General features: G+C 45.5%; 2 protein-coding genes and 1 long non-coding RNA gene across 3 annotated transcripts; all 3 read left to right on the top strand.

Annotated features, from left to right (window-relative positions):
• Positions 1 to 6,659: 6,659 nt before the first annotated feature.
• On the top strand, positions 6,660 to 45,513 carry UBXN1 (UBX domain protein 1). The gene is made up of 10 exons (XM_066582197.1): positions 6,660 to 6,733; positions 10,036 to 10,096; positions 13,423 to 13,476; positions 13,553 to 13,677; positions 14,737 to 14,782; positions 15,382 to 15,573; positions 18,969 to 19,020; positions 23,494 to 23,622; positions 23,772 to 23,955; positions 45,273 to 45,513. The coding sequence occupies exons 2-10, from the start codon at positions 10,038 to 10,040 to the stop codon at positions 45,311 to 45,313; spliced, it is 882 nt and encodes a 293-aa protein (XP_066438294.1). The 5' UTR covers positions 6,660 to 6,733; positions 10,036 to 10,037; the 3' UTR covers positions 45,314 to 45,513.
• Positions 45,514 to 49,822: 4,309 nt separating this feature from the next.
• Positions 49,823 to 103,079, top strand: LOC136581720 (Fanconi anemia group D2 protein-like). Its single transcript, XM_066582344.1, has 34 exons — positions 49,823 to 49,903; positions 52,512 to 52,793; positions 55,493 to 55,641; positions 64,933 to 65,044; positions 67,369 to 67,461; positions 70,932 to 71,014; positions 71,085 to 71,193; positions 71,322 to 71,357; positions 71,503 to 71,646; positions 72,536 to 72,670; positions 73,926 to 74,057; positions 75,736 to 75,837; positions 77,867 to 77,986; positions 86,556 to 86,629; positions 87,598 to 87,720; positions 89,111 to 89,211; positions 89,528 to 89,643; positions 89,718 to 89,826; positions 91,224 to 91,328; positions 91,506 to 91,615; positions 91,693 to 91,833; positions 93,111 to 93,221; positions 95,197 to 95,325; positions 95,767 to 95,885; positions 95,979 to 96,089; positions 96,171 to 96,298; positions 96,373 to 96,457; positions 97,090 to 97,119; positions 97,297 to 97,416; positions 100,888 to 100,981; positions 101,557 to 101,628; positions 101,816 to 101,854; positions 102,025 to 102,099; positions 102,313 to 103,079. The coding sequence occupies exons 1-34, from the start codon at positions 49,823 to 49,825 to the stop codon at positions 102,706 to 102,708; spliced, it is 3,966 nt and encodes a 1,321-aa protein (XP_066438441.1). The 3' UTR covers positions 102,709 to 103,079.
• A 21,313-nt stretch (positions 103,080 to 124,392) lies between these two features.
• On the top strand, positions 124,393 to 126,217 carry LOC136582606 (uncharacterized). Its single transcript, XR_010787197.1, has 3 exons — positions 124,393 to 124,529; positions 124,813 to 124,986; positions 125,971 to 126,217. It is a non-coding gene; the product is annotated as an uncharacterized lncRNA (long non-coding RNA).
• Positions 126,218 to 127,168: the final 951 nt, after the last annotated feature.

Consider the following 127,168-nt stretch of genomic DNA (forward strand, 5'->3'; position numbering starts at 1 on the left):
ACGATAGAGAACCCCCACAAATGACCCCATTTTGAAAACTAGACCCCTTAACAAATTCATCTAGGGGTGTACTGCATATTTTGACCCCAAAGTATTTGAATGAATCTAAGCAAAGCAAAAGGAAAAAATTACGATTTTCATTTGTTTGGCAATTTTGGCCATTTAAAAACTGGTTTTTTTGTACAGTGTACATAGTAATGAAGACGTTCACCCCAAAATGGATTCCCCCATTTGTCCCGTGTTCAGAAACATACCCATTGTGGCCCTAATGTACTTACAGGACACATGGCTAGGCCCATAATGGAGGGAATGCCTGCTGGATTTCAGGGCAGAACTGAATAAATTCCAGGCCCCATTGCCCACTTATACAGAAAAAAAAATTGACTTCCTAAAAATAATCCCTCCCCCCTCCCCCCCCCCCCCCCCCCGCCATCCCTATTTTTTTGGCATTCCCTAAATATTAGATAAAGGTAATAATATAAACTGCGTTTTATGTCCGAAGACAGGGGTAATTACGGAGGCTGCTTGGGATTGGCACATGGGGCAAGAAAACCGGGTATCCCCCCCCCCCTCCTCTCATGCATTTTGGGGGTATTTCGTGACCTCAGCGGCAGGGATGGGGGGTAAAAAGTGGCGCTCTGTGAGGCTTTGTAATTTTGCTGCGGTGCGGCGGTCTCACAGAGAAGGCGCTCAACAAGCTGCTCCTGGAACTGCAGGAAGGCGAGCGTTCCCGGGGCTTCTTGTAAATTACGGATTACAGGTAGCGGTCTGAATAACGCCGGGCTCACGTAGCCGTAGGCGGAATCCGCTTGCGGAGGCCCGCAGAGGATCCCAGCTGTGAGCCTGGCTGTGAACCTGCATACGGCCATGTAATGTACTGCGCATAACTGTCTATTCACACAGGCGGTCATGCGCAGTACACCGTTGTTTGTTTTTATTTCCCGCACCGTCGCTTAGAGATGACCCGGGTACCTGCAGCCCGTTCACAATGTGTTTGCACATGGGCTGCGGGTATATCCGCGGGCATAGAGCACAATGGGCTCTAGGTCGCGGATATCCGCAGTAAAATATAACATGCCGTGTTCTGTTTCTGCGAGTGTATTCCGTAATTCCGACCCGCTAATTGGGGGGAATTGTGTAATCCAATGCATGCGATTGATCCGTGGATTACCGCTGATCAAGCGCATGCAGAACCCGTAATTTCTCTCCGGTCATGTGTGACCAGCCTAATGTTAGATCGCTACTTTATCACGTGACCGGGGACCGCTCAACGAGGCCAACTGTCACTGCTCCAAGCTCGCTGGGAGCAAGGGGATTTAAAATTTCCTGGGCTCCCCGACTCCTGCGAATGTGTCTGGCATTTTGCCGGCGGGCGCATGTGCAGCAGCCGGAAGGGTCCATGGAGGATAATCGCATCTGGATTCAAATGCGGAAGCCTCCGAGAAGATGTTTCATCTCCCCCCACCGATCGCATCGGTGAGGGGAGATGAAACTGCCACTTTTTAAAGAACTTTTACGTGATCGCCATTATGCATTGGATAACGGCGATCACATGACCAGTAACCGCATACCGCGGCTCCCCGTGACATCTCCAGGCTCTTGGCTAACTTTGTTAGCCAGCAGCAGGGAGATTTTAAATTTCTTGGGCAATCTTTCACTTTTGCGCATGCGTCCGCCATCATGCTGACGGGCGCATGCGCCGAAGCTGGGGTAAGGTCCACGGATCAACATCCCACCAGGGAACAAATCCGGGACCTTGGTTACGTAATTTCATCCCCCCTTAAGGATAACTTAAACTTTTTAAACTTTTTTTAACTTTTAACTTTTTTTTTTTTTTTTTACTTTTTAACTTTATATGATCACTGTTATCTGATGGATAACGGTGATCATATGACTGGAAACCACATACAGCGGCGGTCCCCAGTCATATCTCCCTGCACTCGGCTAACTGTGACAGCCGGGTGCAGGGAGACTTTGAATTTGCCGGGCTCGCCGGCTTCTGCGCATGCGCGCCACATCGGCACATCGCAGAAGCTAGCGGGGGGGGGCCCGACACCGGTCGGAGGACATCGGCGGACCTGAGGTGAGTATTTTCACCTCCCCTCATGGATCCGATCCATGAGGGGAGGTGAAACTTTTCTTTTTTTTACACTTTTTTTCACTTTTCCGCGATCGCCGTTATCCATTGTATAACGGCGATCGCGGTACCGGGGACCGCTCACCGCGGTCCCAGCTGACATCTCCTGCTTCCCGGCTACCTACAGGAGCCGGGAGCCAGGAGATTTTAAATTTCCCGCGCCGCCGGGCCTTCTGCGCATGCGGCTGACATAATGCCGCCTGGCGCGCATGCGCAGAAGGACGGCTACGGGGCCCGAAGCATCGGGACAGCGGGGAGCCATGCCACGGACCTCGGTGAGTAATTTCAGCTGCTCCGATAGATCCGATCCATCAGAGCAGCTGAATCTTTAACTTTTTTTGCAGTTTTGTTTACTTTTTTGCGATCGGCGCTATCGATTGCATAGCGCCGATCGCAATGCCAGGGGGGGGGGCCGAACAGCCCGGGATGACAGCTCCATGCTGTCAGCTACCTGCGGACACCGACAGCATGGAGCTGTCACGTCCACAGCCAGAGGGGCTTTATTCTCTGCAGGAGACGTGTTTTTACGTCCTCAGAGAATAAAGCCCACTTCGGGAGGATGTAAAAACACTATGGGCTGGTCGTTAAGGCGTTAAATTGGGGTATTCAGAACTGGACACAGTATTCCATATAAGGTCTGGCTAAGGAAGAGTAGAGGGGGATTCTGTCATAGAAGGAAATTAGATTAGTCTGGCATGATGTGTTTGTTACAAACTCTTGCTGGCTCTGGTTAATTACTCCATTCTCATCCAAGTACTTGCATACCTGCTGTTTATTAATTTGTCCAAAGATCTTTCCGGGTATAGAAGTCAGGCTCACAGCCCTGTAGTTTCATGGATCCATCTTGCTCCTTTTTTTGATGATAGGGACAACATTTGCCCTTTTCCAATCTTCTGAGATTTTTCCTGTTCCCCCAGAATTTCAACGATTATGGCAAGCTGTTCAGCAATGACCTCTGCTGCTTCCTTTAGTATCCTAGGATGTAATTCATATGGACCTGGAGACATAAACTCATGTAAGTTAGCTAAATGTTCCCTCACCATCTCTGTGCTTATAGAAAGCCTGCATTCTTTTATCCCCCCAATACCACAGAGTATCAGATGAGGTTACATCTACTTTCTGAGAGAAAACAGATACAAAATAGGATTCTAAAAGTTCCTCCTTCTCAAAATGTTTAACCAATTCACCATTTTCATCCTGTGAACATCCTTTAGCATCTTTATCTTTTCTTTTGACGTCCCCACAAAATCCCTTTTTGTTTTTGGCCTCTATTGCAAGCCTCAATTCATCAGCTTTCTACAGTTTCTGCAGACTGCAATATATTCTTCTTTAGGTATTCCCCCCTTTTTCCATTTGATAAACTTGTTGTTCTTCCATTTTAGCATGTATTTAAGTTCTGTGTTCATCCATCCTGGTCTCTTTAATGCTTCCCATTCTTCCTTCTTTTAGGGATTGTTAACGATTGTGCCTTGTGAATCTTATTTCGCAACCGTCTTGGACATTTCTGTCCTTAAGAACATCCATCTATTGGATCTTTCCTTCCTTCTTTCTGAGTTGATTAAAGTCTGCCTTTCTGAAATCCAAGTTCGACGTTTGAGTCTTCTCAGGTCTTCCTCCTTTTGTAATCCACAATTCGAGGATAGCATGATTGCTGCCTCCTAAATTTCTCAATCATTCCCTCCCTGTTGGTAAGAATTAGGTCCAAGATAGCAGATCCCCTTGTTTTCTGTCCTACCTTTTGCAAGATAAAGTTGTCAGCAAGAGTGGATAAGAATTTGTTGGACTCATTAGTTTTTCCTGAGAAAGATTCCCAACAAATGTCTTGCGATTTTTATGTGTTTGTGATTTTTCAGGGCAATCTTCCTCAGTTTTGCATTTGATTTTTATGCACGTAAAAAAAATTCATATATGTTCAGGTGATGCATTTCCTGGTTCCCTTAAATTTTTTTTTATGGTTACAGGCATTAAAAACAGATTGCAATTGCATCAAACGATTTTCTACTGGTGCGTTTCTTTTTAATGCGACCATAAACTTCAATGGGCGATTTTCGGCCAAAAATCACAACAAAATAGGACATGTTTTTGCTCAGGGACTTCAGGCTTATTTAGACGGTCGTATATCGGTCGGGTTTTTACGCCCAACCGATATATGCTGCCCCTCTTTGCAAGGGCAGGAGGCGGGACGGGAGCTAGTGCACTGAGCTCCCGCCCCCTCTTCACTGTTTGCAATGGGAGGGGTGGGATGGGGGTGGAAGTCAGTCCTACCCTCATCCCATCCCCTCCCATTGCAAACAGTGGCAAGGGGCGGAGAGGGTGGAAAGGGGCGGGAGCTCAGTGCACTAGCTCCTGACCAGTCCCGCCTTCTCCCCTTACAGAGAGGGGTAGCGTATATCAGCCGGCTGGGTATGCCTGCATTACCATATTGGGCTCGATGGCACACAAGAGCACAGCTCACTAGCGCAAGAGCCTTGGTGACTGGTGTGTTTTCATGTCCAGAGTGTCTGGGCTTTAATCTACGGGGCCGCAAAAACACTCCTCCCTATAAAGAAAAGCAGTGGAGACTGTGTGTGTGACAGCTCCCAGCTATCGGATAGCTGGGATAACAGTGATCACATGCAAGTTTAAAAAACGTTAAATAGAGTTAAAGCTTCATCTTCTGTCACGGATCGGATCTGTAATGAGAGTTGAAACTACTCACCTCTGGCCGCGGTACGTTAATGGCGATCATGTAAAGTTAAAAAAGTTAACGTTTCATCTCACCTCATGGATCATATACGTGAGGGGAGATGAAACTACATACCTAAAGCCCTCAGATTTGTCCCCCGACAGGATCTTTATGCTCGGAACTTTCCCCGGCTTCTGCACGTGGGCCCGTTGGCAAAATGGCGAATGCATGCGCAAAAGCCAGAGAATGCCTGGGAAATTTAAAATCTCCCTGCTGTGACTACAATGATTGCCATGCGCACGTTTTCCAAGGCAATTAGAGCATGCTGCGGTTTCTTTTATGCTGCGGAACTCCGTGGTGGAATTCCGTAGCGTGAACATTGAGCTATTAGGTTCAATTGAACCTAATAGCTGCGGGATACCGCCGCAAATTTCCACCTTGTTTTACGCGGCAGAAATCCATCCATGGGCACTAGCCCTTCCTTAAGGGGTGTAGTTTTTAAAATGGGGTCTTTTGTGGGGGTATCTATCATTCTGACATTTATGAGCCTTTGCAGTCTTGGCTTGGTGCCGGAAAACAAAATGTTCCTTAAAAATGTTAATAATTAATGTTAAATTTGTACGTCTCCTAAATGGTTTTAAAAAAAAAAAAAAAAGACTGTTTTTCCAGTGTGCTTACACAATTAAGTAAACAGATGGAAATATATATCTCATCAAAAGTACAGTATGTTCGCACATATTTAAGATATTGCAGTTGAAAATGTGAAAAAAAATAACAATTTTTTCTAAATTTTCCCAATTTTAGCACTTTTAATAAACATACACAAATTCTGTTGGTCTATTTTTACCACCTAAGGGTGCATTCAGACGGCCGTATATCGGCTGGGTTTTCACGCCGGCCGATATACGGCGCCTCTCTCTGCAGGGGGAGGAGGCTGGAAGAGTTGGGAGCAGTGCTCTGAGCTCCCACCCCCTCTATGCCCCTCGCCACTATTTGCAATGGTAGCTTGTGGGACGGGGGCGCAGCTATGTTGCGGGACATAGCTCTGCCCCCATCCCACCGCTCCCATTGCAAATAGTGGCGAGGGGCATAGAGGGGGTGGGAGCTCAGAGCACTGCTCCAGACTCTTCCAGCCTCCTCCCCCTGCAGAGAGAGGCGCCGTATATCGGCCGGCGTGAAAACCCAGCCGATATACGGCCGTCTGAATGCACCCTAAATCAAATACAATATTAGGCGAAAAAACAATGTCAAAATCACTTGGATATGCAAAACCTTTACGGAGTTATTCTATCTTGAAGTGACACGTCAGATTTCCAAAATCTGGTTCCGTCACTAAGGGGTTTAGGGCCAGAGAGCCCCGTGATCTATCAGGGACTTCCCATCTGATCTATGACCTATATATATGCATCCAGGACTTCCCATCTGATCTATGACCTATATATATATGCATCGTAGGTGCTTAAGGGTTAAAAGGATTTTCTGGGATTTTGATACAGATCCTTAGAAGAACCCATCGATATCTGATCAGTGAAGATCTGACTGCTGAAATCCCATTGGTTAGCAGAATGAAGGGTCTCCATTTTCCCTTTTACTCAACAGCAACAAATTCATTTCAGGCAGAAAATCTGTCCTCCAGTTCCCAAGGGGGTGATGTCTTTTACCTCTCTGTTTACTACATTCACTGTCCACCAGACTGACAAAAAGTTACTAGAATAGCATCTAACCGGCCAGTAACACGGGCATCACTGACAGACAGCGGCATTAAAACACTCGCGTTGCTAAGCAGCGGCTGAAGGCTTCGCAGACGTACGTACCGCTTTACGTATTACGCAAAACATTGCGTGAAGGTCCCTTTTCGGCTTCCGTACAGGGAAAGCGTTCATCCCCGCCCCGCTCTGGGTGCAGCGTCACGTGCTTTCCAGGAGCCGCCGGTGAGTGAGATCACGTGACGTCACTAGTCTTTACCTTTTCCTTTATGTATATAATAATGTTTATGTGATTCCATGTCTTGTAGTGCCGCGGGTCTGTCACACTGCGGTGCTCGGGGTCACGTGACTGCAAGTGCATTGTCTGCGCTTACCTGGCTGCTCTCATGACATATTAGTAACAGAGCAGCACTGCAAGGGTGTCAGTTAACCCTTTAGAAGGTGGCTGTGATGGAAGAGGCACATTACACTCGTCAGACCCTGGGAGGTTCCCATGGTCAGATATTGGCATTTAGAGCCCTCGGCTGCTTATGAGTCTGGATGCCACATGTTGGGGTTTACCTGCTAGATGTTGGCGGACGGACCTGTTAGGCCGGTATCACACGGCCCGCGCAATACGCAGAGAATAGAACCCATTGAGTCCAGTGGGTTCATTCATAGTTCTGTGCATGCATGCTCTATTTTTCTGAGTGTTTGTGCGCCAAAGGCCCCCATAGAAGTCAATGAGGGGTGCGCAAATTAAATGTTCATTTAGTCAACCGACATCTAATGACTTATATGGTGGGACTTAGAGGGGCTATCTGACCGCTGCCATCTGGAGAAAACACTAGTAGAGAGCCGGGGGTGACTGCAGAATATATATATATATAGTCAGGAAAACGGTTCACTGAAAGTAGTTACACCAAATCCTGTACAAACCGGCGTGGGGGTCTCTGGTGTCGCCCACCGGCCTCGTTCTGTAGGGGAAGGGAATCTCCCAGAAGCCGCCGCAGGATTTTCTCTTATTCTTATCACATCTATATAAAATATTTCCTGGTAACCTACATTCCAGTGGAGATGGTTGTATGGCGGCCGCCGGTAATTAGCCGGACCCACAACCTTATCAAAACTAAGAGGAAATCTGTGTTGCCCATAGCAACCAATCACAGCGCAGCTTTCATTTTACCTCAGCAGTGTAAGACATGAAAGCTGTGCGGTGATTGGTTGCTACGGGCAACAGACAGATTTCCTTTAGATGGCTTTTATAAGGATGTGACCGCCCTGTAGATACTATGGTGATGATGAGCGAGTGTGAGGCATAGCATGTAGTTACATAACACAGCCACACGAGGGCGGAGGGGGTTTCATAAGGACTCATTCCCACAACTGTATGCGTAAAACATTGCGGGTGGCACGCAGCGTTTTACCAGTCTGTGTGATGCTGGCTGTGTTGGCAGCGAGGGCTCTGCACACGACTGGGTATCTCACCTACGCAGCTTTCTTTTTTTTGTTAATTCCCCCATTCTGTTTCATAATAGGGTTGTGTATGATTCGCCGCCCATACCCAATGTATTGCGAATGGACAGCGTTTGCATACGCGCCCATACAAAAGTATAGGGCTCACGCTGCGTGGTACGCCGAGAAATAGAGCATGCTGTGATCTTTTTCTCGCACGTATGTGCACGCAGTGTTTACACGCTAGTGTGAACGGATCAATGAAAGTCTATTCACTTTTATTGACTGCATTCACCGTGTGTCACGCGGCTGTGTATAATGGCGTAATATGTGCCGAAATCACGGTCGTGTGAATGAGCCCTAAGGGTCTGTTTAGACTGGACAATTTGTCGTTTGAACGAGCGCACAATGTCAGATTTCGCTCAGGCCGCATGTTTATACAGGTGGATACATCGTTAGCTCATTCAAGCGAGAAAATGTTCAGTCATTCACATTCGCTGTTTAAGTCGAACGATAAGCGAATGAGCCAACAATGATTTTTCTGCCAGCATAAAATGAACGAAAAGCGAATGATTTATTGTTCACTGTTCGATCGTTACGTTTACACTGAATGATTTTTGCTCGTTTGAATGATAATCATCCCGTGTAAAAGGGCCTGCAGATGTATATTAAAGAGACCCTCTCGCCTTCCCTGGCGCTCTAGCGTTCGCACCCCTTGCTGCTGACATTACCACTTAGCAACGGGAGCCGTTATGCCAGAAGAACGGCATGTGACCCCTGTGGCTATTGATTGGCTACAGCTATATACAAGCAACGATGAAACGTCCCTACTGCCTGCATGTAAATAAAGATGGGTGGGAGACCCCTAGGGTTCAGCATTGGGGGCCCTGGGGATACTAGGTGAGCACTGGTTCTATGTTTTCTACTGTGTTTCTCCAAAAATAAGACACTGTCTTATATTAATTTTTGCCCCAAAAAAGGGCACAGTGTCTTATTTTCAGAGGGGTGGGGTAAAGCTTATAGTCACCTGGTCCGCGGTGTCCAGATGCCTCACGATGGTCTCCGGCGGCACTGCAGCAAGCTGGAGTGTCCTCCGCGCTGACATCTCAGTTTCTTTCTGGTAAACTGGGCTTTGAATACCCCACTTCTAGCGAAGCGAGCGCTGTGATTGGATCAAGCGCCAGCCAATCACAGTCGGCGCTCGAATAGCCAATCACAGCCGTTCAGTGATGTCATTCACTAAATGGCTGTGAATGATCGAGTTCCGGCTGTGATTGGCTGGCGCTTGATCCAATCACAGCACGCTCTTTGCTGGAAGCGGGGTATTCAAAGCCCCGTTTACCAGAAAGAAACTGATATGTCAGCGCGAGGACACTGCAGCTTGCCACAGCGCCGCCGGAGACCATCGCAAGGCTTCGGGACGCTGTGGACCAGGTGAGTATTGATGTTTTTTTTTTCATGTAGGTTAGCTAGGGCATATTTTTGGGAGAGGGCTTATCTTTCAAGCCACCCTGAAAACTGGGGTAGGCCCTATTATTGGGGTAGGTCTTACTATCGGGGAAAAACAATAGCTACTTTTTTCTTTTATAAGTGACCCTTCAGTCCCAGACTGACCACGTTGGCTGCATCATTTACATCCTGACTACCTGATGCATGCTGTGCGTTGGTAGTCTAAGAAACTACACACTGCTGGGATTGATTAGCACTGTTCACATGAGCAGTACTGACCAATCAGAGCAGCGTGAAATATCTTAAGCATCTGGTAGTCGGAGAAGCATTGTGGACATCTTGATTTGTCCAGAATCGGTGGTTCGCTTTCAGTTGTATAACCCCTTTAAGAAAGCCATACACATTAGATACATTGGAGGTAAGAATCATTTTCTCTGCAGGACATATGACACTACTAGAGGTGTCTAACAGCTTACCGCTATGAACTTAATGAGATGAACATGCAAGATCGGCCTTTCTCCATATGTATGCGGATATATTTTATTTTAGCCAGATGTCAGCACCAAGTAAAAAAGCCATACTTTGAACAATAATGTCGCCGTGTAGAACAATCCCCGTAACCCTCTTCTGTCTCTTCTTTCTAGAAATGTCTGAGTGTTCAGCGCTGGAAAGCCTCATAGAGATGGGATTCTCCCCCAGCAGAGCGTAATGTCTTTTTTTCATTGTCTATATATTGTTTATAGTGTGTTGCCTTCAGGCTAGCGCCACACTGCAACATTGACACCAAAGATCGCAGTGAAGCCCTGTGATATAGCAAAGTAATGGAAGTCAATGCGGTTGCTTTGCAGCTTGCAAGTTTCTGCAACTTGCTAACCACAACACAATTGCATTGACTCCCATTTCTTTGCAGCGTCGCAGGGCCACACTGATGTTGGGCTGTACAACCTGTGTCGCCGTGTAGTGCTAGTTTTAAAGGGGTTGTAAAGGATTAGAATTTTTTTTTTTCCAAAACAGTGCCACACCTGTCCCTAGGTCGTTTCAGGTATTGCAGTTCAACTCTATTGAAGTGAATGAATATCAGCTGCAGTACCATAACAAACTGTGGGCAGGGGTGGCATTGTATTTTAGGAAGAAAGCAGCCATGTTTTTCTTATCTTGCGCAATGCATCTAAAGAGTACATATAAATATGGAAAAAAACTAACTAATATATTTTAGTAAAGTATTTTTACTCCCAAACCCTTCTTTCCATGTCACTCACCTGTCAGCATTGGGCTGTTTCTATGTGAAATCCGACACCATTTCTATGCAAGTGGAGTACAGACTGCACTGCCTGTGTAGCGAGGAGCCGGCCGCTCAGCCGTTCCACGCTCCAGGCAGAGGCTGCACAACTGCTCTTCTGCATTCAGCGATCGGACAATGTTTTTGCCAGATCCTGCACCTTTGCCCTTTCTTCTGTCTATGGATTCTCTAGCTCCCTACACAATCAGTGCAGTTCACATACTGCTTGCATAGAAGCGGTGTATGGATCTCACATAGAAACCGCCGGATGCTGACACTGACAAAGGGTTTTGGAGTAAAAATATATTAAAGGGGTTTTGTCATTAGAAAAAAAATCAATACTCACCTATTCCTCCCCTGTTGGTCTTCTTACTGCATCTTCTCCTCACCGATCTTCTCCTGGCTTCTGCAGACCTCCAGCCGGCCGGATCCTCTTCTTCCTATGACGTTACGTCCACTAGCTGCAGTTCACTTCCTGGAGGGCAATGTACACTACTAGTAACGTAGCGTTCACTGCCTAGCAGGGATGCCGAATCCTCAGCAACCTGTTTTAGTGCGACTGTGCAATACTTATCTCGCCGCTAATGTTTGAAACGCTAGCAGCAAGACATCGCGCATGTGCAGTTGCGCTACAGCAGGCTGCCGAGGATTCGGCATTCCCCGCTAGGCAGTGAGCGCTATGTCACTGACCTGCAGGAAGCAGAATGCCAGCAATGTATGCTACGTAAGGTTTGTTCACATGGCAGACTTGTGATGCTGAATTTCTCATAGAGTCTGAGCTGATTCTGTGGTAAATCCACATTCTATTGCCTGCAATGTGAATCAACACCATAGTTCATGTAGTATCAATTTCAAGTCTATGTTGAATAACTTTTTTCTATTTTTCCATCTATTTAGCCGTGTGAGGGCTTTTTTCTTATATTATTACAGGACTGCCATTCATAAGAACAGCCTTCTTGTAATAGCGGGACGGCAGAAGGTCCACCACAATGCAAGTCGCTCTTACTGGCACATAGATGGGGGTCCATAGGCCTCATGAACAAGGAATGCCATCTTGGATGAACCCCTTTTAATGGCGTTACAATATGAGACATCCCCTTTAGAGGCCTATTAAATGGATTAACTTTAATTTCTCCAGTTTGTATTATCTATTCACTGTTTTGACATGATTTTGAATATTCCTGCAAATGCCTGCTATTCTGTGCCAGCTCGCAGTCATGTGCGGGTCTGGGAATTGCCTTGAAAGCCGTTTCCTACATCATGGCTAAAAGTGTCTGTACAAAGTGGAGCCTAAGTCTAGAGATCTTACTAGATGTTGTAAGGTATTTCTAATGTCTTTCTACTGGTTTGCCAGGTTGTATTTCCCATTCGGCCACCACCGCTGTTTCTCTTTGCCATTAATGTACCATGGGAATGCATTGAGTCCTATATTGCAGGGTAATAGGCAGGTTGTTTACAAGGTGGCATCTGTGCCATACATCTGTGCTGCAGGTGACTTGATATTTACTGTCCTGTACTACATTTAAAGATATTGGTAAAATGACCATCAGTAGATTTACATTTCAGCATTTGTACAATGCCTGGCAGAAGTACCAATAAACCATTGTCCCCCCTAAACTAGGAAGAGTCAGGGCTCTTCTATGGCTAAGAAGAGTGACCCGCTGGTTATTTGATCCCATTCAGTTTAGCGGAATGGCTTACAGGGCTTATAAGGCAGAAGGGCAACATATGCCCTGTGATCAGTACCTCAGAGGGTAATTTAGCGGGTGCATTTGTGCATATTCTTTTTATTTTATTTATTAATGACCTGGTATAAGGATTGCACAGTAGAATATCAATATTTGCAGATGATACAAAATTATGCAAAATAATTATCATAAGAGAGGATAGAATGCAATTGCAAGAGGATCTGGATAAGTTGGGGGTTTGGCCAGAAAAGTGTCAAATGAGGTTTAACACTGAGACCGCCTGCAGACGGCTGTGACGGATCCCCTGCAGGGACCAGCACGGCACTCTCCTCTCCTCTCTTTGATTTGCCGGCCAACCGGTGCATGCGCAGAGCGGAGCTGGCGCCAGGGGAGTGCTCCGCACAGAAATAGAGCATGCCGCGATTTGTTTTCCGTGCATGATTTCACGCGGACAAATCGCGGCCGTCTGCCTAGGATTGCGTTTTCTAACGCTATCCTATGGCAGCTTCCATGGGTGGAAATTCTGTGGGAAATCCTGCACGGAATTTCTGCCCGTGTGCAGGGGGCCTGATAAATGTAAAGTTCTGCTCATGAGCATAGGAAATACATGTCACCATTACATGCTAAATGGGAAACCACTGGCTAACACTGACATGGGAAAGGACTTGGGGATGTTAGTTAACTGTAAATTTAACTGGAGCAACCAGTGTCAGGCAGCTGCTGCCAAGGCAAATGCACATTGGGTGCATCAGTGGAGGTCTAGGGGCACATGATGAGAACATTGTTCTTCCTCTTTACAAGTGACTGGTCAGACCACACATGGAATATCAGAGCTTGAGAGGGTACAAACGCAGGCAACTAAAGTAATAAATGGAATGGGCGGACTACAATACCCAGAGAGGTTATTAAAATTGACCTAATAACTATCTTTTTTTGAACCTTACATACTATGTTACTCTTAGTTTAATATTATTAGTTTTACGGTAATGAAACCTGGCCTTGTGACGTGTTCCCTTTTTATAATTCTGCTTTACAAACCTTTGTTCCATCTCTTCCTGAAACAGGGAAAAAGCAGTGGCTGCCACTGGAAATCAAGGAATAGAGTCGGCCATGGACTGGTAAGAAGAATCCTCTCTTTGTACGCTATATTGGCATATTCCTCTCCTTGCTGGACTTTCATTGTGGTTGTTCTAGGCTGATGGAACATGAAGACGATCCTGACATAGATGAGCCAATTGTGCCAGACACCAATGATAATGCAAGTGGGCAGGATCCACAAACTATTGAAGCAGATGCACAAGAAATGGATACAAGTTCAGGTCAGAAGTGATAATCTGTAGTTAGTTATTTTGAAAAGCGTGTGTTTTATCCATGGGGCCTCGTGTGATGCAGAGTATAAAAGGTAGCAGAATGCAGTCCTAAGTTCTCGCTCACGACCTGAAGGTTGCGTGTTCAATCCCCGCATGGTTCAAGTAGCCAACTCATTCTTCTGAGATCGGTAAAACGAGTAACCAACTTGATGGAGAGTAATACACAAATTACCTGAAAGTGCTGCGGAATAAGTTGGCGCTATACAAAGAACATGTCCCTTCCCCCTTTATCCACAAGATGTAGGCTGCCTATGATTCTGAGAAAAGAGGTAGACCTCTATTTGGTTCTTTCATTATGTTAAATTGACCTTTAGATACAGTATTCCTTATTCCAACACACCTATTAGTGCTCTTTATCTTTTTAAAGATGTTAACCAAGCAAACTAATTTATCCCCTATCCACTTGTTAGGTGTCTGGCTATTGGGACACCCAGATGAATGGAGCTGCAGTGTGTATGCATGACCATTGCTCTATTAACTTCTGTTGGGCTGACAGAGATTTCTGGGTGCTTTGCTCATTTCTCTCCATAAACAGTGAATGAAGTGGTGATCACATGTGCGCACTGCTGGTATATTAGCCATGGGGGTATTGGGGGTAGCGCCATTCTTGTGATCTCTAGAGTCACAGCAATCTATCACCATGATCAATAATTTATTACCTATCCTGTAGATAAGTATTAAGAAAATAAAGGAAATCGATCAATCTCTCCCCTTTCAGATTAATTCCCTTTCAGTCTTCAGAGAAGTGAATCATGTGTAATGAAAGGGAAGGAAGCTATTGGTGTTCATGTGCAGGCGGGAAGAGGCCGGCCAGCCCACCTGCCCCAAAATTTCATAGTGTATTTATTGTGAAACGCCAACGTTTTAGAATAAAACACCCACGGAGGCAACAGGTTGTCTCCCTGTCTCGGGTTCATGCTGCCTATGGTTCGTGTAGCATGAACCTTGTGACAGAATCTTTTTAATGTGTCTCACTGCCGTTTAACACTTGTTTCCATTACTATAAAGGAAGGACTTTTTTAACAGAAGAAGAGAAAGAGAGGCAGACAAGAAGGTAGGTTCCATGAAAATACCAAGGTCCATAAGTTCAGCAGACATGGGCACTTGTAGATGACAACAAGGGGAGATGGAAAACGTAAGGGTTGCCTTTGGCAGGCAAGCAGGTATTTTCTTACATTTTCTAGAAAAAAAGCTGAAATATTGTGGGTCGTTTTAGGCAACATCACATGTGCTGCCAAGACTCTGGAGCAGTTCCGCAAGGGGTCCTCCCATCGGATGGTTCACACTTAATTTGGTCATTTCGGACCTTGGCTGCACTTAGAGGAGAATTGAAAGTATGGTTAGAGTTCTCTTCATATCCCCAACCTATAGTTAGGATTTCTTTGTAGGCAAAAAGTTAGTGACAAACATCATTTTAAATTTGAGCAGGATGCAACTAACGGCATGGAATTTGAAATATACGTTTGCATGGACAATTCAGTATATTATCATATTGGTTATAAATTCCTTCTGTAATAAAATACCCTTAAATTCTAGCAGGATACAAAGATGCACCTAATGAAAACTGTTGTCTGTAGAAAGAAAACAATATTGGGAACATGTATGACACCTAATGCTGTCAATGATTTGTTTTCTTTGGTTATTTGTCTACAGGATGATGGAGCTGATAGCACAAAAGCAACAAGAGCGTGAAGAGCGAGAAAAACGGGAGAGAATTGAGCAGGAAAAACAGAGGCGGAAGCAAGGACAAGAGTTATCTGCTATCCGACAGAAAATGCAAGAGCAAGAAATGCAGAAAGCAGCAGAAGACAGGAGAAAGGAGAAGCAGGAGGAAAGAATGGCAAGGTGAAATAAGCAATTGTAAAAATAGAGACATGTATGAATTAAGGTATGTTATTTTATATTAGGTTGCTTGGTTTTGCCAACACCTCTTCAGAGGGCTGGAGTAAGGTTGGCGGTGGTGGCCTCTGAGACTCTGATTCCATATGACCCCCTACCACAATCATATATAGGACAGGCGCCTGCATATGCCTATGGCCTCTCCACTTGGGTCAAGAGAGAGCCACACCTATATATGCATGGTCACCTCTTCACCCCTTTTCAGCTTGATAGGGTTTCAGGTACCAGGAAGCCCCATTTCCCTGACAAATAGGTGCACCAGAAGCGAGCAGTGTGTAAGCTAGCCTTTAACTGACTTCCTAAAGCGCAGCTACTAAATGCTGGGTGCAAAATAAGTTCCCTCAAAGGGGTAATTCCATGTTATAGCATATTCACAGATGGCCCCTCACCTTTGTCCAAAATGGGAGTCCACCTGATTAGAGTGGTCACTACATCCAAATGCAGTGTGTTTACCCTTTTTTGTGACTACTACTGAAAGCAGTGGGTGTCCAGTGATTTAACTAGATACCTGTGGTCTTCCAAAGTTGAGCGCTATGTTGGATGAATCTCTTGGCTTTTTTTTCCTTTAACCCCTTAAGGACATGGCCTATTTTGGGCATAAGGACACAAAGATTTTGGGGGGATTTTCATCTCATTTTCAAAAGCCATAACTTTTTTATTTTTCCATCGACATGGCCTTATGAGGGCATTGCAGAACTTCTATCCTGCAATGCTTTATCACTTCTAATAGCGATCATAGGCATTGGCAAAGCAGGACGCCTGTATCTGGCGTCTTGTTGCCAAGGCAATCCATCGGCTCGCCGTGATTACATCGCGGGGATCCGATGATGTTACAGAGGGAGCGTGCTTCCTGTGTGAACTCTTTACATGCCACGATCTACATAGATCACAACGTGTAAGTGGTTAACAGTAGGGGGCGCTGTCCCGATGCACCCCCCGCTGTTGCAGCGGGAGGCTGGCTATCGGTGACAGACGGCTTCTACTGCTGGATATCGCAGGATCTCTTCTGATCTCGCGCTATCCACAGGGCGTAAGTGTATGACCTGTTGCGTTAGGTACTTTTTAATTTTTTTTATTTTACATTTTTGGTTTCTCTTCAAAAAATGTATGCTTCTTTTATTTATCCATCAGCGTAGCTGTCTAAGGGCTTGTTTTTTTGTGGGATGAATTGTAGTTTACATTGGTACAATTTAATATACCACACAATGTACTAAAAAACTTTTTAAAAAATTTCTGCAGTGGAGTAAAATGGGAAAAAATGCAAAAGAAAAACCCCATTAAAAATAAAAATTCTGTTGTTCTCTTCTAACCATAACTTTTGTGCGAGGGCTTGTTTTTTGCGGGATATCTGTGGTTTTTTTTTGTTTTTTTTTTATTGGTACCATTTTGGAGTACATACTGTTCAACTCTCTGATCACTTTTTATTAAATGTTTTCTTAGAGACTGGGTGACCAATTCTTCTGGCGACGTTCACCGTGTGAAATAAATCAGATTGAACTTTTACAGACACGGTGGTACCAAATATGTGTTAGACTTTTTGTCTATTTTAATTCTTGTATTATAAAATACCAGGAATGAATCATAGAATGGTAGTGTTGGAAGGGACCTCCAGGTCATCGGGTGCAGCCCCCTGCTCAGTGCAGGATTTACTAAATGATCTCAGACAGATATTTGTCCAGCCTTTGTTTAACACTTCCAGATGGCAACTTGTTCCACTCATTGATCACCCTGACCGTCAGAAAGTTTTTCCTAATATCTAATCTGTGTCTCCTTTCACTTTCATCCTATTACTTCTAGTCTTTCCTTGTGTAAATGAGAATAAAGCTGATCCCTCTGCACTGTGACAGCCCTTCAGATATTTGTAAACAGCTATTAAGTTGCCTCTCAGCCTTCTTTTATGGAAGCTAAACATTCCCACCTTCTTTAACCTTTCTTCTTAGGACATGATTTGCAGACCTCTTACCGTCCTGCTAGCTGGTCTCTCAATTTGTTCCATTTGGGGTATGTTTCACAGAGACACAGAGGCTTAAGAAAGCGCAAAATTATAATTCACAGAAAACCCCCTACAAAAGAACCTAAAAGACCGTTTTATTGATAAATAACTAAAACCACTGGGTTTAAAGGGACAAGCACATATACACCTAGATTCTATGGTAAAAAAGAAACCATAGTACAAAGGTGAACAAAGCCCAAAGATGTGAAAAAGGGGCTAACAAAGCACTGATGGATGGTAGGGCCTAATAAAGGGGCATTGTAAACTGGATAGACCCCCACATAAATACCACCAGGCTAGCTACGGTAGTACCTCATTGTGGTGTCGGACCGCAGCCCTCAGAATGGAGGTCGAGGATTGCGGCCAAAGATCCACAACCAAGGAGTCACAGATGTAAAGAACGCTTGATGATAAACACTAAGGCTGATGATATGTTTCGCAGCCACGTGGCATCCTAGCGGTGTCCAGCAAGGGCCTTCAGTGGGATACAGAGGACTGATAAACCAGACCCACAGAGGGGTACAGACTAAACTATATACTACAAAACTATTGGATTGATGTTCCAGCAGTATGTAGATATATTGGATGCTCCAAAGTATGATATTGGGATGCTCTGTTAAAAATGACCGAGCTCTCAATGATCCAATTTTAAACTTACAATCCACAGATATTTAGACTGCTTGACGTGTTTTTCTGGCCGTGTGGACAGAGCATCAGCTTAATGTGGTGAAAATGTCACTGAACCGCTCTCGGTAGTTAATGATGTGGTATTTGGTTTCAGGTGGAGCCAAGCCTCAGTCCTGTTAACCCACAATTGGGTAACTCCTAAGGAAAACTGAGGCCTCCTAACATGTCTTTAAAAAGATACAGGGCTGAGATCTAATAATCTCCATTGACATCCTGGAGTTGCCAATATACACCTGAGGCACAAATGTCTTGTATATATCGGAGAAGGCAGCTAGAGGCTGGTGAATAAACCTAGGATGTCAAGATTATTAGGCCATGAATGCCAAATAAGCAGATACAGACATCAGTCCTGATGGTGAGCTGGTGTCAGAAGGAGAGGTATTTAACCCCCAAGTGTCACAGGACATAAATTTACGTCCTGGCTGGGGGGCACTTAACGCAACAGGATGTGAACTTAGGTCCTGTGGATGGAGCGGGCTCAGAAGTGCTGGACATTTCCTTCTTTGTGATAGTTGTAGCATGCCGGGTGTGGTCCTTGCAGTGAAGGAGTTCTACTGGAGCTGATCGTTTGGATGTAGTTGGATCACATGCTACCAGCCTAGCGGAGGCTTTTACTGCAATGTATTCATATGTGTTGTGTACCTTTTGTCATTACTTACAGAGAACGTGTCAGAGAGAAAATAGCACGAGACAAAGCAGAGAGAGCAAAAAGGGTGAGTGTGATATGTTGATGGTGACCGTCTTCATAAAGAATAAACATATAGTATATGTAAACCTGAGTATGAGCTAACAGGTTTCCATTACATTCATTCTTTCCAGTGGAATGCAGCTGCATATCTGTGGCTGTCTATGCATTAGGGCTCTTTCACATGGCGTCAGTGCTTTTATGTTCACCCGCTGGCGACGTTTGTGCGCCTGTTCAGATGTCCCGAGCCCACAGTGCCCTCGGGTGGGGGGAGACCGTTTACTTCTGCTAAACTGTCTCCCCCTTCCCTACCCCTCGCCGGCTCTCAGCAAGGGGAGGAGGCGGGATGGGGTAGGATCTAGTGTACTATGCCTCTGCCTCCTCTCCGCTCCTTGTCGGCAGCCAGCAATGGGAGGGGAGGAACGAAGCTGGAGCTTAGCATCTAGCTCCCGCCCCCTCTCATTTCAAACAGCCGGCTAGGGGCGTAAAAAGGGGGGAGGGAGTTTAGCAGTCACGCTGCCAAATTCCCTCCCTTCTCTGGCCGCTGTCATAGGCTCTCATTGGAGTCTATGCAGCAACTGACATATTACGGCCAGGAAGATAGTTCCAGGATTATCTTGTAAAAACGCCTGGTGCTATATTGGCCGGCCAAGCGCTATTTTACGCTGCGGGAATACGCGGCTGTCTGATCTGATGCATTTGAAACCAATGCATCAGATGGTAGCATATATCGGCCAGCTGTGAAAATAGCAGCTAATATACGCTCGTGTGAATAAAGCCTTAAGGAGATATTCCCAGATCATAAAGTGATGGCCTACAGCCCTTTTTACACTGAATGATTATCACTAGATCACGGGAATCTGAACGATAATTGTTCAGTGTAAATACCTGCATGATCTGAACGAAGAACAAATTAGTTTGCTATTTGGATCATGCCAGCATTACAAAAAAATCAAACGATGATCTGCCTGTGTAAACAGGCTGTCGTTCATCTATGAACGATTGCCTGTTTATCGTGAAGGGAGGCAGGTGGTCTGGAACGATCCCCTGTTCACTCCGCCTTCATTCTCTTAGCGATGATTGCTTCTGTGTCAAAGCACAGGAGCGATCATCGCCAGGACAACTGTTGGGTACTTCTGTGTCCGAAAAGCAAACAATGGTAGCATTTACACGCAACGATTATCGCTAAAAAGACATAGTTGAACAAATTTCTAGCGATAATAGTTGCATGTATATTGGGCTTTAGCATGTGTGACCACCCTTAAATATCTACTGAGGTGGACATACAATTGTGCTACCTGCTGTTTCTATTGTAACATTAGTCTTAGGATATCTGGGGATATAATCTCTCTTCTTCAAAGTTTAACTACTTAAGTGACGCATTTGTTTCGTTATTTATGGGTTAAAAAACGTCACATTTTTATTAGCAATTTAAATTCTATGATTTTTTTCTGCACTTGGGAGTGTAATGTTTTAAAAAATATTTAGTGTAGTTTAGGAGATATGTTGCAATTGGATGCAGGCAATCCCAGCAGTGATTTTAGGGTAAGGGCTTGAAATATAAGTCCTTCCCTGAAAATAATCCCTATCTGGTGTAAAAAATAAAAAAATATATACTCTCCTCTCCAAATGGTACCCCAAAATAAAAGTATATATGTTAAAAATAAAAGTATATATATACTCACCTCTCTGCCGCTGTCTGGGTCTGGTGGGTCTTGCCGCTTGGCTGCCCCTGCATCCCCGGCTATTTTGTGTAAAAAAAATAAAATAAAATAAGTGTATATATGTGCGTGTATGTGCGTGTGCGTGTGTGTGTGTGTGTGTGTGTGTGTATATATATATATATATATAATATATATATATATATATATATATAATACATATATATATATTATATATGTGTATGTATGTATATATATATATATATATATGTAAATGTGTGTGTGTGTGTGTGTGTGTGTGTGTATGTATGTATATAAATATATACTCACCTGTGCGCTGCTATCAGGGTCTGTTGGGTCCAGCGGGTCTTGCAGCGTGTCTCCTCGACTCTGCACTGAAGATCTTTCAGCCACCGGGGATTTAAAATCCCCTCCGGCTGAAAACGTGGTCTCCTGATTGGCTGAGAGCTCAGCCAATCACAGGCAGCCCTCAGCCATTCCTTGAGTGACAGCTGAGTGCTGCCTGTGATTGGTCACAGCGCTCAGCCAATCACAGGCAGTGCTTGGTCCAATTATTGAATTAATTGGGGCCCAAGCCGCTCTCACGCGTCGCATGGCATGCGTCGGAGACAAATCTTAAATTTTTCTCCCAAACGCATGCCTGACGATGGAGTCAGGAAAGTGTTTAAATACGGAAATGTTTATACTTATAGTGTTTAGAGGCATTTCTTATTCACTTAAATGCATGTATTTTGGGCTGACAATCATTTTTGTAACCGTGTTTAATAAAAAATGTTGCACTATTTGGCATTTGCAGCTTCTTACATATCACTGCGCATAGACACTGCATTCTAATGCCCCTTTCACAGGAGCTGATTGTCATTTGAGTGAGTGACGTCACCGCTAATTCGTTTGTAGTTGTTGGCACTCATGCAGAATGTTTAGACATGCAGATCATCTTTGGGAATCGTTCACTACTTCACATTCCTATGTGAAACACAGGGGGAATGTTTAAACGTAATGAGAAGTGAGCGAAACTGTGATGATCATGCAGGCTGCAACTGGGTGACAAATGAAAAGCGAACGAAAAGTGCACTATGACTCGCATTTAGGTGTAAGGATTATCACACACGAGTTCATTTGAGCGAATTTTGAGCGATAATTGTTGCTTTAAATGAGCCTTATCCCTCAATAGCAGATTCTACTGTGAGGCTGAACTGATGGCTTGGTTTTCAACCTTTATCTCTTCTCTACTGCACTTTTTTATCAGCAAATGTATGATTGCAACAAAGATATACTCTATTGTGGTCATAAATTAACTGATAAGATGTTGCAGGAGAGGAGAGAGCTGAGGGAGACTAAAGGCCCATTTAGACACAACAATTATCGCTCAAAATTCTCTCAAAAGCCATCTTTTGAGCGATAATCGTTGTGTCTAACTGCACTGACATCGTGGAGTTTTCGTCAAGCCGTCGCTCATCGTTGTCTTTCAGCGTGCTGAAAGACAATGATGAGCCTTATAAGGAGTTCACAGCAGGATACAGCTGATACTATTGTTTCAGCTGTATCCCCCTCCCTGAACACAGGCTGGTATGAAAAACACAGTGGTCCTGATGCGTTCTTCATACCCCGCTCAGAGCGCTCGGCTGTAAAACAGCCAGGCACTCCAAACAGAGAACAGTTGGATGCAGAATACAAGCGGGCCATCCCTTTTGTCTTATTCAGCCGAGCGCTCCAAGCGGAGGATGCAGAACAGCCAGGTGCCCGAGCAGAGAACAGCTGGATGCAGAAGACAAACGGCCACGTTTGTCTTCTGCATCCCCTGCTCAGAGTGCTCAGCTGTATAACAGCCGGGCGCTCGGAGCGGGGAACAGCTGGATGCAGAAGACAAATGGCCCCGCTTGTCTTCTACATCCACCGCTCGGACTGCAAGGTGATCGCTCAACATTTGAGTGATCACCTTGTGCTGTAAATGGACACAAAGATTACTGCTCAAAACACCTCTTTGAGCGATAAGCGTGTCTAAATGTGCCTTAAGACAGGGTTTACACGGACGGATTTGCCGCACGGAAATTCCGTGCAGAATTTCTGCGCAGCAAATCTGCCCGCGGTTCCTAATTCCGGGGTTAGCTAGCCATGTGGTGAGATTTTGCAAAAATCTTGTCCACACGGGGCGGCTAATCCGCAGCGGAATGCCGGCAGAAAAATGCTGCGCTTATCCCGTGGAAATCTTTGCGAGATTTCCGTTCTGTGGGAACCCAGCCTAAGCTGTCAGTCCAGCATTTCAGCCAAGTCTCCTATTGATACTTAGACTGCAGTTTCTATACACAGTGATTTGTAAGAAACTGCAAAAGACACATGGTGCAAAATGTTATAATCAATCGCTATTGCAAAATATAATTATCATCAAAATGTATGCATTTAAGTGGAAAATAATACGCCTCCTAAAGCTGTCCATAGCCTTCATCATAATAATCTTCATGGCACAACGCCAAATCTCCACCACAGCAGTTTAAATATTGTAATGGGATACCGATACACTGCAGGCATTAGTCCTATCTGACCTTTCATTGTCTTATGGTGGCTTATTGTTTTTACTAGTAAATAATCCTTTTCCTGAAACCTTCCTTGCACACTCGGGTGAGTGCTGCAGCCCCTCATTCTACCGATCAGCGGGGCCTCAGCAGCGGGACCCCACTGATCACAACATTTGACATGTCTAAAGTTTCTGAAAAGTGTTGTTACTCTTTAGGTAGAAGGATGGTCAGGTTACTAGAGATCTGCCAGCTGTCTGAATATGCTGTAATATATTTAGCCTTGACTTGTCATTTTTGTTTTAGTATGGAGGGGCCACATCTGATCCAATTTCCCCTTCTGCAGAATCACCTCTTCCAGCTGCCACACCCTCCCCATCTTCTCCTGTACAGGAGCCGCCCACCAAGAAGGAATATGATCAGTGTCGTATTCAGGTAATTGGGGGAAATATAGGCGTGTTTAGATATTTGAATTACTTGAGGATTTACCAAATTGAATAAAAAAATGGCATGTAAGCTAACCTGATTTATTAGCGGTGAAGGCAGAACATATTTATGTCAGTAACGGTCTTGTACTCCCTCAGGTGCGCCTGCTTGATGGCACAGCCCTATCTCAAACATTTCGCGCTCGTGAACAGTTGGCTGCAGTCCGCTTATATGTGGAACTAAATTGGCCTGGTGGTCCAGAAGGGCCTTTCAATCTTTTGACTTCTTTCCCTCGACGGGTTTTCACAGAAGAAGATATGGAGAAACCACTACAAGAACTTGGTGAGAACCAGTTAAAGTTTGTAAGCCAAACTTCACCTTTTTGTGGACTTTTTAGTTAAATAGTAGCTGTGTTGCGCTGGAAGGAATAGTATCTTAAATCTCTAAATGTTTTCCTCTATATTTGTATTTTTTACACTACATTCAAGCTAACTGCACACGGGCGAGCACGATATCGGGCCAAGAAACCTGGTCCGAAATTGCTGTCAGCAACGTGCGCTTTACCTGCAGATGTGAGGCGATCGTCAGGCAAAATTGACTCGCTTCGGTAAAATTGTGATCCTCTCTGTGAGTTTCACGAGCGATAGAGGACTGGAAGTGTTTCCCATTGATTTCAGTGGGAAATGTTGCATTACAATCACGTGCACATCGCACGCCATGTGAAACCCATGCAATGTATTTAAGATCCCATTGAAATCAATGGGTGATGCGTTTCAAGGAATGCAAAAAAATAGAGCATGCTGCGATTTTTTTTTTTCCCCTCGCAGCATCACTTATGTGTAAGAGTCCATATAAAAGAACGGAGTTCATATTTGCGCACACTTTGTGAGTCACGCAACACACAAACCTTGCGTGAGATTAACGCTCGTATGAAACTGGCTTCACTTAAAGAGTATCTGAAAACAGCCTAGGATGTACAAGCACTACAGACTGAAAGTGCAGGTTCTCTTTTAGAAGGAACTCAAACTATAGATATATTAAAACAACCCTCTGGTTCCAAGAGCAAAATTGTCCTCAGACCGGGGTGGGATTGGGAAGTAATATCTCCTGGTTCTCCATTCTCGCTGTTGTGCCACTAATCCAACAGGTTCTTGGACCCCTCTTCCTTCTCCCAAGATGGCTGCAGCTCTATGCTCACTAACTAATGCACACTGTTCTTTGGTAGGTTGAGACACTTCTTGCTGCTTTCTGATTGGTCAATGCTGCTCATATGAGCAGTACTGACCAATCAGAGAGCAGCATGTAGTGTCTTTGTACATAGCTAATGCTTGGTAGTCCATGTGCATTAGGGCTCATGCCCAAGAGCGTTGTGGAATTCTGCCACAGATTTCCGCTGTGGGAGTATCACGTTTAAAAGCGCAAGTAATCGCAGAATTCCGCCACAGATTTCCGCGGTCTCCATTAACACTATATTAATGGAGACCTCCTGCTGCGGAAATCCCTGGTGAAATAGAACATGACACAATTTTTTTCTCACAGCGGAAATCCGCGGCAGAATTCTGCATGTGAGCATTGGCAGCAGGAAAGCTATAAGGCTCAATAGAACCTAATAGCTGCGGATTTCCACTGCGGGAAACGCAGCAGATATCCGTCTGTGGGCATTAGCCCTTAGGTAGTCAGGGAAGAGCTGTAGTTATATTAGAAGACCAAAGAAGGGTTTGGGAACTGGCGAATTGCCAGCAGAAGGGCAAGAAAGAAAAACCAGCAAGGAAATTATACTCCTTCCTCTGTTCCAAGAGGAATGCTTTGAGACATTTCAGGAGATAGAATTGGTGGAGTTCCATCCCACAAACCGTGCTTAATAAAGCATACAGATATCTTTGGTACTGGTCAGAGATCCTTTTTAGGTTGGGTTTACCTTTTTAATAATTTTATCCCAAAACAAACCAGTGTCCGAATAATCTTTGGCTCATCTCCCTGTACATGTGCACTAATATTACATTGACACCCGACAAAGTGAAAAAACTCCTGCGCTCAGGTCTATCCTGTATACACGATTTATTAAATCATCAAAAAATGAAAATAACACTTACTGGTAAAGCTATAGACCCTCCCCCCAATGAAGAAGCCAGAGGTAAGAAAACCAGAATGCAGCGATAGGCAGCACATGGACAAACAAACAGGGTGGTCTGTAATGCTATGCAACGCGTTTTGGGGTTATAACACCCTTTCTCAAGCATAGACGTAGCATATTATATATACATGGGGTTATATATTCAGTAACATTTTCATAGACCCAGCGTCCTGCGGGGTGTGAAGCTCCCACACTCGAAGAGGGGTGGGTCCGCACCGCACACTCCTGATGCTGCACTCCAAATGAGTGTCTGTGCTTGCATTCCACTAGCCACGGGCAGTAGAGGAGAGACAGGAGTGGGCGAGAGCACGGACAGCGGCAGAACGTTGAACAACTCAATGCGTGCGCGCACCCCCTCATTTTCCAGGAGTCGTGGTGCAACGCATAAAAATGCAGTAAAAATGCATCAGCAGGACTAAACTTAAGATTAAACAGAAAGAAAAGGGCTGTCACAGGTATTGGATCCAAAAAATAAAATGAATGACTGTGCGGATCAGCAAAATTTACATACAGTTTAAAACTAAGGATCAACAGAATATTTGAAAACATGAAATATATAATGCTTTAAAATCTAAAAAAAACAACATTCTTTACTATATATATATATAAAACATAAATAATTTTTTATATATCTGTCCAGAGGGCATCAGGGAATCCAGCCCTGCCCGCAGCCAGTTAGCCCTATTTACCTGTTTTCCCCAGCAGCGGCGTCCGTGCTGATCCCTCCACTTCCGGGTTTGCTGTACTGTGCATGATCCTAAATCTGCCTTCCCACGGGAACTGTGGCACATCCGCAGTGTCAGTAGGTTTGCCGCAGATTGAACGGCTTCCATTGATTTCAATAGATTCCGTCCCTGACGGATCCGCAGAAAAATGGAGCATGCTGCAATTTGTTTTCTGGACCAAAAGGTCAGCAAAACAAATCCGCATGCTTACATTTTTTTGCGGATGCTCATACTTCCCTATGGGGGGGGAGGGGCCTTGATTTGCGAGTGTACCTTGGGGATTTCGCAAAGCAAACCCGCCCGTGGACATTGGGCCTTAGAGAAATGGGCTTGGATGTAGATAAATATTGTAGCATAATAATATATATAATAGTTAACTTGAAAAGAATATAAATATTAAAATTCCAGAAGACAAAGGACATCAATTTTTTTTCTAAAACTGTGTTTTAACCAATTCCCACTGCAGGACGTAAATTTACGTCCTGGCAGCAGGGTACTTCCCACAACAGGATGTAAACTTACGCTATCCCGCAGCGGGAGCCAGCTGTCAGTCACAGCCGGCGTCCCGCTGCAACAGTAGATCGCGGCAGGGAAAGGGTTCACAGAGGGAGCACGCTCCCTCTGTGTCTCCGGCCGTCTCTCGCAATATTATCGCGAGAGCCCGGCTGGTTGCTATGGCCATAGCCTATGATCGCTATAGTAAGCGATAAGGCATGGCAGGGAAGAAGCCCTTCCATGCATTATCGCAGCTATCTGAAAAGTAAAAGTCCCTCAGAGGGACACAAGTGCTGTAAAAAAAAGAGAAAAATAAAGTTCAAAAAATAAAAATGTAAAAAGAAAAGTCAAAAAAACCTTTTTTTATGCTTTTTCTCATATTAGCATAAAAAAATGTAAAAAATTAAAAACCCCACATATTTGGTATCAGCGCGCCCGTAATGACGCGAACATGCTTTTTATCCTGCACAGCAAAAGGCGTAAAAATAAATGCTAAAAAAACTGAGGCAAAATGCTAATTTTTAGCATTTTGCCTCCCATAAAGCGCAATAAAAGTGATCAAAAAAAAACAGATGTACCCCAAAATGGTACCAATAAAAAATACAGCTCGTCTCGCAAAAAATAAACCCTCACAGAGCTCCGTACATGGAAAAATAAAAAAGTTATAGCACTTTGAATGCAGTGAGTTTAGAAAAAAATAAGAATTTCCAAAAAAAAGGGTTTTTATTGTGGAAAAGTGAAAAAAACCTAAAAAAAAAATAAGAATTTTGGTATCGTTGTAACCGTACCGGCCCGCAGAAAAAAATGTAGTGTGTCATTTATGCTGCATAATTAACGCTTTTAAAAAAAAATAAAAGTTTTACGATATAGTCTCTGTACCCAAAAATGGTACCAAAAAAATCTACAGTTCGCCACGCAAAAAACAAGGCCTTATACGGCCGCGTTGACTGAAAAACAAAAAAGTTATGGCTTTTGAAAAATGGAGATGGAAAAATACCAAAAATCGCTTGGTCCTCAATGCCAAAATAGGCCATGTCCTTAAGGGGTTAAACCACTGGGAATAAGTGTCTTCAAACAAAATATCCAAAACTTCTCTTTTTCTTTCAGAAGGGTAAAATCGTGCGGTTCTATTTTATCTAAAGGTGTCGTTTTCATTTTTGATGCATCCTTTTTATGGAATTGCAGAAAATGCCTTGATACTAGGGATGAGCGAGTATACTCGCTTAGGGTGCGGGCAGACGAGCGTAGGCGTATTTACGTTCGCACGAGCGCAACGTATAATCGCCCGAGCGATCGTTTTTCACCGATCACGACCAGAGCTAGAAAGCGTATTTTCGTTTGTTCCTACTTTGCAAACGGTCTTTTCGGCGATCGAATATGCGTTGGCGCGTATTTCGGTCGCATATGTTCCGTTTTTTTTCGAATTGCCGTTTTTACGCGCCGTAAAATCGCCCATGTGAACGAATACATTCGAAACCATTGCCTCAGATGGTCACGTATATACGTTTGGTCGCAAAAACGCGCCGTTTATGCGCTCGTCTGCCCGCACCCTAAGGCACTACTCGCTCGAGTAATGTGCCTTAGCCGAGTATCTCCCTGCTCGTCCCGAAAGATTCGGGTGCCGCCGCGGAGCGGGGAGCTGTGGGGGAGAGCGGGGAGGAACGGAGGGGAGATCTCTCTCTCTCTCCCACCTGCTCCCCGCCGCAACTCACCTGTCAGCCCCGCCGGCCCCCGAATCTTTTGGGACGAGCAGGGAGATACTCGGCTAAGGCACATTACTCGAGCGAGTAGTGCCTTAGCGAGTATACTCGCTCATCCCTACTTGATACATATATTTTACATATATTTGATCCGTGTTTTATTCTAGTTCTCAGGGTGTTATGGGTCCTTCCAATATTTCTGAGACAGCAGGAACATTCAATCATATAAATAATGTGAGAGGATCTGCAGTTTAAGCAATGGTTTAATATGATTGAATGTTTATCACTGTTTACAGAAATTTCTCTTTTCCTGTGCTGAATATTAGGGCAACATTTGCATCTCTTAAGACCTCATGTCCACTAGCTAAATGGAATTGCGGATTCCGCAGCAGATTTTGCCCATAGGGAATCATTGGCCATCCGCGGTCCATTAAATTGATTTTTTTGCACCTGCGGATGGCATTTTAAAAGAATCGGTTTTTCACGCGCGGGAGAAAAAACGCGGCATGCTCCATTCTGCCGCGGATCGGCAACATTGCTATCACATTGATAGCAATGTGTGAGGATATCTGCATGCAAAAAAATACCATTTAAGGCCGCCTGCAGACGAGCGGGTCGGATCCGGCAGCGGGAATTCTCGCCGCGGGACCCGACCCGAGAGCCTGCAGAGACGAGCACGTACTCACCCGCGCCTGGCGGCCCCGGCTCTTTCATGGGCCGGCTGCGGCGCAGCTGGCGCATGCGCAGACCGGAGCCGGCGGCCGGGTGAGTGCGAGCCCCGCACAAAAATAGGACTTGCCGCGCGAGATTTCGCACGCCCAAACCGCGGCCGTCTGCATAGGAGTGCGTATTGTAATGCACTCCTATGCAAACTTTCAGTGGCGGAAATCCCGCGGGAAATACCGCCGCGGGATTTCCGCCCGTGTGCAGGCGACCTAAAGCAAATCCGCACGGAATCCGCCGCAGAAATCCGCGGCAGATTCTGCGTGGATTGTATTTTTCAAGTGGACATGCGGCCTAAAAACCGCAATTGAAGGATCCCCCGTAGGCTTGGCGGGATATTAATTCTTGTGGTTGACATCAGGCGGGGACAAGAAGAAGCTAAGATGTTCCTGAGGTTCTCATTCCTTTGGAGAATAACCTTGGACTTTTAGGAGATCTCTTTACAAAGAAATGGATCTCCTTTTAAACTGCTCCAATGTTTCAATAAGATTTGCTTCAGGGATGCATGTTCAGAATTAAGACTGGTAGTACATGAAGTATTAAAAGAGGGGTCTTTTTTAAGGTTCCTCATGTTTGCAGTAAAGCGGTTATTTTCCAGGGCCTTCCTGTATGATTATTCCACCTGTTCGAGGAATAGACCTTTTCTAGAAAACATTCTTTTAAAATTTTGGACTGGTCTTCAAAAACTTCAATTAAGGAACAGTTTCTTCTTATGCGTTTGAACTGTTCATGGAGGATATTGGTTTTCCAATGTTTTACGTATTTGCGCATCTACTTTGCTAACCTCTTTGTGATGTGACAAGAAGGACAGCAGAGGTGTCGCACAAAGAGGCTTTAAAAATAAAGAGGGGGTCGTTTGTATCTATTCTGTTATTTTTACTTGTACACATGACCTACTTTTACAATGGCAATGCTGTGCGGTGTACATCTCCTGCAGTGTGTACAGTCCTTCAACCGCCATTCAAGGGTGCATACTGCTGTACGAAACGTGAGCGCATTGCACATTTGGAAGCCTAGATCCTGGATCTATATGCTCCACTTGCAACACTGCGATCCATTGGCAATCTGGAAAGAAGTTTGTCTGCTAACTCAGCAGGCACTAGCTGGGGTAGATGTGGGGGTGTATGGTAGCATGAGAATGCTAGCTGGGTGACAGAAGGAGGGGTAGAGGGAAGAGTGCCCGAAAGAGTAGTCATGAACTGGCATACCCCAACAAGTTTGCAAACTTAGCAGATGAGGGGAATGCCATTACAGGATTAGTACTGCTGTGGAACAACATGTCCTATGACCACCAGGGGATGTTTTCTCCACTAAGAAGGCCCTGGTAGTGGGGAACTTAATTATTAGGGGGATAGACAGGGCAATCTGCCATAAAGACTGGGATCATCAAATGATGTGTTGTCTTCCTGGAGCTGGAGTTTGACACATACATCGCGGATCGGGTTGACAGATTACTGGGAGAGGCTGGTAAAGATCCAGTACCCATGATATGCATTGGCACCAATAATAAAGTTAGAGGTAGGTGGAAGGGCCTTAAAACCAATGTCCGAGAATAAGGATGTAAGCTTCGGGCAAGGACCTCCAAAGTATTTTCTGAACTACTACCAACAATGTGCTACACCAGAAAGGCAGCAGGAGATTAGGGAGGTAAACAAGTGGCTCCGGAGTTGATGTAGGAAGGAGGGGTTTGGGTTCCTGAAGAACTGGGCTGACTGCTGTTGGCTACAGGTTCTACCTGAAGAGGCAGCAGGTGGGCTGGGGGAGAAGATGGCTGGAAAGTTGGAGTAGTGTTTAACCCCTTAAGGACATGGCCTATTTTGGCGTTGAGGACCATATGATTTTTGGTGGATTTCCATTTTTCAAAAGCCATAACACTTTTATTTTTCCATGGACGTGGCCGTATAAGGGCTTGTTTTTTGCGTGGAGAACTGTAGTTTTTATTGGTGCCATTTTTGGGTACATAGACTGTATTGTAAAACTTTTATTCATTTTTGTATGATAGCAGGGAGAGAAAAGACATCAATTCTGCCATAGATTGTTTTCGGGGTTTTTTTTTTTTTACAGCGTTAATCATGCAGCATAAATGACATAATACATTTTTTTGCGGGTCGGTACGATTACAACGGTACCAAAATTCCTATTTTTTTTTTTTCAGGTTTTTTCACTTTTCTGCAATAAAAAAAACCCTTTTTTTAGAAATTGTATTTTTTTTTTCTAAATCGCTGCATTCAAAGTCCTATAACTTTTTTTTATTTTTCCCTGGACAGAGCTCTGTAAGGGCTTATTTTTTGCGAAACGAGTTGTAGCTTTTATGGGTACTATTTTGGGGTACATACGTCTTTCTTTTGAAGCAAAATGAAAAGAAAATAACCATTTTGCATCCGTTTTTTAGGCTTCTTTTTTTATGCTTTTTGCCATACAGGATAAAAACCATGTTCAATTTATTGTTCGCCTCGTTACGGATACAGCGATACCAAATATGTGGGATTTTAATTTTTTTTAAAAAAATGATTATGTTAATATGTGGAAAAGCACAAAAAATAGGTTTGTTTGTTTGTTTTTTTTCTTTTTTTTTTTTTTTTTACATTATTTTGCTCTTTTTTTTTTTTCTACACTTCTTATGTCCCTGTAGGAGACTTGCACCATAGCACCTATAATCGCTATGATAAAGCATTGCAGGACTTCTGCCTTGAAATGCCTTATCGCTTGTATTAGCAATTATAGGCATTGGCAGTACAGGACGCCAGTAGGTGGCGTCCTGTTGCCATGGCAACCAGTCGGGCTCTCTACGATTACATCGCGAGAACCAGATGACATCACAGAGGGAGCGTGCTCCCTCTGTGAGCCCTTTACATGCCGCGTTTGACATAGATTGCAGCAGGGAAGGGGTTAACAGTGGGGGTCGCTGCTTTGATGTACCCCTGCTGTTGCAGCAGGAGGCCGGCTATCGTGACAATCATCTCCTGCTGTCGCATAGCGCGGGATCTCTTCTGATCTCGTGCTATCCAGAGGATGTAACTACTCCCTGTTGCGTTAAGTACCTCCCTGCCATGATGTACAGTTACGCTCTGTGGTGGGAAGGGGTTAAACTAGGGACTGGAGGGGGAAGGGCAACTAGAGAGATAGGGGGCAAAATAATGTGATATAGGACCAAGTGATGAAAATAGGGGTGGAGCGATGGGAGGGGTTCGTACAGTTAGAACTGTCAGAACAGTTAATAGTGATACGCTTAATGTAAAAAATGAGCAAAACTTTCTAAACTGTATGGTGACTAATGCTAGAAGTCTGAGAGATAAGGCTGGCTAACCGGAAGTGGAAAACTCCGACACAGTGGGAATAACAAACACCGGGATGGATAAAAGCGGTGACTGGGCGGTGAACATACATGGTTATAGTTTGTTTAGAAGAGATTGGAAAAAATGAAAAGGGGGAGGGGTTTGTCTTTACGTAAAGTCCTGTTTAAAGTCCACACTATGTGAAGATATATGCTAGGGACATTAGCAAGTGGAGTCTCTATGGGTGAGATAGATATAGGGATGTCGCGGCAAAAATATATGGCCGTCTAGGGAAAGCGGAGTGTACTTTGTGAATGACGTCATATGACCCATGCTACGGCGATAGCCTTATGAGGGACAGCAGAGTGTACCCTGTGACTGAAGTCTAGGTGACCCGTGCAGTAGGGCTGCCACACCTAGAGTTCAGTACGTCATATGACGGAGGAATTAAATGACAGAGTCCACACAGTTATGGATTCATCAAAGAATTCCCAACAAATCGATGTCGGGCATCTTTATTTATAGTCCCCTTACAATGGGGTGTCGCAACATCATTGGACAATTAACTATGCAGTTTATTGGTTAGTTTCCAATCCAACATTTGTCATAGGTCAACTTAACCCTTCATTTGCATACCTTCCAGAATCTTCCAAGTCAGCAGTGAATAACCTCTTGATGGAGTGCTGAGGGGCCCAAGTAGCTCGAAGTTCTTATCTTATCAACACACATGTATTCCCTGTACTTTAGCAAAGCATGTGGTCGGCCATTTTGTGTAGTCCTTTTCATGACTCTGTGGCGTAATATTAAATATTACTTATATACCCACATTTACATACATATAGGCACACATACATACATGTGCACCTTCATATATACATACACATACATATGCACATATATATATATATATATATATACATACATGTATATCCATATATATACACATCCACATATTTCTAGTTTATGAACATTATTCTCTAGTCTTAGTGTGAGACGTCAACCCCTCCCTTAGTATCTTGTTATTCCTAGGGCCCCTTCAGCTAACATGTGGAAGCTTCTTGATATTCTTATCTCATCTAGAAATATGTCCCTAGTTTGTGAAGTAACTTCTCCTGGTATATTTCAATGGCGTCTCTAATTGCGCAGTTTTAATTCATATAACAATTATAATACCTTAATTTCCATTACATCTCCTCCTCTTATATGATTTGAAACTGGGCAATGCAATCTTCCTGCGGTGGCTTCTTAACGTCCTCCTCTTCACAGTTAGTAAAATATATATATTCACAGAACACATTATATTCTATGTTGCTATTATCTTATGCTTTTGTCAAAGATGACTCCTGTGATAACAGGTGTCTCATTACCAGTTCCTGGTCTCGTAGGTAGTTATAGTGAATCACTTTTTAACATACCAGAGAGCATTACCTGGACCTTGGTTACTTGCTCCTTAAGAGAACAGCGACGCACATGATTTATTCTTACATCATGTATATACTCACCCAATATGCTACTTGATATGTCAACTCCTAAAGCTTCACACACTATACTCTAACTCCTAGAGTTTAAATTTCTAAGAAACACAACACTTTATTATCTTCCCGATCAGCCCTATTACTGCTACTCTTAATATTTCAATATATGTTAACTCAAAGACACATATACAATTTTATTATCATGACACAAATGTGTATTCTTCATTGTTTCCACTGTTTTGAGATCATCTCTGCTGTCCTACTATGTTATACCACGCAAATATCTCACTCTCCTTCCCGATCCCAAACTAAACTATCCTACAGGGGCAGGTTGCCTTACCTAACACTGGGAGAAGGGCATAAACGCCTTGGGCTCTCTTCAGGAGTCCACACCCTTTACCCATACAAGGTAACACCTCGTAGGGCATCCCCTCGCTGGAACCTATGGCAGCTATGCTATCCCTGGGTAGGAGAAGGAGCGTGCGTGTGTCTTCATGAGACAAGCAGAAGCGGAACACAATATTGTGAAGAGGTGTTTAGGAAACACATTTCAAAGTACAGTCCATCTTTGTTCAGCTGTCCATAACTCATGCAGAATGCAGTCTTTGTAAGCGAACAGTACTTGCTGCTTTACTCTGTGGTTCAATAGCTTCATAGATCAGGTAAGCTAGTATGATAGAGATCATGGAGATTTCTCCTTAGAGATGATACTGGAGGGACAACAATTCCACAATGTTAGAACACATATAAATATTAGACTTTTTAAAGTTTATATTTGTCTGTTTCCCAGTCTCAATCTGTGATTCATAATTTGTGTTTTTCATCAATCAGATAACAATTCTTCAAAAATGCTCATTATTGGTCATTAAGTTAGACTGAGCATATTTATACATCTCTCAACCTACATTCTATACTTTAACACTCTAATTAGGCTGAGCAGCTAAGCTGGCATTTTAAAATTCTTAACACATTTTATCACAATCCAAACATTAAACACTGAGGAGAATAAATGGATGGCATCCACTGGGCCGTAGGTTTACTGCCTGAGCCTCATTTGCTCTGGCCTGAGATCATATCAGTAAAGTTCAGTACTCCCACTGCAATACCTATTGCTCCCAGTAGGGTGTCATACCATTACCCCTTCCCCATTATTATTATGAGGATAAGTATTACATTTATTTTACATAGGATACAATGATATATGATTACTCTCCTGCCATGGTCACTCTCTGGCAGTGACCAGCGTGAACCCAGTTTGTTTTCCCTTCAGGCTTCACTGAAGTGGCTGTTATCATCAGAACATGTTTCCAATATCCTGGCTCCAGAACATGTGTTGTATACACGGAGTCAGGATCTGGAAGGGAAGCAAACACTGGTTTATGCATCAAATATAAATGTTTCTACAGGGCCTGGACATATCCAGAGAAAGTACCATACTGTATAGAAGCCGTTATTTCTATTGTCTCTGGAATCCCATACCCACAGAATTACCTCGTTCAACAATTTGGTTGCTACCTCTGTAGTGGCAAAACGATACCTGATTGGACAGGCCTTAACGTATACAGATAAGCTGTCAACACAGATATGGCATAATATACAAATTTGCAACCTTTAGAAGTGGGTAGAGCGGCCCAGGTGTGTGCCTCTGTGCTGTCTTCACTACTCTCCCTATGTATGTAAAGCACAGGTCATATGCTCCTGGGTATACCTGGCAGCGACCGTGCTGAATCCAGGAACAATCCAATGTTGAGACACAAGGTTTCACATCAGTCTTTGACTGGTGTGTCTCTCTGTGTGCACAATGGGCCATCATTGAGTAGAGGGCATGAGAGAGACATAAGCAGTGGTCTCTTCACACAGACCGGCGTCCGTCTGGCTTGCCCCTGCCTTCGTCCAGCAGCTCAGTTATTAAGCTCACTGGAGGGGCCGGGGTTACAGGTTTGGACGTTGACTTAACCCTCTTACCCTAGGTCTTGCCACAGCTGCCTTGGCAGCAGCGCCCACACGTGCGTTTCCTTTTGCTTCTATTCTGTCCTCCTCTAGTATCCCTAGCTATGTAAGCAACATAAGAGCCTGCATGTTAGGCCGTAGTTTGTGTATATGTCTGCCTTACCCTCTGCCGCTCTGCACACTTCTGTCAGGGCCTTCACTTCCGCCTCCTGTGCTGACAGATGAGGTGGGAATGGTTCTGCTCTTGTTACCTCATTCTGTGTGACTGCTACATACCGCTGTACCTGCCATGTTCCTGGTATCCTCAGCCATCTACAAAACAAAACTTAAAATCTGAGTTAGCCATCAGTTCATCATTATACATATTCAAACCCCTCAGTTTCTTGTGACAGGAAGGTAATGCGGTCAGGTGACAGGAGTGCATCCTATTACTGTAACAAAAAAAAAACTAAAATATTCTCAGTCTTTCTCCCCCCTTCTAAATCCAGCGGAAGACCGAAGTGCGGTATAGCGCCCAACCCAGCCACATGGCTTCTGCCGGATTTAGAAGTACACCACAAAACAAAATATGGGGGTAGAAGTAACTGTACACATGTTATAAGTAAATACCATAATACTGCCCTGATACATATACTGGGCATGTCCTTGACATAAAAATGTGTTAATCCTATATATTTATTTATCTCTCCGCCAATTAGGAATGCCAGACAAAACCAAGACTCTGACCGTAATATACCTGTGAGGACTGTATAGCACTTGAAATAAGCAGAACTAATACATATATGTCCAATATATATCATACACAGCCTGAGCTGTACATTTTCTATGTATGTTATAATTATTTAGTACTCATCGTCACAATATTCTTTAGCACAGGTGAAATACTAATTTACCAAGGGTGTTACATGCATCATTCTGTCTGGTCAGCTAAAACTAAGAGTCTATATTGTAATGCTGACATTGTGTTCTTACCAAAACCGTCACTTCCCAGCAGTGGCCACCTACTGGTTGTGAGAGAGGCAGAAAACAAAATATATAAACCATGTACAAATACTATAGAGATATGCAGTTATTAAATGTAAAGGGAAATTCTATCAACAGCTCAGATAACAACAAAACATGTAATACTGCATTCTGAACATATTATATGTGGGGGCAGCGGTTGGTGGTCTCCGTATGCAGATGTCTCACCAGTACAGCAGCGTAACAAGTTAGTGATATTAACCCTTTATGCTGGACCGTAAGCTGTCTATATAGCGTCCTATATCTTCGCCCAATCTTTCTCAGCTGTGTTATAGTCTCTCTTTTCCTGGATGTCTAGTGTCTGAGCATAAAGTTGCTTGCGGAGATTGTCATCGTCAAAGTTAACTTGTATAAACTCTGTACACTGTCCCAGTCCAGTAATTGTCTGCGTATGCGAAGATGTTCCGTCATCTGTCACTACTGTGTCTGTATAGTCTAAGTTATCGACACTCTTATAAGTCAATCTATTGCAATCAGCGCATCTGACAGGGGTGCTTATTGTCTCCTGGATTATCTGCCTAGTGAGCGTTTGAACACATACTTCCCCTTCCCCCTCATTTCCCAGTGAGCCTTCCATGATCCACCTGGGTATTACTAAGCCTCAGGTGTATCCTGCATAATCATGTACAAATGTCATCACATAGGTGGATGCTTCCCCCCCCCCCCCTTTGTCTATGCACAGCCGTCTGGGGCTGATACCACCCCAGTGCCGTCACGACGGGTCACTAGGCGAAAAATTCCACCTCCGTCTGGTACCCTATGGGGCTGATACCACCCCAAAGTGACCAAGATGGGTGATGATATAAAGCTTAATATAATGGCTCACTTCATCGTCCTACCCAGGTTGCGCATACCCAGGTCACGGTGGTGAATAAGTTGAATCTCACCTACCTCAGTACCAAAAGAAAACTTATAACTCAGAGAAACAACAACATTTTAGCCGGCCGGCATCTATACAATGGCATCTGTGCCATACATGTATATACTTACGGGAAATGGGGGCAACTCAACTGCTACTGCTGTTCATACATCAGTGACTTAAGGGCAATACAGTACATTGAGTCATTGTCCAATTCACCTCTCTGACAGTGAAATTGGATTACACATATACACTTATAATGCTGGGGAATTGTCAGCTGCTGAAGACCTACAGGCACCTCACAGCAATCTATCAAATATGTGTTGTTAACAAAAATCATAAAAACTCCACTAGGAATGCAATTAATTAAATTAAATTAAATTAATTAATTAAGTAATAATGTAAAATATATATATATATATTCTCCCCAAGTTGCGGTAACAGCAATAAACTCTTATCTATACATATTCTGTCTCTAAGAAGTCAATTGGCAGTCTGCCAAAATTAGTGTAATCTGCTACAGACGGGTTGCGGTAAGTTAACTCGTTGCATCTGACAAGAACGCACTCATCAACAGTAAGTTATTTGAATAACAGCGTCTTTACACTAATTTAACTGCACTGTATCTTACATTGTGTCACATATAACGGTCAAGTCAGTCTTGTCATCTGGGTCATTATATAGCGTGCACGTGACATGTACATATAATCTGCAGGCTGTTCCCTTCTGTATTGTCAGTCTATGTAATGCTTAAAAGGTCTTATTCCCTCAGTCAAGGGAGTCTCTGTACACACAAAACTTTGTCATCACATATAGAATAGTCATTAACACATTTAGACATACCATAAAAGTGTCAGTCTAAGACCTTGCAGCCAGCGACAGTCAATACAGGAAAAGTTACACAAATAAATCTGACAGACTCAGGAGGAGCACAGAGGAGGGAACAGAGAAGCACATTTAAAGCAGCAACATTCACTAGTACACTAAACAGCGCATCACGTCACACACCAAACCACAGACCAGGGAGCAGAGCTCAGGAGACAGGCAGTAACACAATGGGTTACTTACCGCGGTCTCTCTGTGTCCTGGTCTCCACCTCCGGAGCGTCCATGGCTAGGGGTGCTGTTGTGAGGCCCGCTTCATTCTCCACCAAAAATGTCGCGGCAAAAATATATGGCCGTCTAGGGAAAGCGGAGTGTACTTTGTGAATGACGTCATATGACCCATGCTACGGCGATAGCCTTATGAGGGACAGCAGAGTGTACCCTGTGACTGAAGTCTAGGTGACCCGTGCAGTAGGGCTGCCACACCTAGAGTTCAGTACGTCATATGACGGAGGAATTAAATGACAGAGTCCACACAGTTATGGATTCATCAAAGAATTCCCAACAAATCGATGTCGGGCATCTTTATTTATAGTCCCCTTACAATGGGGTGTCGCAACATCATTGGACAATTAACTATGCAGTTTATTGGTTAGTTTCCAATCCAACATTTGTCATAGGTCAACTTAACCCTTCATTTGCATACCTTCCAGAATCTTCCAAGTCAGCAGTGAATAACCTCTTGATGGAGTGCTGAGGGGCCCAAGTAGCTCGAAGTTCTTATCTTATCAACACACATGTATTCCCTGTACTTTAGCAAAGCATGTGGTCGGCCATTTTGTGTAGTCCTTTTCATGACTCTGTGGCGTAATATTAAATATTACTTATATACCCACATTTACATACATATAGGCACACATACATACATGTGCACCTTCATATATACATACACATACATATGCACATATATATATATATATATATATATATACATACATGTATATCCATATATATACACATCCACATATTTCTAGTTTATGAACATTATTCTCTAGTCTTAGTGTGAGGCGTCAACCCCTCCCTTAGTATCTTGTTATTCCTAGGGCCCCTTCAGCTAACATGTGGAAGCTTCTTGATATTCTTATCTCATCTAGAAATATGTCCCTAGTTTGTGAAGTAACTTCTCCTGGTATATTTCAATGGCGTCTCTAATTGCGCAGTTTTAATTCATATAACAATTATAATACCTTAATTTCCATTACAAGGGACAAATAATAAACTCCACACAGGAGTTTTCTATAGGCCGACAAATACAAAAGAAGGCACCGAAAATCTACTACTTAGACAAATAGACGAAGTGTCACATCACAATGAGGTAGTTAGAATGTGGATGTTAACTATCCAGATATTAACTGGAAAACTAAAACCTGCGGATTTCATAAAGGTAACAAGTTTCTGGCAAAATAACTAAAGATAATTACCTTTCCTGACTTGTGCAAGACCCAACTGGAGGGACAGCCATTTTAGACGCAATATTAACCTAACAGAATAACAGGGGTGCTGGTCTGGGGGCAAATAGTGACCATAATATACAAGCCCAATTCCAAAAGAGTTGGGACGCTGTGTCAAATGTAAAGAAAACAAGAATGTAAAGATTTGGAAATCTCATATAGCCATATTATATTGACAGTAGAACATAGAACACACATCAGAAGGTGAAAGTGAGACATTTTTCCATTTTCTTTTAAAACGATTAACTCCTTTTAGAAATAAATGGTAGCAACACATCTCACAAAAGTTGGGACAAGACCATGTCTACCATTGTGTAGCACTCATCTATAAATGTCTGGGAAGTGAGGAGACCAATTGCTGGAGTTTTGGAATAGGAATGTTGTCCCATTCCTGTCTGATGTAGGATTCTAGCTGATTAACAGTCCTGGGTCGTCTTTGTCAGATTTTTTATCTGATAATGCGCCAAATTTTTTCTATTGGTGAGAGGTCAGGACTGCAGGCGGCCGGTTCAGCCCCCGGACTCTTCTTCTGTGAAGCCATGCTGTTGTGATGGATGCAGTATGTGGTTTAGCTTTGTCTTGCTAAAATATGTAAGGCCTTTCCTGAAAGAAATGTCTTAAGGATGAGGGCATATGTTGTTCCAAAACCTCTATATACTGCTCAGCGTTAATAGTGCCTTTCAAGATCGGTAAGCTGTCCATTCCTTAGGCACTAATGCATCCCCATACCATGAGAGATGCAGGCTTTTGAACTGTGCGCTGCTAACAAGCTGGATGGTCTCTCTCCTCTCAGGACATGGTGCCCGTTGTTTCCAAAAAGAATTTCAAATTTTGATTCATCTGACTACAAAACAGTTTTCCATTTTGCCTCAGTCCATTTTAAATTAGTTTTGGCCCAGAGAAGACATTTTGGCCCAGAGAAGCTTCTTTGCATGATACAGCTTTATCTTGTATTTGTGGATTGCATGACAAGCTATTTTCACAGAAAATGATTTCTGGAAGTATTCCTGAGCCCATGCAGAGATAGCATTACAGAATCATGCCTGGTTTTAATGCAGTGCCGCCTTGGGGCCCTTAAATCTCGAGCCATTGCACATGAACTTCTCTAGATTCTCTAAATAATCCACCATCTTCACTATATAATATCTAAGGATTCAAAGTCTTTCTAATTTTACATTGAGGAACATTTAATGAAATTGTTCCACAATTTTTAGACACAGTTTTTCACAAATTAGTGAACCTCTGACCATCTTCGCTTCTGAGAGACTCCGACTTTGAGTCTTTTTATACACAGTCTAGTTGATTTTCCTTTATATCACTTACTTTTCCAGCCTTTTCTTACCTCTGTCCCAACTTTTGTGAGATGTGTTGTTGCCATAAATTCCTAAATCAGTTAATTTTTTTAATTAAATGGAAAAATGTCTCACTTGCAGCTTCTGATATGTGCTCTATGTTCTAAATAAAAATAAATAGCGTTATATGAGATTTCCAAATCATTGCATACTTTTTTTCTGATAAATATAAGGTTATGCACATGGGCAGGGAAATAATACGTGTTGTAGTAAATGGGAAAACACTGGGTAACACAGGCATGAAAAAGGACTTGGGGATTTTAGTTAACTGTAAGCTTAACTAGAGCAACCAGTGTCAGGCAGCTGCTGCCAAGGCAAATAGGATCATGGGGTGCATCAAAACACATCTAGGGGCACATGATGAGAACATTGTTCTTTCTCTTTACAAGTGTCTGGTGAGACCACACATGGAATATTGTATAGAGTTTTGGGCACCAATACTCAAGACGGACATATCAGAGCTTGAGCGGGTTCAACAGAAAGCGCAACCAAGTTATTAAATGGAATGCGTGGACTATAATACCCAAAGAGGTTATCAAATTTGAAGTTAATTAGTTTAGAAAAAGACAGCTGAGGGGCAACCTAATAACTATGTCTATCAGGGGACAACACAAGAATCTCTCCCATCATCTATTTATACCCAGGACTGTGACTGTAACAAGGGGGCATCCTCTACATCTGGAGGAAAGAAGGTTTCTACAGTGACATAGGAGGTTCGTTACTGTAAGAGCAGTGAGACTATTGAACTCTCTGCCCGAGGGAGTGGACTCCTTTCTTGAGTGTAACAGTATTACATAAACCAAGTAATTTTGTATATCTGGTAACTTTTAATGGCTAACAAAATACATGATGTTATAGCAAGCTTTCGGATCTTCTATGGACGCTTCCTCAGGCTTAATGAAACTGATTTGGATGGGATATATATATATATATATATATACACACACAAATGCAGAGACAACACCCCCCTTGACCAAAATACAAATGTTCACAGGGAGAAATTTGAGACTGATTTGCACTTAAAACAATACCAGACAAGCTGAGCAGAGACTTAATCAGTCCACTGAGCTATGGAATGTGACAGTTTTTATAATGTGTGTTATCTCTCCTTTAGACCTGCATACAAGAGATGGAACAACACTTCTGCAGCGCCACCTACTGGATGGCAGCATTCTTTCAAATCAATGTATGAATTTTTATGAAGTTTAAAAAAAAAAAACAACCCTTGATTGGGGAGATGACACCCATATATTTTATTTATAGATATACCATCCAAATCAGTTTCATTCTACAGGCCGGTACGATGATGCTACTTTTTCACAGTTTAAAAAAATAATAATAATAATTTTTATCGCTGCATTCAAAGACCCCTAGCATTTTAAAATTTGTTTATCAACGGAGCTGTGTAAGGGTTTTTATTTTGCGGGATGAGTTGTACTTTTTAGTAGTACCATTTGTTGATCTGTGCAGAATTTTGATCACTTTCTATTCTGTTTTTTGTGTGGTGAGAGGCTAAATTAGCTATTTTTGCCACGTTTTAAATTTTTTTTCCCATGCTGTGCACCATGCAGATTAACCTCTTCCCGCTCCAGAAGTACATTTACGTCCTGCAGCGTCAGGTATGTATGAAGAGAGATCGCAGCGCAACTTCTCTTCATACAGTGCGGGCATCAGCTCTTTATTACAGCTGACACCCGCAGGTAGTAACTGCAATCGTACAGCATTATGTCATACTGCACCGAGTAAAAAAGTTAAAATAAGATCAATAAAGTTTTATTTATTGTTAAAAAAAAAAAAAAAGGAATAAAAGTTTAAATCGCCCTTTTGCCATATCTATAATAAAAAAAATCTAAATCATAAAAGAAAAATACATATTTGGTATCGCCGCATCCGTAAAAGTACAGTCTATCAAAGTAGTGCATTATTTACCCCACACGGTGAAAGTAGTCCGGGGAAAAAAAACAACAGCAATGCACTTTTTCAGTCACCCTGTGTACCAGAAAAAATGCTATAAAAAGCGATCAAAAAGTTGTAGGTATTCAAATAGGTACTAACATAAACTACAGGACATCCCGTAAAAAATGAGCCCTAGCACAACTACGTAGACGGAAAAATAAAAAAGTTATTGAACGCAGAAGATGCAGCAGAAAATAATTTTTAAAAATTAAATGTCTTTGAAAAAACTATAAGAAGTACAGCAAAAAAAAACTATACACGTTTGGTATCGTAATAATCATACTGACCTATAAAATAAAGCTATCATGTCATTTTTGTTGCAGTTTGTATGCCGTAGAAACAAAATGTACTGAAAGATGGCTGAATGTCATTTTTTTTTTCATTTTACTCCACTTAGAATTTTGTAAAAGTTTTTCAGTACATTATAAGGTACTTTAAATAGCATGATTGAAAAATACAACTCGTCCTGCAAAAAACAAGTCCTCATGCAGCGATGTCGATAAACAAATAAAGGAGTTGTGATTTTCTAAAAGGAGGGATGAAAAAACGAAAAAGGAAAAAAAAGGGGGGGGCGCGTCATTAAGGGGTTAAATAATGTACTAATTCCTTTTTTTTACTTTTTAAAATTTTTGTCTCTTTAGGGGACTTCCAAAGAAACCCATCAAGACCCCCTGATCACATTGCGGGGGTCCGATTGTGTCAGCCCATTACATGCTGCGGTCGCATAGACCGCAGCATGTAAAGGGTTAACACAGCAGAGATTGGAGGTTTTCTCCGATCTCTGCTGTAAGAGCTGGTGCCAAGCTATCCTCTGAGAGCCAAGCACCAGCTCTCCCTGCCACAGAGATTATCGGACAACTTCTGAGAAGCCGATGGTCTCCATGGCAACCTGTAAACAAAGCAGTGCAGGAGTTTAAAAAAAGAAGCGGGAAGTTGCCGGCAGATCAGTAATATCTTCATGCTTCTTTTTTTTAAAGTCCTGCACAGTTCTGTGTGGGTCTGTGCAGGCAGAGCACAATGCCACAGCTTATGGCATTGTGCTCTGCAGGTCCCATACTGCAACATAGCCTGGAAATCTTCTGGGCTATATCACTATGGGCAGTGGAGCTCCTCCCAGAAAATTTCCGGGCGTGCCACTCAAGGGGTTAAGGGACATAACATCTCAGGTCCTGACCAGTTGTTCGCCCAGATAGGATGATTAAAGAATAAAACTGGGCAAAGTGCTGGCTTAAAAAATCCTGGTGCCCTGGTGAGGAAATCCCGATAAGCAGTAGTGGAGCAGATGGCAAGGCAATAGCACTATTGGCCACCACCTTCAAATTTGACATTAAAAAGACTAGAGTGTAACAGGACGCTGACCCTTCACAACCTGAAATGTCGAATAAATGTGAGTTTTAAGTTATTATGCCTGATTTCATGGGTTGTCTTCTCAAGGGGACCATCACACTACACCACAACTTCATACCAGAGAACAGCAGCCAGCCTGTACCATCAGTCCCCAACTTTTGACTATGATCTAACAGAGGGAGTTCTAATGCAACAGCTTCTGTGATCCCAACCTCCTACTCATGGGGCTTTACAAAAGCAGCCATGATGTCTGGTTACTATAGTATTTTATATATTGAATAAGTTATATCTCATCCGTTTTTTTCTTTAGGTTTGGTGCCTTCTGCGGTCTTGATTGTTGCTAAGAAATAACACTGCACAAAGTTCTTTCCTGTCTAAAAATTAACCAAAAAAGAAAAAAAAAAACAAAGAACACCCCGAAAGTGAAGATCAACGCGGAGGCAAATCAGCAGTTTTTGTTGTAACGAGCATCAAACAGAATGACTCCCTCACCTCCCCAGAGTTTGATGTATTTTGCCATGGAGAAATAAAAGCAGTTGTGTTAAACCGTTCTCTCTTGTGTCATGTCTGTTTGTTTCAGCCAGCAGTTGTGTTCTTGAGCCCCTATGAAAACACACTGAGGGGAGGGAGAGAATTACTGATGAAAATCTATCATGGTCGATTTATTCTAACCTGACAGCAAACCTTCAAAGGGATACAGCAGATTGCAGATGTTTTTGAAATTGTGGGCAATACCCAAAATGTAGCGTCCCAACATTCATGGGCACACTTTGTTTTAGATTTTAAACTTGCAGAATTGACTATAGGCACAGCTGCTCTGCACCAAATAGGTCAAAACAGCCAAGAAATTACAAACATGTAGGGTTATCCTCTATTCTGGGTAAAAATATTTGGAGTACCACGCTGAAAACAAACTTAACGCATTATCGGTATGGGTTTTTGTCAAACCAGTCTGAACAGCTTTCATGAGGAGACGAGTACTGAAGTGGATTTTCGCAAGGGTGTAGATGTTTAAATCTAGATTATTCCAAAATATTTGATACTGTACCACATATAGGGGTGGTAATTAAATGAGAATGCCAGTACTGAGATGAAATTATGTAATTACTATATGGACAGAAGACAAAATTTTTTCCACTGCCTTCCAGATGTTCACCTTGGCTGCTCCTGCACCCGCCCAGCAAGAAATAAGCCAGAAGGTTTTGTTCTAGGCTATGTTCTCATCTGTGTTGGGATTTAATTTTTCTGCTCCATTATGAGGGCAGGAAAATTGAAATCCTCTAGCTCCTTGTTCCCCAACTCCAGTCCTCATGGACCCCCAACAGGTCCTGTTTTCAGGATTTCCTCAGTGTTACACAGGTGATGTAATTATCGTCAGTTCCTCAGACATTGCCACAGGTGTTCTTACTATAGGATATCCTGAAAACATGACCTGTTGGGGGTCCCTGAGGACTGGAGTTGAGAAATGCTGATCTAGCTGAATAGTTCAATTTTATGATGGAAACAAACAGACCCCATTCACTCTAATTGGGTCCACTAGGTTTCTGTCATCCTGTCCATAATTTCATGCTGCGTGGTAGGTTCTGAACATAGCCTTACATGGGCAGATAATGAGCTGATATCACCACGAAGTTTAATCATGGTGATCAGAGAAAAAGTTTGTCCTTCACTCTCTGCCTACAGTAATCGTACAGAAACAAGAGATACAGAAAAGTCAGACTAGTCCTATCTAATTATATATTGCATCTCCCCTAGGGCCAATGCCTACTGCCAGATTTCTGCCACGTTTTCTTTTTACGCAGCGGGAATCCGTGGCGTTATGCCGCAGCTATTGGGTTCTATTAACCCTAATTGCTCAATGTTCACGCTGCGCCGTGGCATGCTTTAATTGCTGTGGAAAAATTGTTGTAGTCAATGGAAGCTGGCCGTCATGCTATACTTCCGCTGTGAGCACAACTGAAGTATAGCGTGATTATGCGTCACGGCCAGCTGCGTCATCCCACACTGCCGGCGCGTTATCGCTGTACTCTGCATGCGCACCTACTCGCCAGGCGGGATGCGCACGGTGGATCCAGGAGGGGGGCGCCGCGACAGACTCCGCTGCGACTGGTGGAGTTCGTCACGGGCGTGGGCATGAGGCCTTAGTTAGGCAAGAAAGCAACATACACTATTGGTCAAACGTTGTAGAACACCTCAATTTGTAAACAAGTTAAGATGAATAGAAATAATGGATTAATTTTGCTTCAAATAAAATCTAGATTTTTGACTCTTCTAAGTCGCCACCTCTAGCTGATATAACAGCTTTACAAAATCAAGGAATTCTTTCTACAATTGCATTCAGAAATTTCTTCCCACAATGCTGCAGACGTTCCCACACGTGCTGCACTTGTAGGTTACTTTGCTTTCAACCTCCTGTCCAGTTAATCCCACGTAATATAGTAACATAGTATGTAAGACCAAAAAAAAGACATGACCATCCAGTTCAACCAATTCAGAGGAAGAAAAGAAAAACAACAACGAGATAGAAGCCAATGTTCTCCATTTAACCCCTTAGTGACAGCACATAGTGTTTTTACATCCTGCAGCTGCAGGACGTGTATGGAGGCAGATTGTGGGGTTATCTCCATACATCCCGGGTGCCGGCTGTTTTTTTTACAGCTGACACCCGGCAGCAACGGTCCCGATAAGCCGAGCAGCTCATCGGGGCTGTTAACCCTTTAAATGCCGTTGTCAATTCTGACAGCGGCATTTAAATCCCCTGAACGATGTTCGGGGGTCCCGTACAGCCCCCCGCGATGAGCTGCTGGGAATTACTATGTCATGTGCCCTAAGGAATGGCAACACTACATTGGGCAGGTCTAATTTAAATACTTTTTTAGTTTAGAAGGGCTAGCGAATAGATAGGGTGTGAAGCTCACTAATCTGCTTGGCCAAAGTAATTGCCACTAGGAAAACTGTTTTTAATGTTAGGACTCGAATAGGAAGGGACTAAGGATGAGCGAGTATACTCGCTAAGGCACTACTCGTTCGAGCAATGTGCCTTAAACGAGTATCTCCCTGCTCGTCCATAAAGATTCGGGGACCGCCGCGGCTGACAGGTGAGTCGCGGCGGGGAGCAGGGGAGAGCGGGCGGAAGAGAGGGAGAGAGAGAGAGCTCTCCCCCGCAGCTCCCTGCCCGGCGGCGGCCCCCAAATCTTTAAGGACGAGCAGGGAGATACTCGTCTAAGGCACATTACTCAAACGAGTAGTGCCTTAGCGAGTATACTCGCTCATCCTTAGAAGGGACTCTATTGGTTCGAACGGTTCTGAAGACAGAGCCTTGAGGACCCAATTCAGGTTCCAATCTGGGACTAGATTTGTGATTTTTGGCGTTAATCTGTCCGCTGCCTTCAAAAACCACCTCAGAGAGTCTGGTATCAAAGAAGGACTAAGGGCCGATATTCTGGGAGAGACCCTTATCCTGTCCCTCCTGCAGGAAGTCAAGAATTGCCGGGATGTCCGGGAAAGAGACCGGAAACCTTTTCCACTGACTCTACGAGTGATATTTTTTCCGTATCTTTAGATAAATTTTATTGGTAGTTACTTTCCTGCTTGCTAACAAGCAGGAGAAGCCTGCTCCAAACAGCATGGATTTTTCAGTATCCAGGCTGTAAGTCGAAGGCCCGTTATATCCGGATGTCTCAGCGGAACCTGTGTCAGAAGGTCCAGCTGAGCAGGCAAGAGGACTGGGTCTTGTAGGCTTAAATTTATTAAAAGCCCATATGGAGCTACCAGGATGAAAGTGCATTTCTGGGAGACAAAGTTTTGGAGGAGCTTGGGGATTAGCGGTATTGGGGGGGGAGGGGGATGCATAAAACAGCCCTTTGGCCCAATCCTGAGCCAATGCATCCACCGCTACTGGGTGATCCCCTGGTCTTAGGGAGAATTTCTCCGCCTTGTGGTTTACTCTCGATGCAAAAAGGTACAACTGTGAAATTCCCCATTTGTTGGTTAGGTATTCGAAGGCTTTCTGGAAAAGGGACCACTCCCCTGGGTCTATGCAATTTCGGGTGAGGTAGTCCACATTTTGATTTAAGGTACCTTTTAGGTGGGTTGTTGATAATGATAGGACTTTCTCCTCTACCCAGCAAAAGATGTTTTGGGAGAGGTTCTGCAAGGATGGTAACTTTGTTCCCCCATGATGTTGGATGTGAGCAACTGCCGTGATATTGTCCGAAAGAAGCTTCAGATGTTGGCTGTGCATAGAGTTCCTTAATTTCTGCAGAGCTTCCCAAATCACTCGGAGTTCCTTGTAATTTGAGGACTGGTTTCTGAATTGTGGGGCCCAAGTTTCCTGAAGAAATAAGTCCCTGATATGGGCACCCCAGCTGTAAGCACTTGTGTCTGTTGTGATGCATATGGCTGGGTCCTAAAGCCAATAGACCCTTATTGATAAGTTTGGGATTTCCACCCACCAACGCAGGGATATCCTGACTGGGTTCTCTAAAAATATCCTTCTTTCGAGTGAGGACTGGCTTTTGTCCCAGGCCCCCAGAACTGCACTCTGTAGGTCCCTGGTGTGCGCTTGAGCCCACGCCACCCCTAGGATGCAGGAAGTCAGCTTTCCCAGTAGTGACATGGCCTCCCTGATTGAGCATGTTTTGTTCTTCAGAAAAACGCTGACCTGGCGCTTGACCCCCTGTATTTTTAAATCGGAGAGAAACGAGCGCTGATTTTTTTGAGTCTAGCATGATGCCTAGAAACAGTTTCTTCTGGCTGGGAACTACATCCGACTTTTCCCAGTTTATTATCCACCCTAAGTACTGGAGGAGGTGAATAGTCGTCGCCAGATGTTATTTTAGGAGCTCCTTGGTTTTTGCTATGACTAGGATATCGTCCAAGTATGGCTCTATCAAAACTGATTTCTGTCTCGGGTATGCCACTAGTTCTGCCATGATCTTGGTAAAGGGCCACCGATATCCCGAAAGGGAGGCAGGAGAATTGAAAATGCCTTGCACTTTCCCCCTGTGGAGCGCAAACCTGAAACTTTTTTGTGAGTCCGTATGAATCGGCACATGAAAGTATGCATCCTTTAGATCTATGGACGCCAAGAAGGCACCTGCTTTATTAGTCTTACTGCCGAGTTCACTGACTCCATCTTGAACTTTCAATATTTTTTATGCACATTCAGCGGCTTTAGATTTATGATCATTCGGGATTTTCCACACAGTTTCTTTATCAAAAACAGTTTGGAGTAAGGATCCATAGCACTTTCTATTTGAGGGACCAGAGTTACTGCTTTCAACTTCAGCAGGACCCAAACTCCTTGTTGTAGGAGATGTAATTGGTGGCCTGAGCCTTCAATTATTAGAAAAACTTTTGGGGGGGGGGCAAGATGCAAATTCTATTTGGTACCCCTGGTGTAGAATTTGGGGAATCCAGGTGCTTTCGCAGATTGAGGCCCCCCTGTCTGCAAAGGCCTTTAATCTCACCCTGATTGGGATGGCGTCATGGTCTTGGTTTGGTTAAATCCCTGATGAGGGTTAAAGAGGAATCCCCTGCCTTTACCTCCTTTGGGGTAGCTCCACCTGCCTGTTTTGCCTTTACCCTTATAGGGCTCTTCCTTCTTTGTTGTCTTTCGGCTGGGAACCCCTTTTTCCTATCAGACACCTTTTAAAGAATTTTGTCCAGGTCCGGGCCAAATAAAAATTGCCCATGAAAGGGCAGCGAACATAAATTTATTTTTGGAGACTGGATCACTTGACCAGGATTTTAGCTACAGCACCCTTCTAGTGCAGTTTGATAGCGCTGCAGCGCTAGCTGATAGCTTCACTGTGGCGGTTAATGCATCAGCCAAAAACTTTATGGCCATCTTCAAGACTGGGAGGGAATCCAGAATTTGTTCTCGGGGTCTTTTTAGATATGTGATTTCCAACTGGTCCAGCCACACACTTAAGGTTCGGGCCACGCAGGTGGCTGCTACACCAGGTTTGAGTAGACTGGCTGCTGCCTCCCACGTTTTTTTCAATAGGCCCTCTGCTTTTCTACCCATGGGGTCCCTCAGATGTGCGATATCTTCAAATGGTAGCGTCGTTCGCTTGTCCACTTTAGCCACAGGGACATCCACCTTGGGTATTTCCTCCCAATCCATGCTCACCTCCGCCGAAAATGGGTAGCGTCTCTTGATTCCCTTACTCGTAAAGGATTCCATATTGGGTTTACTCCATTCCTTTTTTACCAACTTCTGGATGTTTTTATGGACTGGAAAAGTGTGTCTACGCCTTTCCCCCAGTTTCCCGAAAACCTCATCCTAAATGGTATGAAGTTGCCTGGGTTCTTCCATCTTGAGGGTAACTCTGACCGACTTAATAAGTTCAGAGAGGTCATCCTAATTAAACAGAAAGCTTGTCTTGCAGAGCTTTCTTAGTATGCACTCTTGTCTTGTCTCAGATTCGTTTATATATCCTTTTTTTTTTAATTTGGCACCAGCCAACCTGGCCACGCCCCCAGCCCGTCAAGTGACACCACAGGCTCTGCCCCCTGCCAGCACCGTTGCCTAGGGGAGCTTCAGAGCGCTGCGCCCACGTGGGCCAGCAGCGCCGGGAGAACAGAGAGGAGAGACTACAGCCCCGATGTAAAACCCCCAATGGGTCACAATGGGAAGAACCCAGCCGATACAGGGGAAGTTTTCCACTCGATACAACATCCCAGGAGCCGATCTTTGGAAAGGGAGGACCAACTTCCTGACCTCCGATCCCAGTAAGTATCCTGCTGGAATTCCTAGCACCGCTCTGGGATCCTGCCTCCTGGCAGGACAGGAAAACACTGAGGAAGGTGGGAGAGGGGGGAGCTTTTAAACCTCTCTGTGTGTTCCTGTCCTATCAGGAGGAGACAATCTCAGCTGGTGCTGTCGTAGAGATGACTGGCAAAAGATGGCTTTTGAGCGAATTTTGAGTGATCATTGTGTCTAAATGGGCCTTTATTGCTATCCCATAACTTTTGGCATGACAATGTATATGGTATCAAGCCCTAGTTAAACAATGTCCTAATGAAAAATGACTGTTAATGCCTTCCTATCACAGCAACTTTTTCATCTCTTTTATTTCTGCTCACACAGTTGTATAAGAGTTTGACTTTGTGGTACAAAATGTATTCTTTTCAATAGTATAGTTTCATGAACAATGCAATGTATTGAAATAACTTTAAAATGTTTTTAGGGTGATAGAGGGGGCCACTGGAGGATCCATCCAGCAGGGAGAAGAGGAGCAGGTCCCATAGCGGCAGAAGGCCAGAGCGAGATCGCCACGGTGAGAAGTCCCGACGCTAAACCTGTGCCTGGTGGGAGACGTCATCGGCTGCTGAAGACTGCTGCTCACAAGGGCTAATAAGTATACTCTGTGTCTGTGAGTGTATAGAAGTGTGTGAGTATCTGTGAGTGCGGTTTAAGTGAAGCAAAATTGTGTGAGAGCAGGCAGTAAGTGTGTGTTTAAAAAAAAAAAAGTGCGAGCCATTGCAAATGGGCGGAGGCGCTTCTGGAGTGTGATCTAGTCAATCTTCATTACTTCTGTAGGTAAATTTGCAGATCACCACTAGAATGAGCTCCATGATTGACAATGCCGTCCAGTGTGCTACGTGTGCAATGTATGTGGTCCTTGATCAACCGATCGAGGAGGAATACTGTTGTGCAAGATGCGTGCACATCACATATTTGGAAGCTCAAATTCTGGATCTAAATGAGGGACTAGCAACACTGAGATCCATTGACAACATGGAAAGGAGTTTGCCACTCACTGGGATAAAGATGGGGGCAGATGGTAGTTCGGAAGAGGAGCACAAGCAGGCAGCTAGCTGGGTGACAGTTAAGAAGGGATAAAGGGAAGAGAACCAGGGAGGCTAGTCCTGAACAGGCACACCCCAATAAGTTTACAAACATGGCAGATGATTTCGGTGCTATTACAGAACCAGCACCGCTGCACAATGACATGCCCTCTGAACACCAGTAAGAAGGGGATGGAAAGCGCAGGGCAGGCTAGACAGGTCCTGTGTGTTGTCTTCCTGGTACTCGAGTTCAATTTCAGGGACCTAGTATGTAAGCTCAGGGCGAGAACCTCCAAGGTAGTTTTCTCAGAAATACTACCTGTTCCACAAGGCACACACTAGAAAGGCAGCAGGATCTTAGGGGGGTAAACAATTGACTCTGAAGTTGGTGTAGGAAGGAGGGTTTTAGGTTCATAGAGAAGTGGGCTGACTTTTTTGTCGGCTACAGGCTCTACTGTAGGGACGGACTGCATCTCAATGGGGAGGCTGCAGCTGTGCTGGGGTAGAATATGGCTAGAAGGCTGGAGGAGTATAAACTAGGGACCAGGGGTGAGGGCACCAAGAGAAATAGGGTGCAGATAGTGTAGACAGTGACCTGGGACCAAGTAATGGGAGTGGGGGGTCGTGTTAGTACAGTTAGAACTGGCAGTATAGCTAATAGGCCCAAACAAACAGGAGTAGAAGATCTGGACAGCGCCTCTTGTAGGTAGTTTGTGAACAGGAAATCTGGGATAGTTTACAGCAGGAAGCACATGGATAGGTGCAGGGAATTGTGGTAGTCACAGGTAAAGGAAACCCTGTCCCAAGCAAGGACATCAGACGAGAGCATGCATGGAAAAGAGCTGGGTTGATGGAGCCCCCAGAAGCAGTACCAAATAGAGGAAAAAAAGATAACTCCTGCACCCAGGGTGACCCGTATAATACCAAGTGTGACTGCCTGGAAGACACGTATAAGTATATGGACTGATGTGGTCCGTAGTCCCGGATTAATAGTGACAGAGCCCTCTGTGATAATATAAACATGTATTTATTGAACAGAGCTATAGGTAACAGTGCAACGCGTTTCGGAGCTTAGGTGCTCCTTTCTCAAGCACAAAGTAACTATCGTAATAGAGATAAAACATCGCCATAAAAATAGATAAAAGACACAGTGTATGATAAGGGTAGATGAATTAAGTAGTGAGAATAGCAATGTAGAAAAAAAAAAAGGAAAAATGATATATAGAACTAATGAGAAAACATTGAAAACCAATTCAAATAAAATAGAGCAATGTATATAATTATGATTGGAGTTAAAATTAAAGTAGTGTTTCATGGCAGACTGAACAAAAGAACATGTATCTGCGACCAACATGAAGTTGATATAAATAAAAATGCAGTGAAATAGTAATTATAATTACGAAGGGCTGCTGATAAGCCCCTTTTTTGTTTCTATTGTAATGAATGTTACATCACATGAAAGCCTTATGTGACTAATATATGTTTTCAAAATTTTGTGTTTGTAGCTTATGGCAACAGTGATCTAGGTATGCGGAAAAACAAAATGGCGGAGTCTAAGGTGATATTCACAGCTAATGAGAGCAGAGGAATGATAAAATTCTTGTTTCTGCAAGGAAAGTCCGCGAAGGATATTCATGGTGATATGTCGCAGATAGAGATGAGCGAGCATACTCGCTAAAGGCAATTACTCGATCAAGCATTGCCCTTAGTGAGTACCTGCCCACTCGGAAGAAAAGATTCGGCGGGCAGGGAGAGGCGGGGGAGAGCAGGGAGGAACAGAGGGGAGATCTCTCTCTTCCCCCTGCTCACTGCCGCAACTCACCTCTCACCCGCAATGGCAGCTGAAACTTTTCTTCGGAGCGGGCAGGCACTCGCTAAGGACAATGCTCGATCGAGCAATTGTCCTTAGCGAGTATGCCCGCTCATCTCTAGTTGCAGACATTGAGGGATCAATGCCCTTCATATTCTACAGTTAAGAACTGGGTTGCCAAATTTAAAATGGGCCACTTCAGCACCAATGATGAGGAACATCCTGGACGACCGAGAGAGGTTGTTGTTCCGGAGATCGTTGATTCTGTGCACAACCTCATAATGGAGAATCAGCGAATTTCAGCTAAAGGAATAGCAGACATCATGGGGATTTCTCGTGCACGTGTATGTCTCATTATCCATGAACATTTGAACATGAAGAAGCTATCTGCAAAGTAGGTCCCCAAATGTTTGACATCAGATCAGAAAAGCATGCAAGTGAAAACTACCCCATCCATTTGTCAGCGTTTGCGGACTGATAAGAACTTCCTGGATCGACTGGTCACTATGGATGAGACCTGGATTTATTTGTATGACCCTGGAACCAAGGAGCAGTCAAAAGAGTGGGGGCACAGTGGTTCTCCTCACCCAAAGAAGTTCGGGGTGCAAAAATCAGCCAGTAAGGTGATGGCGTCTGTATTCTGGGATAAGGAGGGCGTGCTGCCAGTGGACTACCTTCAAAATGGTTCCACCATCAATGCAAGGTATTACATTGAACTTTTGGACCAATTGAAGGCAGCTCTGAAGGCCAAAAGGTGCAGCAAGCTGTCCAAAGGAATCTTGTTCCTGTAAGACAACGTCTCCGCTCACACTGCAAAAGCGACCATGGCAAAACTGATGGAGCTAGGCTTCCAGCTGGTTAACCACCCACCTTATTCACCAGATCTAGCTACCTCCGACTATCATCTGTTTCCAAACCTGAAGAAACACCTCAAAGGTACCAAATTTCACACCATTTCTGATGCCATGGCTGCTACGGATGACTGGTTTGAGGCAAAACCGGAATCCTTCTTTTTGCAAGGCTTACAGAACTTGGAATACGGATGTAAGAAGTGTGTTGGCATCAGTGGAGAGTATGTAGAATAAATGTAAAGTTTCATCTTCCTATCTCGCTTCTTTCTGGGTAAAGCCAAAGACTTATACGAGGGGCTGCTCATATGATAATCAAAAGAAATGTAGAGATAATAAAAAACAGCCGTATGGATGGAAATGCCCTATATGTCATGGTTATTCAGGCAGTGCATCACAGCAACAGTATTGGGGGTATCATTAACTAAAATGAGCTTATATACATAAAACAGAGAAAAATAGGGGTAGTAGTCCCTACATGTACGAGAGTCTTACCACCAAGCAAATGAATCTAATTGGTGCCGACCTGTGGTGAGGTGGTTGTGGAAGCTGTCCCTACTGCAAGGGACACGTACAAAGGAAAAGTGACTCGTCAAAAATGAAAACCGCACGGAGCACTGACAAACTCACCAGGATCAGTGTCGCTCCAGTGTGTAAGGGACATTGGCCGGATCCTCTATATGCAGTTTCAAGAAACATGGTGCCGAGATGCCGGTCAGTGTCAGGATCTCATGGGGCTGCTGTGTCTGATCATCACCAGAAGTGACGTCAGGATGCGGTCCAAAGGGAATGGCCGTGTGTTCCAGTGAGAGGAAGTTGCCGGAAACAAGTGCAGAGTAGCACTGTACCATCAAGGGGTTGAGAGGGTTAATGTAAAACCACAGAAAATGGTGGCGCTATCTAATGTCATTACTTTACAATACATTCACATTAAATAAACTTCATTCTACATACTCCTTGGGAGGGAAAGGGGGGTGAATATGGAATGAGTATACATAGAGGTTGTAATATTATGGCTGAAAGCACAATGTGTTTCTTTATGTAGTAATTTGTGGAGTAAGGCCGCCTGCAGACGGCCAGGTCAGATCCCGCTGCAAGAATTCTCGCAGTGGGATGCGATCCGGTGCCCCTGCAGAGACCTGTGGCTTACCCGCTCCCGGTGTCTTCATTCTCTGCTATGCACCGGCTGCCGGCCAGCCGTCGCATGTGCAGAGTGGAGCTGGCCCGTCGCCACTGACATTTCTGTGCGGGCCTCTGCGAGACCCAGACAGAAATAGAGCATGGCGCGATTTGTTTTCTGAGTGTGTTTTCACGTGGACAAATCACGTCCGTCTGCCTAGGATTGCGTTATCTAATGCAAGCCTATGCAGGTGGGCACGGGCAGAAATTCTGCGGGAAATCCCACCACACAATTTCCACCCGTGTGCAGGGGGCCTAAAAGAATTATTTTCGTAAGTGTTTATGTGAAAAGAGGTTGTTTAAGAATGTCATGTTAGTTTGTCAATTTTTCGGCCATACTTTTTCGAAAACTTTGTTTAGACCACCCCGTTTCAGAGCATTCAGTCAGAAAATCCAGAACATCTCCTTTGTTTTTAACTTGGAGAAGTTTCCAGATGGAATTTTCTCTAATGGGGTTAGACGCATGCCTGTTGCGTCTTTCTCGTGGTGGTGTGAAAAGTGTTTGGATACGCTGTGAAGCAGATAACCTCTACTGATGTTTGATCTACGTTGGTTTGCCTGAATCCGGCGGGCATTCGTTGTGCGGCCTATGTATTTTAGGTTACAAGGGCATTCTATAAAAGGTAAAGCGGGTATTTTAGGTTACAAGGGCATTCTATAAAAGGTAAAGCGGGTATTTTAGGTTACAAGGGCATTCTATAAAAGGTAAAGCGGGTATTTTAGGTTACAAGGGCATTCTATAAAAGGTAAAGCGGGTATTTTAGGTTACAAGGGCATTCTATAAAAGGTAAAGCGGGTATTTTAGGTTACAAGGGCATTCTATAAAAGGTAAAGCGGGTATTTTAGGTTACAAGGGCATTCTATAAAAGGTAAAGCGGGTATTTTAGGTTACAAGGGCATTCTATAAAAGGTAAAGCGGGTATTTTAGGTTACAAGGGCATTCTATAAAAGGTAAAGCGGGTATTTTAGGTTACAAGGGCATTCTATAAAAGGTAAAGCGGGTATTTTAGGTTACAAGGGCATTCTATAAAAGGTAAAGCGGGTATTTTAGGTTACAAGGGCATTCTATAAAAGGTAAAGCGGGTATTTTAGGTTACAAGGGCATTCTATAAAAGGTAAATCGGGTATTTTAGGTTACAAGGGCATTCTATAAAAGGTAAATCGGGTATTTTAGGTTACAAGGGCATTCTATAAAAGGTAAATCGGGTATTTTAGGTTACAAGGGCATTCTATAAAAGGTAAATCGGGTATTTTAGGTTACAAGGGCATTCTATAAAAGGTAAATCGGGTATTTTAGGTTACAAGGGCATTCTATAAAGGCAAATCGGGTATTTTAGGTTACAAGGGCAGTCTATAAAGGCAAATCGGGTATTTTAGGTTACAAGGGCAGTCTATAAAGGCAAATCGGGTATTTTAGGTTACAAGGGCAGTCTATAAAGGTAAATCGGGTATTTTAGGTTACAAGGGCAGTCTATAAAGGTAAATCGGGTATTTTAGGTTACAAGGGCATTCTATAAAGGTAAATCGGGTATTTTAGGTTACAAGGGCATTCTATAAAGGTAAATCGGGTATTTTAGGTTACAAGGGCATTCTATAAAGGTAAATCGGGTATTTTAGGTTACAAGGGCATTCTATAAAGGTAAATCGGGTATTTTAGGTTACAAGGGCATTCTATAAAGGTAAATCGGGTATTTTAGGTTACAAGGGCATTCTATAAGGTAAATCAGATATGCCGTGCTGCAGTTCAAGAATTGTTTCATGTGGACTTTGTTCCATTCTCCTAATTCTATATCCTTTCTACCAGATTGGATATTGGCACAGCACTTGTACTTATCCCACATTTGTAACCTTCCCCCCGGGATGCGGGTGCAGGAAACGGCTGGAGTAGAAGGAGTTAGGGACAACAAAGTTCTAAACCAACCGAGAGACATCAACCTGCAAAGAAAGACAAAAACCACTTCAACTTACGAAACCTTTTCTTGACAAAGTATAATTCCCAACAAAATTCATTATAAAAAGATCCTAAACAATCACTGAGACATCCTAAAGGGAGATCCCTTCCTTACAGAAGTAATCATGAACAAGCCCACAATCATTTTTCATAAAGGTCGGAACTTGAAAAACATTCTAGCTCCCTTGCGTCCGAGATCCTTAACCCCTTCTACTGCAGTCATTTCCTGCACCCGCATCCCGGGTCTCCCTGTCTCCACAAAAAGTGATCAAAAAGTCGTACAAATGGAAACCACAAGACGTACCGCACAAAATGAGCCCTCGCACAACTATGTCGATGAAGTTATTGCGCAGAGAAAATGGCAACAGAAAATAATTTTAAAAAATTAAATGTCTTTGAAAAAAAATAAAAGTACTGCAAAAAGAAAACAACCAACTACATAAGTTTGGTATCGTAGCAATCGTACTGACCCTTAGAATATAGGTATGTCATTTTTGTTGCAGATTGTGCGCCGTAGAAACAAGAGACCGAAAGATGGCAGAATGTCATTTTTTTTTCCATTTTACTTCACTTAGAAGTTTTATAAAGTTTTTCAGTACATTATATAATACATTAAATAGTACCAATGAAAAATACAACTCGTTCCGCAAAAACAAGCCCTCATGTAGCTACATCAATAGATAAATAAAGGAGTTACGATTTTTTAAAAAGGGGTGAGGAAAAAACAAAAATGGAGAAAAAAAAAAAGGCTGCTTCATTAAGGGGTTAAAAGGCTTGTTTCAAGCCTGGCTGATTGCTGGTGGTATATCTCCTTCAATCCCTGGCAATAGCAGTGAAGCTGCTGCTGGAAGGTGTAGCATGACATTCTGGCCAAAAATATTGGGACACACTGGGTCCACCAGAGCAGGACCTTTCACTTCTGGCACGTAGTTGGGGTACGATATTTATATGCTAATCTAATAGGCCATGTGGACAGAAGAAGTTGTTTTGATCAGACAACCTCTTTAAGAAAACTCAAACACGTGTAATCCGGTATTTTGTAACATCACTTTATGTCGGCAGTTGTGCACAAATATTCATGTTAGAATGTGGATGCCATAAAGACTATCATGAAATAGCTGCAGGTCCATCGCTGGTTATGATTCAGCACATTAGAAGACGATTTGTGTGGACACGTTCACAGGTCTCACTGGGCCACCACAGCCGTCGTCATTAGTTGTCCTCACGTGACGTCAGGGTCCACGGTTATGCTTGGAACATTGATCAATACAACAGGTATGCATCATGTCACTGATTGGGCTTCTGTAATAAATCCAACTGAACCCCAAGGGCTCATCTATGGGTGTATCTAGCAAGAGGAGTGCAGAGAAGCAACGCCCCTGTACCCTCACACAACTCCTGAGGACGAGCGCGGGTCCGACTCAGGACTCTTCCTGCAATGGTCGGCTCTGGTGCTCATCCACTATGGGGAAAGCTTTTTGTCATATCCGACATATAGGCACACTGTATAAGACCACTGATGGTCATGTGATTTATTAGTACCCGTATGGCGCATATGTCTCCAGTAGCACTCTCACAAAATGTTCCTTGACTTCAGTGCCAACAAGCCATGCGTCTCCCTGAGCAGATCGGACTCTACTTTTGGGGCGGAGAATTTTGTATTTTCATTAGAACAGTCAATCCTAATGCGATCAGACCTACGAGAAAGGAAAACATTGTGATTTATGGGAACACGGAGATTTACAATACAGATCTATCTAGGGGGCAGAGAGCAGGGGGGCAGGACAGCAGGGGGGGAGGGAAGCCCGGGGGCTGGACAGCAGGGGGGGGGGGGGGGGGCAGGCACGCCCGGGGGCTGGACAGCCGGGGGGGGCAGGCACGCCCGGGGACTGGACAGCAGGGGGGGGCAGGCACGCCCGGGGACTGGACAGCAGGGGGGCAGGCACGCCCGGGTGTTTGATGTCGTTACGTTCTGTACCCATAAAATCCAATGTAAAGTTACAGCCAGATGGCAATTTTGACCACAGATTGTGATTTCAAAGATGGCGCTGTAGCGCTGCCATTTAGTAATTAACAGAAGTCAATGCAGTTTGTGTTGCTGCAACCGCGGTGTTGAGATCACAAAAAACCCTGCAAGGTTGGACTTTTTGTGATTACAGTACTGCGACCTGCATTGACCTCTGTTATAGTTGGAGGCAGGGCTATACTCGGACCTTTGGCTGCATCACCCGTGTAGCCATAGTCCTTGCTCTGGGGTGACGCTTCTTACACCGATGTTCTCCTATGTCCCTGAGCTCTGGAGCAGCTCTGACCGACAGCTACAGCGTCCAAAGGTACCTTTATACGGGCGATCATCGCTGGACATAGGGGACAGCGAAAAAGGAAGAGGCGCAAGTTCTGCCCCCTGTGGACATAGCCCTAGTGTATGTACAAGATCAGAGAACCATGGCCGAGCTGCAGTAACAACCCGTGGACAGTTTTTCTGCTTCTAGAAAATCCCTTTTAGGGCTCATATCCACGGGTGTTTTTTTCACTGCGTATTGCGCGTGCCCAAAGTATCTGGTGAACTATAGCACAGATTACCATTAAAAATAATAGTATGGGGAAACTGTGAATTCCGATGAATGCACAGGGACAAAAAAAACCCAATAAACTTTGTACCAATCGCAGCTCATCATTAAGCATATGATATATACATATATATCCCCTTTACTTCTCTGATTGGCTGTCATCACTCCAGCACTGTCCACTGCTCTCCTCTAATTGGCTGTCATCACTCCAGCACTGTCCACTGCTCTCCTCTAATTGGCTGTCATCACTCCAGCACTATCCACTGCTCTCCTCTAATTGGCTGTCATCACTCCAGCACTATCCACTGCTCTCCTCTAATTGGCTGTCATCACTCCCTTCCCTATTTCTCATTAGATTGGCTGTCATCAGTCACACGCTTATCATCTTACCCAGTGCACTCACAATCTGAACCCTAACCCCGAAGCTCGGCATGCCTCCCCGCACGTGCTTGCGAGCTCCAGTGTACACGTAGCCACCGGCCGCCATCAGGCCGAGCCCGCACACTACTTTACAGCTGAGGCAGTTCTCTATTTTCCGCACGGTAGTCGAAGAGGACGCCGAGCCGCCTGTGGAGGACATGGCTGACAGCGGAAGTAGCTCCGAGTCCTCGGAGGGGTCAGAGGGCGTGGCTCTACAGCAGCGGAAGCATTAAAAAAATATAATTCCGGGGAAGCTCTGTTGGCTCCGCCCCCCGAGTATCTATCCGGGTGCCTATTAGCACTAACTGCTTAGGTTAAGCAGCGCTGCTGATTAGAGCCACCTGATTGGCTCTTCGGCACCACGTGACTACACAGCGTGCACGCGCATTGCCTTCAGTAGCCGTGCGCACTACACACTACACTTAAGCAACACAGGGTTAGGTTTAGGGTTAGCTAAACCCCAACCCTAACCCTAAACACTAACCGTAAACCTAACCCTAAACCCTCAAACTAACCCTACACCTAACCCTGCTGAAGGCAATGCGCGTGCACGCTGTGTAGTCACGTGGTGCCGAAGAGCCAATCAGGTGGCTCTAATTAGCAGCGCTGCTTAACCTAAGCAGTTAGTCCTAATATGCCAGCCGTAGATAACGCTGTCAGGTTAGAAGCCACGCCCCTGCTAGTCATGTGACAGATCACAGGACCGTGACGTCTCCAGCGAGCCATCGCCCCCTAGTGGAGAGTGTAATGTACTGTACAGGACGCCAGGCTGATGCCAGTCAGTGCCAGGACTGTGGGCAGTGCTGGCTCCGGCATTGTTTTGTAGGTGGCTCCTGCCCCCAGTGTTTTTTCTAGTCTAGTGTAACACTGTAAATCAGCAGGAGCGTATAACAACTCTCCAACCACAAACCCCAGGGTGTTCTGTAAGCTGCTTGGCATGCTGGGAGCTGTAGTTCCACAGCAGCCGCGTGGCATGCAGGGAGCTGTAGTTCCATAAGCAGCCGCGTGGCATGTTGGGAGCTGTAGTTCCATAGCAGGCGCGTGGCATGCTGGGAGCTGTAGTTCCATAGCAGCCGCGTGGCATGCTGGGGGCCATAGGTCTATAGCAGCCGCGTGGCATGCTGGGAGCTGTAGTTCCATAACAGCCGTAGATAACGCTGTCAGGTTAGAAGACGCGCCCCTGCTAGTCATGTGACAGATCACACGACCGTGACGTCTCCAGCGAGCCATCGCCCCCTAGTGGAGAGTGTAATGTACTGTACAGGATGTCAGGCTGATGCCAGTCAGTGCCAGGACTGTGGGCAGTGCTGGCTTCGGCATTGTGTTGTAGGTGGCTCCTGCCCCCAGTGTTTTTTCTAGTCTAGTGTAACACTGTAAATCAGCAGGAGCGTATAACAACTCTCCAACCACAAACCCCATGGTGTTCTGTAAGCCGCGTGGCATGCTGGGAGCTGTAGTTCCATAGCAGCCGCGTGGCATGCTGGGAGCTATAGCTCCATAGCAGCCGCGTGGCATGCTGGGAGCTGTAGTTCCATAGCAGCCGTAGATAACGCTGTCAGGTTAGAAGCCACGCCCCTGCTAGTCATGTGACAGATCACACGACCGTGACGTCTCCAGCGAGCCATCGCCCCCTAGTGGAGAGTGTAATGTACTGTACAGGATGTCAGGCTGATGCCAGTCAGTGCCAGGACTGTGGGCAGTGCTGGCTCCGGCATTGTGTTGTAGGTGGTTCCTGCCCCAAGTGTTTTTTCTAGTCTAGTGTAACACTGTAAATCAGCAGGAGCGTATAACAACTCTCCAACCACAAACCCCAGCGTATTTTGTAAGCTGCTTGGCATGCTGGGAGCTGTAGTTCCATAGCAGCCGCGTGGCATGCTGGGAGCTGTAGTTCCATAGCAGCCGCGTGGCATGCTGGGAGCTGTAGTTCCATAGCAGCCGCGTGGCGTGCAGGTAGCTGTAGTTCCATAGTAGCCGCGTGGCGTGCTGGGAGCTGTAGTTCCATAACAGCCGCGTGGCATGCTGGGAGCTGTAGTTCCATAGCAGCTCTAGATAACGCTGTCAGGTTAGAAGCCACGCCCCTGCTACTCATGTGACAGATCACACGACCGTGACGTCTCCAGCGAGCCATCGCCCCCTAGTGGAGAGTGTAATGTACTGTACAGGATGTCAGGCTGATGCCAGTCAGTGCCAGGACTGTGGGCAGTGCTGGCTCCGGCATTGTTTTGTAGGTGGCTCCTGCCCCCAGTGTTTTTTCTAGTCTAGTGTAACACTGTAAATCAGCAGGAGCGTATAACAACTCTCCAACCACAAACCCCAGGGTGTTCTGTAAGCTGCTTGGCATGCTGGGAGCTGTAGTTCCACAGCAGCCGCGTGGCATGCAGGGAGCTGTAGTTCCATAAGCAGCCGCGTGGCATGCTGGGAGCTGTAGTTCCATAGCAGGCGCGTGGCATGCTGGGAGCTGTAGTTCCATAGCAGCCGCGTGGCATGCTGGGGGCCATAGGTCCATAGCAGCCGCGTGGCATGCTGGGAGCTGTAGTTCCATAGTAGCCGCGTGGCATGCTGGGAGCTGTAGTTCCATAGTAGCCGCTTAGAAACTGGGAGCTGGAGTTCTATAGCAGCCGCGTGGCATGCTGGGAGGTGTAGTTCCATAGCAGCCGCGTGGCATGCTGGGAGCTGTAGTTCCATAGCAGCCGTAGATAACGCTGTCAGGTTAGAAGACACGCCCCTGCTAGTCATGTGACAGATCACACGACCGTGACGTCTCCAGCGAGCCATCGCCCCCTAGTGGAGAGTGTAATGTACTGTACAGACTGTCAGGCTGATGCCAGTCAGTGCCAGGACTGTGGGCAGTGCTGGCTCCGGCATTGTGTTGTAGGTGGTTCCTGCCCCCAGTGTTTTTTCTAGTCTAGTGTAACACTGTAAATCAGCAGGAGCGTATAACAACTCTCCAACCACAAACCCCAGGGTGTTCTGTAAGCTGCTTGGCATGCTGGGAGCTGTAGTTCCATAGCAGCTGCGTGGCATGCTGGGAGCTGTAGTTCCATAGTAGCCGCGTGGAATGCTGGGAGCTGTAGTTCCATAGTAGCCGCGTAGCATGCTGGGAGCTGTAGTTCTATAGCAGCCGCGTGGCATGCTGGGAGCTGTAGTTCCATAGCAGCCGCTTGGCATGCTGGGAGCTGTAGTTCCATAGCAGCCGTAGAAAACGCTGGCAGGTTAGAAGCCACGCCCCTGCTAGTCATGTGACAGATCACACGACCGTGATGTCTCCAGCGAGCCATCGCCCCCTAGTGGAGAGTGTAATGTACTGTACAGACTGTCAGGCTGATGCCAGTCAGTGCCAGGACTGTGGGCAGTGCTGGCTCCGGCATTGTTTTGTAGGTGGTTCCTGCCCCCAGTGTTGTGCCCCCAGCCATGAACAAGCAGGACATCGCGGATGAGGCGCTGTTCCTGCTGCTGCACAATGAGATGGTGTCCTGTGTGTATAAGTCCTCGGAGCAGGGGGATGCGGTAAGTGACCCTGCCAGCTATGTGCACTGGGGACTTGTGGCAGTGATGGGCATTTATGCCACTAGTTTGGGGTGTTATGACCTGAGAATGGAGAAGCGGGGTCTCCTCAGTATATCAGCTGCACACCTAAATGGCGCAGTACTGTAGCCCTGCTGTCTGGCAGCGCTAGGCGCTTTTCACGTCATTTCTGAGTACGTCTTGAGGCGTTGTAGCGGACACCTTTGCTGCATAAGTTCACCATAGGCTGCTAGGAAAAGCAAAAAAATTATACATTGCAGGAGTTTATGCCCAAGCATGATCCCCCTTGCCCTAGCGCGGTCTCCTACGCTATGCCATGCAGTGAAAAAAAATTGAAACCTTCCAAATGGATGCCAAGTCTACGTGCTTTAAAAAAAAATAAAAAATCAGCGTGCGCTATTCTTCTCAGATTTGTAGATCGGAATGCAAAAAAAAGAAAAAACACAGACATGTACGTTCGCTATCCGGATTTTATGGATCTATTGCTAAGGTTGGCTTCACATGGGCGTATTTGCATGTGCAATACACAGAATAGACCCACTGATATCATTTCCATAATTCTGCATGCACTTTGGTCGTGCAACAAAAAAAATAGAACATGCTGTATTTTTCTGCGTCCCCTTAGACGGGCAAATTGCGCCCGGGAATATTGGGCACAACTTGCGGTGGGCAGCACACAACACCGTCCACATGCTGTCTGCCCCATCATTCTGAGGACGAGCCGCCAGGTAGCAGAAGTAATGTCATATACTAATATAATATGGCATTACTTTCACTGTTGGGTATATGGCGAGCGTGAGATCGGCGTGAGAAACGCAGTTTGATATCGCGCTTGTAAACTTCCGATGGTGCATGCGATGCACATTGTGAGAAAATCGCATCACATGTCATTTCACACACCTAAAAGTCGCATGCATTTTTAATTGGAAAAATTAAAAATCACATTCACATGAAACGCGCACGTAGATCCACGTATGAAATCAACAGAAATAATGTGCGAGGTTTTTTGCAGAAAATTGGGACATGCTGTGATTTTTCCGTATCGCAACATCGCTGCAAAGAATGGGTTCTATTTTTGTGTCTTTTGAGTGCTGTGTTTTTCCAGAACGAATGACACTTTTTTTTGCTCATTTTAGCGTATTTATACTGTACGCTTTCCGCCCGCAGGCTGTGTTCATTTACACATGGCAAACAAAGACTGATGGAAATGGCTAATTAGTCTAATGAGTTCCAGATGGGTTCTGTATCTAGAATTATGCAGCGTATTGCGCATCTCCTTGCATATTGCGTGTGTTTGTGCCCTGTTGACTTCTATGGGAACCTTTTTGCTTGTATAAATACAAGCAGAGCACATTTAGGCCGCCTGCAGACGGGTGGAAATTCCACGGCGGGATTCCCTGCAGAATTTCCGCCTGTACACGCCTGCATAGGATTGCATTACCACACGCAATCCTATGCAAACGGCCGCGGTTTGTCTGCGTGAAATCCCGCGCAGCAAACAAAGTGCGGCATGCTCTAACTCTGTGCAGGGCTCGCGCATGCGCCGTCAGCTGGCACATGAAAGAGCCGGAGCTGCGGGAGCGGGTGAGTTCCGCGTTGCTCTCTGCAGGCGCTCGGGTCGGGTCCCGCTGCAAAAATTCTCGCAGCCGGATCCGACCCGGCAGTCTGCAGGCGGCCTTACACAAAAAATGCCCCCTTGCTGCAAAGCGCTGGGGATGTAAATAAATTCAAGCCGCCCTTCTACAGTGTAATGAGAGGTATCACCGGTCTATTGATGTGAAATGAACCGAGGGACTGTCGCCTAGCTTTAAGGAAAATATCCTGAGGGGTTCCTTAAAAGGGAATGTTGATGATGTATCCTTAAGATAGGCCATCAACATTAAGTCAGTAGTGTTCAGCCACCTAGGAGCCACGCCGATCAGCTGTTCGCCAGGCCAGTGCACTTTTGCACAGAGCTAATTTCTGCAGGAAGCTGACAGCTCAGTTCTCATTGCGGTGGCCCAGCTTGGTATTGCAGGCAGACTTCTCATTGAAATGATTAGGAACTCTGCCTGTAATACTAAGCTGGGCCAATGCAGTAGGAATGGAGCTGTCTGCTTCCTGCAGAAATCCATTCAGTACTTGAGAGTACACCAGTCCGGTAAATAGCTAGTTAGTTGCATCCCAGGTGGCAGACCCCTGCTGATCTACTATTAATGGCCTATCCTGAGGATAGACCATCAATAGTTTACATCTGGCCATAAGTAACAGTATGGAGATTGCGGTTCTTTTGCTTTCTAACAGAGTTTACTTATTTTGGATGGAAGCATAATGTCTGCATTTCTTCTATAGGAGAATGGAAGGTGCATCACCAAGCTGGAGAATATGGGCTTTCGAGTGGGACAAGGCTTTATAGAGAGGTAGGCTCTACTGCCTAGTTGTGGTGGTAACCCTTATTGGGCTCTACTCATGGCTGAGGCTCTTTTCACATAGCACTTCTTCAATTCCCAGCGTTGGTTCCACCATGGTTTCCATCTTCTATGCAGAAAACTGTATGGGGAAAGAAACTGGGATAGAACCAGGGGCACTTTTGCATCCAGCTAAAACAAAAATGACGAGGCAGGGAACCATGTGCAATGCAGACAAAGAGGTCTCCATCTCACATATTGAAGCCTATGGTTCTGCCCAGTCTCTGTCCCTATGCAGTTTGTTGCATACAAGATGTAAACCAGGATGGAATTGGCATTGGATTGAAAAAACACAATCTAAAAGCGTGAAAAGAGCCTTATTCGTATCTGCCATTTCTTTTTTCTGTGCCATATTTTTGCATCTATCCTGATCAACTTTTTACAGATTAGGGTATATGGCGTGTAAAGGTGGTGGGTGATGCCAGATGCCATGTTGCCATGTAATGACGTCACAGCCTGATAATGGACTGATGTGGATTTAGTAGAATCTAGACACAAAGTGGCATAAAGGGTTCTCTGGTCCCTAACATATCAGTGAGTTGCTCCAAATGTTTCATAATCCAAGCAGCCTGTTAGTTACATCGTGATGTGCTGGCTGTAGGATTGCATATTGTGACTTATCCTCTCTAGGGGAAAACCTTGTTAAAGGGGTTTTCCAGGAGATCAAAAAAAAGTTAAAATGGCTTAAAATTATTGAAAAGTGATTACTCCCCTATACCAGCTAATTCCCATCCAGCACTGCAGCCCCAGTACCCGCTGCTCGGGACTCGGAAGAAGCCACTCGTAGGCTTCAGCAGCCATGGAAGAATCAACGCTGCAGCCTTCGAGTGACTCAGTGGGCCCATTCACAATGAGCAGCATGTGACTGCCCGTTGCTTCTTCTGGGTCCTGTGTGGCGGGCAATGGGGCTGCAGTGTTGGTCAAGGAGCAGCTGGGATAGGTGAGAATTTAATTTTTATTAATTTTGTATCCTGGAAAACCCCTTCAAGATGTGTTCACATAGTGTGGAAACGCTGCGGACAAACTGCAGCGGAAACTACTAATAAAGGGAATGGGATTAAAGCATGAACACACGGACGTAAGCGTGAACGCACCCTTAAAGGGGTTGTCTCAACTAAAAAGATTTAAAACAACAACAAAAAAAAAAAAGCAAAAAAAAAGGGGCCATGCTATAGAAAAACTATTTTCGCTTCTCTTCTCTCACTGGGAAACGTTGCAACAGGTCCTGTGATCATGCCGGTCTCTGTGACTGCTGCAGCCAAACGGAGACCACAGATCACCATTCGAAACTCCTGGCATCATGCTGCCCAGGATGTGACCACTGCTGTCAGAAAAACCGGCAGTGATGCCGAAGCTTCTGATTGGCTGCAGCACTTACGTAATTTTCACTATCAGAGACCAGCAAAGTACAGGGACCTTTTTCAGCGTTTCCTGGGGGAGTAGAGGAGTGAGAACGGTTTATTTTATTATTTTTTGACATGGCCAGTTGTTTAAAAAAACAAAAACATTTGTAGTGGGAAAAGCCCTTTAAAGTAGTATTTATAATAACGCACTAATTCATTAATGGTTGAAATCCACCGACAGACTAATATATATGAATTAATTCTGTTGTAGTTTTTTTTCCTTCCTGCCTACATAATGCTCAATAATCACCATAGACCCCCGGCATGGCTTGGCTGTTGGATCTTAACAAACACCAGCCCAGCTCTGACAGTGACTATTGTCACTACAGGGGCATGTTTTCCCGGAAAACTGTGAAATAAGATAAGAAAAGTGACTTTGTGAATGTCCACCAAAAGGTCTTATGGGACATATAGGATAAAGAATGGCTACAAAAAGAAGGAAAATAATGCAATAAAAATACTTAAAAAACACCCACACCAATCTAAACCGTCCAAGAATCTGAGACTATGCAAGTTCTATATATCAAAATGTTCGAAAGAAGATGGGAAACCCATTTTTAGACTTTATTTTAACCTTTTATACATCTGAAAAAAGGTATTAAAAACAATCCTATATGTCATAAAAAAAGAAGCAAAAATAATTTTGGTAGCCCAAGAAAGGAAAAAAAAAATAGGGAATAGGGAACTACACTCCTTGTCAAAAAAAAAAAATCAAGCATCTAGAAGAAGTTGTTGGAATTGAATGAAATGTCATATGTGTGGGGTAAGTAAGGGATTAGTATGTCAAAAGCCAAAGGATAATTTATTGTGGAAAACTGAACACTTGAAGGGAGTCTCTAGTACCCTGTTGTATAGCCTCTAGCTTGGATACAAGATGTGATATAGGCAGGCATGGAGGCTCTAGTACCCTGTTGTACCGCCTCTAGCTTGGATACAACATGTGATACGGGTGGCATGGAGGCTCTAGTACCCTGTTGTACTGCCTCTAGCTTGGATACAAGATCTGATACGGGCGGGCATGGAGGCATATAGGTTTTGTATGGTATCCTATGGCATATTGGTCCCAATTTGCTGTAATTGAGCCTTTAGATTGTGCAAACTCGTAGGCTATGGAAATTGGAGTTCCAGATGTCCCATACATGTTCTATTGGTGATAAATCTTGCGACCGGGTAGGCCACGGAAGTGTGACAATGTTGTGGAGACATTCCTGTGACACCCGCTTGTGTGTGCGGCTGAGCATTATCCTGCTGCCTCTTGGAAGCCACCATGAGAGGAACACATGTGGCTGCCGGATGTCCTGAACATATCGCTGGGCTGTCATTGTGCCTCGTACCACTACTAGGGGTGACGAACCATCACACCCGCAGTGCGGGCAGCTTGCTGTTCTACAGCAAAGGCTGGATTGAGTCGCTCACCCCTAGGTCGCCAAACTCGAACACAGCCGTCGTCAGTACCTAAACTAAACCTGGATTCTGCGTAGTTCTGCTGTAGCAGTCCAGTTTTATCATTCACGTCACCACTGCAAAAGGAGACTACAGTGGGTGGGTGTCAAGGGCAGTACACATTGTAGAGGCATCTAGTGGTCAACAAGCTCCACACAAGCAGAAAAAGAAGTCCACTACACACAAGTAGCTTCAAAAAACCTGTTTAGGGCCTCAGGTGGCAAAACCGTACATCTAATCCCTCCACAACTCCAATCCTTTGCAGATCTGTCTGAGATGTAACTGCATGCCGAGTTTTGAAGCAAAATGTCAACTCCTTCTAGATGCTTGATTTTATTTTCTGACAGAGTGTACAAAGACTACCTTAGAACTGATCTGCCAGCTACAAGGGCAGCATGCCTGCTCTGACAGCTTTGAGCATTGGGCTGATGTGTAATCCCTAGTCGTTTCCCCAGCTGCAGCAAACCACTGACCAAAAATGTTCATAACCAAGCGGGAATATTGAATCTGTCATCCCAGAGGATGATTCACTCAGGAGGGCGGCCCTGATCATCTGCCTTCTCCCTTTTCCCCCAGGTGATCTCTGAACTCCGCAAAAATCTGGATGTGCAGTTATGTGTTTCACTGTCACAGGTTCAAGTTGCCACATCCAAGACTGGGTAAATACTACAGCTGCACCTTGGAACAGATGATGGGTGTTGTAGTTCACTAAGTACTCTCATTCTTCAGTATTACAGGGACCCAAGACAAGAGCAGTCAGAACTGCGTTACCCTCCTAATGGAAGTCATTAAATCGGCTGTCTGGTTTCAGAAACACACATGTGAAGCTTGGATTAAAGTAAGTGCCTTCTGTTATTCTGGAGCTTGAGCGTTCATATGTGTGACTGGTCATGGTGGCATCAGGATGAGCTGGCCCGACGTGGGCAGCAAATATCACCAGGAGAATAATGTGTATTTCTCTTCTAGGCTATTGAAAGCGTTGAGACTTTTGAGGAGCACAAGGTAAGTTCTGTAGAGTTAGGCCAAATATATGATGTTTTGACTCCCCCAATACAGTAATCTGGATGTGTACGTCTTGTATACAAGGGATATGCAGTATGAGGGTGTTGGAGATGTAATCCTCTCCTCACCGTTCTTCTCTCACCAGGTTACTGACTTCTTAGTTCTTTTGATCCCTTATGCAACAAATTCTAACTGCAAGAAACAAGTGGAGTGTGTACTGAAGAACAAGGTGCGCTCCGGTTGCATCACCAATCAGCTGCTGCAGAACATCTTCAGGAGTCATACACAGGTAATATGCAGTCTGCATGCAAGAGGCTGTGCACTACCAAAACCATGAGACTGTCGGTGTACACTAGGTCAGCATTAATATTGCTAAACATCTCAGCCCACATTTGCGTTATCTGCGAAATGGTCTAGACCAAAAGGTTGGGAGTAAGGCGCGACCCTTTTAATAGACATGCACATACACAAGTGTTATCATTAGAGTTTTAATTGGAATGCCAGCTAAAAAAGAACAAAACGCGTTTCGAAGCAACACAGTGCTTCTTTAGTATTGCTGGTGACTAGAGATGAGCCAGCGTACTCGGATAAGCACTACTCGCTCGAGTAATTGGCTTTATCCGAGTATCGCTGTGCTCGGGGCTAAAGATTCGGGTGCCGGCACGGAGCGGGGAGCTGCAGGGGAGAGCGGGGAGGAACGGAGGTAAGATCTTTCTCTCCCTCTCTCCCGCCCACTATCCCCTGCTCCCCGCTGCGACTCACCTGTCAGCCGCAGCGGCACCCGAATCTTTAGCCCCAAGCACAGCGATACTCGGATAAAGCCAATTACTCGAGCGAGTAGTGCTTATCCGAGTACGCTCGCTCATCTCTACTGGTGACACAATCCTAGTATATCATTAGGTAGAAGGTGACAGTACGCTATCAATAATGGGGCTGGATGCTGGTGCCCCCATTTGTGTTATCGGTCTCCTTTTCATTAATGTACATTAGAGCATTGTGCCTACATGGAGAAGGGGGGATTCAAGAAATCCTGTTGTGCCGGGAAGTTACGAAGAGGAGAGATCTTAATTTATAAGTGCATGAGATACTGCAGGAAAGACGGCCTGTATAGAGCATCAGTAGACTCGGCCCATGTCTTTACTTGTTGCAACTTTTTCAGTTGTCTCTTTCCTTTGCAGGTTCTGATGTTTTACTTTACATCCATACTCAGTTTGGCGCAGACTCTTCTGAGATCTGTGAAGCCTGTTGTATTCTTGTTTGGTAGCCACCTGTTTAAGCATGCCTTCAGGATGTTCGATCGTTACTGCCAACAGGTGAGTGTACGGTGGCGGGGGTGTACATGTGGGAAGTGCGGTTGAGTGCATGGTGGGAGGGGGGGAGTGTTACATATGTCAGCTGCAGGTTTGTTCTAGACAGGTAGGAGTGCCTGGTCCGGGCTCCACATGGTGACTAAAATGGTCGCCAATGCAACCAAGAATTTGTAGATAATAACAAGAATTTTCAATCTTGTAGCCATCTGCGACCAGCGCTGCTGATGCGTAGGATGTACATGTAGGATTGGCACAGCATCATCACTCCCCGACTCACATTCTGCCTCTGGAGACTCAGGGCTGTGAAACTCCTGCCTATTTGTTCCTGTTGGCCTCCTATACTGAGGGGAAGGGTAACCTCTGCTACTGATTGCATGTTTCGGGGAGGAGGAGTCTCTGCTATAGATTGCATGCACCGGAGAGGGGGAGCCTCTGCTACTGATTGCCTGTAACTGGGCGAAGGGAAGGGGAGCCTTTAGCTATGAAAATTCTTGTAGGTAGCAGGGTTGCAGTATTATAGTAGTTATATTTTTGCACATAGGTGGTGATATTATAGTCTAGCCTATCTATTACGGTGTTTCCCAAAAAATAAGCCCTAACCAGATTTTCAGTGGGGGTTTGAAATATAAGCCCTCCCCAAAAAGTAAGCTAGCTACACTAAGTTAAAGAAAAAAACAGCAATACGGCGCTCGATCATTCACAGCTATTCAGTGAATGACATCACTGAATGGCTGTGATTGGTTTAACGAGCACTGGCTCTGATTGGCTGGCGCTCGATCCAATCATAGTGCTCACTTGACAGAGGCGTGGTATTCAAAGCCCCCTCACCAAGAAAAGAATCCTCTGTCAGTGCGGAGGACACTGCAGCCTGCCGCAGCACCAAGGGGACCAGTGCAAGACGCCAGCGGCTAGGTGAGTATAAGACATTCCCTGAAAATAAGACACTGGGCCTCTTTTGGGGCAAAAATTAATATGACAGTGTCTTATATTCAGGGAAGCACAGTATAACTAATATTGACTGTGAGAAACCGTAAAGGAGAAATCAGATGGAGGAGTGGGATGTAGGCATTGCAGAAAGTTACATCCTATTTATTGTAATGTTAATTTTACATGTATTTAAATATGGACACTAAAAATTCTATTTGGCTCCTACATGTTAACTAATTTCTAGGTAATTTTTGTAGCCTGCAGCCCTGCTGGATGCATGGTGAGAGTCACATGCGACTGCTATAGTGGAGATCTGGTTGCTGTTTTGCAGGAGGCGATTGTGGCACTGGTGACTCATGTATGCAGCGGCCATGCTGATGAGGTGGACACTGCGCTGGATGTCATGGGCGACCTGGTATCCAGTCACACGGCCGCTGTTGCTCTGCATGTAGTCTTCATAAAGGTGGGTACATCCATCTCTGTTGGGGAGTGGGGGGGGGGGGTGACTCATCTGGTCTTGACTCCTTTACAATGGTGGAGGAGATCCGGCCAAGGAGGGAGCTTCCTTAGAAGAAAATACATATCATAAATAGGAAATGTTTTTTTTCTGCTCATTTACAATCTTGCTGATTTTGTTATAGCCTGTGCTGCAGGCTATAATCTACTTGTTAACACCAATATGCCAGGGGTCCCCAACCACCGGTCCGCGGACCGGGGCCGGCCATTAGGTGGTTAGCGCCGGTCCGCAGCACCGCCGGAACTTTTCTTCTAAACACAAGGCCCGCGGGCCAACACCGCTCACCACTGCAGCGATTACCAGCGGGAGCGCCGCAGCTCCCCGCTGGTAATCGCGCCGATCCCGGCGTACACTGAGGTCAGTGTGCAGCCAGGATCCTCCTCCCCAAGTCCCCTGCTCATTAGTTCCGCAGGAGAGGATTCAGGGAGGAAGTGTGTCGGGCTGCACACTGACGTCAGGGCAAGCGGAGAAAGAGCGACGCTGACAGCAGGGATAAGGTAAGTATATGGGTTGGGGGGCTGCTTATTACTGGGGGGGGCTGGTTATTACTGGGGGGGACTGCCTATTACTGAGGGGTGGGGGCTGCCTGTTACTGGGGAGGGCTGCTTACAACTGGGGGGAGGGCTGCTTACAACTGGGGGGAGGGCTGCTTACAACTGGGGGGGGGGCTGCTTACAACTGGGGAGGGCTGCTTACAACTGGGGGGGCTGCTTACTACTGGGGGGGGCTGCCTGTTACTGGGGGGGGGGCTGCTTACAACTGGGGAGGGCTGCTTACTACTGGGGGGGCTGCCTGTTACTGGGGGGGGGCTGCTTATTACTGGGGGGGGGGGCTGCTTATTACTGGGGGGGCTGCCTGTTACTGGGGGGGAGCTGCCTACTACTGGGGGGGGCTGCTTACTACTGGCGGGGGCAGCTTATTACTGGGGGGGCTGCCTGTTACTGGGGGGGGGCTGCTTACTACTGGGGGGGGCTGCTTATTACTGGGGGGGGTTGCTTACAACTGGGAGGGCTGCTTACTACTGGGGGGGGATGCCTATTACTGGGTGGGGCCTGCTTATTACTGGGGGGGCTGCCTGTTACTGGGGCTCATGCTTACAATTGGGGGGCTGCCTGTTACTGGGGGGGTCTGCTTACAAATGGGGGGGGTCTACTTACTACTGGGGGGGCTGGTTATTACTGGGGGGGGGGCTGCCTATTACTGGGGGTGGGGGCTACTTATTACAGGGGGAGGGGCTGCTAATTACTGGGGGGGCTGCTTATTACTGGGGAGGGCTGTCTATTACTGGGGGGGGAGATAAATTATATGCTGCCAAATGTGTGTGCTGGGGGGGGAGGGAATAGATTATATACTGCCCTATGTGTGTGCTGCCAGTGGGGGGGGGGGGTATATTATACTGCCCTATGTGTGTACTGCCAGGACATTCTAAATGTCATAATTGAATAAGTATGCACTAAACTCCAACCCCCTTCGTAACCCCGCCCCATATAACCAAAGTCCCGCCCAACCCTGCCGGACCTTGTAAAAATGTTCTTGCTTGAAGCCGGTCCCTGGTGCCAAAAAGGTTGGGGAGCACTGCAATAGGCTACCTCTGTCAGCAGTAAGATAGTTATGTTTTTTACAGGGTATATTGGATCACCTGGATAATCTGAACTGTCAACAGATCCGCAAGCTCTTCCAGATCCTGTGTGCTCTTGGCGTCAGCCCTGAAGGTGCCCACATCGAGGTACCAGCAGATGTTTTATTCACTAGTAATTCTTTGGCCGCTTATGTCAGCACTGCTTTTTTCGCGACTCACACGGTTTGCCATTTACTTGAAGAGGAGTTGGATTAGCAGAGTTCCTACTTAAGCTGGTGAGTTGAAGAAGTCTCATCGGTCAGACCCCCACCAGTCAGACATTGATGGCACATCCTTAGAATATTCTTTAGTGAACTTTTATCCCCTCTACACCAGTTTTTTTTGTTATTTATATTTCCGCATTCAATCGACGTTTTTTTAATGCATTTTTGAAGTACTATTAAAACACAAGGAAAAACCATGCATAGAAAAAAAAATAAAAACGCATAAGGTTTTCAGAAACTGTGCGCTGTTTTTAAAAAAAATCGCAAGAGCTTTAGAACAAAACTGCTTACGGCTTGTGAAAATCGCATGTGTTTTTTTTTTTTTGTTTTTGTTTTTTTTTTAATATACCTAAACTTGTGAACACAGCCTTGGCTTATTTTACTGTTGACTTATCCATGTGAGGGCTTAATTTTTATAGGTCTAGTTGCATTTTGTAATGGATCATTGGAAAAAGTGGACGTCCGCTTCCAAAGTGTGGTATCAAAAAAGGATCTTTTTATTCCATAAAAGCAGGTGTGAGGTTTCGACTGAGCATAGCTTTTTTCAAGCACAGCAAACATATTGTGATGGAAGCACTATTTATTCTACGGGTCAGTGCGGCTTTGGCACGACCAAAATTATTTTATTGTTTTGATTTACTACTTTTAAAAAACAAGAACCTCCGCGGCCATCCATCTTCAGTAATTTAGGCCCTGGCTTTTTGGGGCTACTAGGCCTCTTTCTGTACCCCTGTCCTAATGTCTTGCTGTGTACCTCAATGAATGTGACGAGAAAGTAATTTTACGGTAGGTTTTGCCAAAAATCCATTTTTTCGCAGGCCTTGGAATCTTCACTACGGTCCCAGTATGCCATGGCTTAGGTCTTGCATGGTGCAGTCAGCATTGACCACAGCACCTAAGGGGTTTAAAAGTCTGCAGCCAAAGCGTGCTCCCATTTGCTACTGTTGTGGGTGGAAATCAGTTGTGTCAAGCAGCCAGCACCCACAGGTTATGGAGTAGGTTCAGCTTCCAAGCCCACTCCATACTCTCCACAGTGACCAAGGATGTTTATGTATATCCTTAGTTGTTAGGCTAATTTCACACTGGTGAGTGTGATATCGAGCTGTGAAACTCGGCCCGATATCGAGCTCAGGAATGTGCGATTTACCCATGGATGCAAGGCGTTACGGTGTCAAAAATGGCTCGCATTACTTCAAGTAAGTAGGGATCCACAACCGTCATTGGAATGTTTTCAGTGGGAAACCTTGCATCGCACTCACATGCACCTGGAATGGAAAGCGTGACCGCACTGTAGGGGAAAGAATCCTAATGTGTAATCTCCATGATGTTAACCCCATGTGTACCATGTGGTGCTGCTCAGTGCATGGAATACTATAGGTTGGTTGTATTTACACAAAGCGCTTCTAAACGGAACGATTATCGTTTAAAAAAATAATTCAAATGAGCGAAAGTGAACGATAATTGTTCATTTAATACAGGCATAAAATCATCGTTCACTTATCGTTTAAACTGCACTGGATCAGTCTTTCACAGTGATAAAGATATTTCTGCCTGTCCAAACGAATTAGCGCTGACATCAATCGCTCGTTCAAACGAGAATTGGCTCGTTTAAAAAGGACCCTCCGTATTGCTGCTTTTCTGCCCAAGCCTCTAGCTTATCCAGATCCATTTACAATTGTATACTATAAACTCTCCTGTGTTCCTGTACGTAGTCTTGTATCGTTTGCATATATTGATATCTTACTGTAAAATCCCTCTATGAGGTTGTTGATAAATGTTTATAATAATAAAGAATAGGGCCCAGTACGGATCCTTGTGGTACCCCACTGATAACGGGGGGCTTTCTTATAAAGCATTATCAAGGCTGTCCTTCTTCAGATGTCTTGTATGTCTTTCTGTGTGGATGCATATAGGTCACGTCTCTTCTGGAGCTGGCTCGTACATGCTGTGAACACTCGCCCGTGGCTACTGCTTTCTACTTTGATGAGCTAGCTGATCTGGTGCAGATGAAAAGTTTGGACGCTAAGGTCATGGTAAGATTTAGCTTCAGTCTTCTGCCTTATCGATATGATGCAGCCGCGTTTCAGAAAATATTAGGGAATGGTCAGTATAATATCTTGATGTCATTGCTTCTGTTGTGTATGAAAGCACTGTAACAGGTCAGCCTGAGGTTATACCATCTGTGGCTGATCCCTATAATGATATTATGCACTTCCCCGATGCTTTCTGAAAAGTGCCTTCATGTAAAGCAAAGCCCCACAGCCGCATTCACTTATAACTGCAGCCGACAGACTGCTAAAGAGGCTGAAATCCCCAAAATATTCAATTTATCCACTCCTCAACATTGAAATTGCAACACCAAGAAAGAAAAGTCTTGTAATTTCGCAGGAAATCTCTCCTGAAATCACTGTATAAATAGACATATTTAATGATATGCAAGTGATAAAAAAGGAGATGAAGTTTTAAAAACTTTTCTCTTATTATTGAGTGCCACGCACAGAAATTCACGCACTTACATGTCTTGGCATGCCATCAGTGAGGTTGTTGTTGAACAAATCCTCATTATGCGCTGCTGGCAGCTCCATTTATAATTGCCGACCAATGACGCTCGATGGGAGAGTAGTTTGGAGACGCTGCAGGCCATGGTAGCACGTTTTAGGCTACGCAGTCACTGCTCACAGTTGCTCAAACAATATGCGGCCTGTCGTTGTGTTTAAAAATGGCTCCTAGGATACGTCAGAGATATGTCTGTACCACTGGTTTCACGACCAAATTAACTTAACGCTGAGCTGTTAGTGTACCTGGAATGTAGGTGAGGGCTCTGACTGCTGTACATTATCTCACCCCACACTATAATTCTGGGAGTAGAACTGGCGTGACAATCGCTCGTGATCCTCATGATGTTGCTCAAGAGGATAGGCCTCCATTGCTGTCTTGCTATGCACCATGCTCACCTTTGAAAGTAGTGGCATGAGGTCAATGGGAACACCTGTCGCTGGATGTCTGGCTCATAGACCAAAGTTGTGCAAGAGCCTTCTTATTCTTTGTGTAGACCCCAGGCTTGGGATGTGACCTCCAATTTCAGTGCAGTACAAAAAGAGGATTTTTTACTCACCGTAAAATCTCTTTCTCGTCTCGTCATTGGGGGACACAGCAAAGACCGTGGGATATAGCTTCTGCCACTAGGAGGCGACACTAAGCACAAAAAGTTAGCCCCGCCCTCTGGCTATATCCCTCCTGCCGACAGCAGGCTAATCAGTTTGTCATGCCAGCAGTTGGAATAGCCATGCAGGAACAGAGAGACAACAATAGTTAGTCATATGACACATCAACAAAAAATGTAACTGTAATGAAAAACACGCAGCACCATGTGCGACTTACAGAATCCGGAGTCCGACCAGGACCACCACTGTGTCATATAAAGAAAGAGGGGTGGGTGCTGTGTCCCCCAATGACGAGACGAGAAAGAGATTTTACGGTGAGTAAAAAATCCTCTTTTCTCGCTCGTGTCATTGGGGTACACAGCAAAGACCGTGGGACGTCCCACAGCCGTCCCCAAGGGTGGGTACAAATAAATCATAAGCGCATGCGGTCAGTTTACAGCCGTCTGTAAAACCTTTCGACCCAGCGAAGCGTCGGCTGACGCAAACGTATGTAACTGATAAAACTTAGAAAAGGTGTGCAGGGATGCCCAGGTAGCTGCCTTACACACCTGTGATACTGAGGCACCGTGACTTACCGCCCATGACGCCCCCACTGCTCTGGCGGAATGTGCCGTCACCTGGAATGGCGGTGCCTCACCCTTGGCCCGGTAGGCTTCCACCACTGCTGAACGGATCCAGCGAGCAATAGTCACCTTTGATGCCGCGAGGCCCCGTCTCGGACCATCCGGTATCACGAACAGGGAATCCGAGCGCCGGAAGGACGCTGTCTGGTCCAAATATGTCCTTAGAGCGCGGACTAGGTCTAAGGTGTGCAGAGCCCGTTCCCTAGGGTGAACCGCCTTTGGACAAAATGATGGCAGTACAATGTCCTCATTAATGTGAAAGGTAGACACCACCTTTGGGAGAAAAGATTGCACCGGTCGCAACACCACCTTATCCTGGTGAAAAACCGTAAAGGGTGGTTTTGCCGATAGTGCCGCAATCTCCGAAACCCTACGAAGGGAGGTAACTGCCACAAGGAAAGCGACCTTCCAAGATAGCAAGCGCCACGGTACCTCCGCTAATGGTTCAAACGGATGGGCCTGCAAGGCATCCAGAACCAGGTTAAGGTCCCAAGGTGGCACCGGAGACCGGAAAGGGGGTGCTGTATGAGCAACTCCCTGAAAAAAGGTGCGCACCGCCGACCTTGAAGCCAAAGGTCGCTGAAACAAAACTGACAAAGCCGAAACCTGTCCCTTAAGGGAGCTGAGGCTCAGGCCTAAGCCCAACCCGTCTTGGAGAAACGACAGGAGACGGGCCAACGAAAAATGCATCGGGTGCGCCCCTTTCTGCTCGCACCAGCGAAAGAATGTTCTCCACACCCGGTGATATACCTTCAATGACGACGGCTTCCTAGCCCTAATCATAGTCTGGATAACTGGGTCTGAGAAGCCCCTTGCTCTCAGTACCGCGGTCTCAACTGCCACGCCGTCAAACGCAGTGTAGCTAAATTCTGGTGGTAGAGGGGACCCTGAGAGAGAAGATCCTTTCGCAGGGGTAATCGCCAGGGCGCGTCTGCTACCATGTCCATGAGCTCCGCGTACCACGTTCTTCGCGGCCAATCTGGGGCTATGAGAATCACAGGTAGCCCTTCCTTCCTGATTCTCCTGAGCAACCGTGGAATGAGAGGAATTGGTGGGAAGACATAGGGGTAATGAAACCCCGTCCATGGAGCCGTTAGCGCATCTGCTGCTAGAGCTCTGGGGTCCCTTGACCTGGCCAGATAGGCTGGAAGCTTCTGATTGAAGCGAGACGCCATCAGGTCCACGTCTGGCTGACCCCATCTTAGGCATACTTCCTGAAATACCTCGGGATGTAGCCCCCATTCTCCTGGGTCGACCTCCTTCCTGCTGAGGAAGTCGGCCGCCCAATTTTCGACCCCGGGAATGAAGACTGCCGATATCGCTGGAAGATGTTTCTCGGCCCATGACAGAATTCCCTCTACTTCCTTCATGGCTCCCCTGCTGCGGGTCCCGCCTTGATGGTTTATGTAAGCCACCGCGGTCGCATTGTCTGACTGGATTCGCACTGGAGTTCCCTCCAGCCGGTGCACGAAATGCTGCAAGGCCCGGAGTATTGCTCGCAGCTCCAGGACGTTTATCTGGAGACAGGACTCCTGCGTGGACCAGGTTCCCTGTGCTACCAGATCCCCCAGCGTGCACCCCCAGCCTGTCATGCTGGCATCTGTAGCCAGCACCTGCCACTGCAGGGGCAGGAACGACCTGCCCTGCTGGATACGTGGCGAGTCCAACCACCACTGGAGCGACTGCTGAACACCTGGCGGAATCCTTATCTTCCGCTCGAGGGATCGTGCTAACCTGTCCCACCTTGACAGTATCGCCCACTGCAGGGGGCGGGAGTGGAACTGGGAAAATGGAATCGCCTCGAAAGACGATACCATCAGTCCCAAAACCCTCATCGCATGGCGGATCGCCACCGGTCGCTGCGATAGAAGGGACCGCACCTGCCTCTGAAGCAGCTGACATTTTGCTTCTGGGAGAATCACTCGACCTCGTGCCGTGTCGAAGCACATCCCCAGGTACTGCATGCGTTGAGCTGGCACAAGAGACGATTTCTTGAAATTGATCAGCCAACCGAACCTGGTAAGCGTGTCCAGGGCAATCTGCAGGCTCTCCAGGTTGTCCCGCTGGGTCGGGGCTTTCACCAGAATGTCGTCTAGATACGGCATGGCAACAACCCCCCTGGAATGCAAGATTGCCATCACTGCCGCTAAGACTCTTGTAAACACCCTGGGAGCTGTCGCCAGCCCGAATGGCAATGCCGCAAATTGGAAGTGCTCTTCCTGTACTGCGAAGCGGAGGAAGCGCTGGTGCGCCTGACAAATGGGGATATGTAAATATGCATCCTGGATGTCTATCGAAGACAGGAATTCCCCTGCCTCCAAGGATGCGATGACCGCTCGTACCGACTCCATGCGGAAATGACGGACCGCTACGAACCTGTTCAGCTTCTTTAGGTCCAGAACCGGACGGACGGAGCCGTCCTTTTTGGGGACCACAAAAAGATTTGAGTAGAACCCCGTGAAGTATTGTTCGGGGGGCACTCGCACCACCACCCCCTGTAAATAAAGAGAGCGGACCGCTCCGAGAAAAGCTGCTGCCTTCCCTGGGTCCCCCGGGGTTCTGGACCGAAAGAAGCGATCGTGCGGTTGTGAAAGGAACTCTATCGCATAGCCCTTGGACACGACCTCCTGTACCCAAGTGTCTGAGATCTGAGATGACCAGACCTGGCTGAATTGGAGAAGCCGTCCCCCCACCTTGTCCGAAACAGGTGGGGGCAGTCCCTCATGCGGAGGGCTTGCTTTTGGTACCCTTTGCGGGCTGGGGCCCCCGCCAAGAGGACTTTGGTTTAAAGGAAGGAACCTTCCTTTGTTCCCGCTCCTGTGGACCCTTCCTCTCCACCCTACGAGGACTCGTCCGGCGATAGGAACGAAAACGTCTGTGCTGTGGAGATGACCGCTTTGGACGGTTCTGCGGCAAAAGCGAGCTCTTTCCCCCCGTAGCCTCTGAGATTAGCTCGTCTAGCTTGGCGCCGAACAGACGAGATCCTACAAAGGGCATACTGATCAACGACCCCTTGGAGGAAGCGTCCGCATCCCACGATTTTAACCATAGGGTCCGGCGAGTAGCCACCGATGCCGCGGAGGCTCGGGCCGCCAGCCTGGCTGTATCCATAGAGGCCTCACAGAGAAACATGCCCGCTTGTTCAATCTGGTGTGTAATGCCCACCAGATCCTCGGACGCTGCCCCTTCGAGGATTCCTTCTCGTAACCGCTTTGCCCAGTCAGTAACAGCCTTACTGACCCAGGACGAGGCAAACACAGGCCTAAGAGCCGACCCTGCCGCCTCAAAAACGGTCTTTGCTAAGGCCTCGACTCCTCGATCCTTGGGATCCCTGAGGGAGGAGGACTGTGCCGTGGGTAGCACCGTGTGCTTAGCCAGGCGCGAAATGGGTGGATCCACTAGTGGTGGGACCGACCACTTCTCCACTAAATCCTGCGGGAAGGGGTATTTCCCGTCCAAGTAACCTATCTTGGAAAAACGCTTATTCGGTGCCTTCCACTCCTTAGATAGGACCTTGTCAAAGTCCTCATGAGGAGGAAAGGTTTTTGGAGAGCGTCTAGGCTGCCTGAAAGAAAACGATATTCCAGATGCCTGTGGTTCCTGTTCAGTGAGCTGAAAAGTGTCACGCACCGCAACCACTAAGCTCTCCACCATCGCAGAAAATTTTGGGACCTGATCCTCCTCCACAACAGAGTCTGAGGAAGATTCAGACCATTCCTCGTCCGAAACATCCTCTTCTGCCGACGAGCGCCGTGACCTAGTGCCAGAAGAGCGCAAAAGCGACGAGGAGGATGGTGATCGGGAGGGCCGCCGTGAGTCCGAAGGCCTGACCCGTTTACGTCTACGGCCACCCTCCTCATGTGAACCCGTGGCGTCCTGCGCTAACCTTTCCAAAATTGCGCCAGATGCCCGAGTGAGGTCAGACACCGCCATTGACAAGGAGCGGGCCCATTCCGGCTCGGCCACAGCTGGGGGCTGAACTGCGGGGGGGATGCCCTGCCCAGCCGCCTGTTTCGCAGGGGAACAATCTCTACAAAAGGGCTCAGCCTGTCCGCATGCGAACTTTAGGTTACAGCGTGAGCAAGCAAAGTGCGTTACTCTTGCTGTCCCTGGTCCAGCTTCCAGGGCTCTGGGGTCAGACATGGTGCTGGGGTTTCACCAGGCAAAGAAAACTGCGAGCTATCCTCTGCTATGCCAACCGCCGGCAGGAGGGATACACAGCGAAAGAGGGGAGCTAGCCGCCAGGCAGAGCTTACCCAGGTCCTTGCCGAGGTCCGAAGAGGTCCGGGGAGCCGCTGGGTTGGGAGACTGCAGGTGCTGAAGGGCTTTCTTTTCCTGAAGCTTGAGCTGTGCAGCGTATAAGCTGAGCAGAAAAGGCAGCAAGGAGTGGAGCAGCAGGGAGGTTTTTAAGTCCTGGCGCGCTGTCCCCAATAGGCTGCTTCTCTGATGTCATCCCCCTTCACCTGTGCTAAGGGAGGAAGGGGGAGGGGCAGGGCGGCGTGCATTGCCGATAAGGCCACGCCCCCTACATGGAGTCAATGAAGGCAGCATTCTGCAGCACCCACGCCACGAGGCCACGCCCCCAGCGTGACACGGGCGTGGCCACGCCCCCAGGGAGGATCACCGTGAAGCCACGCCCCCACGCGTCATGTGGGCGTGGCCACGCGGCGTGGCCACGCCCCCTCCGCTCCCGGCATTGCCTCGCCCGGGGCTGCACTGCAGCCCCTCCACTGAGCCCCTACATCGCAGGAACTCCTGCCGGGAGCCCATGCAGGGAGCCGGAAGACCAGGGCATCCTGAAGTTGTTGCTGCCGCAGCCTGAGGTGCCATGCCTACGAGGCCACGCCCCCCCGCCGGCTTGTGCCTGAAACCAGTGCCCTGAATATCCGCAGCCATACATAGCGGATACAACCCCCGCGAAAAGGAGCCTGTCCGCCTGCGCCTATGCCTGCGCCTCGCTGCAGCCCACAAGGTACGCATGCAAAAGCGACATACTGGGAGAGCCAGGGAAGGGAGAGGGGAGGGGAGGGGGGTCGCCAGCACATACTTACCTCCTGCGTTCTTGCTGGAAGATAAGGCGGCTCCCCAGTTCCAGCAGCCTACCCCTGTAACATCGCCTGCCCGTGGGAAGGGGATGCGGACCTCTGCACCAAACATAGGGGGGCTCACGCTGGCGGGCCACATGCGGATATATACGACCCGGATGTGCCACCTTTCCTTCTGAGGCGGGCCGGGCAAGAAGCAACCTGGACAAACCCGAGGTTGTTCGCCCTCCTCTCCGTTCGGGTTTGATGGGGAGCGTCCTGCCTCTCCGTCTAACCCTGGCCCTTAAAGCAGCCCTAACGGGCACAACCGTCCTCCTACGAGACACTAAGCTAAAAACTGATTAGCCTGCTGTCGGCAGGAGGGATATAGCCAGAGGGCGGGGCTAACTTTTTGTGCTTAGTGTCGCCTCCTAGTGGCAGAAGCTATATCCCACGGTCTTTGCTGTGTACCCCAATGACACGAGCGAGAAATGGATCACTACACACCATTCTTCTAATCTGATGATCCGTCCATGCACAGGTCCACCTCTGTCTACCTCTTGCTGCCATTCAAGTTCGTCGCTGTTCTCCCAAACACTGGGACACACAATGTTCAACTGTGCTGACATTTCGGCATATGTATGTAGTGATCTTCAGGGGTGATAAACCAAGGTCTCTCATTTCAAGGATTCTGTCCTTTTCAGTTTGTAATAAGTGGCGATAACTGGCACATCGACAAACGGGAGGAATCGCACAATGCTACCACAAGGCTTTATCTGATTTTTGTGGTTTCAGGGCGCCCACCCACTGGCGATTTTTTTTTTTTTTTTTTCCTTTGCGTTTTGCGGTTTTTCTCAAGAGCAATTAGTTTTGAATGTACTCCTGTCCACTGGCGTTTTTTTTTTTCAGTCCGTTGCAATATTTAACATAGGAACTGTCAGTTGCATATGTGTCCTTATTTTTCTCTTAATGCACCCATGAATGTCCATGTAAATTAACGGAAAAAGCTGCGAAAATGCCGCGAAAAACGCAGCGGAAAACGCGCCGAAAACGCTGCGTTTTTCACGCACGAAAATCGCAAACGCCAGTGGGTGGGCGCCCTCATGTGGCTGAAAAAAAATTGCTTTCGATCTGTTTTTATGCCATTGAATCCCCTCTCATATGCCACAGATTGGAGCTACGTGCTTGAAAATTTGCGTTTTTTAACTTCTACTTCCTCGATTTGCATAACCTTACGGCTTGTTCTTTTTGGTGTTGAAATTTCAGTGTTGACAGAAACCAAAAGAAGCTGCTAAGTAATCATCTGACGCCAAGGAAAGAGGCAAAGGATACTAAAAAAGAGAACTGGGAGACAAGCGGCCATGACACAATCCATTGATTCTAATGAGATACTGTGATGCTTGCTTTATACCAGAAGCTATTACACTATGACAGATCCAAAAGGATGCTGACAGACCCTACTGACTATAATATGGTCTGCTGTGGCAGTGGTGTTTTTTACAGTGAGAATAGGAATGCAGAATGTACTATTCTTACCATCAAAATGACCCGCAGAACCCCATGATGATCTGTGATGGAGCCTGGAATGAAATGCCAAGAGTCAGAAGGGCATGTGACCTGGTATACTTGCACATCCTGCCATCTGCTTCATCACTTTAAAATTGTGTGATCAATAAAAGCTCTTTTTCTGTGATGAAGGAAATGGTTTATCACCTTCCCTTCTGATGCTTCTGGAGATTCGGGACATAGTTGATGTCCGTGAATTGATCACTGTCCTTTTCTTTTGTGCAGGAACATATGAGGAAGACGGTGCTGGAAGACTTCCAGGAGGATTATGTGGTGGACCTGGACCAGAAAGCAGATGGGTGTATATGCTACACTCATGTTCTTGCCTACATTTACTACTCTTCCCATTGCACATACATAACATACTGAGGCAGGCACTTTTTCATCAAGTAGTTCCAACCTTACCAAAACAGAAGGCCTGTGTGATCAGTCACCAAGATGAATGATTACTTTGCCTGCTATTGGTACCTGGTGCCCTAATGTTATAATCCACAGTCCTTGCCTATGAGTAATTGTATTGACCCTTTACAACCAGCTGCTCATAAAGCAAATGAGCCAAAGGGGAAATTAGAACGTGGAAAGTCGCCAGTGCCGTTGTAGCAGCCAGTACTCCTTTGCTGCCAGTGGCATCCAGTGCCCATTATATGATTGTTTCAGTGACTAGTTCTCAGTCTGGTGTCTGCTGCCAGTCATATGGTTTTAATGTTGGCACCAGATTTCGTTGCTACTGAGATGCCACTGATGCTCTGGAGGTGCAGCCACATCTGGCTCCTGGTTTCAGTAACACAGTGATGCCTGTGGTGCACGGGCGTTGTGGCCACATCTGGATCCTGGTTTCAGTAATAGAGTGATGCCAATGGTGCACTGGCATTGTGGCGACATCAGGCTCCTGGTTTTAGTAATACAGTAATCCCTCTGGTATACTGGCGTTGTGGTGACATCTGGCTCCTGGTTTCAGTAATACAGTGATGCCTCTAGTATACTGACGTTGTGGCGATATCTGGCTTCTGGTTTCAGTAATACAGTGATGCCTCTAGTATACTGACGTTGTGGTGACATCTGGCTCCTGGTTTTAGTAATACAGTAATCTGTCTGGTATACTGGCATTGTGGCTATATTTGGCTCCTGGTTTCAGTAATACAGTGATGCCTCTAGTATACTGACGTTGTGGCTCCTGGTTGGGAATATTGGTGTCAGCTATAATTCTCATTTTCCCATAGTAGTCTTTTGCATGTGCTGTACTCCTTCAGTGCTGTTTTCTTCGTAGGACCCACCTGTTTCCAGTGAAAGCAATTTATAACCTGGAGGATGATGAGAGTCAAAGTGTTGCCATCAACCTCCTCCCACTTTTGGCTGATAAAGGTTCTTCCTCGACAACCCACGAAGGACGGTGAGTTACACGTGTATGACAGATGCTTTATGTTCCTGTTGTGTACTTTATGGTTATTGTATCTCGCTCTTGACCTACGGATTAACTATACCTAGTATGGGAAGATACACTGACCTTTCATCACTTAACTTAAAGGGGTTGTCTCGAGGAAGCAGTGAAATTTTTTTTTCCCCAGTTCCCCTTATTAAGCATACATTACTAAGCCCCCCTGTAAATGACTTTTCTAGCTGGTTTGTACTTACAGTTCCAGCGTTTCAGCAACTTATAAAAAGTTTCCCCAAGATGGCCGCTGGCTCTTTTCCCGTCGCTTGCTGTAGCCCGACGTGCGCGCTCCCGAGACGCTACCAGCTGTGTCTCCCTGACAACCAGACGCCCCGCAGCCGCCGACCGGACCCCGGGATTGAACGCGGCCGACCAGTCACCCACCGCCAGGCAGCAGGTAACCGGCGCTAGGCCCCCGGCTCCCCCGCGCTAGGCCCCCGGCTCCCCCGCTCTAGGCCCCCGGTTCCCCCGCTCTAGGCCCCCGGTTCCCCCGCTCTAGGCCCCCGGTTCCCCCGCTCTAGGCCCCCGGTTCCCCCGCGCTAGGCCCCCGGTTCCCCCGCGCTAGGCCCCGGGGCCACAGCGGCAGTCCGTCACGCGTCACCCCCGTCAGTCCGTCACCCATCACCTGGGCGGCTCGGCTGGGCGGCTCTGCTGGGCAGCTGGGCGGCTCTGCACCTTCCTCTAAGAGAGGATGGTAGCAGAATGGCCGCTCCAGCGCGCTCCCGTGAGGATACAGCTCATCTGCGCATGCGCAGAAGAGCTGTAGCGGCGAGCACACTGAAGCGGCTCGTGCTCAGAGCAGAAGAGCGGACTGCGCAAGCGCGTCTAAAAAAGCAAGCCACCAGCGAATTTAGACGGAACCATGGAGACGAGGACGCTAGCAACGGAGCAGGTAAGTGAATAACTTCTGTATGGCTCATATTTAATGCACGATGTATATTACAAAGTGCATTAATATGGCCATACAGAAGTGTATAACCCCACTTGATTTCGCGAGACAACCCCTTTAAGTACTTCTTTGTGATGAGGATGGATTTCCAGCATTGCTCTTCTCTTTTGGAGCTTTCCCGATGTTGGAGGCAGAAATAAGTAGCAGACAGAAACTAGAAGATGCCCGATCAGTGAAGCACTAACCAAGAGTGATGCAAAATCTATACAAAGTACATTGGGGGACCTCTAACATTCTGGTCCACCATCATGTTTTTAGTTGTATGGCGTTTTTTTTTCAGTACTAGAGCTTGTGTTATATGGCATTCGCTGACACCACAAGCATCATTCTGTCATCCCTTATTGTGTATCCTGTGACTTCCTACTGTCCACATTTACCCTGTGACCTTCCTCCCCGCAGCCCTGTTTCTCCTCTTTGCTTGTGTCCATTTTTCCGATTGCTTCGTCTCTGCATAGAGGATGAGTTTGATGGTAACTTGGATGAAATTGATGCATTGTTAGGTAAGTTCTGTATTATTTCTCTGCCTTCAGCTGAGTGTGGTAATCCAGAAATTAAAGTGTACTTGAGACATTGCCACATTAAGTCTACATCATGCTTGGCTATTGCAGGCGGATGCTCCACTTTTTTACATTTTTAATGTAATGTGGAATGAAAGTAGAACATTATTTCATTGTCTGTTTAATACTACTGCAAGAATATGTTCAACGTACGCAGGCTGCATTGATTGACAGCACTGTGGGTTGGGGAACTCGGCTTGTCTTCTGGCTCACAGGAGGATTCTGCTATGACCTGTCATGTATTGTGTTCCTTTTAAAGGCTGCCCGCTCTACCTGACTGATTTGGAAGTTGTCGACAAGGTGGAGTCTCTGTCCAGACAAGAACAGGAGTTCCTCTGCTTGCTTCTCTTTCTGGCTATTAACTGGTTCATAGAGGTAAATCTGATGAAGCCTTGATATTATGCATTCTAATTGTTGGCTCCTGACTGACACTAAGCTGTACCCTGCAGGTAGTCAATGCTTTCTGTAAGCAGCCAAATGCCGACCTGAAGGGGAAAGTTCTGAGACATCTACAGAACATCACATGGCTACAGTCAGTCTTGGAGAAGTGTCTACCCGGTATTGTCTGCCTATCCTCTCACATGAAGCAAGTCATGAATAGCAGGAGTAATGGGCACCACTAAAACAATCCAACAAATTGGATTGCAACCAGGGGGATATTTGAACTAAGCACGTTGAGCACAGGCGTTATAACCCATCAAAAAATGGTACTTACCGAAAGAGATTGCAAACTTTATTGAAATATTTTAGTACAGTTTGGAATATATTTTTGTATAATTTGGTGTGTGCCCTTTTTTTGATAGGTTGCAAAGTTTGTGTTCGATGAAGCGAGCCATAGACATTTTACATTTCAGAGTCCAACCAAAGCCTGCCTTAAAAATCCAACCAATCAGAATATTTGCCTCTGCAGCAAGTTTGACTTAACTTTTATGTCCACTGTCTGTGTACTTAAAGGGGTAGTTTAGGAAATCAACAAATTGGCTGCCGCCTCTGAGAAACCCATTCTACAGTGTAACTAGGATGGGTTGATGAGATCTTTGGCCGCCTGCACATGGGCAGAAATTCTGCGGCGGGAATTTCCGCCCATACACGCCTGCATAGGATTGCATTACAATACCAATCCTATGCTGACGGCCGCGGTTTGTCTGCGCGAAATCCCACGCAGAAAACAAACCGCAGCATGCGCTATTTCTGTGTGGCAGCCGGCACATGAAAGAGCCGGAGCTGCTGGAGCGGGTGAGTTTCGTGCTGCCGTATCCGACCCGGCCGTCTGCAGGCGGCATAAGGAGGGGGCAGAGCCTAACAACACTCTTTCTGTCACAGGAGTGAACAGTGTGGTATTGGGCTGCACCTGCAGCTCTGCCCCCTATCGCCTTTCATCTCGGGTCTCTTCAACTTATCATAGTTGCACTCTAGGATGGGTTTCTCACAGGCTGCAGCTAGCAGGCTATTTAATAGACTACTTCTGTAGGGTATGTTTACACGTGGGAATCAGACATTGAATCTTTTGGGCAGACTCCGCCTGTAAAGCGGTGAAATGTCACTAATGCTACTTCATGCGGATCTACACCAAAATGCGCTCGAAGTTCCACATACAGATTTTGCCCCTTTGATGGGGCCAAATTCTTGTGTGAATCCACAGCAGGAACATGGAGCGTAGCCGCTGTTTTAGAGACAGAATTCATGCAAAAAATTCTGCGTCTGATTCCACCCTGTGAACATATTTTTTGACCATGTCATTGCTATTTAAGGGTATCGGCTGGTCAGGGTAAAGCACAAACTGGAGTTGTTCGTTGTTTTGATGGCAGCTGGTTGGTTTGCTATGTGTCTTCAGGTTGGCTACTGTTTATGCGGCAGGATGGGTGGTGTTTGAAGGGTGGGGAGTCACTGAGTGATTTTTGGATGTGGTTGGTGTACTCAGGCCTTCATACATGCTGCTTTTTCTTTCTTTTCAGCTTGTCCTGGTTATATCCCGCAGTGCGCCAGTTTTGACGGCCAGCAGATGAGAAAATCACCTTCTGTATTACCTGCAGTCGCCGCTCCGAAGAAGGCAAAGAAAGGTATTACCTGTACAGGGTAGCGAGACTCGCATCATCCCTATACTCCTGTTCCTGTTGACTCAGAGTTGGCTCATGACCAGTTGTACGAGAGGCCCTTAGATGACCTGATCTGGAGGGCATGGGGGTGAGGTGGCCGGGGGCTTACGTCAACTCATTGTAGCATCTGTAAAATTTAAGGAAAAAAGCGTCCGTTGGGAGATGGGAAGAACTCCTCATCAGAAGCTTCGCAGATTCAGGAGCAGCTGGATTCGGTGCCGCAAGAGACGCACAAGAGCCTGGCTGAGAAGGTAGTCGGGTTACTTGCTGCGTTCCTTGGCCTCATTGTATTATGTCAGTGTCTTCAGTCTTGCCATTCATTCTCCAGGAGAAGGATGAAAACAGTCGACCCACCATCAACCTGAGCAGCTTCCGGCCGTTCTTCAGGGAGCTAGATATCGATGTGTTTACAGTACTCCAGAGCGGCCTCGTCAAATGCTCCCTGCTGGATTCTGATATGTGTACAAAGGTAAACTGCACGGAGTGGCAATACTTCCACTGTACTTTAGGAATTAACCCTTTCCAATCCACTGTCTGACCTCTGAAGACATTATGATTTAAGGCTGTACAGCTCCGATGTTGGAAGACGTCCATCAGGGTTCTCTTACTGTATATTGCCAGCCTCTCTGCTGTCGGAGCCTATCCAATGTGTCACCTCATGCAGTACTGGCTTTAGCCAGCATAGAGCGCCGTTGTATAACAGCAGAAAAAGAGTAAGCCCCCTAGGAAAACCAGGATACAAATTGGATTGGAAAGGGTTAAGGACTGTTCGCACCACATTTTTAATGTATGTTGATTGTACATATTAAATATCCATGAATTAGAAAGGATACAAACATGCACAATGCATACCTGTGTTTTTTTTTTTTTTGGGGGGGGGGGGGGGTTGTGTATATTAAACATTTAGTCATGTTTCCATACATTTGTGTCAGTTTTTACATAACTTATGTTTTCACAGTAAAATCTTGTAAATAAAAAGTCTTATAGTTAAGCATTTTGCGGGCATTTTAAGAATAAAAATGTTTACATTACGGCTCAATGTCCACGGGCCGATATGATTTGCGGAATACGCATGGAAGATCCACAGTTTAAGCTGTCTATAGGGAACCATGGGCGTCTGCACTTCAATGTACACATGCAAATTTGTTTTCTGTATTCCACATGCGGAAAACAAATTGCAGCATGCTCCATTGTAGTTCGGATTCCGTGCGGACGCCTGACACTGCGGACAGGCCACAGATTCCGCGGGAAAGCAGGAGTTTAAAAAAAAAACTACTGCGCCAGCCGGCACGTCCGCACACATCTGCAGTACAGAAAAAAGACGACATGGACAGGTACGCAGGGTCGGATTCCGCTGTGGGCTCCCGCCCGTGGACATGAGGCGTTAATTTATAGAAATGTAGAGCTTTACGTATCCTATTGACTGATGTAAAGCATCGAGCATACACTGTAAAGGAGATCAAACATATGCACTTTTAAACTATGTTTGACCAGTTCTAGTCTAGGGGGTATGTCAAGTAAAACGTTTTGACACTTTTTTTTTTCGCTACAAGACACACGTACTTGACAGATGGCGAAAAGTGATGCGAACGGGCCCTTATATAGTTTCACCACACTTTAGGAATTACCTGTATGAACTTTGTATCTTGTGAAGATATTGATAAAATATCCAATGGAGTCCATACGTGTGTCACATGGCCAAAGTGGTACTGCAAGCACTGCCACCATTCATTTTTTGTCCTGCAGGCTACAGAAGTGGTGCAGCTGGGACCGACAGAGCTAGTCTTTCTCCTGGACGACCTGTACCGCAAAACTGTACATATTCTGACAGCCACAAAGAGGATGCTTTTACCAAAGGTAATGCTGAACTATGAGCTGGTGTCATTATAGAATAAGCACCATTTTGGATGTATTTTTATTGCAAGTGACCGCTTCTTAGTCACTTCTATCAATATTTCCTTACATACTTTTGTTTGGCATTTGCTTGCTTTTCTCAAATAATTGTGATATTAATGCAACATCGGACAATATAGACTGCTAGTTCCATAATACAGACAGTATAGACTGTAAATGCTGTGTATGATGTTCATGGACAATATCCTATCTGCTACCGGAGCCATGACTGCTCTGACCAATACACTTCTAAACTGATCCCATTGATTATAATTGGGATTCATCAGACTTCCACTGGGATTCACAGCAAGGGTAGCTGCAATACTATATTAGTTGTCAAAAACACGAGAAGCCCAACCAAATGTATGACAAGTGTCAATGTTGACAGAGCCATGGTGCCAAATCACATATCTCACAACTATGGCAGCAGTCTGCATATTCTGTATACAGAATGCTGCTATGTTATGTTAAGTATATAGCATCCATGCTGCTACAGTGTTTCCTCGAAAATAAGAGTGTCTTATATTAATTTTTGTTCAAAAAGGTTTAACTTTTTTACATGTATAGCTGCCTGGACACTATTTAAATTGATTTTTTAAATTAACTGTTAGCAGGGCTTTATTTTGGGGTAGGGCTTATATTTCAAGCATCCTCAAAAAGCCTGAAAAATCATTTTGCATCCTCAAAAATTCTGGAAAATCATGATATATCCTATTTTCAGGGTATGTCCTATTTTCAGGGAAATAAGGTAGTATATAGACCTTGCTGCACCAATTCTATATACTAAATAGTACAAGGCAGCTGTCTGCACATAGGATATATAGACTTCTGCTATTTTATAGTGAGCATATAGTATATAGAATCAGTGCCGATAGTATATAGAGACTGATGTACTGATTTTGTAGACTATGTACTGCAAGGCCACATCTGCATGTAGATTATACAGTATATAGACTGCTACTATACTGTAGTTTTCTACATATAATCAGTGCACTGGGGTCCATATACTACTAGGACATATACACAGTGCCCTGATGGACTATAATTTCCAGGGAGGATTATAAAGAAGGATGACAACCTGTGTGTGTTATAAGCATTTTTGTTAACAGAAATGATTCCTTCTACTTATTAGTCAACTTTTTTTCAGCTTCTGGCCTTAAAAATTAAACTATATCGGGACGCCTAGTTCTGTACTGTTAACCCTTTCCAATCCAATTATTTTTTTCTCATTCATTCTCCCCAGCTCCAAATAAATTGGAGACGGTGAGAATGGCTGAGAAAAAATACATTTCCCTGCACCCTCCTGAACTCCTGAGTTCAGGAGGGTGCAGATATTCACTGCACTGTGGAGGAGCCTGCTTACCTGTCCGGCGTCTTTCACATTCTCCCTCTGCCTCCCGGCTCGGTGATCATGTGACCGCTGGGGTCAGGTGGCACCCAGCGGTCACATGATCGCCGAGTCGGGAGACAGAAGGGAGAATGCGGAAGACGCCGGACAGGTAAGCACACCCCACCCCCCCACCCCCCCATGGTGCAGGTTCCCGGCTCGGCGTTCATGTGACTGCTGGGGGTCAGGTGACACCAGCGGTCACATGATCGCCGGCCGGAATCTCCTGCATTACATAGCGCTAATTGAGCGCTATGTAATGTGTAAAGGAGAAGGCAGAAAGGGTTAAAAACCCTTTCTGCCTTCTCCTCAGGGGTCCTCGATGAGGACCAGTGCAGAAGTGTATCTGCACCCGATGTAACTGATGATCGGGTGCAGATGCACTCCTGCACTGCAGTGTCGGGCCTGCCCCGACATCGGAGCTGAGGAGGGAAATTATGATGTCGGGGCAGGCCCGACATTGGATTGGAAAGGGTTAAAACGATGACATTTCTGATGATGTCCTGACAGAAGCACTTCTTTTTATTAATCACTGATGTCCTTTTTGCTTAGGTGAAGGATACAAAGAGCACAGAGTTCTCACATCTGCATCAGAGAACGCCACAAGAGGTGGCACAAGTGCTTGTCGGACTCCTGAGCCCGCTGTGCGCCCATGTGGAAAACATGCACAACTATTTCCAGGTTTGGATTGAAAGAAAGGCAAATCACTTAGGCTCTAGTGATGGTGCTGGACTGATACATGTAACATGACTGACAAGTGGTGCTAATTGGTCTTAGTTTCTACATTAAACTGTACTCAATTAGATGTAATCCATTCATGCACTAAAGAATACACAATCCACAATGCACAGAACTGCTACCTGCTGCAATCAAAGCACCTACCACCAGAGACATTATCCTGACTCCTGTGCTATCTATCACTTAAAATGACTTGTGCCCCGATAGAGGAAATATGAGCAGATAAAGTGGGAATTTGTTAGTATAGTTGTACATAGGGACCTCCTCATGTCAGCACTGAGTGGCAACAGGTGGATCCATGACCAGCAGCCGTCTTACTGTATATACCAGGCAGCAGATCCTGGTGGTGAACAGTTGTGTTTTTATGATCCTTTCCTTTGGCAGACTCTCCTGACTGAGAATCATGGTGTGGTGGATGCTCCGGGGCTGGACGTGAAGGAACACCAGTACATGGCCTCCTGCTATCATTTGCTCTTGCAGATTTTCCACACTCTCCTTGCCTGGTTTGTGATGTTTCTGGTATCTGTAGTTCTCAGTGACGGGGGTGGAGGGTTTCATGTCTCGTTATTGTGACCATGGACCTGTCATCTGTTCAGGAATGGATTTTTGCAGTCTGAGAACAGGAACTTGTTGAAGTCAGCACTTGCTGTGTTTGCAGACAAAATAAAGGAGTCGGATGCATCACTGGATATGGAGGAGCAAGTCAGGTAATTAACCCCAAACTTGTTGCCTGTATGCTGCGCTTTCGGTTTGGCACTATGTTCATTTTGGTATCTTTTCCTTCTCAGTCACAGTTTCAGCTACTTTCAGAACTTGTGTAGCAGCGTCCCCACCTTCTCTGCTGCCCTGAGCCTCACGCAGCTGCTGATCACGCTGATAGAGAAGACGGAGGCTGCACAGTATCACAGCAAGATTGGTAAGTTCAAGCGGTAGCCCTTCAACGGTCATTTTGCAGGTAATATAAACTAATTATTGTTATTTTGGAAACAGCTTCAATTGTGAAAGGTTTTTTGTGTCGGTCCTGGATTCAGCCCAGCGGAGAGCGCGAGAAGGGGATGAGATTTAACCCTTTCCAGTCCAATGTCGGGCCTGCCCCGACATCATCATTTTCCTCCACAGCTCCGATGTCGGGGCAGGCCCGACACTGCAGTGCAGGAGTGGATCTGCACCCGATCGTCAGGCACATCGGGTGCAGATGTACTCCTGCACTGGTCGTCATCGAGGACCCCCGAGGAGAAGGCAGAAAAGGTTTTTAACCCTTTCTGCCCACTCCTTTACACATTACATAGCGCTCAATTAGCGCTATGTAATGCATAGATTCCGGCCGGCGATCATGTGACCGCCGGTGTCACCTGACCCCCAGCAGTCACATGAACGCCGAGCCGGGAGCCTGCACCATGGGGGGGGGGGGGGGGGGGCCTGCTTACCTGACCGGTGTCTTGTGCATTCTCCTTCTGTCTCCCGACCCGGCGATCATGTGACCGCCAGGTGTCGCCTGACCCCAGCGGTCACATGATCGCCGAGCTGGGAGGCAGAAGGAGAATGCACAAGACGCCGGACAGGTAAACAGGTCCCTCCCTGCACCCTCCTGAACTCTGTCAGATCAGGAGGGTGCAGGGAAAATGTATTTTTTCTCACCCATTCTCCCAGCTCCAATTTATTTGGAGCTGGGGAGAATGGGTGAGAAAAAATAAATGGATTGGAAAGGGTTAACGAGACCCTGCAGAGCATGTTGTGGTGAGTGGCACAAGCAGCTTCTAGATGTGCCATCTTCTCAATGTTATACACATTTATTTTGACTGATGTATTTCTTCATCCATCTAATACAGTCCTCCTGGTTAAATGGCACATAAGACTATCAGCGTTTATTGGTTATACCTAGTATTACTTGTGTGTTATATCTGTATTTTCTAGTATTTATCTGGAGTATGCTGGCGTACTCGAAGCTATCGAAGAAATTTGTGGAACAGGAGTGACTGAGCTCATGAATGCTGCGAAAGATGGAAATTTATCCACCTACCCCACCTTAACCAGGTTTAGCACAAATCCCATATCTATATGTGCAACTATGATGCACAATCTACACTCAGACAAGTTGTCACATCATGCAATCCAATAAACTAAGGAGACAAAGAACAGGCAGTGTGTATAAACACCTCCGATACACAAAAAAAAAAATCAGGCTGACATAACTCACAAATACCAAAGTTCATTGTTTGTGTGTGTATGTGTGTATATATATATATATATATATATATATATATACATACATACATACACACATACATACACACACACACACACACACACACACACACTAAAGAAGCATTAAAATAGTGTACAAGACAAGTGAGGGTCACCACATTATGTAACCTAAACACTCATATCTTCCCTAGGGTATCTTATAAAATGCCTTGGGGGAAATATGGGTGTCTAGGTCCCATATTGTGGTGACCTCTTCTGCATGTTTAGTGTTTTGTACACGGTTTCAGTTGTTTTTAGATTTAATATTTGTGTGTGTGTGTGTGTGTGTGTGTGTGTTTGGCACTTGTGAGATACACCAAAAATTATACACTGATCTATCAGAGGTGTTCATGCACACTGCCTGTTCTTGGTGTCCTTTAGCCCAGGGGTCCCCAACTCCAGTCCTCGGGGACCACCAACAGGTCAGGTTTTCAGGATATCCTATAGTAAGAACACCTGTGGCAATGTCTGAGGCACTGACAATAATTACATCACCTGTGCAACACTGAGGAAATCCTGAAAACATGACCTGTTGGCGGTCCCTGAGGACTGGAGTTGGGGAACACTGCTTTAGTCTATCTGTGTGGTGTTTTCTGCACCCATTTATTATATGGAAGGAACTCAGATTCAGTATGTTTTAGAGTGGTGCCTGTTATTTTCTTGTTTTGTTTAATTTTACAATCCAAATGTCCAAATCAATGATCCAAGAGTGAAAATACATCAAAACCTCATGAAAGAATTTATAATTCTTATTAAGTTCCAAAAAGGTGAAAATAGATGCAGTGAAAAAGCAGTAAAAAGAGTCTATTCAGGAAAATTGTATTTTGATGATACAAAAACCACAGAAAAATATATAGTAGTAATGGCTAAACAGCTAGAATGGGCTGTACGAAGCTACACTAATTTCAGGGCACAGTGGCTCTTTTGCAAACAGCTGATCACCAGGGCACTCACATTCTGAGGACAGGTCGATAAAAATGTCCCGGGTAACAGTTTTAAGATCGGTATTTTGTATGCTGGTCTTAATATGCGTTCTGCTGTAGGAAGATACATCCAATGTATTAAGAAGCTCACACATCTCAGGCCACTCTTGCGCCTTAAAATAAAAAAAGACCTAGTGTCTGGCGTAAATGATAAGCCTGGCCTTTTTTAAGCAATTCTCTGAAGTGGCAAGGAAAGGTAAAAGTTGCAAATATTACTTGCATCAAAATGTGCAACGTATTTGCTTGTAAAATAGCATAAATTGCTGGTTAAATCACCCCCGTTGTCTCTATTGATAATAATGATACAATAATTCTGTAGTCTTATAGCTGATGGTATTTGGCTTTCTGTATCATAGGATCAGTTGGGTCATTATTGGGGTCAGTTCTACGCTTTCTTTCGTTATGAGTCCAGTTTTGGAGTTTTATCTTTGGATATATTAAAATTTCTAACTGCATCTCTGAAAAACATTTCTTTGTCGGCTTTTACACAGGCCGATAGTCACCTGAATAAGCACTCAAATGAAAGATTGTGTGACTATTGTTCCGTGTAAACACAGGACGAGTGGATTAGAATCGCTGACTTGTCATTGTTACTCAGTTTTTAGCACAGCTAAAAACAGAGCGACTTATGTCCTATTTAAAACAGGCAGTCCTTTATCTATGTATGATTGCCTGTTCACTACGAATGGTGATGGGTGGGCGGCTGGAAGAGATCTCCGGTGCACCGCGCCTCCACTCTGAGAGCAATTCTCTCTCCTGTGTGATAATCGGAATGAAGGGACCGCTTTCGGGCACCTAAGTGCCTGACAATCTTCCTGTGTAAAGGTACCCTTACTTTCCTGGCACTTCTGGTTAGGTGTGTTCTCATCCTATCCAGTATTTTCCCCATCCATTTGGCATTTTTAGTACTTCATCTTTCTATAGACGAACTGGGATTTCTGTATTTTTGCTCCATCATAAAATTTTATTCAAGCCTTTTTGTACTATTTTTATTTGTGTATTTCTCTTTCCATCTAGCTTAGCATTTTATAGTTTATAATGATGTATTCTTTTATTAGATTTGATATAGTTTCTACTATTGGATTCACTGGGGAACAAAAATTTCATGGAATTTTAGACCTTTTTCCGAGTATTTTTGTGCAGCCGATTACGAAAATACAGTCTCTTTCGTTCTAGGAGCTCTAGTTTTTCAGATATTCCTAATGTCATTATCTATTTTTCTTATCATTACTTTATTTTCCCGCCAGCATTTGCTTACTACCGTATTAGTACATATGGTACATATCGTCACCACTGCACATTAAACTTGGGTTGATGAAACCATGTGTAAAGACATTGAAGAGAAATGGAATGTGTTTCATCTACAAATGTAGAAAATGTCCTGCGATGAACACAGAGAAGCTAAAAGCAGGAAAATTCGATGGACCACAAATCCCGGAACTCATGAAAGACCAGCATTTCTAAGATTTAGTGGACAACTTTGAGGCGCGTGCACGATCATTGTTTTGTTTGGTTGTAAAGCATTTGGGAACTATAAGGCCATAAACTCCGGAGAACTCCGATCTTGATCACTTGGGTGTAACATGAGCATCAAATTGCAGGACCTGTAGTTATTTTGGATTGATGTCCAGATTGCCATAGTGATGTAAGTGATAAACAACGTGAACGATTTCACCAGGAAATAAGGACGGTGGAAGAACAGGAATGTGAATGATGGGATACACATATGATCGCGACTACCTGTGGAACAGCCAGCGCAAATGTCCAGAAACATCTCATGCAGGAAATCACAAAAATGTAGTATCATCGACATCTCATTGAAGAAATTTTTGTTTTATTCGTGCTCCAGGCTTCTCGGGATTTATCTTTACACTTTCTGCTTTTAATTGGCAGTCATTACATGTATGATACGACATGTATACATTTATATGGACATTTGTCTTGATAAGTAGACCTGGTGGAGAAAAACTAACGTCATTTTCAGAATCTATGACCCCAAAAAGTTCTAACATCTCAGTCACCAAACATTTTGTTCCCCAGTGTTATCAATAAAGTTATTTGGATTTTATTACACAATGCTGCTCTATAAGGGTGTAGAGTAGGGAGTAGGATAAAAAGGCTTGGATGACAGGGAGGCATAGTGCAACCTTCTATAGCCCATACTGACTGCTTTCTCCCTATAATGTTTATTATATGGCCGGGATTGATTGCTGTCTGGATTGACTGCTCTCCCTCTGTGTTTAACATTAGGTCTTTATTCCACTTGTCCTCTTTTTAGGCAAACCTTTGTGGTTTTCTTCCGGATTCTAATGGACAAGTTGGAGAAGTATGTGAGGAGCCTTCCAGCTGGGACAAAGGATGTCAGTCACCAGGTACACAATGTCTGCTGTTCCTCATATACACGTACCAGGGTCATGTCTTCAGATGTGGAGGAATATCTGAATCCATATGAACTTGTTCCCCTGTTAATGAGTCATTCATCTTTGGATGAAAGTGAAATGGAGGAATATAGAAAGGTAGAAAAACCTGATCTTCCCGGCTCATGGTATAAGATGATAAAGAAGGCGGCCATCATTGTCAGTGCAGTATTTTTGCACTATGCAGCCTGAAGTACTAGTGGTCCCATGCTGTACCACTTGGTAGATACTACGTACTTTCACCTTCTTTTTGAACAGCTGGGGTTTCAGCTGCTTCATAGCTGCCCTACTTTTTTCCATTTTCTGTGTGGCACAAAGCACCAAGGTTCCTGCATTCTTCTATTATGAGCACAGCTGATTTCTGGAGAGTTTGTGGGGTCAATGCAGCTGTCTTGTTAGATATGACAAACCACAAAAACTGCCTTAGTTCTATTTCTTATGCGAGAGATGCGGTAGTGCTGGGGCCTCTCAAGAACACATCTTGGATTGGTGTAGGATTGTGGGCTTAAGGGTTTTCATGTGTGTTGCAGGTACAGATGGAGCAGCTTCTCGGCTGGAGTTTGGCAGTCAGAAACTTCCACATTCTAGTAAATCTGATTAAGGTGAGCGCTGCTCTGAGAGCCTGGTTGTGAATACTGTAATCTGTGTACCTCATGTCGTCATCATTGATATATAGAGTTCTGTGGTCTGATGCCATAACCTTTCCGTCCTCTAAATCAGTGAATGGGATTCCATAATTGCCCTATACATAGTGATGGAGACTTATGTTAAATGTGATTCTCTTTGCAGGTGTTTGACAGTCGGCCGATGCTGATCACCTGCCTGAAGGTACGGCACTCTCATCTCTGATGAAAATCATGGCTCGTTCTGGTTCCAGCTGTTTCTACCTTTTCTAGTCATTCCCTTTTTAGACTTTTTTTTTTTCTACCACTCTTAGTGTCTGTCTTACCGGGATATACCACTCTGTCCCGTCATTTATGTCTTGCTTTCTACTGCAGTATGGCCGCCAGTTTCTGGAGACGTTCCTGAGGGTTGGGATGCCTCTTCTGGACAGCTGCTTTAAGAAGCATCGGGTGAGTTATGTGGTTACGTACAGTCTGATTTATTATTAAGTAAGCCGTGGCCCTCAGATGTCCACTGAGACTTAGTGGTGCCTGCTCATTACAGGGTGAAGGATGATCACTGTAGATGTATGTGTATCTGATGAGTAAATGTAAGAGGGGGCTGACTGTGATGCTTCCGCTCATATATGATGCTTATTTATAATAAGATGTGATGTTTTACAGGAAGATGTGCAGAGTTTACTGAAAATCTTACAGTTGTGCACCCGACAGCTTCACCACATGTGTGGCCACTCCAAGATAAGTGTCACTCAGCCGCAGTCCTACTACGTCTCCTACCTTCAGTCACAATATAAGAGGTTTCCTTTTCCTCAGATCCATCAGGATACAGGCCTGACAACACATGTGCCGCAGCTGAAGAAGACCTTGGAGATGTTTGTGTACCGGGTGAAAGCCATGCTAGTCCTGAACAACTGCCAAGAAGCGTTCTGGTCGCCATCTGGAGCCTTTCATATAGTGCAATGGATTGCTCTTGGGGCGATGTGCATGTTGCAGGATTTCGGATGGCTTTTGGGGTGGTATAAAAGGTGCAGGAATCACCTTTTATACGTCACCCCTTAGACATGATGGATGTGATGTAAATGCAAGCTGCTGTGTTTTACTTTGTAGGAAGAAGATGGCGGAGGGAGTGACCCAGAGACGGGAGATGAAGATAACGAGTCCGATTTAGCTTTTTAGTTTCCGAGCTGCCCCTCCCTGTTTGTATATAGCCGATATGCATCCTGAGATTTGCACGAGTTTTGGTCAGTACTCACCATGGACCTTTTGAATATGGCTCTTCTACATGTAATTAGGAGACCTGGAGCTGCTGATGGTTTATTATTTCGTTGGAGTTGTTGCTTGTGTGTGTGAACTATGAACACAGTGTGGGAACTCCGCTTCTGGTTTATATCTACTTCTTGTCATCACATTAAAAAGTTCATTGTGTAAAACAGACGGCAAAAAAGTTATTTCGAATGAGAATAGAGGGGAGACTGCTGTGAGCAGCGTGTAGGTGATGTGAATATGGTGTGCGCATGTGGATGTGTCATGCATGTAGATATGATATAAGGGTGTCGTATTTACATGTGTATATGGTGTCTGCAGACATGGGTCATAGATGTGGTGGTGTCTGTACATGCCTCATGGTTGTTGGTGCAAGTACACGCATTGTAGATGTTGGCACGCATACGTGAGTACGTGTACCATAGAGGTATATATGATGGGGATCCTAGTGCCTATGACTTATTTAAAAGCCAGCGCTGAACTAGCAGACTGCTTTATCGATACTGTATTGTGCAGGGACCCCCAAAGTGCTATAATATTGGCAAAGCTTATAGAGGATCTCTGTATAACTGCAAATTAAAAGCACAAACCTACTACAATAAGAACCTATTAACTTCTCTTTTAACGTACATTTGTATCGAGGGAAAGGTCTTTTTATCGCACACCTGATGTACTTGTATGTAATGGTAATAATATAGGCTCAGAAGTAATACTTGTGCAACCACCAGGGAGGGACACCACCTGCAATTACCAAAATGTATGAGAGCTCTGATCAGAGCTGTTTAACCACTTATATGATGCTATTCATTGGTGACCGTAGCATCTAAGAGGTTAACAGAGGGAAAGGACTACCTCTCTCACCCCATCACCTAAACACACACACACACACACACATTTTCAGGGTCCCAATGGTAGTCTCAGTCCAACAATGGCCCCTAGATCTGTCATATTAGTTATCCTATACTCTAGCAGGGCAGAAGCATTGCAGTGTATTAGGGTTAGCGAGGTGGAGACTTTCTCATTGCTGGTCATTTGTCTTGCAGTAGGGGAAAAAGAAGGCCTGTTCCCCTAAACCTGGAAGAAAAAGAACTTAATAGAATTAAATACTTTAGGTAGAACAGATCTGCCTCCAGTTGCCACTGAACTAAGATTCAGAGAGAGTAATAGGAGGGGGGACGGTGCCACTACTTAGCATTTCTTCTGATAAGCAGAAAAGACACAGGCGCTTAAAAAGCAGCCAACTTGCCACAACAGGGATGCCATCTCTCCATATATCCAATGGAGCAGAGAGAGGTAAGACTGAGCATGTGTGAGCACCTTGGAAGATTTACTGCAGTGGAGATAGGATAAAAAATTTCACAGCAACTTTCATATTAATCTCAGTAGGTGAATTCCTTACAGATTCAACCTATTCAAAGTAAGGGAAATGCACTGTAATGATAGAAGGACAGTTTGGCCCTCCCAAGCCTCTATCACCATCAACAAATAAGTAGAGAAAGACTATGTGAGAGGTATGCTAAGAATGGATGGGTTGACTTGTTTGACCAGCACATCCCACACATGCTCGATGGGATAGACATCTGGGGAATTGTGGAGCCAAGTCAACATCTTGAACTTTTACCTTACTGGGAAAATGGTAAATTAATCTATATGTAATTCAATATGTGGAAGTTAATAAGTCTGAGTATCTTTGGAAAGTGCTATGGTTTAATTTCAACTTGGTTCCAGATCATATAGGACCTGTTCACAGGTCCTGTGTAGTCCATGCCTTGACAAAGAGGGGCCTACAGAATAATAGGCGTGACAACACTAGCAGTACACCACAAACTTGGACTTCACCTATAGCAGTTGCCTTTCTCTGCTACTAGTGCTTTCTTTCAGTACTTGGATAATCCCAGGACTTCCAGTAGGGATGAATTATGTCACAGATGGATAGTCGAATGAATAATATTATGAAGCCCATATTGGCACTATTAGAAGATGCAAGAATAGGAACTTCCAAATAGATGATGGCACCAGAATGGTGATCATTGAATCATGGCACAAATGGGTGATGGTAGTCAGATAATGGAGCAGATAGGTGTTGATACAAATGAATGATGGTATTTGATAAGGGAGCAGATGGGTGATGATGAGCAGATTACAACCTGACAATAAATGACTATAATAGTAGTTTTCCCTTTAAGGTGCCTTTTAGATGTAACGATTATCATTTAAATGAGCGAAAGTGAACGAGAATCGTTCACTTTTCGTTCGTCCATTTTACACAGGCATAAAAATAATCGTTGGCTCGTTTGCTTCTTGTTAGGTTTAAACAGCATAGGTTCAGTCCCTACTAGTACGATGCATTTGCCTGTCTAAGGCTGCACGAGTATGAGCGAGCACCAAGTATGTATATGTACATGCAGTAAAAATGCTGCACATTTTACAGACCGAAATTGCATATGCCCATGAGCCCTTATTCATATCTAAGACCACACATTCCTGGATATGAAATGTATATTGACAATCGCCTGCACCGAAGAGACTCTGCACACCGCCCAAGGTGAGATTATCTCAGGACAGCACAATTACATCAGTAGTTAGAAAAGGTGCTGAAAGACTGACTGTTCTGCAGCCAAGTAGCGATTGGCACTGCGGTGATGTCACAAAAGCTCAAGATACAGGCATTATATTCCAGTCAGTGATGTCACAGAGGTGCAAGATACAGACATTTTATTCAGAGCAGTGATGTCACAGAGGTGCAGGATACAGAGATCATATTCAGGGCACTGATGTCACAGAAGCCTAAGAAACAGCATTACACTCCAGGCAGTAATGTCACCAAGGTACAGGAAGCAGACATTGCATTCCCGGCAGTGATGTCTACGAAACATGGCATTACACTTTAGGCAGTGATGTCACAGAAGCGTAAAAAACATGGCATTACACTTTAGGCAGTGATGTCACAGAAGTCCAAGATATAGGCATTACATTTCAGGCAGTGATGTCACACCCTCCTTTCCCCCCTCTAGGGAAAAAAAAACGCATCCGTGATCGTTGGCAAGCATTTAGAAGTAATTTTTGCACCGACTCACAGGTCTTCCACTGCAGAAATCCACGTATGCTATGGACATGAGACCTTAGGCCTGTTTCATACACAGTGCAAATGCTGTGTAATTTTAGCAGTGTATTTTGCTATGGATATTCCACAGCATTTACAGTAAAAGCCATGAGGAGCTGATTTTTTTTAAATCACCTGCACATAGGAAATTTTTTGCAACGAATCCACAATGTTTTTGAAAAACGCTGCAGATTTTAAATCCACAACATGTCTATTTATTCTGCAGATTCCAACCCTCGAAATGCAGGGAATTAAATCCACAACAAATCCGATACATAAACCGCAGCCTTATCTGTACCATTTAGGTGACGATTTGGCCGCTGGTTTTCCAGCACATTTGTTGCCGGTTTTCCACATGTGTAAATGTACCCTTAGCCAATAAAAATCCACATCATGCCCTCATATTGGCACATCCTTTTGTAGAATGGGTATGGGGTTTTATTAATGGGATTCTGTCATCGGGTTCATGCTGCCCGATCCACGCTGCAGAACAAAACTTCCACAGGGGCAGCAGGCATCCCTGTCCTGGGTTCATGAAGACCGCGATTCGGGAGCATGAGCCTGATGACAGAATCCCTTTAACCCCTTAGTGACAGCCCTATAGTAAAACTACGTCCTGCTATTGCAGGACGTGTCTGGAGGGAGGTAGCGGCGCTATCTCACTCCATACAGCGCGGGCATCAGCTGTTTATTACAGCTGACACCCGCGGGCAATAGCTGCGCTCGGCCGATCGCGGCTATTAACCCTTTAAATGCCACTGTCAATTCTGACAGCGGCATTTAAATCCCCCGAACGCTGTTCGGGGGTCCCACACGGCCCCCCCGCGGTGAGATCGGGGGAGCCGTGCAGGTGTCATGGCAGCCGGGGGCCTAATGAATGGCCCCAGGGCTGCCTTAGCAGACTGCCTAAGCAGACTGCCTATCAAGCCATCCACACAGGGTGGCTTGAAAGACTGCCTGTAAAAAAGCAGTATGATGTAATCATACAGCATTACGTCATACTGCAGGAGCGATCAAAGCATCGCATGTTAAAGTCCCCCAGAGGGACTTCAAAGTAATGTAAAAAAAAAAATCAATAAAGTTTTTTTAATTGTTAAAAAAAAAAAAGTTATAAAAGTTTAAATCACCCCCCTTTTGCCATATCCATTATTAAAAAATCCAAATCATAAAATAAAAATATGTATTTAATATCGCTGCGTCCGTAAAAGTCCGATCTATCAAAGTAATGCATTATTTTTCCCGCACGGTGAACGTCGTCTGAAAAAAAAAATAAAGAACGCCAGAAATACACTTTTTTTTAGCTACCCTGTCTCCCAGAAAAAACGCAATAAAAAGCGATCAAAAAGTCGTATGTATTCCAAATTGATACTATCGGAAACTTCAGGACATCCCGCAAAAAATGAGCCCTTGCTCAACTATGTTGATGAAAAAATAAAAAAGTTATTGCGCACACAAAATGACCGCTGAAAATAATTGAAAAAAATTAAATATCTTTAAAAAAAAAATAAAAGTACTACAGCAAAAAAATACTATACAAGTTTGGTATCGTAGCAATCGTACTGACCCATAGAATAAAAATATCAGGTCGTTTTTGTTGCAATTTGTGTGCTGTAGTTTTTTTTCCATTTCTCTCCGCTAAGAATTTTTTAAAAGTTTTTCAGTAAATTATATGGTACAATAAATAGTGCCATTGAAAAATACAACTCATCCCGCAAAAAACAAGCCCACATACAGCGACGTCGATGGATAAATTAAGGAGCTACGATTTTTTAAAAGGGAGTAGGAAAAATGGAAAAAAGCAAAAAAGCTCTGTCACTAAGGGGTTAACCCCTACTCCCATCCATTATACTGCACTTTACCTGCTGAATCCTGAAACAGGTTCTCCATTCCTTTGAATAGGAGGTACTTTGCACTTCCACATTATCTTCCTTCATGATGAACCAAGATATGACCACAAGATCAGGTGATACAACTGTGAAACTGCTTAATAAGTTATAAATCAGCTAATTTGTAGTTGTGAAAAATCTATTTCCCCTTGTAATATGTAGAATAAATATGCAAACAAGACTTGGCATTTAGGAGATAAACATTATGCAGACTTGTAAATGGATTGATTGGGGAACTGTACGATGGCAGGTGGCATTTACTACCCTGCTTCCCGGAAAATAAGACAGTGCCTTACATTAATTTGTGATCCAAAAGATTTTACTTTTTTACATGTGTAGCTGCCTGGACACTATTTATATTGTCTTTTTTATTAACTGTAACTAGGGCTTATTCTTTAAGCATCCTCAAAAATCCTGAAAAATCATTCTGCATCATCAAAAATTCTGAAAAATCATGCTAGGGCTTATTTTGGGGTAGGACTTATTTTCACAGAAACAGAATTTTCAGATATAGGCACGCACCTAATTTGTCATTGTCTGAGATATTTGATTCACTATACAGAGCTTCATACATAGCAGCTCTGTGAGCTCAGCAGTCTACACTCCATACCATGCATATAACTACCAAGGAAGCAGGCACAGCAGCTGCTATGGGGCCCAACAACTAAGGGGGCTGTCCTGGGTAATGTGCTGGTAGTAATTACTATGGATGGTGAAAGGGGATGTGGAAAATTGAATGGGGCCCTATTATTACTTGCAAGATCCTGCTCTTTTCATTATCCCTCTTCTGCAATATCATTACATGCAGTATCATCTATTGTGATATCTATCATTGTGCACACCACACCTTTCCCTCCACTGCAACATCATCTTTTTTCCAGTGCTTGTGAAATCATTGTGTCTATCATGTTATTTTTGCATGCATTATTCCTATCCAATGATATAATTGTGTGCATTTTCTATGTGCTGTGACAGGACTGCGTGGTTGGGCATTACTCTCGCGCTGCGACGTCGCAGTCTAGCTGGGCATTGCTCTCGCGCTGCGACGTCGCAGTCTAGTTGGGCATTGCTCTCGCGCTGCGACGTCGCAGTCTAGTTGGGCATTGCTCTCGCGCTGCGACGTCGCAGTCTAGTTGAGCATTGCTCTCGTGCTGCGACGTCGCAGTCTGGTTGAGCATTGCTCTCACGCTGCGACGTCACAGTCTAGTTGGGCATTGCTTTCGCGCTGCGACGTCGCAGTCTGGTTGCGCATTGTTCTCGCGGTGCGACGGCGCAGTCTAGTTGCGCATTGCTCTCGCGCTGCGACGTCGCAGTCTAGTTGCGCATTGCTCTCACGCTGCGGTGTCGCAGTCTAGTTGCGCATTACTTCTGTGCTGCGACGTCGCAGTCTAGTTGCGCATTACTTCTGTGCTGCGACGTCGCACTCTAGTTGCGCATTGCTCTCGCACTGCGACATTTCTGTTTGTATAATTCCCATGCTGTAACTTCACGAAGTAGATTATCCCAATACTATAGCATCACTGTATACTATCCCTCCTTATAAACAGGAGGAGCTATGACATCAGATAATGCATTAGGCCTCCCTCACACAGGGCGTTTGCAGAAACGCAGCGTTTTTCAACGCTGTGTTACTGCAGATTGTGCCGCGTTTCAGCAGCACTGGCATACTTTATGCCAGCGTTTTGGCTGCGTTTTCAGCTCGGCTGAAAACGCAGCCAAGAATGCTGAAAAGAAAAAAAAAGTAATACTCACCTAGCCGCTGCAGTCCGGGTCGCGGCCGCTGGTCTCTGCCGCTGATCCGGGCTTCCTCGGCACTCCCAAGTCTATTGCCGGGGGCCAGGTTTGAGAACCCGGCCTCCGGCAATAGAGTGCTGTGATTGGTTGTCTGTGCTTGCTCGATGCCCAATTACAGCCCTTCATTGACTGTCTCAGCCAATCGGAGCTTGCCGGCGCTGATTGGCTGAGACAGTGTTTCCCATCAGTGCAACCAGGCCCTTAAGCAAAGCTTTATAGCAAGTCCCATAACCTCGTTAACCTATGACTTATAACTTAAAGGGGTTGTCTCACGCCGAAACGTTTTTTTTTTTATTCAATAGGCCCCCCGTTCGGCGCGAGACAAACCCAAGGGATGGGTTAAAAAAAAAAAAAGTTTATTACTTACCCGAATCCCCGCGCTGCGGCGACTTCTTTCTTCCTTTACCAAGATGGCCGCCGGGATCTTCACCCACGATGCACCGCGGGTCTTCTCCCATGGTGCACCGTGGGCTCTGTGCGGTCCATTGCCGATTCCAGCCTCCTGATTGGCTGGAATCGGCACACGTGACGGGGCGGAGCTACGAGGACCAGCTCTCCGGCACGAGCGGCCCCATTCACCAGGGAGAAGACCGGACTGCGCAAGCGCGTCTAAAAACGCCAGAAGACAGCGAATTCAGACGGATCCATGGCGACGGGGACGCTAGCAACGGGGCAGGTAAGTGAATAACTTCTGTATGGCTCATAATTAATGCACGATGTATATTACAAAGTGCATTAATATGGCCATACAGAAGTGCTGAACCCCACTTGATTTCACGAGACAACCCCTTTAAGGAGCCCCAAGGTTCCTTTCAGAGATTCAGTGTAGGATCATAAATTATATGAGAATGACATAACTGTCATTTCTTGTCTAGTTAAGTGTGTAATTATAAATTAGGGAAAAAATGTGCCGTGTTCTTTATGCCTCTCCATATCTAACCTATCAATCGCCAACAGGGTTTTAACTGACCAATCAATTTGGAAATCAGTGGAATTTCAGGCTGCAACCACTTTCTAAATAGACTGTAAAGTGCCATCTAAAGAACAGTATGTATTAGGGGTGGGTGGATGTTTCCTTTTGAAGATATGTTGGGGTATTGTTGTATCTTGTCTCCACCAGAAGAATGGGTGGATACAGGATGCATGCCCACAACCAACGCGCCCCCCCCACTGAATTGGTTGGCCAGGAGAATGGGTGGCCATCATCTTCCCTGCTGGCTCCTGTGTCATTCCCCCCTCTTATGCCGCTCGGCCTTGTTCCCATTCCCAGCTCCTGCGCTGTCAGTCTCCTCGCTGCCGGCACATATGCTGGCCATAATGCAAGGCCAGCGGGGAGAGTGACAGCGGCTGAGTGACTTGGCCGGAGTAGGAACAGGAGAAGGCAAAGTGCCGGGGGCAGTGCGTCACTCTCCCTTGTCCCTTTTCCCAGCTGCAGCACTGTGACAGTCACCCCCAACACCTCCCTCACCCACAACCACCAATTCACAACGCAGAGGGGAGCACACAGAGACTGCCGGTGACAGTGGCCGCAGGGATCCATAGCACGCTGGCAGTCACAGCCAGGTGCAGAGGGGCAATTTTTTTTCCTGCCTGGTGAACACCGACCCTGCTTGCTTGCCTGCCTGCAGCAACGCTGTAGCAGCAGGTGACTAAGGTTTGCCTTGGATGGAGGGTTAGGGTTAGTTTCAGTGTTATGGTTACGGTTACATTATTAGCTGTAAATGCTTCCATATGAGACCATTAACAGCTAATAATATACATGTAACACTGAAATTAACCCTAACCCTCCACCCAAGGCAAACCTCACTATCCACGCTGCTAGGACCTTGCTCCAGGCAGCCAATCAGGAGCTTGTCGGCGTACAGTGGGCGGATACAGCCCATCACTTGGCCTCCACCCTTACTTGTGGTGGAGACAAGGTACAATAGTACCGTATGTTGTTTGTTTTTCGGACGTCTAACCTGATGGAAGATCATAACTTGTGGTGACAAATGCAAGATCACCCTCCAAATGGAGATTATGTAATCACTAACAGTTGTCCAGAACTGCTGAGTGTAAGAACAAGTTCAAACCCCCTGCCATAAATCGGTCATTGGTATCTGACACTTTGGGTATGCAGTCATGCGGTTTGGAAATGCTGTTGAGGCCGATCAATTTAAGCCATGAATAGCATTAACTTAAAATATGTTTCACGCCACCATTCATTTATGATTACTTTACATATGGTCCCCCATCCCTGTTAAATTGTGTTAGTCATCTCAATCTTGTGTATAGCGTTCCCATCTATTAAATACACTCTGTCCTGAGGTTTTTAGTACACAATTTCAAATCGCAGTATACAAAAAAAAGGATAAATCTATTTTACTAGGAGTTTGCATCACTTAAGGGTCAAACTCATTACCACTGATTTCTGTAGTCAATGACAGCAGTCTGCAGTTTCAAAACACCTGAACCTAAAGCATTTGACACTGTGCCGCATAATAGGCTGATATATAAAATGAGACAGCTCGGTCTAGGCAAAAACGTCTGTATCGGAGTAAAGAACTGGCTTGGAGATAGAAAGCAGAGGGTGGTAATAAATGGTTCATACTCTGATTGGGCCACCGTCGCTAGCGGGGTGCCACAGGGTTCAGTATTCGGCCCCATTCTGTTCCATATATTTATCAACGGCCTGATAGAGGGGCTGTACAGTAAAATATCAATATTTGCAGAAGATACAAAATTATACAAGGTAATTAACCCCTTGAGTGGCACGCCCGGAAATTTTCCGGGACGAGCTCCACTGCTCATAGTGACATAGCCCGGAAGATTTCCGGGCTATGTATCACTATGGGAGCTGCAGAGCACAATGCCACAAGCTGTGACCGTGTGCTCTGCCTGCACAGTCCCACAGAGAACAAAGCAAGGGCTTTGAAAAACCAGCAGAAGATATTGCCGATATGTCGGCAACCTCCTGCTTTGTTTACAGGTTGCCATAGAGACCATCGGCTTGTCAGAAGCAAGCCGATGGTCTCTGTGGCAGGGAGGGCTGGTTGTTAGCTGTCAGAGGACAGCTAGGTACCAGCTCTTACAGCAGAGATCAGAGAAAACCTCCGATCTCTGCTGTGTTAACCCCTTACATGCTGCAGTCTATGTGACTGCAGCATGTAAAGGGCTGTCACCATCGGACCCCTGGAATGTGATCAGGGGTCCTGATGAGTCCCTGTGGAAGTCCCCTAAAGGGACAAAAAAAAAAATTGAAAAAAAAAATAATAAAAACACTTGTCTCCCTTTACTTTGTAAAAAAAATCAAAAATACAATCACACATGTGGTATCTATGCGTCATAATGACCCAGAGAAGGAAGTTAATACATTATTTAACCCCTTAATGACATGGCCCCTTTTTTTCTTTTTTCCCCATTTCTTTTTTTCCTCCCCCCTGTTTAAAAAAAATCACAACTTGTCCCGCAAAAAACAAGCCCTTATATGGCCATGTCAATGGAAAAATGAAAAAGTTATAGCTCTTGAGACGCAACTGCAAAATTAGTTGAAATTCAATGATTAGACCATTTTAAAAAACCTGCCCTGGTGGGCACGACAGGGTGTTAGGAAACCCGCCACTCAAGGGGTTAATACAACGCAGGACAATGTACGGCTGCAAATGGACCTAGATAAGCTAGGGGCTTGGGCAAAAAAATGGCAAATGAAGTTGAAGATTGATAAATGTAAGGTTCTGCACATGGGCAGGAGAAACAAATGTCACCAATATACAGTAAATGGGGTACCGCTAGGGAAAAGTGAGATGGAAAAAGACCTGGGGGCTACTAGTTGACTAGACTTAACTGGGGCAATCAATGCCAGTCAGCTGCTGCAAAAGCAAATAAAGTCTTGGGGTGCAGTAAAAGAGGCATAGGGGCGAGAGACAAGAACATTATTCTTCCACTATATAAGGCACTTGTCAGGCCCCAAATGGAATACGGCGCACAGTACTGGTCACGAGTGCTCAGGAAAGATGTAGCAGTGCTTTAGGGGGTTCAAAGAAGGGCAAATAACTAATAAACCGAATGGGAAGACTGGAATACCCAGAGAGGGATTGGGATTATTCACCCTGGAAAAAAAGACTGTTCAAAGACCAAATAACTATATATAAATACTGTAAGAGCAGTGTGACTGTGGAACGCTCTGCCTGAGGACATTGTGATGGCAAAATTTATAGAAGAGTTTAAGAAGGGACTAAATGCCTCACTAGAGTGCTATGAAACTACAGGATATAGACATAAAATAACCAACGGGTTGTTGACCCGGGTCTTGGAGTCCGGTAGGAACTATCAAAATGTTGGTCCAGGGATTATTCTGACTGCCATTATGGAGTCGGGAAGAATTTTTTTCCCCAAAATGTGCTAATTGGCTTCTGCATCATTGAGGTTTTTTTTGCCTTTCTCTGGATCAACAAGGAAGGGGTGGAAGTGGGCTAAACTAGATGGACATTGTCTTCCTTCAGCCTAACACACTGTTACTATGTAGTATGGGAAAGTTATGTTGATCTGTAAATTGGTACTTAAGTTTTAACTTGGTTGGAGTAAGCCATCTCTTGTGTTCCATGTGCATTAAATCTTGAGCTATCATAATCCCCTTATTTTTCCAGAGTCAAAATAAGCCAGATTCCTTGCCCGGCATGAACTCTGGGTGATCCCAAAGCGGCATGTGTTTAGAGATTAAACGAATTAAGATTTCTAGACTTTCCTTACTTCTTTCCACACTACAATCATATCTGGTAGCAGAAGTGACAATTTAATCTGGATTGGCAGAGTGGATCTTTATAATTGACTGGCAGACCACTATCCCTTAGCGGATTATAATAGGCTTAGCCCTCATTTTAATAGGCCGTAAAGAGATGTCGTTCTGCTAGTCTATTCATTTATTCTTGGGTTATATTACTGCAATTATCTTCCTTGTCGGCCAGTATCCTTTTATCTATCATTGATCTGTCATCACTTCTGAGTGAATTAAAGATAATTTGAAAAAGCTGTTACAACTAGAGATGAGCGAGCATACTCGTTAAGGGCAATTACTCGATCGAGCATTGCCCTTAGCGAGTACCTGCCTGCTCGGAATAAAAGATTTGGCTGCCGGCGGCAGGGGAGAGCGGTGAGGAACTGAGGGGAGATCTCTCCCTCTCTCCCCCCCCCCCCCCCCGCTCCGCCTTGCTTACTGCCGCAACACACCTCTCACCCGCGCCGGCAGCCGAACCTTTTCTTCCGAGCGGGGAGGTACTCGCTAAGGATAATGCTCGATCAAGCAATTGTCCTTAGCGAGTATGCTCGCTCATCTCTAGTTACAACCTTTTTGGAATATTTTGGGATCGTAGATTCTAAAAATGGCAAGATGGTTTTCTCCATTGAGTCTGTTTATCAAACTTAGAATATGTGTACATAAAAATTTATACGGACATATGTCAATTATATATGTAATAAATGCCAATCTAAGCTGTAAGTATGTGGATAAATGCCTAGAAGATTAAACACGAACAACAAAACAAAAGTTTTGTCATTGAGATATGTTACTGAAGCCGCATTTCTTTGATTTCCTGCAATGAGTTCTTGAGCATTCAAGCTGGAGGCTCCAAAAGTAGTCCGCCATCATATCTGTATCCTATCGTCCACGGTACTGTTCTTCTATGGTCCTTTGGTCCTGGTGAAGAGGTCTGTCTGAGCTTTTCCTCGAAGCCAGCACAATGTACACGAACTATACTCCTGGCTAGTGGGTGATGGCTTGGCTTCTCCCTCCCCCTCCTATTTCCTGGGCTTCTCTTCTCTAACCTTCCCCTTCCTGGTCCTCTGAGGTCACCTAATGTTTTGCTTTGCAATGTACTGATAAAAAGGATCTGTTCAACACTGAAGGCAGACAGAAGCCCTTCAGTTTGTCATTGACTTTACGCAAAAAATAAAATGGAAAGATGCTTTCCGTACGCTTGCCATTTTTTGGGACGGAAATAATAACATTGTAAGCTGCGCTTTTTTAGTCAAACTGAGAGCAAAGAATGTATCGCTGTCTATGGGTCCAGTTTGATAGTTTTTTTTAATCCAAAAAATTAAACAGAAAGATGCAGATGTGATACCATCCTAACCAGGCATCCTACAATTACTACGCAACACAAAAGTCTTTTAGTTTTATATGGCTTTTTTATTTTTTTTATGGTTTTTAATATATAAAATTAATGAAGATAAGCTTTAAAGGGTAACAACTGAGGGTTCTTTTGCCCTATGGGCAGTATCTGCTATTTGACCACTTTGTATATGATGGTTTCATATATCTAGGCTGATACATTACAGCAAGTTGTCAGGCCAGGGGAGAGGTTTGTGTTGTTTAGCTCACAGAAGATTTAGCAAACTCTAGTTGTAAAGGCCCATTTAAAGACAACAATTCTCGCTCAAAATTCGCTCAAAGCCATCTTTTGAGCGATAACCATTGCTTCTAAATGCATGAACATTGTGCAGTTTTCACGAGCAATTCGTTTTTCGCTCAATTCTAGTTCTCACAATCGGCAGCGCTGATAAGATTCTTCCAGCTCGTGTCCTGCTGGTAGTTCACAGCAGGACGCGAGCTGTAAGCACAGAGAACAATACAGCTGTTTGATTATGCAAAACAGCTGTATTGTTCCCTGAGCCATAGTGAAGGTGTCCCGCTCTGCCCGCATAGCTCTTTAGTAGCTAATTAGCTACTATAGACTGTGCAAAGATGATCGCTCAAAACAGTCACTTAAACTGTCTTTGAGCGATCATCTTTCAGTGTAAATGGGGTATTATATATTTGTAAAAGTCATCCTAATAGGGCATATAGATTGTGGTTCGCTGAACTAGACAACCCCTTTAAGGGACTACAACAAGACTAGCCTATTGCTGGTGGGCAAGCTTTATGGATACAGTAAATAAATTAATAAATACATCAAATCCCAACTGTCACTATATGTCCTACTCTTCTGAGTAGGACATATAGTGACTCTTTGAGAATGTAATGTTTTTTTTTCTCAGAAGTAAAACAATGATATTCTACAGTGAAAGGTACTTTTCTGGGACTTTACTATTGATGACCTATTCTTAAGATAGGATGTCAATAGTTAATCGGTGGGGGTCTGCCCATCCAGACTGAATTCAATGGGAGCAGTGGCTGCAATACCAACCTGGACTGCTTTAGAACAGACAGAGCTGTTCGCTACCAGCACTGTTCGCAATGACATTGGGCCTGACGGACAGCTGATCAGCGGGGATTCTAAGTGTAGACCCCCCCCCCACTTAGTTGATCAGGCGTCTACCACTTAGGATTCTAAGTGGTAGACCCCCGATCAACTATTGATGACCAATCCTGAGCACAGGTCACTAATAATAAAGTCCCGGAAGTCCCTTGTAAAGTGGTTGTTCCACGATTGAAAATTATTCCCCATCCACAGGACAGATAAGTATCTGATGAGAGTGGTTTGACTACTGGGACCCCCGTCAACCACGAGGAGGTCGTGTGTCCCTATATAAATGTTGTGGCGATTGAGCATAGGCATTACCACTCCATTTGTATGGTACTGCTGGAGATAGCAAAGTACAAGTGCCTGGCTATCTCTGACAGTCTCACAGAGACGAATGAAGCCGGAATACACATGCTTGACCACTGCTCCATTCACCAAGGGGGACTTAGAACCGTCTTTTTTGGACCAGAGGTCAGACCCCCCTCTAATCAGACACTTATTCCCTATCCTGCATACAGGGCCTAACATTCAATCTTAAAGGATAATTCCTTTAACTCCTTGGCGACGTCCAACATACATGTACGCAAGATGTGCGTTGTGTTTGTATAGAGTGGGCTCAGTGGCCGGCAATTTTCGTCCGTCTTTGACAGCCACAATCAGAGAGAGTTCGGTTCAATGCTGTTAAATGTCTCAAATGATCCCTCAGCGATGAGGTTATTAAATGCCGTTTGGGGGTCATGGCTGCCTGGGGCGATTTGAAGGCCCCCAGGGCTGCCCTGGATGTTTGCCTATTACAAGGATTGTCCAAGTGTAAGACGATTTTTTTATAAATGGATCCAAATCTGTTAAAGCAATGAGAGCAGCACCTGACGACTGTGGCCTCTGATTGGCTGCAGAGATCAGGTGGTAGCTATTCCTAGACAAAAAGTGAAGGACTGCGGGGATGTAGCCGCTAGATCACCGGGGAAGAGCATGGGTAAGTACCGCTGCTTTTATTACCGGATTGACCCGATGTTCACTATGCAAACATAAAAAGTTTGGAAAAAGGGTTACAAATGTTTTAAGAACTGTTGAGCCGAGGATTTGGCTTGAACTGTTCGCAGTCCACAGCTCGGTCTTCCATGTTTTGGGGACATGGCAACAGTCAAACTGGTAAGCACTTGATATGAACGTCGCTTAGCAATGCTTGACTCTCCCTAGCGGCGCTGTTGGCTGTAGCACAACAGCGCTGCTAGACTTAGCATAGGAACTTGACCTTGCCTGACAGCTCACTCAATGTATCAAACTAACATTTTATGACTTTACGGTGGTGGTGAGGATGTAATTGTGCATCGCTGTGAGGGAGAACATCGCTCATACACTACCGTTCAAAAGTTTGGGGTCACCCAAAGAATTTTGTGTTTTCCATGAAAAGTCACACTTATTCACCACCATGCGTTGTGAAATGAATAGAAAATAGAGTCAAGACATTGACAAGGTTAGAAATAATGATTTGTATTTGAAATAACATTGTTTTTACATCAAACTTTGCTTTCGTCAAAGAATCCTCCTTTTGCAGCAATTACAGCATTGCACACCTTTGACATTCTAGCTGTTAATTTGTTGAGGTAAGCTTGTGAAATTGCACCCCACGCTTCTAGAAGCATCTCCCACAAGTTGGATTGGTTGGATGGGCACTTCTGGCGTACCATACGGTCAAGCTGCTCCCACAACAGCTCAATGGGGTTCAGATCTGGTGACTGCGCTGGCCACTCCATTACCAATAGAATACCAGCTGCCTGCTTCTGCTGTAAATAGTTCTTGCACAATTTGGAGGTGTGTTTAGGGTCATTGTCCTGTTGTAGGATGAAATTGGTTCCAATCAAGCGCTGTCCACTGGGTATGGCATGGCGTTGCAAAATGGAGTGATAGCCTTCCTTATTCAGAATCCCTTTTACCCTGTACAAATCTCCCACCTTACCAGCACCAAAGCAACCCCAGACCATCACATTACCTCCACCATGCTTAACAGATGGCGTCAGGCATTCTTCCAGCATCTTTTCATTTGTTCTGCGTCTCACAAACGTTCTTCTTTGTGATCCAAACACCTCAAACTTGGATTCATCCATCCACAACACTTTTTTCCAGTCTTCCTCTGTCCAATGTCTGTGTTCTTTTGCCCATCGTAATCTTTTTCTTTTATTGGCCAGTCTCAGATATGGCTTTTTCTTTGCCACTCTGCTCTGAAGCCCAAAATCCCGCAGCCGCCTCTTCACTGTAGATGTTGACACTGGTGTTTTGCGGATACTATTTAATGAAGATGCCAGTTGGGTACCTGTGAGGCGTCTGTTTCTCAAACTAGAGACTCTAATGTGCTTATCTTCTTGCTTAGTTGTGCAACGCGGCCTCCCACTTCTTTTTCTACTCTGGTTAGAGCCTGTTTGTGCTGTCCTCTGAAGGGAGTAGTACACACCGTTGTAGGAAATCTTCAATTTCTTAGCAATTTCTCGCATGGAATAGCCTTCATTTCTAAGAACAAGAATAGACTATCGAGTTTCAGATGAAAGTTCTCTTTTTCTGGCCATTTTGAGCGTTTAATTGACCCCACAAATGTGATGCTCCAGAAACTCAATCTGCTCACAGGAAGGTCAGTTTTGTAGCTTCTGTAACGAGCTAGACTGTTTTCAGATGTGTGAACATGATTGCACAAGGGTTTTCTAATCATCAATTAGCCTTCTGAGCCAATGAGCAAACACATTGTACCATTAGAACACTGGAGTGATAGTTGCTGGAAATGGGCCTCTATTCACCTTTGTAGATATTGCACAAAAAACCAGGCATTTGCAGCTAGAATAGTCATTTACCACATTAGCAATGTATAGAGTGCATTTGTTTAAAGTTAGGACTAGTTTAAAGTTATCTTCATTGAAAAGTACAGTGCTTTTCCTTCAAAAATAAGGACATTTCAATGTGACCCCAAACTTTTGAACGATAGTGTATGTAGGACTCCATTCAAAGGAACGCAGTTCATATTCACACGAGTTTGTGCATCTTGCAGCACACAAAACATCGTGCTTGTGTAAATGTAGCCTTAGGCCTCATGTCCACGGGGAAAAGAAGAATTAAAATCCGCAGCGGATTTTAACTCTTCTCCCGCCCGCGGATCCGCACCCCATAGGGATGCATTGACCACCCGCGGGTAGATAAATACACGCGGATGGTCAATAAAAGTGAATTTAAAAAGTATGGAGCATGAAAAAAAATGGACATGCTCTATTTTCGTGCCGGCCGAAGAAAGAAGATCCGTCCGCGAAGAAGAGAAGATCTGCACGGTCTGCTGCGGGTAAGTTTATTCTTATTTTCAGCCCTCATGTCCGTGGGGCAAGAGGGAACCGCTACGGATCCTCCATGGAGAATCCGTAGCGGGCCTGACTTTCCCCGTGGACATGGGGCCTGGGTATATTCACATGGGCAGTTTTTTTTTTTGTCCTGAAACATCAGATTTTTTTTTTTTTTGCTACTTTCACAGCTTTTTATGCATTTTTGATTTTATTCCTTTCAGTTTCAGATATTTTGCACCTGAACTTTGTGTGAAAAAAAAAAGAACACAAGATGGTTCTACAGACTTGTAAAGGTTACCATGGCTCCATTCAATAAAAACAGATCACAGTCACATCATACAAGTGCATTCCATTTTTAAAAACCTATAGATTCAAATTGGCAATTTTTGTCCAAAAATTGCAACAAAATAGGTCCTGCTGCGATTTTTTATTTTTTTTGGACTGTTTATATTTACATCTGCAATAGAGATGAGCGAACGTACTCGGATAGGCACTACTCGTCCGAGTAATGTGCCTTATCCGAGTACCGCTGTACTCGTGCTCAAAGATTCGGGGCGCTCCGCTGCTGACAGGTGAGTCGGAGCGGGGAGCGGGGCAGAGCGGGCGGGAGAGAAGGAGAGAAAGATCTCCCCTCCGTTCCTCCCCGCTCTCCCCTGCAGCTCCCCGCTCCGCAGCGCGTCCCGAATCTTTGAGCACGAGCACAGCGGTACTCGGATAAGGCACATTACTCGGACGAGTAGTGCCTATCCGAGTACGTTCGCTCATCTCTAATCTGCAATGCTTATAAATGGATAATCATTTAAAATAATATTTCTGGACAATTTTTACAGACTGAAAATGCGACAAATCATTGGTGAGACTATACTCTTAGGGAGTCTTCACACTTGCAATAAAATAGAGCAATGCAAGAGTAAAAAAAAACGCTGAATTATGAAACCAATGGTTTCACTCCCATTTCTGACGTTTAGGGCGCATTCAGACGACCGTATATCGGCTGGGTTTTCACGCCCAGCTGATATACGGCGTCTCTCTCTGCAGAGGGAGGAGGCTGGAAGAGGCGGGAGCAGTGCTCTGAGCTCCGGCCCCCTCTCTGCCTCCTCTCCACCCCCCTGCACTATTTTCAATGAGGAGAGGCGGGATGGAGGTGGAGCTAATTCCCAGAATTTAGCCTCGCCACCACCCCACCTCCTCATTGCAAACAGTGCCGAGGGGCGGAGAGGAGGGAGAGAGATGGCGGGAGCTCAGAGCACTGCTCCTGGCTCTTCCAGCCTCCCCCCCTGCAAAGAGGGACACCGTATATCGGCCGGTGTAAATACCCAGCCAATATACGGTCGTCCAAATGCCCCCTTATACTCATGTGATGTGGAGTGGGGGGAAAAAAACGCTGTGTGTCCTATCTTTATGCATTTTGAGATTTTTTTTTTTCCTTAAATCGCCCATGTTTCTCTATGGAGCTTTATTTTTATCGCATCACCATGCACGAACTTGTGATTTTCATGCGATGTGATTTTAACATTAGAAAGACCTATTGACTCAATTTTATGGTGGGCGGCAGTGATGCAATGTGGAGATTATTCTCAAGAAAAAGGATTGCTGACACAAAGCAATTCTTACGCAGCAAAACCAGGATCGCCTGTGTGAAACTAGCCTTAGGGCTCATGTCCACGGGCAAAATGAGATTTAAAATCCGCAGCGGATCTCCCGCGCGCGGATCCGCACCCCATAGGGATGCATTGACCACCCGCGGGTAGATAAATACCCGCGGATCGTCAATAAAAGTGATTTTTAAAAAAATGGAGCATGAAAAAATCTGGACCATGCTCCATTTTCATGCGGGTCTCCCGCGGGGACGGCTCCCGCGGGCTTCTATTGAAGCCTATGGAAGCCGTCCGGATCCGCGGGAGACCTAAAATAGGAATTTAAAGCATTTACTCACCCGCAGCGGGCCGCGAAGCTCTGCTCTTCCTCACGGCCGCATCTCCCTTGCTTCGGCTCGGCGGATGTGCCCGGCGCATGCGCGCGGCACGTCGACGACGTGCCGGCGACGTGCCGCCAACGTCAGGAATTCATCCGCCGGCCGAAAATAAAGATCCGGCCGTGAGGAAGAGCAGAGCTTCGCCGCCCGCTACGGATAGGTAAATGCTTTTAAATTGCTATTTTCAGCGCTCATGTCCGCGGGGCAGGAGGGACCCGCTGCAGATTCTACATGTAGAATCTGCAGCGGATCTGATTTTCCCCGTGGACATGAGGCCTTAAACAAACACCAATTTAAATAAAGGCTTGCAAAAAAAATGTCTGCACTAGTGTAACACTGTAAATCAGCAGGAGCGTATAACAACTCATCAACCACAAACCCCAGGGTGTTCTGTAAGCTGCTAGGCATGCTGGGAGCTGTAGTTCCATAGCAGCCGCGTGGTATGCTGGGAGCTGTAGTTCCATAGCAGCCGCGTGGCATGCTGGGAGCTGTAGCTCCATAGCAGCCGTACGCATATTACCCCTTTCAGCCGTATTTCTCCGGCGCGGCCGATTCAGCCAATCAGCTGGCTGGAATCGGCACCACGTGACTCAGCATTGTGCCCGCACATTGCCGTGCACGATGAGCTGTGCCCGTGCGTCACATGACCTGTGACGTCACCGAGCCTTTCAATTTGCCCGCGGATTCCGAGCACTATTCGTCTACAGAGGAAGCTGATGGTTGGACGCCTTTTTTTAAATTTACAAGGTGGGAGAGTAAGATTTGTGCGCTATGTGTGGTGAGTACCCACCTGAGATTAGTGCGCTGTGCGCTACGTGTGGAGACGCGGTCACCTGAGATTTGTGCGCTGTGCGCTACGTGTGGAGACGCGGTCACCTGAGATTTGTGCGCTGTGCGCTACGTGTGGAGACGCGGTCACCTGAGATTTGTGCGCTGTGGGCTACGTGTGGAGACGCGGCCACGTGAAATTTGTGCGCTGTGCGCTACGTGTGGAGACGCGGCCACCTGAGATTTGTGCTCTGTGCGCTACGTGTGGAGACGCGGCCACCTGAGATTCGTGCGCTGTGCGCTACGTGTGGAGACGCCGTCACCTGAGATTAGTGCGCTGTGCGCTACGTGTGGAGACGCGGTCACCTGAGATTAGTGCGCTGTGCGCTACGTGTGGAGACGCGTCAACCTGAGATTTGTGCGCTGTGCGCTACGTGTGGAGACGCGGTCACCTGAGATTAGTGTGCTGTGCGCTACGTGTGGAGACGCGTCCACCTGAGATTTGTGCGCTGTGCGCTACGTGTGGAGACGCCGTCACCTGAGATTTGTGCGCTACGTGTGGAGACGCCGTCACCTGAGATTTGTGCGCTGTGCGCTACGTGTGGAGACGCCGTCACCTAAGATTTGTGAGCTGTGCGCTACATGTGGAGACGCCGTCACCTGAGATTAGTGCGCTGTGCGCTACATGTGGAGACGCGTCCCCCTGAGATTTGTGCGCTCTGCGCTACGTGTGGAGACGCGGTCACCTGAGATTAGTGCGCTACGTGTGGAGACGCCGTCACCTGAGATTTGTGCGCTGTGCGCTACGTGTGGAGACGCCGTCACCTAAGATTTGTGAGCTGTGCGCTACATGTGGAGACGCCGTCACCTGAGATTAGTGCGCTGTGCGCTACGTGTGCAGACGCGTCCCCCTGAGATTTGTGCGCTGTGCGCTACGTGCGGAGACGCGGTCACCTGAGATTTGTGCGCTACGTGTGGAGACGCGGTCACCTGAGATTTGTGCGCTACGTGTGGAGACGCGGTCACCTGAGATTTGTGCGCTACGTGTGGAGACGCGGTCACCTGAGATTTGTGCGCTGTGCGCTACGTGTGGTGAGTACCCACCTGAGATTTGTGCACTACGTGTGGAGACGCCGTCACCTGAGATTTGTGCGCTACGTGTGGAGACGCAGTCACCTGAGATTAGTGCGCTGTGCGCTACGTGTGGAGACGCGGTCACCTGAGATTTGTGCGCTACGTGTGGAGAATACGCAACCTGAGATTTGCGCGACGCCAGCTGACGCGACCTGCCTTTTTTTGCAGATTTGTGCGCTACGTGTGGAGACGCCACCTGAGATTTGTGCGCTACGTGTGGAGAATACGCAACCTGAGATTTGCGCGACGCCAGCTGACGCGACCTGCCTTTTTTTGCAGATTTGTGCGCTACGTGTGGAGACGACACCCGAGATTTGTGCGCCTTATTGCAAAATTACGTGTGGAGAGGATCCTGGCGTTTGGACGCGTTTCGAGAAGAATTTCGCTTCGCTTGGACACCATCTGACATCACTCAGTGAGGTAAGCTGCTGCATCTGCCAAAATTTTCATCGCGTGTATCTGCTCATATGTGCATATTTGCAGGTTTTCGCTTGCATCTGCTGATATGTGCATATTTGGCGCATATTTGCAGGTTTTCGCTTGCATCTGCTGATATGCGCATATTTGCAGGTTTTCGCTTGCATCTGTTCATATGTGCATATTTGGCGCATATTTGCAGGTTTTCTCCTGCATCACCTGATCTGTGCATATTTGCAGGTTTTTGCTTGCATGTGGTGGGTGATATGCTCTCCGTTTTCAACAGGACGACTCGTGTGGAGAGGAACCTGACATTTGGCTGCGTTTTGTACAACGTACGTAACCGGAGATTGGCGTTTTAGGTGCTGATCTCACATTTGCCCCCCGCCTTTTGGAGAGGCCGACTCTTCTGGAGAGGAATTTCGCTTCGCTAGGACACCATCTGACGTCACTCGGCGAGGTAAGCTGCTGCATCTGCCAAATTTTTCATTGCTTGCATCTGCTCATATGTGCATACATGTATGCGTGCATACATGTATGTATGCGTGCGTGTATGTATGTATGCGTGCGTGTATGTATGTATGCGTGCGTGTATGTATGCATGCGTGCATGTATGTATGTGTCCATGTATGCGTGCGTCCATGCATGTATGCGTCCATGTATGTATGTGTGCGTGTATGTATGTGTGCATGTATGTATGTGTGCGTGCATGTATGTGTGCGTGCGTGCATGTATGCGTGCATGTATGTGTGTGTGCATGTATGTGCGCGTGCATGCGTGCATGTATGTATGAGTGCATGCATGTATGCATGTGTGCGTGCATGCATGTATGCATGCATGTATGCGTGCATGTATGTGTGCGTGCATGCATTGTGTGTGTGCATGCATGTGCGTGCGTGCATGCATGTATGCGTGCATGTATGTATGCGTGCATGTATGTGTGCGTGCGTGCATGTATGCGTGCATGTATGTGTGCGTGCATGTGTGTGTGCATGTATGTGTGCGTGCATGCATGTATGCGTGCGTGCATGTGTGTGTGCATGCATGTATGTGTGCGTGCATGTGTGTGCGCATGCATGTGTGCGTGCATGCATGTGTGCGTGCATGCATGTGTGCGTGCATGCATGTGTGTGCGTGCATGTATGTGTGCGTGCATGCATGTGTGCGTGCATGCATGTGTGCATGTATGTGTGCGTGCGTGCATGCATGTGTGCATGCATGTATGTATGCGTGCGTGTATGTATGCATGCGTGCGTGTATGTATGTGTGCGTACGTGCATGCATGTATGTATGCGTGCGTGCATGTATGCGTGCGTGCATGTATAATTTTTCTGACCTGGTTGGGGGAGCAGTGGTCATTGTAAGTGGGTTGAGCGGATCTAGGAATCAGTAATACTGGTGGGATGTGACTGTTAACCTGCTGATTTCTCGTCATTTCCTGCAGATCTGACGTACTTGAGAATGGGAAGGCTGGCAGACAGTGAAGAGACCCTCGACGTTCAGCAATCTTGAAACCCTTCGTTTTATGAACTGTTTTTTTTCCCAGTGACTCCCTTTTTTTTTAAATACGCTTTTTCTTTAAAAGAATTATGACGGAGGATCCTGAAAAACTGCGCAATATTTTACTGCGATGCAGTAAACAGAAAAGACCCATGAACACAGCGGCCTTTTGTCTATATCAGGGAATGAACCTTGGTGTAACATCCACACTAGCAATAAATTATAAAATCCGAATTGGGTGGAGTCTATCTGGTTTTCACTATACGTTGCAGTTGGCGGTGTGCCCTGTCCTGCTCCTGATGCAGTTGGCGGTGTGCCCTGTCCTGCTCCTGATGCAGTTGGCGGTGTGCCCTGTCCTGCTCCTGATGCAGTTGGCGGTGTCTGTTATGTGGCATGTGTATGACTCCTGTTCTGTGGTGTGGCTCCTCGGATCTGCTAGGGCCCAGTTCTTAAAGGGGTTGTCCCGCGGCAGCAAGTGGGTCTATACACTTCTGTATGGCCATATTAATGCACTTTGTAATGTACATTGTGCATTAATTATGAGCCATACAGAAGTTATAAAAAGTTTTATACTTACCTGCTCCGTTGCTGGCGTCCTCGTCTCCATGGTGCCGACTAATTTTCGGCCTCTGATGGCCAAATTAGCCGCGCTTGCGCAGTCCGGGTCTTCTGCTTTCTTCTATGGAGCCTCTCGTGCAGGATGCCGGCTCCGTGTAGCTCCGCCCCGACACGTGCCGATTCCAGCCAATCAGGAGGCTGGAATCGGCAATGGACCGCACAGAAGAGCTGCGGTCCACGGAGGAAGAGGATCCCGGCGGCCATCTTCACCGGTAAGTATAGAAGTCACCGGAGCGCGGGGATTAAGGTAAGCGCTCCGGTAAGCTTTCTTTACGTCCCTGCATCGGTGTTGTCTCGCGCCGAACGGGGGGGGGGGGGGTTGAAAAAAAAAAAACCCCGTTTCGGCGCGGGACAACCCCTTTAAGATCGCTGGGCCGTCCTCTTACTGGGCTGATGTCCCCGCTTAGGTAGGGTCACTGTCATCCTCCCTGTAGTACAGGCTTGGTTGCCTGGATTCTGTGTGACTCTCCTGTGTTCCCTGTGTGCGTATATACTACTAGACTACCACTCCTTTGGTCACGATC

The sequence above is a fragment of the Eleutherodactylus coqui genome, chromosome 11, assembly GCF_035609145.1.
Source record: "Eleutherodactylus coqui strain aEleCoq1 chromosome 11, aEleCoq1.hap1, whole genome shotgun sequence".
In the NCBI taxonomy this organism is placed as follows: domain Eukaryota; kingdom Metazoa; phylum Chordata; class Amphibia; order Anura; family Eleutherodactylidae; genus Eleutherodactylus; species Eleutherodactylus coqui.

What these genes read in the sequence shown, in the direction of transcription:
- UBXN1 (XM_066582197.1), top strand. Translation starts at nt 10,038, where the DNA reads ATGTCTGAGTGTTCAGCGCTGGAAAGCCTCATAGAGATGGGATTCTCC. An exon ending in GGATTCTCCCCCAGCAGAGC is followed by an intron (nt 10,097 to 13,422) that starts GTAATGTCTTTT and finishes TTCCTGAAACAG; the next exon opens with GGAAAAAGCAGTGGCTGCCA. An exon ending in ATGATCAGTGTCGTATTCAG is followed by an intron (nt 23,623 to 23,771) that starts GTAATTGGGGGA and finishes GTACTCCCTCAG; the next exon opens with GTGCGCCTGCTTGATGGCAC.
- LOC136581720 (XM_066582344.1), top strand. Translation starts at nt 49,823, where the DNA reads ATGACTAGGATATCGTCCAAGTATGGCTCTATCAAAACTGATTTCTGT. An exon ending in CTGGACCAGAAAGCAGATGG is followed by an intron (nt 86,630 to 87,597) that starts GTGTATATGCTA and finishes TTTTCTTCGTAG; the next exon opens with GACCCACCTGTTTCCAGTGA. An exon ending in ACAGTATCACAGCAAGATTG is followed by an intron (nt 96,299 to 96,372) that starts GTAAGTTCAAGC and finishes TTTTGGAAACAG; the next exon opens with CTTCAATTGTGAAAGGTTTT.